The sequence below is a fragment of the Eucalyptus grandis genome, chromosome 6 (genome assembly GCF_016545825.1).
Source record: "Eucalyptus grandis isolate ANBG69807.140 chromosome 6, ASM1654582v1, whole genome shotgun sequence".
NCBI lineage: Eukaryota > Viridiplantae > Streptophyta > Magnoliopsida > Myrtales > Myrtaceae > Eucalyptus > Eucalyptus grandis.
Genome location: NC_052617.1, coordinates 16,584,194 through 16,709,326, shown reverse-complemented (window position 1 = coordinate 16,709,326; position 125,133 = coordinate 16,584,194). Strand labels below are relative to the sequence as shown.

General features: G+C 38.7%; 1 protein-coding gene and 5 pseudogenes across 1 annotated transcript; all 6 read left to right on the top strand.

The window, feature by feature from the left end:
- Window positions 1-3,517: 3,517 nt before the first annotated feature.
- Window positions 3,518-6,936, top strand: LOC120285951 (annotated as a pseudogene).
- A 14,552-nt stretch (window positions 6,937-21,488) lies between these two features.
- On the top strand, window positions 21,489-23,461 carry LOC108960586 (60S ribosomal protein L18a-like protein). The gene is made up of 3 exons (XM_039316077.1): window positions 21,489-22,058; window positions 22,377-22,491; window positions 23,168-23,461. Exons 1-3 carry the CDS (start codon window positions 21,913-21,915, stop codon window positions 23,225-23,227), a joined length of 321 nt encoding a protein of 106 aa, XP_039172011.1. The 5' UTR covers window positions 21,489-21,912; the 3' UTR covers window positions 23,228-23,461.
- A 5,774-nt stretch (window positions 23,462-29,235) lies between these two features.
- On the top strand, window positions 29,236-32,120 carry LOC120285947 (annotated as a pseudogene).
- A 26,055-nt stretch (window positions 32,121-58,175) lies between these two features.
- LOC120294347 lies at window positions 58,176-60,634 on the top strand (annotated as a pseudogene).
- Window positions 60,635-62,219: 1,585 nt separating this feature from the next.
- LOC104448626 lies at window positions 62,220-64,993 on the top strand (annotated as a pseudogene).
- A 1,055-nt stretch (window positions 64,994-66,048) lies between these two features.
- On the top strand, window positions 66,049-69,473 carry LOC120294947 (annotated as a pseudogene).
- The last annotated feature ends 55,660 nt before the right edge of the window (window positions 69,474-125,133 follow it).

Sequence of the window (125,133 nt, the reverse complement as noted above, 5' to 3'; positions counted from 1 at the left end):
TGTGGAGTGCTCCTCCATTGAACAAGGAGAATAGCCAGTCCATGGCTCCGCTTATGGTGGGCCAAGATGGCCAATCCATTCCTTGGGAAAAATAATAAGAAAATTAATTACATATAATGATTTTGAGTGTACCCTTTTATTTTTGTTGTCTCGCATTATCCATTTTAAAGACATTTTAACATGTTCCAATCCAACAAATGCAAGCACAAGAAAAGGAATCGCCATGTTCTTTCTAATTTAATTTTTCCGAGCAAATGCAGGAATTGCATTGCGTAAGTCATTTCAGTTTCTCGTTTCATTTTCTTCCATGCCTTCCTTTGTTTCATTTCCCAGTCGTTCCAAGTCATCGGTTATGGGATAGTATATGACCATAGATGTTTCTTGAGAGGAAACAAAAAAGAAGAGAAATTTGCGGTTTTAATGTTGTTGCTCCATGAAACTTAATCATGAAATTATGGACCGTGGATGCAAAATGAAAGAGCCGAATCTGTTTGGCCACCGATGAGTCAAGATCACCTTGCTTTCCAAGCAAACAGCTTTTTTTTTTTTTTGTGTTCTTTGGGTCGAAGTAGCAAATGCTAATCGAAAAGACGTTTTTCTAGAAGTCAAGACATGGTGATTATAAAGTGTCGTCCGAACTGCTTTTAACAATGGTGCCGACGCTGAACCATCTTCGGCCAAATGCCAGCGCGCGCGCGCCTCCTGCATACGTACGGGATGACGTTTACAGGGGAATAGGTCAGCGTTCCAGATTTTAACTTGATGCATCTTACTTGCCCGCCACAATACATAATTTGATGCGTCCGAGCTAAATCGCACTGCGTTTCCGATTTTATATCCATTCGGTCTGCCATCTCCAAACAGCTTTAAAACTTGAAAAACAAGAATTTTTAAAATATTCACATATTTTTTTAGGTTTTATAAACATTCAAATTAACAAAATAAAAATAATCTGGAGTGGTTTTCTTTTTCAAATCATGCCACCTTGCACCTATCCTTTTGGGCTTAAAACGAGGGGATGACGTTTTACACGGGAAATTGTTAGTGTTTGAGATTTTGACTCGATGTGTCTTTCTTATTCGTCATGAGACATGATTTAATGCGTCACAGCTAAATCGCACCATGTCTTTGGTTTTTATATCCATTCGGTGGACCATCTCCAAATAGCTTTGTCAAGACCCATGAAAAAGCTTGAAAAACAAGAATTTAAAATATTTACATAATTTCTTTTTAGGATTTATAAACATTCAAATTTAAAAAATGAAATAGAGTGATTTTTTTTTTCAAATCATGCCACCTCACACCCTATCCTTTTGATCTTTATATAATGTAGAATGCTTGAAATCTTCAAAATTGCTTTACATTGATGTGTCAAGGCACATGTAATTCTTCCACAATTATTTAAATTATATATTAGAATTTTAAATTTTAATGGAAAAGTAAGAAAGTTACTCTTAACTTGTTAGAATTCGTAATGAACAAACTCTAATATATTCATACATTCCAATGAAAATAAACAGCAATGGATCTTTTTTTCAATTCTGTACCATAACTTGATAAGTGTCCTTACTATCTATAGTGATGGTTGAATGGCATGAGTTGATGTTTGTAGAACATAAGATCGTGAGTTCAGTGATATGCTCATTAGTAATTTGTGTGTTATGCTGGAGAGTTGAGGTAAAAGGACTACCCACCTTAACTCAATATGTCACAAAGTGGTGCTGTGTGAAGATTCCTTCACAATCTTCAACCTATAATTTTTAATAGGTGCCATAATAATGTCTAGAGAAAGTATCCATAATGATTGTGCTTCTCAACTTGTTTGGGACTCAATATGAAATGGTTTGAAATATATGGAAAGTTATCTCTAATCTTATAGAACGATGCAAAACAATTTGCTTCAAGGCAATGTGTGAAATTATTGAAACTCACTTTTCAATATCTTATAATCTTGATTTTATATTGAATGATGGTTATATAGAATTATGGAGGCATTCGTATTAGGCCTCTCCTTTTATGCGAAAAGAGCGATAACTAACGTAATACATGGTCCATCCATTATTTGTAATGGTCATGATTCAACCATTTTATGTAGACATATTATGTAGCAAGTAATGCTAGAGATACCAAATTCATATGCTAATTAAATCTATGAAATTACATGGAAAATGATAAGTGATTATTTAAGTTAGTGGATTCATTTAAGCACTTTGAAATTTTATTGGAAATATGAGAATAATCTATCGATTATGATGAATGGACTTTTTCACCATTTACTAATCAATTCTTTGAAAGTCGAATATGTGGATAAATTCGAAAGACATATAGGCACTTGACAACATTGATACTCAACATATTTAACATGATCACAGTCATATTCAATAAAGTGACACATTCCTAGTTAAAGGCCATATGGGGGGGGATGCAACGTGGAAATAGGGCGGTTTGGCAACTTCAAAGAGTCTTACCTTGAAATCGACAAGGATGAGTCGGATTGAAAGAACAATGAAATTACAAGAACTTCTGGAAGGAATCTCACCTTGTCTAGTGATCTGCTCTCATGGCAATCCCTATGGACCTATACTCAAAACTTAAAAAAGAAAAAGAAAAAAAAACAACTTGTCTCCAATGGCATGGGATTTTCTTAGAATATGTGCATGAACTTATTTCCAAGAACATGGCGATATTAATTAAGGAAGTTATAGTAGAGATCATGCTAAAAACGCTTCAGGAGAAGCTCTTCTATATGCTTTTGCAAAAATGAGGTTAACCAACGTAATCGATGCACGTAGATACTGCATGAACAAGGAGCTCGCACGGGTAACAATGACTCCTTGCCTTATCTTCGCCTCTATCCCAGAGCAGGCAAAGTTGCAGCCAAAAGAGCGAACAAAAGCTAGAAAACAACCGAAACGACAACCTGTTGCTCTATTCGCAACCGTTCAAGTCGATGTTATATGTACATTAGGAGATGATAAACTGCAGATAGTCAAACTATATTGAAAAATTATTTATTAGGCATAAGTATTTCAAATTTGATACAACACTTGTCAAAGGCTTTTTACACCATCCACGATGAACAAGATGTGAATCCCAGGATTTTCCTTTCTCCAATAACATGCCTTGCCAGCAAAGGAGAGATTCCATCGCCGTTGAGAAATTAGACATTGTACTTGTCCTAAACTGAATTTTCCAGTGCAAGATCTTATGGGATCTTCATAAGACGTACTATTTTCAATAATCTGTATATGATTTAATACGTCTGCTATACTCATCCTCGCATTTTGAGCGGTGAATAGGCTTTTCTTCTCTTTATTTTGGGTTTCTTTCTTTTTCTTTCATTTGATTCCAACTCTGGTCACGGTCAAGAAGCTTCTTGGCCAACACCCCACAACTATGTATGTGCTACGGCTATATAAACACGACACCACACAATCGCCCTTGCCCAACATCAAACCATTGAAGTCTCTCTCTCACAGCATATAGACAAATAGATACAAACACGCAGAAGAAAAAGATGGAGGCATCGATCCAGTCGATTGCGCTAGCAACGGTTCTAGCCGTTCTGACCACATGGGCATGGAGGGTGGTGAACTGGGTGTGGCTGAGGCCAAAAAGGCTCGAGAGGCTCCTGAGACAGCAGGGTCCTCCGGCAAACCCTACACCTTCCTGTTCGGTGACCTCAAGGAGAACTCGCGGTTGCTCACAGAGGCCAACTCCAAGCCCCATCGCCATCTCCGACGACATCAAGCCTCGTCTCTTGCCTTTCTTGCATCAATCCTCCCAAACCTATGGTATGTACTTCTTCATAGTATCACTCTGTGTGGCACTTATATTTTCCTTTTAATCAACACTCGCTTGGTTTCGCCCTTTGGTCGATGCTGTTTCTGATGGAGTTTCAGAACATTTGAATATACTATCCTTTATCTTGGAAATTCACACTTCCCCGTTTTGCATTTTACGACCAAAGATGTTAATGCATCTCAATGCCTTTAAATAAGTGCTTATTTTGATATGCACACAATAAGGACATCTTACCATACAAAAACGCATTAAATAAAACTTGCATGTGACCATGTCATGTGACATTTAAACAGTAATTACTAATTACATTGCCACACACACGCATATACAGAAGCACACCATAGCACAGATTTCTGGAGATAATTACCAAAAAAGCAAAACGATCACAAATATATTGTATGAATGCCTTTTAGTCATAAATTTTTGAATTTTACCAAATTAATCCTAAGCTTTTTGACAATTTGTTAATATAGTCATTTCAGACAATTTTAGCAAAAATTGTAGATGTGGATGCCAGCCTTCTCATATGGCATGTCCAGCGTTAATGTGAATAGTTTTACAATTTTAAATAAATTTTCTGAAATTTATTCATTTTACCTTCTTTTTTTTTATGGCCACACTTTGGCAAAAATTGTTGATGTGGATGCCCCGCCTTCTCATATGGTATGTCCGACATTGATGTGAATAGTTTTACAATTTATAATAAATTTTTCTGAAATTTTCATTTTACCTTCTTTTTTTTTGCTATGGCCACACTTTGGCAAAAATTGTTGATGTGGATGACAGCCTTCTCATATGGTATGTCCGACATTGATGTGAATAGTTTTACAGTTTATAATAAATTTTCTGAAATTTATTCTTTTTTCCTTTTTTTTTTTAACTATGGCCACGCCCTTGCCAACTCTAGGCAAGGGTGTTTGGGCCTCACATGTGGTTAGCGATCTCTGTTGGCCACCACCAAGGCCCTAGACCGTGAAGGGAAAGAAAAGAAAAGAAAAGAAAAGAAAAGAAAAGGAAAACAAATCAGAAAAAAATTATAAATATTATTCACGTCAACGTTCACTATACCATATAAAAATGCTAAAAAGTAGTTCACGTTAGTGCCGGCTATAGTAATTATTATAACCATCTTTTCCCCTCGTCAATATGAATTAAGTCACCCATTTACATGCAATCCTAAAAAATAGCAGACCATGTATTTCATTTTGGCTTCATGGCTCTTACCAAGTCATTGCAGGCAAAGACTCGTTCATGTGGATAGGACCAACACCGAGTGCGCATAACGAACCCCGAACAACTAAAGGAGATCTTCTCCAACATAAACGACTATCAAGCCAGGCCCCAATCCCCCCGGTGAAGTTGCTCGGGGATGGACTCGTGAATCACGAGGGCGAGAAATGGACACGGTACAGAAAGATCATCAATCCAGCATTCCGCATGGAGAAGTTGAAGGTACATGAAACTATTCCTGGTCAACTGAATTGAACTACACACATTGATGCCTCAGGATTTCTCTTTTAAATCCTCCTTTGCTTTGGTCTGTTGCATTTGCAGCTTATGTTGCCCGCATTTTATTCAAGTTGCACTGAGATGGTTGGTAGATGGGAAAATTGGTATCAGTAGAGAGATCCTGTGAGATCGACGCGGGTCGACCTTCAAAATTTGACCCGTGAGGTAATCTCTCGAACAGCGTTTGGCAGTAGCTTCGAAGAAGGCAAAGGATCTTCGAACTTCAGGGGGAACAAGCCCAGCTCGCGATAATAGCCCTTCAGTCGGTCTACATCCCTGGCTGGAGGTAAAATCGTTCATCATCCATAAGCTAATTGAATCTAAATGAGCTTATGGCTTACAATCATGACATTCCAAAAAAAAATCCAACTATTTGATTCAAACTTCACAGGTTTGTGCCAACTAATATGGACAGGAGGATGAAGAACATAGATAGGGAGGTGCAGGCTCTGCTCATGGGCATCATCTGCAAGAGGGAGGGAGAACGCTATGAGGGGAGGGGAAGCGGCTAGCGATGATCTGCTGGGGCTGTTGCTGGAATCAAACATGAAAGAGAGTGTCGGGATGAGCCTTCACGATGTGATCGAGGAGTGCAAGCTTTTCTACTTCCGGACAAGAGACCACTTCGGTCTGCTGGTTTGGACCATGGTCTTGTTGGTGTGCACTCGGATTGGCAAGCACGAGCTAGGGAGGAGGTTCTCCAAATCTTCGGAAGCGGGAAACCTGACCCTGACGGCTTAAGCCACCTCAAGATTGTAAGTTCAATGCTCTTTTCCTCTTTTATGGAGAATGGGACTCAAAATAGGTCCGATCTAGAGAGTTCTTCACGAGCATCTTTTATCATGACACATGATAATCATTCTATAATTACTGGATGCGATTTTCCGATCCTTAGTAGATGAAATGTTTGTTTAAAAATAATGTTATCCTATGAAGATGAACACGACAATGAACTGACAGGACAATTTCTTTGCACACGCTTTGAATTGAACTTGGATTTCCTCTCGACACATGAACCTGATTTTTTGGACAATAGCCTCAAGCCCCCCCCTTTTTTTCTGGATAAATTACAATATATTTCCATCTCTTTGAGGATATTGATATCATTCCAGCATCGTGATCGTTCATAGAATTCTTCTAAGATTTGTCGCAATCAGGTCACAATGATCTTAAATGAGGTGTTGAGGCTATATCCACCGGTGACTGAGCTGGCGCGGAAGGTTCCTAAGGAAACAAAACTCAGGAAGCTGACCATACCGCCGGAAGTCCAGCTCTTAATGCCGACACTCCTCATCCACCATGATAAAGAACTTTGGGGCGAGGATGCCGAGGAGTTCAAGCCAGAGAGGTTTGCCGAGGGCGTGTCTAAGGCCACCAAAAACCAAGTCTCCTTCTTTCCATTCGGATGGGGCCCTCGTATATGCATCGGCCAAAACTTCGCGTTGATAGAGGCAAAGATGGCGCTTGCCATGATTCTTCAGCAGTTCACGTTTGAGCTCTCTCCATCTTATGCGCATGCTCCTTCTAATGTCCTCATCCTCCAGCCACGATATGGTGTTCAGGTCATCTTGCGCAAGGCAAACTAAAAGTTACAGATCAGGGCGACATGTAGCGTAGACAAATACGTGGATAGATATAATGTCACACTACACCATTTTCGAAGTTTGTACGTTGTTGTTTAAGAATAGAAATTTAGTGTTTGTAAACGTAATCAAATGGCCTCTTAACTAAGTGACCGGTTATTTTAGTTTGATAACAGCAAGACGCTGGATGTATCTGAATCATCCTTTCAGAAAACCCCAGTAGAAGATAAGCTATGCTTTTTCCTAGTGCTATAATAAACCCATTTATTTCTTTTCAGATACTGATCTGGCCAATGACCAGTGAAGATGGCTTTATTATCCCTATTCTTCAGATTTTAACGTGCACTAGAGGATACAAAAATTGAACCACATTTCTCCACAAAGGAGAAGAACCACACCAGCTTTATTTTGTGCTAGAGACCTTTAACTGCTTCGTCCAAAGCAAATGGAGCCATTGCCGTTAGTGAAAGTTTGATTCGGGGATCATTTTTTCGTTGATTCTGGAATTTGGTCGTGCTGCATGGGAATTTCTGTGAAATCTTGATGAAATGCTTGTAGGGAATCTTTGGATTTTAATTTAGTCTTACAAATTGCTATCTTTGCTAATTCGCTCTAGCATGGGATGATGCGTTACTGATATTTCTTAAAAAAAAAAAGAAGAAGTCATTTTCCATTTCTTTCTTTTGCCTTGTTATTTTCAAATAATTTCCTATTCAATTCTATCGAAAACCCAAAAACGGTTGACTTTTATGTTAACTTATTGGTCAATCCATTGATCAAAAGTCAATTCCAAATCAAAAGTTGGCTTTTAACATAAAAAGATTATAAATGATTCTAATTTCACTCTAGCCAGGTTAGTTTTCAAAAATTTCAAAGATTTAACCCAAAATGTTGAAATTAAAAGTCAATCATATATTTGATTTTTGGATATAGGAAAAACCAAGCTAATAAACTAAAGAAATTCAAGTTGATCATTTGAGACTAAAATTTAATTTCACGAATTAAAGTTCAATTTTACCATTAAACCTCGATTCATTTTTATAGCATAAGAGTCGTGACATCAATTCAAAGTCAATTACGATACAATAAGTTACCTAGGTATGAGCAATTAATCAAATAAGTGCCTCGTGATATTACTTGAATTCAATTTCAATTAATTTGCGATTTCGATCAAGAAATTATGTGAAATTGCCCAATTTGGCCTAAAAGTCCAATTGCATGTACCATAATGCAAGTCCATTATTTTTTTTGTTAATTAAGTAATTAGGTCAATATAAAATAACCGAATTGTATTTATATGCTTTAATTAGCTTGCTTTCTTTAGAATCGGACCATTTTCCTCTAATTGAACAAGCTTTGTTTCCAATTTGATCCTTGAGGTCTAAATTACATAAAATTTAGGACTTCGAGGCCAAGATGCTTGAGACGTCGTCGAATCAATCAACCGGCATGCATTGTTCCCGGGAGCGATCGGTTCGCGATACGACCTTGTTTCGAGGTGGAATTGTAGATCAAATTGGGGGACCAATTGCAAGATTTTGGGACCGGAAATCAAACTGACCGGTCTTGATACTAGAAGGATCGACCAACCAGTCTTGTCTGGTTTGATTTGGTCTGGTGGAATCGGTAAGTTTGCTATTTTATACCAAAAATAAATTAAACAGTGTTGCAGCTTGCTGCTTGTGGCACAGTGCATAAATACATGCGGCTTGCTGCTTGTCCCTAGGGAGTTTCCTCATCCACACAAATGCTTTTCTCTATACTCTCTGTTATTAATGAAGTGACAGTTCATCAGCAAAGGTAAATGGCCTTTCTATTCTCTCAATCCTCCATGAAAGAGTACTTCTTCAGTAGGAGAGGGATAAGGCTTTGACTTGAGATTAAGCTGACAAGTCTTGCAATGAATGTCGGGTTAGTATCTTGAAAGGCTAATTCTCCTTTTTACCGGAAGTTCTCGCATTGACGATTTCTCATTTCCTTTCTTCAAGGCTTGACTTGGGATACAACTTGTTGGGAGTAGGGTTTGGCTTGCCTCTTTTCACTTATTAGGAGGATAGGTTTCGTTGGTATTAGTTGAGCTTAAGAGGCTTCACTAATTGAATCCATCCATAAACCTAGATTCCAATGATCTTGTAACCAAAGCATCAAAACAAAGTTCTACAGTGACCCCTCTCAAGACTCAAGGCTCAACACCCAAGATTAGATTCTTTGTTCTTTAGCATCGAAAGCATGAATCACATCAATTCAACTACCATTTGCTACCAAACAAGTAGATCCAATTTGCTTCATATATTATAATTAGGGAAATTGGGAGGCATTAGGGTTTGTTTATCAAGAAATTTAAAAATATGTATTTAATATATATAATCAACCGGTCTAGTTTGATCAGTCTAATCGACTAGTTCTCACATTATAACTAGGAACCAAACCGACCCAGCCACCGGTTCCAAGAATGAGAATTAGGAACCAAACCACCCTCTTCGGGAATCGGCCAAAACCAGGGGGTTTGGTCAAGGAGGTTCTTAGTTCGGGCGATTCCCATTACACACCTCTAATTGGTCTAATCAATTTGACTAGCCACCGCGAAGAGGTTGATTCGGCCCTCCACCGGTCCGCTCTTGGTGGCCGAGAACCACTAGTGAGTTTACCGTTGTGTGTTATTTTATTCTTATGCTTTTCAACTTTCCATATTTTGCAAAAATATCCATGGATTATGTGAAATTACAAATGTACCTTTAATTAGGCCTTAATCACAAATTCTATTTAAACTTTTGATTTGGTACATCAACACCATCCGGATGATCATGTGATATATCTTGACTTAATCCATAATAAACTTAATTAGGCCATTCGATCAAGTTTCGACTATCAAATCAAACTGACGACCAAAATTTGATCTTAAAGGGGGACTAAATAAGATTTTTCCCTCCAAAACTTTGGAGGAGTATTTTTTTATTATCGGTTCTTTTAGATCTGAACAGGAATTTCTCTCTCAAAAAGTCTCTCCTCTCTCTCTTTCCCATCACTTCTCTTTCCCTTTTCTCTCTCTCTCTTGCACTCATAGATTGCTGCGTCGACCCCTTTGCTCACGTGGAACCCCAAAACAAGCTGAGTACCAAGATCCACCAGCTCCTTTCTTCTCCCATTGTTGCTGCTTGGAGCCCCAATGATTGTCGGAGCTCCTCGATTAGCCCGATCAACCGATTGGACCAATCACCAACGCGAGTGCTTGTGATCCCAGTCGTCAGTTTAGCAGCTGGTTGCAACAACCAACTGGCATCCTCGACGTTGCCCCACCTTCGATCGTCTTCTTTAACCTATCTTGAAGAACCAAGTGATTGAAAACCACTTAGCTACCACCGGAGGTCCTCCAATTGGCCAATCTCCCCGGTGGCTTGAACTGATTCAAAACAAATCGATTCTGTCCAGCCGCTGATTGGGGGCTTGATCGATGTCAATCCAGTCCATCCAACCGTCCATGGCATCCCTTCAACAATCCTTGATGTTTGTGATCCATTCCATAGTTTAGGTTGTCAATCGATCGAGCTCATTTCATTGAAATCACACAAGGGTAAACAATCAAAACTTGAATCCAATGAAACGAGATCGAGCCAATTGATTGGGGCTAGGACTCAAACCCTAGAACTATATCTCATGTTTAGATTTGTGATTTGGATGTGATGTTATGATATTTGATGATGTTGTGTTGATTGAAGCTGAGATTGAACATGATTTTACATAATCTACCTAGTTCTGCAAAAATCGCATGCTTGAAAGTGACTCTATATTAGGCAGACCGAGGTCCTAAATCTCGTTATTTGTCTCAAGCTTCAATTTTATTTATTATGGGCCTTAAATGGAGTTTGTTTGATACCTAAATTGCATCTTGGAAGTTGGATGATTTTGCTAGATTTTCATGATATTATGGTATTTTGGTTTTCAAACATTTTTTTTTCTAACTTTCTATTGATTTTTGTGTTGAGATTTTGGAGATGGTTTCTCCACGGAAATTGTACAAAATTGTGTTGGTATAACATATTTTTTTTCTAGAATTTTTGAAGCAAATCTGATTAGGCTAAATATCATAATAACATCACTATGTTGTTCTGTCCTGTTTGAGTTTGTAACACCCTGGGTTCGTCAATCTATACATATTATCCACTTTGAGCCCATTGGACCCTCATAGTTTTGTTCCTTTAGGCTTCGCCCAGAAAATGTGTATGTATAGATAGAGAACCCATAACCTTATAAGCCAATCCAAGACTCCCCCTAGGCAATCTAGGACAAGAGACGCAACCCCTCCTTGTGCATGTCCAGGACCGAGGTGCGGATGCACTACTGTCCCTCCTTCCCACGCACTACCGCTTGGGTTGTCACACTTTTCACCACCCCTTAGGAGCACACCATCCTCACCGTAGCCCCATATGTGGTGAGAGTCGGTTTTGATACTACCTGTAACAACCTAAATTCATCACTATACACATATTGTCCACTTTGAACCCCATTGGACCTTCACATTTTTGTTTTTATGGGCTTTGTCTAAAAAATGCATATATACAGATAGAGAACCTAGAATTAGTCTAGTTCAAGACTTTCCTAAGGCGACGTGGGATAAGAGACGTGTTCCCTCCTTGCAAACGTCTAGAGACCGAGGCGTGGAAGCACCACCATCCCTCCTCCTCTCGGCATCACCGTTTGGGCTTACACACTCTCCACCCTTTAGCGATGTGAAATAGGAGACATGCACTTAGCCTTATCGGTGTCTTGTCGAGACGCAACCTCCTTGCCATCCCTCTATACCGTCATGAGTATAAATTGTTACATTCTCCACCCTTTAAGGCACAACACCTCGCTATGGTCCCACACGTTGCAAGAGTTGGCTCAAATACTACATGATGTCAAACTACGAATCCTATAGAGATAGGGATGACACGACGTCTTTCCACACAAGGACACGCCTCAAATCGCCAAAATCTAAGTCCCCACAATAACACTTTCTCTCTAATGGCCTCTAAAGGACCCAAAAAGATTGAAAAAGAGAGGGGTGAGTAACCACAAGCTCAATGAATAGTATATATCTTCTAAGCATAACTAGTAGTTCATAATCCAACTCATTAATATACATATCAAATTAAGTACATTCATTTCAACAAAGTTTTGTACATGTTAGAAATACACATTTAAATCTATTGTCATGATTCAAATATCAATGATCAGGTCAATCCAATCTTTCACTTAATATCAAATTATATTATGACAGAATGCCTTGTGATAATGCGATCAAGATTACCATTTTAGCAATGTCTCTACTTGTAAAACCATTGGCTCAATCCAAAAGGATATCTTAAACTTGATATGCATACCCACAGCTCCTCCATAGGTTCACAACGATATTGAGCACCAAACTCACATCCTTCAATATCTAGAAATTCAATTTATAATCAATCTCATGATCCCCAATGTATTTTATAAACCAATCATATAAATTTTCGTAATTCAATCCATAAAATAAAATATACTTCACAAGACATTTTTCATAACATTTAAAATCCATTTCATAAACCCTCGACATTTCAAGCGCCTTTCACAAAAGGTTTTTCAAATCATTATAGACTCATTGCATAAGCTAATTCGTAACACACACACACACACACACACACACACACACACACACACACACACACACACACACACACACAAACCATTCTCGAACAATTTCAAAATTTCTTTCACAAATCATATTTACGACAAAATATCTTTCATAAAATCTTTCGCCAATATGAAAATGTAATAATTGGCTGATCTAGATTTTTATGCAATAAACATACTCCTTCGTTACTTATAATATCTCAAATCTCTACCATTTTCAAGATATAAGTTCACAAATTTGTAGAACATATAACAACATTCACCTAGATATGCCCCAAACCAAATAACAATGCTTAGTCGATCCAACGAACTCACATTCTTATAGTATAAGTGAGAAATAGTATCAAAACCAAGTAAAATGTTATCTCAACTACACTTGGCTAAACTAAACTTAAACGCCAACAAAATAACTTTTACGCGTCAACAAATTGCTCATCTGAAACAATTATTTAAATCAAAACTCAACACGGAACTTGGTCTTAGAACCCTAAAATCTCGCTTCGACAAAACCATTGCATCAAAATTACTCTTGTCAAAACCCACGGCTCTACAATGCCATAATTCATCATTTCCACGAAAACCCAAAACTTCACAACCCAAAAATCAGACTTCACGGCTCAATTTCCACATAACTTCAAAATTTTCCCCTATTTTGGAAAACTACCTTGATTGGATGAATGAGGAGTGCAAGTAGTTACTGGGCGTTGTGTTACATAGTCAAGTTGGTAAACTTACAAAGCCCTTTCTCTTCTCCCTTTACTTTCTTCTTCCTTTTCTTTTCTCGAATTGTTTCGAGCTCTGTCCCATGCTCACTTGTTTTGCTTTTGACTTTTCAACCCTCTTTCTTCTTCTTTGTTTTTTTATTTTTTTACTTTTTTTATTTTATCTCCGTTGACTTTGTTGACCAATGCTATTACAAGTCCAACTCATATTTGCTTTGAAATGAGGTGATAAACTTGTTTGATTGGATTTCCATCCTTCACATAAGTTGTAGTATATATCATAAGCTTTCTAACTAATATAATTTGCACCAAATGATTGTTGTTTATTAGGTCAATCACTTGTGTGAAGAGATGTTCGAACTCCTGCATTTTGTGACGTTGATGACATTATCTTGCTTTCTCATTTTCGTGTAGGCTTTTGTAAATCAAACTAGACTTTGGAGTCATCACAAAAAATAATCGCGACATTGCATTTTATATGTAGGAATTTTTGTAGAACTTTCACATGTCATTAGATTATTGGAAACGATTTATATTCTATATAACTCTTGCTGCATTTGACTGATCATGTATCCGTAAAAATGTTTTCGTTTGAGCTCCTTAAAAGCGAAACTAGTGTATGATGTCTTCTAGACATATTTAGAGCATAGCACAAGCTTCGTAATGATGTATGGCATGCCTCACTTGAAGACCATTTCCTATATGAAAACCATTCACCAAGTTGACATGTCACAACCGAAATTATTGTGCATTTTGTCATGAGTGTTCTTTATTGGTAAGTCGCCTGTCAATGTTAATGAACTTGTGTGACCTTTTGTACATCGATTTAGGGCTAAATGTCTTAACCAAACTTGATCATCACATTTAGCCCTACATTATGTTTGAATTTTACAATTTTCATGTATTGTTTAAGTAGCTTAACAAGCCAATTATCATGCATCATGCTCTGCCATTCTTATGACTGATTTGCACACTTTTGCAATTGTCACTGTTTGACCATGAATTCGACCCTAACTGAACTTGACGTCTCTTAGAAAGTCTTATGGAACATCCTAATCTTTCTAATGACACTAAATTTGCATCATTTGATTTGTTTTCCATTTTTGCAAAGTTTGCCTTGAAATCTGCTATGAGTAAAATTCGGAATGCTCATTCTGCCTTTGTTGAGTCAGAACTTTTTATTTTTTCAATGGATTTTTCAGTAAGCATTTTGAGATCGGGTCCTTAATGAAACTTGTTTGTCTTTCTCATGTCTATATCGTGGTGAAATTTCAGAATTTTTAGACATCATCTACCAGGACAAATTATTGTTGATTTGCCATGATGTCTAGCTACCTTGCTCCGTTTCCAATGTGATGCTACGTGTTCTTGAATTTTTATAAATTCATATGTAGCTCATCTTAAGAAACTTCCTTCACAATTTTTTTTTTTCTTATTGTGTGCTTCATGTTTTGTAAATTTCTTAGGGCCAATTACCCATGGGTCCTATTCTAATTGTTCCGATTTTGATTGTCCTATTGATTCTTGGTACGATTCTCTTTTAGAATTTTTTGGGATATCTTGAATGCTGAATTGGGATTAGTTGTCCTCATGAAATTTATTCCAAATTTCGCAATCTTTGTTGTAAAAAATCCTTAAAAATTAAAAGGCCATCTAGGACCCTTTGTCAAGTCCTTTTGGATTTATCACAAAATTTGTTTTTGCATTACAAAGTGATTTTGGTACACATGATGCCTCCAACGTTAACCATTTTAGCATCTATTACGTTTAATTTGACATTGAACTCATCGAGGTTTTGACAGTACTTGAAATGCCTGCAACATCCATTAGTAGTGCATGATGTGTGCCCCGAATTAACCATGGCAATTAAATGCGTCCCATAACCGAGATGTACCTATGTCAAAAATACCTCATCTTCTCATCAATGTCTCAAATGCATTTAAAATTTTTGAGGCATTACATGAGTCATACATGCATAACATCTCTTCATTTGTTAGAAATGCATGTGATTTTGTTTGGCACTTGATGACTGAATAAGTGATCCGGTGTTGGCTCACTAAGCCTGCTTAATCGATTAAGAACCAAGGTCCGATGGCCTACCTATATATTTACTTTCAACTATGCATGTGATTTATAGATATATGCATAGGCGTATACATGATCTCGTGAGAAGTCTTAGGTCATACTTAGAACCTGTTGAAGGACTTTTTAGCATTGGTTGCCACGTGATAACACAAATGGTGGCCAATTGTTATAACTCACTTTAAAATTAGATTGGATAGTTGTCTTAGGTGGTTGTTGCATGAATCATAAAGGCTCATTCCGAGGCCAAATTTGATCAATTATACATTTTGTCCTAGTTTCTTGATTGTTCTTGCTTGTTTTGTGATTGTGATCGTTTTTATATATTTGTAATCATGATTGTTTCTTTTACTCTGTATGTACCTAGTCTTAGTATTAGATTAGGTTTAGAATAGGTCCATGGAGGTGATGATCCCCAAGACATGAAGACGATGAGTGGTTAGTGTCCAATTCGACCCTGTTTTGTACCATTTATTTCCCGATATATGTTTCGGGTTACCTAGCGTTGTATACATATCCGAAGAGTTACGGATTTCTTTCTTTCGATTTAACTTCCGTTTATGATTGCATGCTAGATTAATTGATTTCCTTAAACTATATTTTGGGCATTTACTTACTACACCATCCTTAAATTTCAATTGTTTGTTTTCTTTCTTTTTCTCTTTTGATAGAAATAGAATAATAGAAAATTGACCATCCACATATGATCATCTAATTGGTTTTATCGGCGTGAAAAATGTAAAAAGACATGCATGGACATTTTAGGAAACACAACAAATTATTAGTACTGAATGGGTACTAATAGAAATGTTAGCATAACTTAAATCCCTAAACCTTAGAATTTTTAGTTGCGTAGATATCGAGCACCACTCCCGACTTTCGATTGAATTTCTAGCTGATCCCCAAAAACGAGGCTAGTGTTGACTCATAACTTTCATATAGATTGTTTTAAACAACTCGCAAAAAATAAATCAATCCGTCATGAGGGATATACGTCTCAACAAGACTCACCGTGGTTTAGTATACTCAACGTGAAAATTGCCATAAAGGATGAATTGATACCATCCTTTTAGATGAAAGTACTATCAAGAGGGCTAGTATGATAAGAGTACCCTTAAATTCATTATTCACACCCAATCTCCTTTATAAAGGTGTATGATATGTGAAAGCGAGTCACGATAACTTCCACCATTACACGAGATATGAGCCTGGAAGAGCTCACAACTGTGATGAAGTAACCTCACATGGTCGATCTCAAAAAATGAAGTGATAACATTTTTTGGACACATACCATGAGGGAGCTCCCATGGTATGTGTTGCAATAACGACCGAGGTTGGGTCACAACAGAATTTATGCAAGAGCGAAAGTGTCGGACTCTCAACTCAATTATGCATTTCACCAACGGAAAATGGTAATACCATTTAGTCTCGATCAAATCATCCTTGATCAAATTGTAACAACGAGACCTTATTCGATAGAAAGGAATCAATTTGAAATGGAGTCGTTACTTCAAGATGCGATTTCATTTCCTCGGTTTGTTCTTGCAAAAGATGTGGAATGCTCATTCCTCCATCAAACAGGGTGAATAGCCGGTCCTTGGCTTGACTTATGGTGTGGCCAATATGGCCAATCCATTCCTTGGCAAAATATTAAGAAATATTTATGCATACAATGATTTCGAGTGTACCTTTATTTTGATTGTCACACGTTATCCGTTTCAAAGATATTTTGACATTTTTCAATCCAAACATATGCAAGCACAATAAAAGGAATCATCATATTCTTTCCAAACTTATTTTTCCCATCAAATGCAAGAATTACAATGCGTATTTCATTCAGTTTTTCAATTCATTTTCTTCCATTCCTTCCTTTATTTCAATTCTCACTTGTTCCATGCCGTTAGTTATGGAGTAGAATGTGGACATGGATGTTTTCTTGAAAGGAAAAAAAGGGGAGAAATTTGCACTTATAGATGTTATTGCTACATGAAACTTAATCATGAAGTTATTGTCCCGTGGATGTAACATGAATGAGTCGAATCTGTTTGGCCACCAAGGAGCAATACCTTGCTTACCAAGCAATGGCATCACATGCTAATCGAAATGGCATTGTTCTGAAAGTCAAACATTATATAATGGTCGCTTTTAACAAAGCGTCATTAACCACGCCTTTGCCCAAATGTGGACGTGCGCTCCTGCATATTCCGATGTTGCACGATCTTTACTTCTTTGTGAGCTATCTTAAAACTTGGGTGATGACGTTTTGCAGGGGACATTTGTCAGTGTTCGAGATCTTGACTCGATCCACGAGACAAAATTTAATGCGTCAGAGCTCAATATCACTGCATTTCCTGTTTTACATCCGTTCGGTGGGCCATCTCCAAAAACAGCTTTCGTTAACAATCATGACAAAGCTTTAAAACAAGAATTAAAAAATATTTATATAAAGCAAAATTTAGGATTTACAAGCATTCAAATTAAATGAAGTCGAATAATCTGGAGTAGTTTGTTTTTTTTTTTATTTAAATTTTGTCAAATCATATTATGTTACTTTTGGCCTTTATAAAACGTAGAATTCTTGAAAACTTCAAAAGTCGCGTTACATTGATATGTCAATTCTTCCACAATTATTTGAAATATATATTAAAATTTTAAATTTTGATGAAAAAGTAAGAAAAAGTTATTTTTAACTTTTTTAGAAATCACAATGAACAAACTCCAATATATTAATGCATTTCAAAGAAAAATAATCGGCAATTAACCTTTTCCCAATTCTACAAAGCATATGTATCACATCTTGATAAAGTCTTCCCTATCGATGTTGGTGGCTGAATGGCATGAGTTGCTGTTTCTAAAACACAAGATCATGAGTTTAAGCATAAGCTCATTAGTAATTTGTGTGTCCCACTTTGGGAATTGTGGTAAAAGCACTAACCCATCTTAACTCAATATATCACAAGTGATGTTGACCAATGATCTCTTCACAGTCTTCAATCTAGAATTCCGTAAAGGTGCCATAATAATGTTCAAAGAATAAGTAGCCATAACAGTAGTGCTTCCCAACTTGTATGGGGGCTCTATATAAACAATATGAAAAGTTATCTCCAATCTTATGGAACGATGCACAAAATTATTGAAGTTTTCATTTTTCAATATCTTAAAATCTTAGATCTTATATCGAATGAGACTTATGTAGAATTATTGAGGCATTTGTATTAGGCCTCTTTTCATGTGAAAAAGGAGCAAACTAACATAACACTTCGTTAACCATAATTTGGAATGGTCACGATTCGACCATTTTTTGTAGCAAGTATGTTAGAGATACCAAAACTCATATAGTAAATAGATCTATGAAATTACATGGAAAATAATAAGTGATTATTTAAGCTGGTGGATCCATTTAAGCACTCTAATATTGGACATTAACAAGAAAAAAAGATGTCTAGTTTTGGTAAAAGCGAGATTGTCATTTATTATACCAATGGTAGGTGTAACCTCAAATTACAAGTTTTCAACACACAAAACTTAATTACAAGTCAAAAAATAGATAATTGCTTTAGCCAATAATCAGACGTACTCATAATTTTGGTAAGGCTGGTGACGAAATCAAATCTAAATCCCCCCAAAAAGGGAAAATATATGTGCTTGCTTTGGATAGAAAACACTACTTTGCCTGGAGACTAGGTTCTCGATTTCTTGTTTGACCTTCAATTACGTGGCATGTGATTAGCATCCGAGCCCTCGTAAAAAGGGGGAAAAAGAGAGAAGAAAAGTAATTAATAATGACCACTGGGAGTCAAGCTTCTGGTAGATTTTTTCAAATGCTTTTGGGCCAAGGATTTTACCATCAAACACGGTTGCAAAATTATTTATTAGGTATAGTTATTTCGAATTTGATACAACACTTGCCAAAGGCTTTTTACACCGTCTCGTTGGACATAATATGAATCCCAAGTTTTTCCTTCCTCCATAACAAGTCTTGCTAGCAAAGGAGAGACTCCGTCCTTTTGAGAAATTATTCATTGTACTTGTCCTAAATTGAATATTCTACTGCCACATGAGACTGTTGAGGTTGTTCTTGGTTGGTGGTTAGTTTATAAGTGTGAGGGAAAGTCTCACCTCTTGAACTAACATTTTGATTGAGAGAGGTCTAAAACTACTCAACACTAGTATCCAACAAATTTGGACCCATCAATTTTGATTGTGCCTCTGAACTAGGCTCGATATGTGAACAGAAGATTATTGAGGTGGTCCAGAAACACTCAATATAGATGCATCATTTTCAATAATCTATATTTGATTCATTATGTGTGCTATACTCATCCTAGCATTGAGCGGTGAATACTTTTTTCTTCATTTTATTTTGGTCCTTCTATTTTTCCTCTCATTTTAATTCGGGTCATGGTCAAGAAGCTTCTTGGCCAACTTGCACATGGCTATGTATGGGCCATGGCTATATAAACACGACACCACAAAATCGCCCTTGCCCGACATTATCATCACATTAAGGTCTCTCTCTCTCTCTCTCTCTCTCTCTCACGCACACACGGAGACACGCAGACCCACGTACGGACAAACAAATACGCACACAAAGAAGAAGAAAACATGGAGGTATCAATCCAGTCAGTTGCAGTAGCGACGGTTCTGGCCGTCCTGAGCACATGGGCATGGAGGGTGGTGAACTCGGTGTGGTTGAGGCCGAAGAGGCTGGAGAGGCTCTTGAGATAGCAAGGCCTTTCCGGCAGACCCTACACCTTCCTGTTCGATGACCTCAAGGAGAACTCGCGGTTGCTCAAGGAAGCCAACTCCAAGCCTATCACCATCTTCGACGACATCAAGCCCCGTCTCTTGCCCTTCTTGCATCAATCCTCCCAAACCTATGGTATGCACATCTTCATGTTATCACTCTTTGTGGCACTAATATATTCCTATTCATTAACACTCGCTTGGTTTCGTCGATTGGTCGATGCTATTTCTGATGGAGTTTCAAAACATTTGAATTTATTGTCCTTTCTATTGAAAATTAATGCTTCCCCGTTTTGAGTTTTGGCAACCAAAGATGTTAATACATCTCAAGTCCTTTAAATATGCTTATTTCGATATACAAGGGATATCTTACTCTACGAAAGCGAACATCAAATAAAACTTGCATGCGACCATGTCGTTTGACATATATTTGCACAACACAACATGAATTTCTGGGGATAATTACAAAAAAAGAAGAAGTTCTAAACGTGTTATAAATATGCCAATTTAGTTTTATATTTTTCAATTTTGTCAATATAATCTTAAATATTTTGACAATTTGCCAACACAGTCATTTTGGTCAATGTAGACATGGGTCATCCTAAATTTTTGCAGTTTTTAATAATTTTTATATTTTTTTTTTCCGTGGCAATACCCATGCCAGCCTTAGGCAGGGGTGTCTGGGCCTTACACATGAAGACCGAAACAGGGGTGTCCCGAGTGGCGACTACCGGCACCAGTACGGCACCTTCCAAGGCGTCGCCAACTACCCGCCGCCGAACCCGCCGCACTAGCAGCCGGCGATCGGCTACCCCCAGCCGGCGCCTCCGCCGGTGCCACCGATCCCTCGGCCCCCCACCACCACCACCCCCCCGATCGTGGGTATCACAGTACAAAGTCGCTTCCTTTGGAATCGCTTGCTAGCAGAGTTAACTTCAGGATGTAAAGTTTGAAACGGGCTGTCGGTGAAAGTTCGATTCAGGGATCATTTTTTTTCCGTTGATCCTGGAATTTGGTCGTGGTGCATTTGAAATTTCTGTGTGATCATGATGGAATGCTTCTAGGGAATCTTGGGATTTTGATTTTGTCTTATGAACTGCCAATATGCTCACCTCTGTCTATTCACTCTAGCATGGAATGATGTATTAATGGATATGGTTTATCCGGTGGGTTTAGTTTTTGGCGAGAGGTTCAGCATCCTCATCTTTTGAGACATTGGATGTATGGGGGCGTGGGAGAGGAGTCCATGGAAGATGTTGAAATTATGTGAAATTAATCGGACCAGCACGTTTGTCCTCGTTTTGTTGACTCCTTTGAACGTGGCCTCTTTAGCTGTCAATCATGCTCATACGGAGGAGAATCATATGTTGTGCCCGATGTGTTGTCCCAGGGTTCTCAGAGTTTAAGTCAGATAAAATGCGGAAGCCACTGGTGTCTCGAGTAAAATGCTGTCTACAGAGTATAAATATGGCTCCACCTATGTGTTCACCTTATTTTGAAGTCATAAGTGCTCAGATGCGTTTCCAGTTGTGAATTACGTCTAGATAGGAGCAGCAAGAGGAAGATGAGTAATTTTAGCCAGCAAATACTGTGACTGATGGGGTTTTCTTCACCGTAGGTGGTGAAATGATCTATTGTATCCTTTTAAACTTGATCAGATTCTGTAGGACTCAAAAATTGGAAAATGTGTCTCTGAAACCTTTTCTCCTCGGTCCTCTTTTCACCTTTCTCGAATAGATAACTTACGGGAACATTGAGAACTAAGTATGCCCATATTGATGATTTTACTGATTGCCCTGACGAAACAAAAATGATTGATGATCTTCATTCTGTATGCTTTGCAACATTTTACTGGGGGAGATTTCATTTCACAGAAATTTTTTTCAGGTTATGCTGTTGCTGAAGGAAGACCAGTAAGAGAATCACGGCTGCCTTGCTGTGGTATTGGAGTTGGATGGTTTCTGTAAGATACTTTCTTTACTCGTGGGTTGGATTTCATGTATTGGCTGGCGCATAGCCAACTGCGAAGCATGATGGAGTCAACAGTCCCTATAACTACAAGGACTGCGTGACAATTGTTGAGCCTGGATGTAGCAGATTCTTATGCTTCATGAGTTCAACATTTGTATATTTTGTGATTCTTATTGGTACCTGGCCTTCAAGTTTGAAACCAGAGAAATCCCATGTGATGGTTCTTTTACCGAAATCTGAGCCTTATATTCATCATAATTTCCATAACTTTATGATCATCAGCTAATTTAGGATGTCTGCTTTGTTGAAGGTTTATCCTTGGCTTCTTCCTTGGTGCCATCCCTTGGTACATTGGACTACTTCTTCTTGTCTGTGGAAGGATAGACTACCGGGAAAAGCCTGGATATATTGCTTATACAATTGCGGTAAGTCTCTATCTTTCTTCTTTCACAAAAATAGCTACATTCGCTTGTTTGTTACTTCCAGGTAATTTATATGTTCATGCCCCTACCCTCTGGTGCGTGCTTACGCACTCAGGTGTGCATACTGGCACCTATAGTCGTCTGCCTTTGTTGTACTCTGTAGAATTAATATCGTCATTCGTCTTACTATGTACCTCTTCCATCAGAGCAGTTCAGTAATACATCACATAAGTTATTGACTTCTCTCCCTTGTCCAAAAACGTGTCTCATGTACAGCTGTATATATGGTTCTTTCTATCCCGAATATACCACATAAGACGTTAATTGAGGAAGCCTCTACTGTCTTCTAGCTTATCATTGTCCGGCCCTCTAATGACTTATTATTCCTGGCAATGCCTATGTTAGTTTATCCTCTAAAATTTAATCCATGTTCCCTGTTGATATGGAACTTCAGGACTGCAGAGTAGATGCTTTTCTATATGATTCTCTTGAGTAGGGAAAAAGTTTGTCTGGCACATTCCTTCATATAGATCTTTTGTATGCATCTCTAAACCTCTGTATTTATGAGCCATTTTGAATCCTGGCCTTTGCTTTTCATTACATCCCTCTCTTACATGTACATGTTCGATTCATTTTGTGATGGAAAAAAACTGAAAATTCCTGCAATGTCCATACGCAGGCAATCCTGGCAACAATTGCAATTGTCCTTGGTGTCACGAGAGAAGCCGATGATTGTTAACATCATAGCAAATGGCCTTAATAGGTATCTGAAAATGGCATGGTTCATGCGATCTAGCTGGTGACTACATGAACAGATGGGGCCATCACGTTATCAACTGTAATTAATCACAAATTTTCCTTCTGTCAGGTGAGCAAGGAAAACAGCGTGATTGTGTTGGTCCGAGAAATCCATGTTTTGGAATTATTCCTAGTTTTCAAGGATCTTTTTGTGGAATTAAGAACAAGGTTCTCCTGTCTATATTTATGCAAAAACGGAAGTCTAAGACTCTCGACTCAATTGTACATTTCATCAAAAGAAAATGGCGATACCATTTTAGTTTCGGTCAAATCATCTTTCATCAAATTGGAAGAACTAGGCCTTGTTTGTTATAAAGGAATCGGTTTGGAATGTAATTGTTACTTGGAGATGCGATTGTATTTCCTTTGTTCTCGGGAAAGATGTGGAGTGCTCCTCCATTGAACAAGGAGAATAGCCAGTCCATGGCTCCGCTTATGGTGTGGCCAAGATGGCTGTTAAATAATGACTAGAGTTTAAGTGTTTGTAAAACACGATTCACTAGATTTTTAAAGATTTAAAAAGAGAAAAAATAGAGACAAATTTTCAGAAGCCGAATTATTTTCGTGGGCCCAAGTCAAGACTTTGACTTCTTGGGCACACACACATGCGTACAAAATTCCAAGGCAGCGTTATTATTTCGTTTCTTTTAGCAGATGAAGTTAAAAAGGGAAGCTTCTGCACGTAAAGCTAAAAGAGGTGGGCTCAGGTCAAAGTTTTGACCTTTTTGGGCACACATATAAAATAGATTAGTACGTCTTTATTCCTTTGGTGAGGGCTGCTGGAACCCTACGTGGACCTGCTGCCGCACAACGTCAAGTGAAGCCACCCACGCTCCCACGCCATTAAGAAAATGAGTTCTTTTTCGATGTTTTGTTTTGAGTTTGAATGCGTGGTAACTTTATGCTTTATATTTAAGTTATTTATTTATAAATATTTTGGGTTGGGGCTAAATTTAGGGTGTTGAAAACACTTGAAATGTGAACATTATAAACTCTAATTTCGATTATAGTGGATTATTTCTTTGTCTTTCTTTCCATGGACGTAAAGATCGATACTCAACCGAATCACGTAAATTTCTGGTGTCCTTATTATTTCTCATTTATTTCTCTCAGCGATTTCACGTTGACGTAAATTGTAAGATATTGTCATTTTCGTATTATATTCTAACAATGGCCAATCCATTCATTGGGGCAAAATAATAAGAAAATTAATTACATACAATGATTTTGAGTATACCCTTTATTTTTGTTGTCTCACATTATCCATTTTAAAGACATTTTAACATGTTCCAATCCAAAATATGCAAGTACAAGAAAATGAATCGCTATGTTCTTTCTAAATTAATTTTTCCGAGCAAATGCAAGAATTGCAATGCGTATGTCATTTCAGTTTCTCGTTTCGTTTTCTTCCATGCCTTCCTTTGTTTCATTTCTCAGTCATTCCAAGTCATCAGTTATGGGATAGAATGTGAGCATAGATGTTTTCTTGAGAGGAGACAAAAAAATAGGGAAATTTGCGGTTTTAGATGTTGTTGCTCCATGAAACTTAATCATGAAGTTATGGTCCGTGGATGCAAAATGAAAGAGCCTTATCTGTTTGGCCACCGAGGAGTCAAGATCACCTTGCTTTCCAAGCAAACAGCATCCTTTTTCTTTTCTTTTTTGGGTCGAAGTAGCAAATGCTAATCGAAAAGACGTTTTTCTAGAAGTCCAAGACATGGTGATTATAAATTGTCGTCGAACCGCTTTTAACAAGGCGTCGTTGACTACGTCTGCCTTTTCGGCCAAATGCCAGCACGCGCGCTCCTGCATACGTAGGGGATGACGTTTTACTGGGGAATTTGTCGGCATTCGAGATTTTAACTCCATTCGTCTTTCTTGCCGGCCAGGATACATGATTTGATGCGTCTGAGTTAAATTGCACTGCCTTTCCGGTTTTATATCCATTCCGTCGGCCATCTCCAAACAGCTTTTGTCAAAAGCCAAGAAAAAGCTTGAAAACAATAATTTTAAAAATATTTACATAATTCTTTTTAGGATTTATAAACATTCAAAATAATGAAATGAAATGACGTGGAGTGTTTTCTTTTTTCTTTTTTTCTTTTTCTTTTTCAAATCTTGCCACCTTGCACCTATCCTTTTGGCCTTAAAACGTAGGGGATGACGTTTTACACGGAAATTGTCAGTGTTTGAGATTTTGACTCGATGTGTCTTTCTTATTCGTCACGAGACATGATTTGATGCGTCACGCTAAATCGCACAATATCTCCGGTTTTATATCCATTTGGTGGACCATCTCCAAATAACTTTCGTCAAAACCCAAGAAAAAGCTTGAAAATAAGAATTTCAAAAATATTTACATAATTTTTTTAGGATTTTATAAACATTAAAATTAACGAAATGAAATGATTTGGAGTGGTTTTTTTTTTACTATTTTTTTTTCAATTCATGCCACCTCGCACCTACCATTTTACCCTTTATATAATGTAGAATGCTTGAAAACTTCAAAAATTGCTTTACACTAATGTGTCAAGGCACATGTAATTCTTCCACAATTATTTAAAATATATATTAGAATTTTAAATTTTAACGGAAAAGTAAGAAAAAGTTACTTTTAACTTGTTAGAATTCGCAATGAACAAATTCTAATATATTCATACATTTCAAGGAAAAATAAACAGCAATGGATCTTTTTTCAATTCTTGTACCATAACTTGATAAATGTCCTTACTATCTATAGTGATGGTTGAATGGCATGAGTTGATGTTTCTAGAACATAAGCTCGTGAGTTCAAGCATATGCTCATTAGTAATTTGAGTGTTATGCTGGGAGTTGAGGTAAAAGGACTCGCCCACCTTAACTTGTCACAAGTGGTGCTTAGTGAAGATTCCTTCACAATCTTCAACCTAGAATTTTTAATAGGTGCCATAATAATGTCCGGAGAAAGTATCCTAATGATTGTGCTTCTCGACTTATTTGGGACTCTATATGAAATGGTTCAAATATATGGAAAGTTATCTCTAATCTTATAGAACGATGCAAAACACTTTGCTTAGGCAATGTGAAATAATTGAAGCTCTCACTTTTCAATATCTTATAATCTTGATTTTATATCGAATGATGCTTATATAGAATGATCAAGGCATTCGTATTAGGCCTCCTTTTATGCGAAAAAAGAGCGATAACTAACGTAATACGTGGTCCATCCATAATTTGGAATGGTCATGATTCAACCATTTTATGTAGCAAGTAATGTTAGAGATACCAAAATTCGTATGCTAAATAAATCTATGAAATTACACAGAAAATGATAAGTGATTATTTAAGTTAGTGGATTCGTTTAAGCACTTTGAAATTTTATTGGACATTAACAAGGAAAACGATGGTTAGTTTTGGTAATAGGGAGTTTGTCATTTATTACACCAATGGTAGGTGTAATCTACATTTCAAGTTTTCAACACACAAAACTTAATTACAAGTCACAAAATAGATAATTGCTTCGTCCCCGTAATCAAATGTACTCATAATTTTGGTCGGGCTGGCTATGAAAATCAAGTCTAACTCCCCCAAAAAGGAAAAAGACTCCTTTGCAGTTCTCTTCGCAATATATGTGCTTGCTTTGGATAGAAACACTAGTTTGCCCGGAAAATTACAAAAACAGTCTTAAATATATTGTAATTATGCCAATTCAGTCATAAATTTATTTTTTTAACTAATTGAGTCTTAAACCTTTTACAATTATTCTCGACCAGTCCATCCAACCAAAATTGGCCGGCCGAAGCTAGCTAGCACCCACGACCTTTTTTAATAATATTTTATCTTTTGAAATATTTTATTATGTTTTTTAATCTTTCTTTCCTTTTTTTCTCCTTTTTTTTTCCCTTCTCTCTCCCTCCTTCCTCTCCTCCTCCCTCCTTCTTCATTTGGCTCCGGTGATCCACCGGAGGGGAGGGCTAGCCGATCGCTAGATTGAGGCGGCCGAGCTAGCTCGCCTCACCATCGCTAGGTGAGGGCAAGCTTGCTTAGCCACTGGTAGGGCTCGACCTCGCCAAATCTGGCAAGGGGGGTCTTGTTGTCACCGGGTTTGGCGAGGCGAGCCCCCGCCGGATTTGGTGAGGGCTCGCCTCACCCGGTCGTGAGCTCGCATCGAGCGATGGCGGAGCGAGCTCTCGTCGGGTTGGCGAGGGCTAGCCTCGTGGTCGCCGGGTAAGGTGAGCCCTTGCCAAATCCTACAAGGGGGGCTTGCTGTCGCGTCTAGCAAGGCCCTCCTCACTGAATATGGCGAGGGCTCTCCTCACTTGACGACCGCGAGGTGAGCCCTCGCCAACTCCAACGATGGCTCGCTCCACCGTTGCTCGGTGCGAGCTCATCGACCGGTGAGGTGAGCCCACCGGATCACCTCGGTCCGTGATCGGAGGAGGGAGGAAGAAGGAAAAGGGAGAAGGAAAAAATAAAAACGATAAAAAGGAAAAAAAAGATAAAAAAATTAATAAAATATTTCAAAAAAATTATTAAAAAAGGGTTGCCCGTCGGTCGACTGAATTGGTCGAAAAATAAATTTAGGACTGAATTAGTATAATTGTAATAAGTTTAGGACTTTTTTGGTAATTTTCCCTGGAGGTCAAGTTCTCCATTTTTTCTTTTACGTTCAATTACATGGCATGTGATCAACATCAAGGGGAAAAAGAGAAAGAAAAGCAATTGATAACAAACACTTATTTCTCATAGATTTTTTCCAAATGCCTCTAGGCTAAGGATATTAGCATCTATTATATTATCATGAGGTCATCGAAGGTCATGTTGAGATTGGATGGCCTTCATATGAGAATAATCTATCAATTATGATGAATGGACATTTTCACCATTTACTAATCAATTTTTTGAAAGTCGAATATGTGGATAAATTTGGAAAGACATATAGGCACTTGACAATATTGATATGCAACATATTTAACAGATCACAGTCATATTCAATAAAGTGAAGTCAAAGGCCATATGGGGGGATGCAACGTGGAAATAGGCGGTTTGGCAACTTCAAAGAGTCTTACCTTGAAATCGACAAGGATGAGTCGGATGGAAAGAACAATGAAATTACAAGAACTTCTGGAAGGAATCTAACCTTGTCTAGTGATTTGCTGTCATGGCAATCCCTATGGACCTATACTAAAAGAAAAAAAAACTTGTCTCCAATGGCATGGGATTTTCTTAGAATATGTGCAATACAGTAACTTATTTCCAAGAACATGGCGATATTAATTAAGGAAGTTATAGTAGAGATCATGCTAAAAACACTTCAGGAGAAGCTCTTCTATATGCTTTTGCAAAAATGAAGTTAACCAACGTAATCATGCACTTAGATACCGCATGAACAAGGAACTCGCACGGATAACAATGACTACTTGCCTTATCTTCGCCTCTATCCCCATAACGAGCCAAAGTTGCAGCCAGAGAGCGAACAAAAGCTAGAAAACAATCGAAACGACAACCTGTTGCTCTATTCGCAACCGTTCAAGTCGATGTTATATGTACATTATGAGATGATAAACTGCAAATAGTCAAACAATATTGCAATTTTTTTATTAGGCATAAGTATTTCAAATTTGATACAACACTTGTCAAAGTCTTTTTACACCATCATGATGAACAAGATGTGAATCCCGGGTTTTTCCTTTCTCCAATAACACGCCTTGCCAGCAAAGGAGAGATTATTTTCAATAATCTGTATATGATTTAATACGTGTGCTATACTCATCCTCGCATTTTGAGCGGTGAATAGGCTTTTCTTCTCTTTATTTTGGGTTTCTTTCTTTTTTTCTTTCATTTTTGATTCCAACTCTGGTCACGGTCAAGAAGCTTCTTGGCCAACACCCACGGCTATGTATGTGCTACGGCTATATAAACACGACACCACACAATCGCCCTTGCCCAACATCAAACCATTGAAGTCTCTCTCTCACAGCATATAGACAAATAGATACAAACACGCAGAAGAAAAGATGGAGGCATCGATCCAGTCGATTGCGCTAGCAACGGTTCTAGCCGTTCTGACCACATGGGCATGGAGGGTGGTGAACTTGGTGTGGCTGAGGCCGAAAAGGCTCGAGAGGCTCCTGAGACAGCAGGGCCTCTCCGGCAAACCCTACACCTTCCTGTTCGGTGACCTCAAGGAGAACTCGCGGTTGCTCACAGAGGCCAACTCCAAGCCCATCGCCATCTCCGACGACATCAAGCCTCGTCTCTTCCCTTTCTTGCATCAATCCTCCCAAACATATGGTATGCACTTCTTCATAGTATCACTCCGTGTGGCACTTATATTTTCCTTTTAATTAACACTCGCTTGGTTTCGTCCTTTGGTCGAAGCTGTTGCTGATGGAGTTTCAGAACATTTGAATATACTATTCTTTATCTTGGAAATTCATACTTCTCCGTTTTGCGTTTTTGCGACCAAAGATGTTAATGCATCTCAATTCCTTTAAATAATTGCTTATTTTGATATACACACAATAAGGACATCTTACCTTACAAAAGCGACATTAAATAAAACTTGCTTGTGACCGTGTCGTGTGACAGCAGACCATGTATTTCATTTGGCACTGTGGCTCTTACCAAGTGCATTGCAGGCAAAGACTCGTTCATGTGGATAGGACCAACACCGAGAGTGCGCATAACGAACCCCGAACAACTAAAGGAGATCTTCTCCAACATAAACGACTATCCCAAGCCAGCCTCCAATCCCCTGGTGAAGTTGCTCGTGGATGGACTCGCGAATCACGAGGGCGAGAAATGGGTACGGCACAGAAAGATCATCAATCCAGCATTCCACATGGAGAAGTTGAAGGTACATGAAACTATTCCCTGGTCAACTGAATTGAAGCACACACATTGATGCCTCAGGATTTCTTTTAAATCCTCCTTTGCTTTGGTCTGTTCCTTTTGCAGCTTATGTTGCCCGCATTTTATTCAAGTTGCGCTGAGATGGTCGGTAGATGGGAAAAATTGGTATCAGTAGAGAGATCCTGTGAGATCGACGCGTGGGTCGACCTTCAAAATTTGACCCGTGAGGTGCTCTCTCGAACAGCGTTTGGCAGTAGCCTCGAAGAAGGCAAAAGGATCTGCGAACTTCAGGGGAACAAGCCCAGCTCACGATAATAGCCTTTCAATCGGTCTACATCCCTGGCTGGAGGTAAAATCGTTCATCATCCATAAGTTAATTGAATCTAAATGAGCTTATGGCTTACAATCATGACATTCTAAAAAAGTCTGACTATTTGATTCAATGTTTCGCAGGTTTGTGCCAACTAAGATGAACAGGAGGATGAAGAGCATAGATAAGGAAGTGCGGGCTCTGCTCATGGACATTATCCGCAGAAGAGAGAAAGCAATAAGGGAAGGGAAGCTGCTGGCGATGATCTGCTGGGGCTGTTGCTGGAGTCAAACATGAAGGAGAATGTCGGGATGAGCCTTCACGATGTGATCGAGGAGTGCAAGCTTTTCTACTTCGCCGGACAAGAGACCACTTCGGTCTTGCTGGTTTGGACCATGGTCTTGTTGAGTGTGCACTCGGATTGGCAAGCACGAGCTAGGGAGGAGGTCCTCCGAATCTTCGGAAGCGGAAAACCTGACCCTGACGGCTTAAGCCACCTCAAGATTGTAAGTTCAAAGCTCTTTTCCTCTTTTTGTTGAGAATGGGACTCATAATAGGTCCGATCTGGAGAGTTCTTCACGAGCATCTTTTATCACATAACGCATGATAATCATTCTATAATTACTGGATGCAATTTTCTGATCCTTAGTAGATGAAATGTTTGTTTAAATATAATGTTATCCTATGAAGATGAACACGACAATGAAGTGACAGGACAATTTCTTTGCAAACTTGAATTGAACTTGGATTTCCTCTCGACACAAGAACCTGATTTTTTGGACAATAGCCTCCAGCCCCTTTTTCTGGATAAATTACAATATATTTCCATCTCTTCGAGGATATTGATATCATTCCAGCATCGTGATCGTTCATAGATGCTCCTACATGCGCATCTCTACCATATGAATTCTTCTAAGGATTTGTCGCGATCAGGTCACAATGATCTTAAATGAGGTGTTGAGGCTATATCCACCGGCGACTGATCTGGTTCGGGAGGTTCTTAAGGAAACAAAACTCGGGAAGCTGACCATACCCACGGAGTCCAGCTCTCAATGCCGACACTCCTCATCCACCATGATAAAGAACTTTGGGGCGAGGACGCCGAGGAGTTCAAGCCAGAGAGGTTTGCCGAGGGAGTGTCCAAGGCCACCAAAACCAAGTCTCCTTTTTCCGTTCGGATGGGGCCCTCGTATATGCATCGGCCAAAACTTCGCTTTGATAGAGGCAAAGATGGCGCTCGCCATGATTCTTCAGCAGTTCACGTTTGAGCTCTCTCCATCTTATGCGCATGCTCCTTCTAATGTCATCACCCTCCAGCCACGATATGGTGTTCAGGTCATCTTGCGCAAGGCAAACTAAAAGTTACAGATCAGGGTGACATGTAGTGTAGACAAATACGTGGATAGATATAATGTCGCACTACACCGTTTTCGAAGTTTGTACGTTGTTGTTTAAGAACAGACATTTAGTGGTTGTAAACGTAATCAAATGGCCTCTTAACTAAGTGACCGGTTAGTTTAGTTTAATAACAGCAAGGCGCTGGATGTATCTGAATCTTCCTCTCAGAAAAACCCCAGTAGAAGATAAGCTATACCTTTTCCTAGTGCTATAATAAACCCATTTATTTCTATTCAGATACTGATCTGGCCAATGACCAGTAAAGATGGCTTTATTGTTTCTATTCTTCAGATTTTAACGTGCACTAAAGGATACAAAAATTGAACCACATTTCTCCACAAAGGAGAAGAACCACACCAGTTTTATTTGTGCCAGAGACCTTCAACTGCTTGGTCCAAAGCAAATGGAGCCATTGCCGTTAGTGAAAGTTTGATTCGGGGATCATTTTTTCGTTGATCCTGGAATTTGGTCGTGCTGCATTGGAATTTATGTGAGATCTTGATGAAATGCTTGTAGGGAATCTTGGGATTTTAATTTTGTCTTACGAACTGCTATCTTTACTAATTCGCTCTAGCATGGGATGATGTGTTGACGGATATTTCTTTAACAAAAAGGAAATCATTTTCCATTTCTTTCTTTTGCCTTGTCATTTTCAAATAATTTCCTATTCACTTCCATCGAAAACCCAAAAGTTAAACGGTTGACTTTTATGTTAACTTTTTGGTTAATCCATTGATCAAAAGTCAATCTCGAATCAAGAGTTAGCTTTTTACATAAAAAGATTGTAAATGATTCTAATTTCACTCTAGCCAAGTTAATTTTCAGAAATTTCAAAGATTTAACCCAAAAATCAACATTTCAGAAAAAGTCACTCACATAGTTGATTTTTTGGTCAAATTTTCGACCAAAAAAATTGGAAAATTAAAAAATCCACAAAAATTTTCCATTTTAGTTTCAATTTGACTTTAGAGTCATATTCAGCTAGAAATAAAATTAGTTTTGTTCTAGTCAAAATTAGACCTAGTTCCTTTTACAACATTTGATTTAAGGATAATTACTCATTCACCCGTTCATTCAGTTTCGGGAACGGTCTTGTTAAAATGCCCTAATTAAGGAGTCCAAATCAATTTTTATGATTTGTGGATGAACATTTTCATTGTGCTCATTTTCTTGAGACAAGTCCGAATCCGGGTCCATCTTAGGAGATTCATTTGGGAACTTTTCAATTAGAGGAATTCAACCTTCTTGAATATAGGAAAACCAAGCTAATAAACTAAAGAAATTCAAGTTGATCCATTTGAGACTCAAATTTAATTTCGCGAATTAAGGTTCAATTTTACCATTAAACCTCAATTCATTTTTGGCATAAGAGTCGTGACATCAATTCAAAGTCAATTAAGATACAATAGGTTACACTAGGTATGAGCAATTAATTGAATAAGTTCCTTGCGATATTACTTGAATTCAATTTCGATTAATTTGCGATTTCTGTTAAATTAATGTCTCGAATTTGAATTTGGATAACGACTTGTTAAATTGAATTTTATTGAGGAAGATTTTTCCAAGTGGATTAGAAATCTAATGAAGAAAGAAGAAACAATTTCCTTCTTGGATTTTTTCTTTTGGACTTACAAAACAAGTCAAAAGAGGAAATAAAGATAAAATAAGAATTTTTGTCTTCTGCAAAAGCCTTGTTATGAATTGAAGAATCAGAAGTGGTGGGCCCAGGTCAAATTGTTGACCTTAGGCGCACACACATATAAAAGGGCGTTACTTTGCCCATGGAAAAAGTGACGAAAAGCCCTAAAATTGAAGGAGCAACACGTTCGTCCAGAGAGCGCCGCTGCAGTCCTACAAGTGGAAAAAAGGAGCCACACATAAGAGCACGTAGGAGCCACGCGAATCCTTAAACAAGAACGCGAAGCCATACGTACGCGGACTTGATTTTGGCATACATAAAGCGTTTTGCTTTGAGCTTGAACACATGGTAATTTTGTGTCGTGAGTTTATATCCTGAGTTGTTTATTAACACTTTGAGTTTGTGGATAAATCTAAGTGTGGGAAACACTTGAACGTGTGAGTGATTGTAAACTCGATTCTCCGATTATAATGGATTATTTGTTACTCGCTCTCCCGTGGATGTAGGTACCCATACTCGAATTGAACCGCATAAATTTATGATGTCCTTATTATTTCTCGTTTATTTCTTTACTGATTTCGCGTTGACGTAAATTGCAAAATCCTGTCGTTTTAGCATATTATATTCCAACAATCGGTACTTTGGGATCAGATTTCTTGATTGTGATTTAGAGCTTTTGCTTGTCTGATTATTATCTGGAAATTCTGTTATTTCAATTATATCTCGAGAGGAAATCTGAAATTGAGAAGTTTAATGGGAGCAACAACTTTGTGTTATAAAATATCAAGATGCAGGACATTATTGACAACCCAAGGTTTGGCCAAGGCGCTGGATATTGAAGATGAGTTGCCTATTATAATGAAAACCCTTGAGAGGGTAGAGCTAATTGAAAGACCAAAGAGTACAATCTTGTTAAATTTGTCGAATGAGGTTTAAATAAAGGTCGCTGAGGAGAAGGATACCGTAGCATTATAGGCAAAACTTCAAGTATTCTATGTGAAGAAAAGTTTGAACAATCGCTTATACATGTTAAATAAGATGTTTCAATTTAAATATACTGAAGGTGTGTTTATCACAACCCACCTAGATGAATTTAATAAACTCATGATGGATCTGAAGAATGTCGGTAAGATACTTGATGATGAAGAATATGGCATGATGTTGTTAGCCTCTTTACTAAAGTCATGGGAGCACTTTATTGATTCACTGTTGCAGAGACGTACTACAATTACCTCAAAAGAGGTAAAGTCCACATTATTCTCTAAGGAGTGGCAGAGAAAGTTGCAAGATGACGGTTTGGCACAAGGAGTAGCGCAAGCACTGACTATTCGGGGTAGAGAACAACATCGAGGGTCTAGTAGTAGCAGAGGTAAAATCATATCGAAATCATGTCATAGAAAGTCCAAGGGACACGTGAAGTGCTTTGAATGTCACGAGGAGGACACATTAGGAGAGATTGTCCAAAGCGAAGGAATAAAGTTGATAGGCATAATACCACAAGCAGTGTGGCAAACGTTGCCGATGGGAGCAATAGTGATGCATAAGCTGTTTTATATGTGATTACTACTTCGTTAGGAAACAAATGGGTGCTAGATTCAGGGTGTTCTTATCATATGACGCCTCATAAGAACTAGTTTACTACTGACCAGACTGTAGATGGCGGTAAAATTTTTTTGGGGAATAATGCAATTTGTAAGGTTATGGGGATAGGTACAATTCGGATTCAGATGCACGATGGGGTGGTGCGCACATTGACAAATGTGAGGCATGTACCAGAGCTCAAGAAGAACCTTATTTTTTTTTGGGACACTCGATGACATCGGGTGTAGGTACAGTGCTGAAGGTGGAGTACTGAAGATCTCTTTGTGAATGCTAGTATGAGCACCTAGAGAGGGTGAATAGGTGCGAAAACAAATTTTTGCGAAGAATAGTGTAAAACTTTACTTTTAATTTGAGTCTGTTTTAACGGTAGACTTTGAAATAGAAACAAGACTCTAATAATTAAATAAAGTTACGAGTAAAGTAAAGAGTTTAGGGAAGAGAATAAGAACACAAGGTTTATAGTGGTTCGGCTTAATCCAAGCATACGTCCACTCTCCCGCACTAACAGCCCACCGGTTGGATTTCACTATGAATCAAAAGAGTCGTTACAGTATCATGTCCTTGATTCCACAGTGTAGAGACTCTTTTACACTTCCTTAAGGTCTTACAAATGTATAAACTCTCTTTTGAGTACAAGTTTACGCTCAACAAATGAATTGGCCAAGAACGAGGAGCTTCAGACTTTGGAATTTTTCTATCATGTATACACTCGAATAACTGTAACATTTTCCTTATATACTCCTCCATGCCTTCATAATCATTGGCACTTTCCAAATAAGTTATTCCAATCTACCCATTGGACATAATCAATTAGGGAGATTTCGAGATATTAAAGGAACATGACGATAGCCCACCAATCATGCTCGCCCATACAATTAGGATTTAGGTTTCCATAAGTAAAACCTTCCAAATTTGCTTTGCCAATCAACGGATCTAAATTACCCAATTTAATATCAAGATGAATAATAGATTCTGAGATGCTATATCCAACCAAGAGATCTTCTTTAGTCGATAGAATAAAATCCTCAAAGAAATACTCAATCTTGGATAAGTCTTCTTCGACGGTCTAAACCGTCAATGAGGGTAAACTTTGAATCTTGAGTTTGGTAGTCCAGCGGTCTTCAAACTTTGACTAGAGAGTTTGCAAGTCTTTAGACTAGACTGATGGAAATGTTTTGTCAGCTTCAAAACATGCAAGGAGGTTTTCTCCAACAATCTCCCCTTTTTTATGGTGACAAAATTTTCCTGCAGATTTGGATATTTTTGACCCGCAAGACAATACTCAAGCACACATGGGTATCTCATAAAAGATAATTAGCTTAGTAAAGATAGTAATACATCTGCAGCCACGGAAACACAACCATCTCCCCTTTTGGCAACATTAAAAGGTAGAGATTAAAAGAAAATGAAATTAAGATTGTTTTGGAACGCGAGTAATTTGAAAATCTCCCATCGATCGGACAATTCCTTCCAGCTTTTTCAAATCCTCCTTCAATTAAGCCACTTCTTCACCCTTGGCATTTGCTTGAACTTGAAGAGCAAGGGCATGAATTTGACCATGCAAGGAAACTGAAGAGGCTTGACCTTCGCATCCCAGGGCATAAATTTGGCCTCGCATCTCCATAAGAATGTCAAGCAGTCTTCGAAAGTCTGTTGAATTATTAGTCTGAGTGCTTGCCTCTACATGATTAGTTTGAGGAGTGTTTGCAGATGATGGCAAGTCAGCATGAGCATCCAGATTTGGGAGATGAAACCTCATGACCTTCCTCAGGAAATTGAGAGGCATAGATGTCTTCTGGATCTGAAGGTGAACGACTAACATCTTCACTAAAACCAATTGAAGAGGTACCTCTTTTCTTAGCCACTCCCCATGTTTCATTGCCTTCAGGTGGTGAGAAGTACTCTTCATGCTCTGTCTCTTCTTGTTCACCTCTGCCCTCTTCTTCTTCTGCAGTCCTTTCTTCCTTTGCTTATTTTCTCAACGATTCTCTCTCTTCACTCCTTTGCTCCGACTCTTCTCTGTTTTGATCCTCTCTCTCCTCTATCTCTGGAACGGAACGATGTAAGTTTCTCAATGCAAAAGCGGAAATGGTGATATCATCCTCATCTTCTTCATCCTCCAAGATGAGTGCTCTTCTTTTCTTTGATGGAGCAATCAATTGCTCTTTCCCTTTCCATTTTGTAGCTGAAGAAACTTGGTGAGTCTTGACAGGGGTTTTCTCCTTAAATCACTCCAAAGCTTTGTTCAATTCCTTCAGATGCATTTTGGAAACCATTTTCAGTCCCACCACCATGTGATCACAAGTACGAACACAGAGAAACTTAGGAGGCTGAACATTGAAGTGTCTGAATAACTTTGTAACAAGCGCTGAGTAAGGAAGTTGGCATTTGTCTTTCACCATCGTTCTATACATATGAAACATGAATGTGTGAGGCAGAGAGAACTTTTTCCCAATGTTGATGGCATACATCAACTTTGCTTCTAAGTTGGAGACATCGGTCTTCGAAATCGATTTGGGTCTGAGGCAATTGATCACAATCTTGTGGAGCAAAATATTTAAGGCATTCATCCTCCAAAGAAGAAATTTTTCCTTCAGCCATTCCATCTCAAACAAGCTCTACCGTCGCACGATCAACATACACACTAATTGATTGGAATGCCCATCGCTCTACTCCAATCACATCTGCCAATGTGTCCATATCAACAATGTAGTCCTGGTCTCGAACACTAAAAGAAAATCTATTCGCATCCAAGAAACTTAGATTAGAATAGAAGTACGTCGTAAGTTCTGGATGAGCCACCGTTGCTTCAGAGCAAAATTGTTCAAGTTGAAAAAGAGTGAATTTATCTTGCAACTTCATATTCAAAGAATCAAGGAAATCAAAGTCCACACTTCTTGGATTGATCACTCCCCGCTGTAGCAACTTAGAGTAAAGTCGCTTGTGTTTATCTTAACGAAACAAGTTTGTCCTTTTGCTTTTTATATTTGCCGCAACACTCATTCTAGGCTTAAAATGAGTGTACATTTTCTCATCATCATTCCCATCAGGCTGACTAAAACCTTCAACACGTGGATCAATTGGAATATTCGTAAACGCTTGTTCCGACCTACTGAGGAGCAATTCCCAATAGTTCCATTGTACGTAAAAAGTGGGTTTCATTTCGATACCATTTCTCTTTCAAAAATGCATCGGTATAGTTCAAGTGAGTGCCTCCCTTCTTCAAGGCGGAGTAGAGTTTAAAGATAAAAGCAGGCTTTTGAGTTCTTACGGGTTCTACGTCTTCAGTGATTTCTTCCTCCGCTCTATGATCAATATCATGAGGTCTAGCTTGAGGAGATTGACCCGGTTGAGAATGTTGTGGTCCCCTTCGCGATCCTTGAGGACTTTCTTTGGGAAGCCATTCTCACAGTCTTTGAGAGATTCCAAACTTGATTCGTGAGAAAGATGCGAACTTTGAAGATTAAACTAGAGAGTACAAGTAAGTAAAGTTCTGTGCTTTTTAGGGTTTGTGAGGAAGACGATCATTATATAAGGCAATCGAAAAGAGGCATACGGAACATCGTAAAAGGAAAAATAGAAAATGCCTTTTAAAAAAAAAAACTGTCTTTTTGAAAAATAGATAACCGTCAAAAGATAACTTCTTTTCGAAAATGAATGATTGCAATAATCACGAAAATGGGAAGATAACATCAATCAATTACAAATTAATAGATGAACGTACCTTTTCGAGATTTTATCCGTAAGATAAATTTCTAAAATAGAAATAACTTACAATCGTGAATTTTGATCTTCTAAGTTTGAATATCTTTAGACTTTTAACCCTAAGTCTGAACTTATTCAGACTTTAAGATATTGAGTTTGGAATGAATAAGCTCAAATTGACTTTTCTCTAGTGGTTTTGTAAAAATATATGCCAACTAATTCTTTGAGTCTATAAATTGGATCAAGACTTCTCCATTTTGAACATGGTCTCTAATAAAATGATGTCGAATCTCTATATGCTTTGCTCTTGAATGAAAAATTGGATTCTTGGTGAGATTAATCACGCTGGTGTTATCACATTTGATCTCAGTGCTTGAGTCTTCAATTCCAAAGTCTCTTAGCTATTGTTTTATCCACAAAATTTGAGAACAACAACTTCCAAGAGCTACATACTCTACTTTTGCTGTTGAAAGAGCTACTGTATTTTACTTTCTTGAAAACCAAGATACTGTCCTGTTCCCAAGTAATTGACAAGTGCCCGAGGCATTCTTTCCATCAACTCTACATCCTGCTAGATCTGTGTTTGAATATCCAAGGAGTGTAAAATCTCCTTTTTTAGGATACCACAGACCCATATTAGAAGTTGATGCAACGTATTTGATGATACGTTTTGCAGCACTTAAATGAGATTCTTTGGGATCTGATTGAAATCTGGCACAAATACAAACACTAAACAAAATGTCAGGTCTAGAAGTAGTAAGATAAAGAAGTGAACCAATGATGCTCCTGTATAGCTTTTGGTCAATTTTCTGTCCTCCTTCATCTTTGTCCAGCTTCGAGGAACTTGACATTGGTATATCAGTTTTTTTGCAATTCTCCAAGTCAAACTTTTTAACGAGTTCTTTAGCATATTTTTCTTGGTGGATAAAAGTTCATTCCTTCAATTGTTTTACTTGAAGTCTGAGAAAGAAGGATAGTTCACCCATCATACTCATTTCAAACTCATCCCGCATAGTTTTAGAGAATTTCTTGCACAGATTTTCGTTAGGTGATCCAAAAATAATGTCATCAACATAGATTTGAACAATTAAAAAGTTTTTGCTTTCTCTTTTGATAAACAAGGTAGTATCTACTTTACCTTTAACAAAGCCATTTTTAATTAAAAACTTACTTAACCTGTCGTACCAAGCTCGAGGTGCTTGCTTTAAATTGTATAGCGTCTTTTTCAATCTGAATACAGAGTCTGGTCTCCTTGGGTCTTCAAAACCGGGAGGTTGTTCCACATAGACTTCCTCTTGGATAAATCAATTTAGGAAAGCGCTTTTGACGTCCATTTGGAATAACCTGAAATTCTTATAACAAGCAAAAGCAAGTAATAATCTAATTGCTTCTAACCTTGCTACTGGTGCATAAGTCTCATCATCATCTATCCCTTCTTCTTGCTTTGTTCTTTATAACTTTTTATTTCTCGTTCATTTTGTTTTTGAAAACCCATTTAGCTCTAATGATGGATTTACCTTTTGGTTTAGAGTCAATTCCCAAACATCATTGATACTGAATTGCTGAGTTCTTCTTACATAACTTCAATTTAGCTTTCATCAATTAAAGCTTCTTCTATGCTCTTGGTTGTATTTCGAAATAAGAGCCACGGCACTAGACTCTTCACGCCTTTTGGATCTTGTACGAATTCCTTCACTAATGTCACTAATAATGAGTTCTTGGGGATGACTAGACTTGTGCTTCCAGCTGCTAGTTAGTTTGTCGACTGTGATCTTTTTCTTCATTTGATTCTTCAACGATCATTCGTTCTTTGGTCTTCTAAAGTCCGAGCGCTTTTGGAGATTTAGACTTTGTAGAGTTTGGAGCAGTTCGAATTCTTCATATTGAGTCTGAATCGATTAATTTTGTATAAAGTCTTGAAATTTGACATTCATCGATTCCTCCACAAATTGAGTCTTTTTGTTGTATACTCTGTGAGCTTTGCTAGTGGTTGAATATCCAGGAAGATGCCTTCGTTTGATTTCTCTTCAAACTTACCAATTCGATCATTTGCTTTTTCAATATAAAACATTTGCATCCAAACACATGAAAATAAGAAACAATTGACTTCTTTCCCTCCTTGAACAACTCATAGGAGTTTTCTCCTGAATAGGCCTTAAGAAGACTCTATTAATAATATAACACGCTGTAAAACTGCTTCAGCCCAAAAAGAGAGAAAATGTTACTTTCAATTAAAAGTGTTCTAGTCATTTCTTGCAATGATCTATTCTTCCTTTCCACAACTCCATTTTGTTCTGGAGTGTATGGTGAGAGAACACATGTTGAAAACCAGATTCATCACAGAATTTAGTAAAGTCTTGATTTTCAAATTCACCTCCATGGTCTGTCCGTATACTTGAAATAGCATACCCTTTTTTATTTTGAACTTTCTTAGCAAATTTTATAAAATAAGAAAATGTTTCGGACTTACTTGCCAGGAAAATACCCAAATGAATCGTGAATAATCATCCACTATTACTAGGCAATATTTATTACCTCCAACTTATGGCACCATTAGTGTACTTATCCGTATATTCCCATGTCTTCGCCTCGTGAATGTCTGAGAGGAGTCTTTACTGGTTTCTGAACATGTTCCTTCTTGAAAGTTGATTTCGTAACCTGTGTCGCACAGTTGACTAATACTTAGCAAGTTATAGTTGAGTCCTTCCACTAAGGAAATGTTACTGATTGTGAGACTTCCAATTTTTACGGTTCCGTATCCCACAATCCTACCTTTGATATTTCTTCTAAAAGAAACTTTTCCACCATTAACTTGTATAATCTTTATGAAACAACTTGAGTCTCCTGTCATATGTCTTGAGCATCCACTATCCAAGTACCATTTAACATTTTTCTTGATAGTAACTTGCATTTAAAAAAAGAAACTCATGCTTTCTTTGGTACCTATACTTTTTGGGTCCAATGGAGTTAGTGCAATATACAGTCTTTATCAAAACCTTATTAACGAGTTTCCAAACCATGGACATTCTTTCTCAAAATGTTCTAAGCTGTTGCACTTAGAACATTTGAGAATACTACGGCCTACAGGTTTTACAAAGACTTTTTGGAAATGATTTTTATAATAATCTTTTGTCAGTCTTTGTTTAATTCTTTCATTTACTTTAGGAAAATCAGTTAAAGGAATGATTTCAGCGGTCATTCCTAAACCCGATTTGTTAAAGTAAGGTATTTGTCTTTGAGAGAATCTTTTCTAATTTCTCGAGATCCTATAGAATACCTTTTGAAACATTTGAAATGACATTTTTCAAAAGTGCATTTTCTTTTGAAAGAGATTTTTTTTTTTTTTTTTTAGTTCGGAAATCCTCTTGAGAGAGATTTTGAGACTAAGACAATTCATCAATAAATTTAGAGACTTTAGTAGGAATTTTTAAATTACTTACCTCAATTTCACTGTCTGAGTTCGAGTCTGTCTCAGAATCTGAATTTGATTCTGACTGTCCATTAGATAGATATTAGCATAATCATCATCACTCTCTTCACACTTGGTATCACTCCAAGTTTTTGCTTTGAGAGCTTTTATGTATTTCTCAGCTTTCCCTTTCTTTTTCTTCAGTAAGAGATAGTTGGGTCTGATGTGTCCCTTTTTCTTGCATTCAAAACAAATCACATCTTTATTGGATTCATCATCCTCAACTGATTTATTTTGAGACTTTTGAGAATTTTATTTCTTCCAATTGAATTTTCTTCCCTTTTGTTCGTTTTCCGAACCTTCTTATCATAAGAGCAAGCTCTTCATCGTTCATATCATCTTATGAATCTGTAACATCAGAATCATCATTAGATTTTAATGTAGTAGATTTTTTTACCTTTGGGATCTTTAACTTCATTGATTTGCTCCTCTTTATAAGACTGAAGAGTGCCAACCAAATCGTCAACAAATAGTGGCATGATCCTTTGTGTCTCCCTTATTGAAGTCCTTATGTGATTCCAATCTTCGAAAAGTCCACGCAGTAACTTGTTAACCTTCATGGGTTCAGAGATTGGTTGACCTTGATACTCAAGACCATTCACGATTTCTGTAAAACGACTAAACATGTCAGTGATAGATTCTCCTAGTTTCATCTTGAATGCTTCATATTGATCGAGCAGAATATTGATTCTAGTTTCTTTCACTCAATCGGTTCATTCATAGGTGATGTGCAATCTATCCAGACTTCTTTTAACTGCTTTCACAAGAAGATATTCTGTTATATTCAGTGGGAGATAATGCACAATATAAAAAATAAATTGCTTTTGCATCAAGAGCTTATCTCTTGGTTATTTCTTCTTGAGTCATCTCGCTGGACTCAACGGCTTCTTTTCCCTTTCTAAGACTGTTGTAGCTTTAGGAATAATTCATTTGTCTACCACATCCCATTCTAGAGGATCTTTTGATCTTAGGAATGCCTTCATCTTGTTTTTCCATATATTGTAATCCTTTTCATCAAAGTAAGATGATCTGGTATTGCTTTGCCCTTCAACCAAACCTAGAGCCAACATACTAGCCATGAATCGTTAACTCTGAAGTAAAAACACTTCAATTTAAATGAGTACACATGCTCTAATACCAATTGTGAATGTTAGTATGAACACCTAGAGGGGGTGAATAGGTGCGAAAATAAACTTTTGCGAAGAATAGTGTAAAACTTTACTTTTAATCTGAGTCTATTTAACGGTAGACTTTGAAATAGAAACAAGACTCTAATAATTAAATAAAGTTACGAATAAAGTAAAATAGTTTAGGGAAGATAATAAGAACACAAGGTTTATAGTGGTTCGGCTTAATCCAAGCCTACGTCCACTCTCCCGCACTGACAGCTCATTGGCTGGATTTCACTATGAATCAAAAGAGTCATTACAATATCACGTCCTTGATTCCACAGTGTAGAGACTCTGCTACACTTCCTCAAGGTCTCACAAATGTATAAACTCTCTTTTGAGTATAAGTTTACGCTCAACAAATGAATTGGCCAAGAACAAGGAGTTTCAGATTTTGAAATTTTTCTATCATGCACACACTCGAATAACTGGAACATCTTCCTTATATACTCCTCCATGCCTTCATAACTATTGGCACTTTCCAAAGGAGCTCTTCCAATCTACCCGTTGGACAGAATCAATTAGGGAGATTTCGAGTTATTAAAGCAACATGACGATAGCCCACCAATCCTGCTCGCCCATACAATTAGGATCTAGGTTTCCATAAGTAAAACCTTCCAAGTTTGCTTCGCCAATCAATGGATCTAAATTACCCGATTTAATATCAAGACGAATAATGGATTCCGAGATGTTATATCCAGCCGAGATATATTTTTTAGTCGATAGAATCAAATCCTCAAAGAAATACTCAATCTTGGATGAGTCTTCTTTGACGGTCTAGAAACTGTTAAAAATGGTAGACTTTGAATCTTGAGTCTGGTGGTCCGGCGGTCTTTAGAGTTTGACAAGAGAGTCTGCAAGTATTTAGACTAGATTGATGGAAATGTTTTGTCAGCTTCAAAACACACAAGGAGGTTTTCTCCAACACTCTTGAGGTGCCATGATAGTGATGAAGGGAAATAAAGTGAATACTCTCTATCATCTACTGAGAGAGACCGTGATTGGAACCGCTGTAGTTTCATCAGATGAGTCAGACTCTAACTTGACTCAATTATGGCATATGTGTTTGGGGCACATGAGTGAGGCAAGTATACAATCTTTGAGTGAAAGGGGTTGTTGAAAGGTCGAAGACGGGGAAGCTTGACTTATGTGAGCACTACATCTTTGGAAAGCAGCACTGAGTTAAGTTTACTATAGATGTTCGTTTGACCAAACGACCAATTGAATATATTCATTCAGACATTTGGGGCCCGTCTTCAGTTCCTTCAAAAGGAGGTGCCCGATATATGCTGACATTTATCAATGACTATTCGAGAAAGGTATTGGTATACTTTCTAAAGCACAAATATGATGTATTTGATCGGTTCAAGAAATTTAAGGCATTGATTGAGAAGTAATAAGATAAACAAATCAAGTGCTTGAAAACTGATAATGGCATGGAGTTTTATGGTAAAGATTTTACCGAGTTTTGTGAGAAATAATGTATTGTAAGACACCGCACAGTACCTAGGACACCACCGTAGAATGGCGTGGCAGAACAAAAGAACATAACTTTGCTTAAGCAAGCCCGATGCATGCTTTCGCATGCAGGACTTGGCAATGAATTTTGGGCCGAAGCAATGAACATGGCATGTTATCTAATTAATCGATCTCCATCATTTGCTATTGAGTGGAAGATTCCTGAGGAAGTATGGTTGGGGAAACCTGTTGATTACTCCGGATTACATATATTCGGATGTCTTGCGTATGCTCATGCAAGTGATGGTTAGCTTGAGCTGAGGGTGAAGAAGTGCATATTTCTGGATTATGCACATGGGGTGAAATGCTACCGACTATGGTGCACCGATCCCGAGATCACCCCATTTTTAATCAACGAGATGTGATATTTGACGAGACTACAATGCTTTAATAGAGGAGTTATGAGACATAACCAGCGAGAAGACAAATCATGGTGTTATTAGTGGGGTGGAGCTTCAGGTGGAGACTCCGGAGATCTTGAAGGTAACATAAGTTGAGACTGCAAATGAGGCCGCAATTCTTGAAATCGGTGATAATGAACAACTAGCAAAGCCGTAGCACATTATAGTAGTAGATAGACAGAGAAGGCAAATTAAATCATTGATACGTTATGGTTATAATATATTGCTTATTTATTGACTGTAGGTGATGAAGTGGAGACAGATGAGCCTTCGTCTTACTCTGAGGTGATGGCTAGTTCGGAATCGTTGCAGTGGTTAGGGGCTATGAGTGAAGAGATGTAAACACTCCATCAAAATCAAATATGGGAACTGGTCAATGTACCTAAGAGCCAAAAGATTGTCGGAAGTAAATGGGTCTTTAAACGGAAAGAAGGCATTCCTGGTGTCGAGGCAGCAAGGTATAAGGCGAGACTTGTGGCGAAAGGGGTATACACAATGTGAGGGCATTGATTGTAATGAGGTGTTCTCTTCTGTGGTAAGACATACTTTTATTTGTGTTTTACTTGCATTAGTTGCTTCGCAAGATCTCGAGTTAGAGCAACTAGATGTGAAAACTGTATTCCTTCACGGTGAGTTAGAGGAGTAGATTTACATAAGGCAACTAGGGGGATTTGCTATTCCGGGTAAGGAAGATCATGTTTGCTTGTTGAAGAAATCATTGTGCAGGCTAAAACAATATCCTAGGCAGTGGTATAAACGTTTTGATGCTTTCATGGCTAGTCAAGACTACACAAAAGTCAGATGAATAGCTGCGTTTACTTTAGGAGATTGGAGAATGGTTTTTTGATTTATCTACTTTTATATTTTGATGATATGCTGATAGCAGCTAAGAATATGTCTGATATTGATGTGCTGAAAAGGCGATTAAATGTTGAATTTGAGCTAAAAGATTTAGGTGCTGCAAAGAAAATATTAGGTATGGAGATTTTGCGTGATAGGATTGCAGGATTTTTACGTTTATCTCAGAAGAAATATATTGAGAAGATCATGACACGTTTTAATATGTAGTTGGCAAAATCTGTAAGTACACATTTAGTGAAACACTTTAAACTTTCAGATAAATTATTACTGAAAACTGAGAAGGAGGAGGAGCATATGTCCCGTGTTCCTTATTTTAGTGCCGTGGGTAGTATTATGTATGCTATGGTGAGCACTAGCTTGATATTTCATAAGTTGTTGGCATGGTTAGTCGCTATATGAAGTGTCCTAGTAAAACTCATTGGGAAGTTGTGAAGTGGATCCTCAGATATTTAAAGGGGACAATAGACATGGGTATAGTATACCGGAGGGACAGTATTGGCAATGAGACCACTGGTTTTGTGATTTGGATCACGCCGATGACTTGGATGATTGCAAATCTTTAGCATGGTACGTGTTTACTCTAACGGGTGGTGCAATTAGTTGGAAATCATCATTACAAGATAACATTACCTTGTCTTCGACTAAAGTAGAGTACATGGCACTAACCTTTGAAGTGAAGGAGACGATATGGTTACAAAGTTTGCTCTCGCACTTTGGGTTAGAACATAAAAGTGTGGATATACACCATGATAATCAAGGTGCGATATATTTTGCATATAATCCAGTTTATCATGAGCGAATGAAGCATATCAACATCAGGTATCACTTCATCTGAGATGTCTTAGTTAAGGGTATTGTTATTGTCAAAAAGATTGCTACAACAGATAACCCGGCAGACATGATGGCTAAGTCTATTCCTTTGGTAAAACTCAAACTCTGCTTGAGTTCTATTAGCATTTGTGGAGAGTGAGTGCCCGTTAGGGCGTTGGGAGAGCAGCATAGATGATGGACACTATAACTTGGCTTCAAATATCAAGCCAATGTGGAGAATTGTTAAATTAATATCTCAAGTTTGAATTCAGATAACGATTTGTTAAACTAAATTTTATTGAGGAAGATTTTCCCAAGATTAGAAATCAGATGAAGAAAGAGAAAACAATTTCCTTCTTGGATTTTTTCTTTTGGACCTGCAAAAGAAGACAAAAGAGGAAATAAAAGATAAAATAAGAATCTTCTGTCTTCTGCATAAGCCTTGTTACGAATTGAAGAATTAGAAGTGGTGGGCCTAGGTCAAATTGTTGACCTTGGGCACACACATATAAAAGAGCGTTACTTTGCCCATGGAAAAAGTGACGAAAAGCCCTAAAATTGAAGGAGCAACACGTTCATCTAGAGAGCGCCGATGTAGTCCTACAAGTGAAAAAAGGAACCGCACGTAGGAGCACGTAGAAGCCACGTGAAGCCTTAAACAAGAACGCTGAAGCCATACATACATGGACCATGTAAATTTCGGGTGTCCTTATTATTTATCTTTTATTTCTCACGATGATTTCGCGTTGACGTAAATTGCAGGATCCTATCGTTTCCGCATATTATATTCCAACAATTTTGATCAAGAAATTATGTGAAATTGCTCAATTTGGCCTAAAAAGACCAATTGCATGTACCCATGGTGCAGTCCATTATTTTTTGTGTTAATTAAGTAATTAGGTCAATATTAAATTATTGAATCGCATTTATATGGTTTAATTAGCTTGCTTTCTTTAGAATTAGACCATTGTTCCACTGATTGAACAAGTTTTCTTTCCAATTTGATCCTTGATGGTCTAAATTACATAAAATTTAGGACTTCAAGGGCCAAGATGCTCGAGCCGTCGCCGAATCAATCGAACCAAATTGCAACGTTCCCAAGACTGATTGGTTCCCGATATGATCTTGTTTTGAGGTGGAATTGTGGATCGAATTGGGAGGACCAATTGCAAGATTTTGGGACCCATAATTGAACCGACTAGTCTTGGAATTGGGAGTTGGATTGACCGACCAGTCTGGTTTGGTCTGATTCGGTTCGGTGGAATTGGTAAGTTTGTTATTTTATACCAAAAAAAAATTAAGCAATGTTACAGCTTTGCTGCTTGTGGCACGGTGCATAAATATATGCAACTTGCTGCTTGTCCCTCGAGAGTTTCCTCATCCACACAACAAGCTTTTCTCTATACTCTCGTTACTAACAAAAGAGAGTTCATCAGCAAAGGTAAATGGCCTTTCTATTTTCTCAATACTCCATGAAAGAGTGGTTCTTTAGCGGGAGAGGATAAGGCTTTGACTTGAGATTAAGGCGACAAGTCTTGCAATGAATGCTTGGTCGGTATCTTGAAAGACTAATTCTCCTTTTTACTGAAGTTCTCGCATTGACGATTTCTCATTTCCTTTCTTCTAGGGCTTGACTTGGGATACAACTTGTTGGGAGTAGGTTTTGGCTTGCCTCTTTTCACTTATTAGGAGGATAGGTTCGGTTGGTATTGGTTGAGCTTAAGGGGCTTCACGACTAAATCCATCCATAAACCTAGATTCCAATAATCTTATAACCAAAGCATCATAACAAAGTTCTATGGTGACCCCTCTCAAGACTCAAGACTCAAGGCTCAACACCAAAGATCGATTCTTTGTTCTTTAGCATCAAAAGCATGAATCACGTCAATTCAACCACCATCCGCTCGACCTTTAACCAAACAAGTAGATCCAATTTGATTCATATATTATAAATGGGGAAATTGGGAGGTGTTAGGGTTTGTTTATTAAGAAATTTAAAAATATGTATTTAATATATATAATCAATTGGTCTAGTCTAGTCAGTCCAATCAATCCAGTTCTCACATTAGAACTGAGATTTAAACCAACTGACCACCAGTTCCAAGAATGGGAATTGGGAACCGAACCACCCTCTCTAGGAATCGCCCAAAACTAAGGGGTTCGGTCAGGGAGGTTCTCAGTTTGGGTAGTTCCCATTGTACACCTCTAATTGATCTGACCAATTTGACTAGCCACCGGCAAAAGAGGCCGATTTAGCCCTCCACCGATTAGCTCTTGGTGGCTGACGACCACTAGCGAGTTTATCACTGTGTGTATTTTATTCTTATGCTTTTCAACTTTCCATATTTTGCGAAAATATCCATGGATTTTGTGAAATTATAAAATTACCTTTAATTAGGCCGTAATTGCAAATTCTATTTAAACTTTTGATTTTGGTGCATCAACACCATTCGGATGATCATGTGATATATTTTGACTTAATCCATAATAAACTTTATTAGTCCATTTGATCAAGTTTCGACTGTCAGGTCGAACCGACAGCCAATATTTTATCTTAAAGGGGGACTATATAAGATTTTTCCCTCTAAAACTTTGGGGAGTTTTGATAATATGTATTTTTAGATATGAACAGGAATTTCTCTCTCAAAACTCTCTCCTCTCTCTCTTTCCCATCACTTCTCTTTCCTTTCTCTCTCTCTCACGCTCGCAGATTGCTTTGCGTCGACCACCGCCGCATGGAGCCCCTACAAGCTGAGTACCAAGATCCATCAGCTCCTTTCTTCTCCCATTGTCGCTGCTTGGAGCCCTAATGATTGCCGGAGCTCTCGATTAGCCCGATCAATTGATCGGACCAATCACCAAAGACGAGTCTTGGTGATTCCGGTTGTCAATTCAAAGGTTGGTCGCGATGACCAACTGGCATCCTCGACGTTGCATCACCTCTAATCATCTTCTTTAAACTATCTTGAAGAACCAGGTGACCAAAAAACCACTTAGCTACCACCGGAGGTCCTCCAATTGGCCAATCTCTTGTCGGTGGCTTGAATTGATTCAAAACAAATCAGTTATGTCCAGCCGCTGATTGAGGGCTTGGTCGATGCTAATCTGGTCCACCCAACCAACCATGGCATCCCTTCAATGATCCTTGATGTTCGTGATCCATTCCATAGTTTAGGTTGTCAATCGATCGAGCTCGTTTCATTGAAATCACACAAACGTAAACAATCAAAACTTGAATTTGATGAAATGAGATTGAGCCGGTTGATTGGGCCTAGGACTCAAACCCTAGAACTATATCTCATGTTTAAATTTGTGATTTGGATGTTATGTGATGATATTTGATGATGTTGTGTTGATTGAAGCTGAGATTGAATATGATTTTTACATGATCTACCTAGTTTTGCAAAAATCGCATGCTTGAAAGTGACTCTATATTAGGGCTAACCTAAGGTCCTAAACCTCATTATTTGTCTCGAGGTGTTCTAGACATATGTTCTACATTTGATAAGCTGCAATTTGATGTATTATGGGCCTCAAATGGAGTTCGTTTGATACCTAATTGCATCTTGGAAGTTGGATGATTCTGCTGGATTTTTCATGATATTATGGTATTTTGGTTTTTGAACATATTTTTTTTCCTAATTTTCTCCATGGAAACTGCACAAAATTGTGTTGGTATAACACTTTTTTTTTCTAGAATTTTTGGAGCAAATCTGATTAGGCTAAATCTATATAAAAAAAAAAAAAATGTCACTATGTTGTTCTGTCCTGTTTGAGTCTGTAATACCCTGGGTTTGTCAATCTACACATGTTATCCACTTTGAGCCCACTGGACCCTCACAGTTTTGTTTCTTTGGGCTTCGCCCAGAAAATGTGTATGTATAGATAGAGAACCCAAAACCTTATAAACTAGTCTAAGACTCCCCTAGGCAATATAGGACAAGAGATGCACCCCCTCCCTGTGCATGTCGGAAATACACATTTAAATCTACTATCATGATTCAAATATCAATGATCAAGTCAATTGATTAATCTCTATTAAAAAAAAAAAAAACTACGTCAATGGTCCATTGATTGATTCATCTCATTTTAAAATTCATGTCGATGGTCTATCCATTGACCAATCTTTCACTTAATATCAAATTATATCATGACAGAATGCCTTGTGATAATGTGATCAAGATTACCCTTTTAGCAAGGTCTCTACTTACAAAGCCATTGGCTCGATCCAAAAGGATATCTTAAACTCGATATGCATATCTACAGCCCCTCCATAGGTTCACAACAATATTTAGCACCAAACTCACAACCTTCAATATCTAGAAATTCAATTTATAATCAATTTCATGATCCCTAATTTATTTTATAAACCAATCACATAACATTTTGTAATTCAATCCATCAAATAAAATATACTTCACAAGACATTTTTCATAACATTGCAAAATCCATTTCGTAAACTCTCAACATTTCAAAATGCCTTTTACTAAAAGGTTTTTCAAATCATTATAGACTCATTGCATAAGCTAATTCGTAACCCATTAAATAGATATTTATATTATATATATATTCGCAAAATTTTTCTTAAAACCATTTTCGAACAATTTCAAAATTTCTTTCACAAATCATATTTACGACAAAATATCTTTCTCAAATCATTCACCAACAGGAAAATGTAATAATTGGTTGATTCAGATTTTTATGCAATAAACGTACTCCTTCGTTACTTATAATATCTCAAATCTCTACCATTTTCAATATATAAGTTCACAAATTCATAGAACATATAGCACCATTTGCCTAGATATGCCTTAAACCAAATAACAATGCTCAATTGATCCAACGAACTCACATTATTATCGTATGAGTGAGAAATAGTATCAAAACCAAGTAAAATGTTATCTCAACTACACTTGGCTAAACTAAACTTAAACGCCAACATAATAACTTTTACGCGTCAACAAATTGCTCATCTGAAACAATTATTTAAACCAAAACTCAATGCGGAACTTGGTCTTAGAACCCTAAAATCTCGCTTTGGAGTCATCACGTAAAATAATCGCGACATTGTATTTTATACGTAGGAATTTTCAAAGAATTTTCACATGTCATTAGATTATTGGAAACGGTTTATATTCTATATAACCCTTGCTGCATTTGACTGATGATGTATCTTTTAAAATGATTTCGTTTGAGCTCCTTAAGAGTGAAACTAGTGTATGATGTCTCCTAGACATACTTAGAGCATACCACAAGCTTCATAATGATGTATGGCATGCCTCACTTGAAGATCATTTCCTATGTGAAAACGATGCACCAAGTTGACATGTCACAACCGAAATTATGTGCATTTTGTCATGAGTGTTCTTTAATGGTAAGTTGCTTGCCAATGTTAATGAACTTGTGTGACTTTTTGTACATCGATTTAGGGCTAAATATATTAACCAAACTTGATAATCACATTTAGCCCTACATTATGTTCGAATTTTACAATCTTCATGTATTGTTTAAGTAGCTTAACAAGCCAATTATCATGCATCGTGTTCTGCCATTCTTATGACTGATTTGCACACTTTTGCAATTGTCACTGTTTGACCATGAATTCGACCTGAATTGAACTTGACATCTCTTAGAAAGTCTTTGAAAACATCCTAATCTTTCTAATGACACTAATCTTTCATCATTTGGATTTCATTTGATTTTTTTTTTCCATTTTTGCAAAGTTTGCCATGAAATCTGCTATGAGTAAAATTCGGAATGCTCATTCTGCTTTTGTTAAGTCAGAACTTTTTCTTTTTTTTTTATGGATTTTTCAGTAAGAATTTTGAGATCGGGTCCTTAATAAAACTTGTTTTTCTTTCTCATGTCTATATCGTGGTGAAATTTCAGAATTTTTAGACGTCATCTACCAGGAAAAATTACTGTTGATTTGCCATGATGTCTAGCTGCCTTGCTCTGTTTCCGATGTGATGCTACGTGTTCTTGAATTTTTATAAATTCATATGTAGCTCATCTTAAGAAACTTCCTTCACAATTTTTTCTTATTGTGTGCTTCATGTTTTGTAACTTTCCTAGGGCCAATTACCCATGGGTCCTATTCCAATTGTTCTGATTTTGATTGTCCTGTTTGGTACTCTTTGATATGATTCTTGCTGCGATTCTCTTTTAGAATTGTTTGGGATATCTTGAATGCTGAATTGGGATTAGTTGTCTTCATGAAATTTATTCCAAATTTCGCAATCTTTGTTGTAAAAAATCCTTAAAAAATAAAAAGGCCATCTAGGACCCTTTGTCAAATCCTTTTGGTTTTATTGCAAAAATTGTTTTTGCATCACAAAGTGATTTTGGTACACATGATGCCTCCAACATTAACCATTTTAGCATCTATTAACTTTTGATTTGACATTGAACTCGTCGAGGTTTTTACTGTATTTGAAATGCTTGCAACATCCATTAGTAGTGCATGATATACGCCTCGAATTAACCATGGCAATTAAATGCGTCCCATAACCGAGATGTACGTATGTCAAAAATGCCTCATCTTCTCATCAATGTTTCAAATGCATTTAAAAATTTTGATGCATTACATGAGTCATACATGCATAACATCTCTTCATTTTTTAGAAATGCATGTGATTTTGTTTGGCACTTGATGACCGAATAAGTGATCCAGTGTTGGCTCACTAAGCTTGCTTAATCGATTAAGAACCAAGGTCCGATGGCCTGCTTGTATGTTTACTTTCAACTATGCATGTGGTTTTTAGATAAACGCGTAGGCGTAATGCATGATCTCGCGAGAAGTCTTAAGTCATACTTAGAACCTGTTTAAGGACTTTTTAGCATAGGTTGCCACGCGAGAACACAAACGGTGGCCAATTGTTATAAGTCACTTTAAAATTGGAGTGGATAGTTGTCTTAGGTGGTCGTTGCATGAATCACAAAGGCTGATTCCGAGGACAAATTTGATCAATTATACATTTTGTCCTAGTTTCTTGATTGTTCTTTCTTGTTTTGTGATTGTGATCGTTTTTATATATTTGTAATCATGATTGTTTCTTTTACTTTGTAAGTACCTAGTCTTAGTATTAGATTAGGTTTAGAATAGGTCCATGGAGGTGATGATCCCCAAGACATGAAGACGATGAGTGGTCAATGTCCAGTTCGACCCTGTTTTGTACCATTTATTTCCTGATATATGTTTTGGGTTACCTAGCGTTGTGTAGATATCCGACGAGTTACGGATTTCTTTCTTTCGATTTAACTTCCGTTTATGATTGCATGCTAGATTAATTGATTTCCTTAAACTGTTTTTGGGCATTTACTTACTACACCATCCTTAAATTTCAATTGATTGTTTTCTTTCTTTTTCTCTTTTGATAGAAATAGAATAGCATGAGATTGAAAATCCACATATGATCATCTAATTGGTTTTATTGGCATGAAAAATGTAAAAAGACAAGCATGAACATATTTAGAAACACAACAAACTATTAGTACCAAAAGGGCACTAATAGAAATGTTAGCATAACTTAAATCCCTAAACCTTAGAATTTTTAGTTGCATAGATATCGAGGACCACTCCCGACTTTCGATTGGATTTCTGGCCGATCCCCAAAAACAAGACTAGTGTTGACTCATAACTTTCATATAGATTGTTTTAAACTACTCATAAAATATAAATCAATCATTCGTGAGGGATATGAGTCTCGACAAGATTCACCGTGGTTTGGTATACTCGACGTGAAAATTGCCGTAAAGGATTAATTGATACCATCCTTTTAGATGAAAGTACTATCAACTATGTAGCACGGACACTCTCCGGAAGCCTTCGTGTCGTGTCTGATACTTCGACACATCCCGACATGCGGTCAACAAGTGTCGAAAAATCCGACACGTGGTCAACTCTCTCCGACATGCGAGTCTAGAATTCCGACACACGATTCCGACACGCACGGGGTCGGGTCACGATAAAATTTTTGCAAGAATGAAAGTGTCGGACTCTCAACTCAATTATGCATTTCACCAACAGAAAATGGTAATAACATTTAGTCTCGATCAAATCATCCTTGATCAAATTGTAACAACGAGGCCTTATTCGATAGAAAGGAATTGATTTGAAATGGAGTCGTTACTTCAAGATGCGATTTCATTTCATCTGTTTGTTCTTGCAAAAGATGGGGAATGCTCATTCCTCCATCAAATAGGGACAAGAGCCAGTCCTTGGCTCGACTTATGGTGTGGCCAATATGGCCAAGCCATTCCTTGGCAAAATATTAAGAAATATTTATGCATATAATGATTTTGAGTGTACCCTTTATTTTTATTGTCACACATTATCCGTTTCAAAGATATTTTAACATTTTTCAATCCAAAAATATGCAAGCACTATAAAAGGAATCATCATATTCTTTCCAAACTTATTTTTCCCATACACATTCAAGAATTACAATGCGTATTTCATTCAGTTTTTCATTTCATTTTCTTCCATTCCTTCCTTTATTTCATTTCTCGCTCGTTCCATGCTGTTAGTTATGGAGTAGGATGTGGACATGGATGTTTTCTTGAAAGAAAAAAAAAAGGGAGAAATTTGCACTTATGGATGTTATTGCTACATAAAACTTAATCATGAAGTCATTGTCCCGTGGATGTAACATGAATGAGCCGAATCTGTTTGGCCACCAAGGAACAATTCCTAGCTTACCAAGCAATGGCATCAAATGCTAATCGAAATGGCATTGTTCTGAAAGTCAAACATTATATAATGGTCGCTTTTAACAAAGCGTCATTAACCACACCTTTGCCCAAATGCAGACGTGCGCTCCTGCATATTCCGATGTTGCGCGATCTTTACTTCTTTGTGAGCCATCTTAAAACGCGTGTGATGACGTTTTGCAGGGGACATTTGTCAGTGTTCGAGATCTCGACTCGATCCGCGAGACAAAATTTAATAAGTCAGAGCTCAATATCACTGCATTTCCTGTTTTACATCCGTTCGGTGGGCCATCTCCAAACAGCTTTTGTTAACACTCATGAAAATGCTTTAAAACAAGAATTAAAAAAATATTTATATAAAGCAAAATTTAGGATTTACAAGCATTCAAATTAAATGAAGTCGAATAATCTGGAATGTTTTTTTTTAAAGCTTTTTTCAAATCATATTATTTAACCTTTTTGCCTTTATATAATGTAGAATTCTTGAAAACTTCAAAAGTTACGTTACATTGATATGTCAATTCTTTCACAATTATTTAAAATACATATTATAATTTTAAATTTTGATGAAAAAGTAAGAAAAAGTTAGTTTTAACTTTTTAGAATTCACAATGAACAAACTCCAATATATTCATGCATTTCAAGGAAAAATAATTGGCCATTCACCTTTGTCCAATTCTAAAAGCATATATATCACATCTTGATAAAGTCTTCCCTATCGATGTTGGTGGCTGAATGGCATGAGTTGCTGTTTCTAAAACACAAGATCATGAGTTTCAACATATGCTCATTAGTAATTTGTGTGTCCCGTTGGGGAATTGCGGTAAAAGCACTCACCCATCTTAACTCAATATATCACAAGTGGTGTTGAGCAATGAGCTCTTCACAGTCTTCAATCTAGAATTCTGTAATAGGTGCCATAATAATATCCGGAGAATAAGTAGCCATAACAGTAGTACTTCCCAACTTGTATGGGGGCTCTATATGAACAATATGAAAAGTTATCTCCAATCTTATGGAATGATGCACAAAATTATTGAAGTTTTCATTTTCAATATCTTAAAGTCTTAGATCTTATATCGAATGACGCTTATGTAGAATTATTGAGGCATTTGTATTAGGCCTCTTTTCACGTGAAAAAGGAGCAAACTAACATAACAAACCATAATTTGAAATGGTCATGATTGGACCATTTTAGGTAGCAAGTATGCTAGAGATATCAAAACTCATATAGTAAATAGATCTATGAAATTACATGGAAAATAATAAGTGATTATTTAAGCTGGTGGATCCATTTAAGCACTATAATATTGGACATTAACAAGAAAAAAAGATGGCTGGTTTTGGTAATAGCGAGATTGTCATTTATTATACCAATGGTAAGTGTAACCTCAAATTTCAAGTTTCAACACACAAAATTTAATTACAAGTCACAAAATAGATAATTGCTTCAGCCAATAACGTACTCATAATTTTGGTAAGGTTGGTGACGAAAATTAAATCTAAATCCCCCCAAAAAGGGAAAATATACGTGCTTGCTTTGGATAGAAAACACTACTTTGCTTGGAGACTAGGTTCTCGATTTCTTGTTTGACCTTCAATTATGTGGCATGTAATTAGCATCTGAGCCCTCGTCAAAAGGGGGAAAAAGAGAGAAGAAAAGTAATTAATAATGACCACTGGGAGTCAAGTTTCTTGTAGATTTTTTCAAATGCTTTTGGGCCAAGAATTTTACCATCAAACACTGTTGCAAAATTATTTATTAGGTACAGTTATTTCGAATTTGATACAACAATTGCCAAAGGCTTTTTACACCCTCTCGTTGGACATAATATGAATCCTAAGTTTTTCCTTCCTCCATAACATGTCTTGCCGGCAAAGGAGGGACTCCGTCCTTTTGAGAAATTATTCATTGTACTTGTCCTAAATTGAATATTCTACTGCTAGATCTTATGGGATCTACATGAGACTATTGAGGTTATACTTGAGTGGTGCTCGGTTTATAAGTGTGAGGGAAAGTCTTACATTTTAAGCTAACTTTCTGGTTGAGAGAGGTCTAAAATTACCCAACACTAGTATTAGAGCATAGATTGCCAATAAATTTGGACCCAACAATCATATGAGAGAGTTATGAGTTAGGCTCAATGTGTAAAGAGGAGATTATTGAGTTGGTCCAGAAACACCCAATATAGATGTATCATTTTCAATAATTTATATTCGATTCATTATGTGTGCTATACTCATCCTTGCATTGAGCGGTGAATACTATTTTCTTCATTTTATTTTGGGCTTCCTTCTTGGCCATGGCTATATAAACACGACACCACAAAATCGCCCTTGCCCAACATTATCATCACATTGAGGTCCCTCTCTCTCTCTCTCTCTCTCTCTCTCACGCACACACGGAGACACGCAGACCCACGTACAGACAAACAAATACGCACACAAAGAAGAAGAAAACATGGAGGTATCAATCCAGTCAATTGCAGTAGCAACGATTCTGGCCGTCCTAACCACATGGGCATGGAGGGTGGTGAATTCGGTGTGGTTGAGGCCGAAGAGGCTGGAGAGGCTCCTGAGACAGCAAGGCCTTTCCGGCAAACCCTACACCTTCCTCTTCGGTGACCTCAAGGAGAACTCGTGGTTGCTCAAGGAAGCCTACTCCAAGCCTATCACCATCTTCGACGACATCAAGCCCCGTCTCTTGCCCTTCTTGCATCAATCCTCCCAAACCTATGGTATGCACATCATCATGTTATCACTCTTTGTGGCACTAATATATTCCTATTCATTAACACTCGCTTGATTTCGTCCATTGATCAATGCTGTTTCTGATGGAGTTTCAGAACATTTGAATTTATTGTCCTTTCATTGAAAATTAATGCTTCCCCGTTTTGAGTTTTGGCAACCAAAGATGTTAATACATCTCAAGTCCTTTAAATATGCTTATTTCGACATACAAGGGATATCTTACTCTACGAAAGCGAACATCAAATAAAACTTGCATGCGACCATGTTATTTGATATATATTTGCACAACACAACATGAATTTCTGGGGATAATTACAAAAAAAGAAGAAGTTCTAAACATGTTATAAATATGCCAATTTTGTCAATATAATTTTAAATATTTCGATAATTTGCCAACACAGTCATTTTGGTCGATTTTAGCAAAAAATTGTTGATGTGGACATGAGTCATTCTAAATTTTTGCAGTTTTTAATAATTTTTATAATTTTCTTTTTCCGTGGCAATATCCATTACAGCCTTAAAATGAAGACCGAAACAGGGGCGTCCCGAGCGGCGACTACCAGCACCAGTACGGCACCTTCCAAGGCGTCGCCAACTACCCGCCGCCGAACCCGCCGCACTAGCAGCCGGCGCCTCCGCCGGGCGCCACCGATCCCTCGGCCCCCTCCTCCTCCACCTCCCCACTATTACCATCATGGGTATCACACCGTCCCAGGTACAAAGTCGCTTCCTTTGGAATCGCTTGCGAGCAGAGTTAACTTCAGGATGTAAAGTTTGAAAGGGGCTGTCGGTGAAAGTTCGATTCAGGGATCATTTTTTTTTCCGTTGATCCTGGAATTTGGTCGTGGTGCATTTGAAATTTCTGTGTGATCATGATGGAATGCTTCTAGGGAATCTTGGGATTTTGATTTTGTCTTATGAACTGCCAATATGCTCACCTCTGTCTATTCACTCTAGCATGGAATGATGTATTAATGGATATGGTTTATCCGGTGGGTTTAGTTTTTTGGCGAAAGGTTCAGCATCCTCATCTTTTGAGACATTGGATGTATGGGGGCGTGGGAGAGGAGTCCATGGAAGATGTTGAAATTATGTGAAATTAATCGGACCAGCACGTTTGTCCTCGTTTTGTTGACTCCTTTGAACGTGGCCGCTTTAGCTGTCAATCATGCTCATACAGAGGAGAATCATATGTTTTGCCCGATGTGTTGTTCCAGGGTTCTCAGAGTTTAAGTCGGATAAAATGCGGAAGCCACTGGTGTCTCGAGTAAAATGCTGTCTACTGAGCATAAATATGGCTCCGCCTATGTGTTCGCCTTACTTTGAAGTCATAAGTGCTCAGATGCGTTTTCAGTTGTGAATTACATCTAGATAGGAGCAGCTAGAGGAAGATGAGTAATTTTAGCCGGCAAATACTGTGACTGATGGGGTTTCCTTCACTGTAGGTGGTGAAATGATCTGTTGTATCCTTTTAAACTTGATCAGATTCTGTAGGACTCAAAAATTGGAAAATGTGTCTCTAAAACCTTTTCTCCTCGGTTCTCTTTTCACCTTTCTCGAATAGATAACTTACGGGAAAAATGAGAACTAAGTATGCCCATATTGATGATTTTACTGATTGCCCTGATGAAACAAAAATGATTGATGATCTTCATTCTGTATGCTTTGCAACATTTTACTGGGGGAGATTTCATTTCACAGAAAAATTTTTCAGGTTATGCTGTTGCTGAAGGAAGACCAGTAAGAGAATCACGGCTGCCTTGCTGTGGTATTGGAGTTGGATGGTTTCTGTAAGTTACTTTCTTTACCAGTGGGTTGGATTTCATGTATTGGCTAGAGCATAGCCAACTGTGAAGCATGATGGAGTCAACAGTCCCTATAACTACAAGGACTGCGTGACAATTCTTGAGCCTGGATGTTGCAGATTATTATGCTTCATGAGTTCAACATTTGTATATTTTGTGATTCTCATTGGTACCTGGCCTTCAAGTTTGAAACCAGAGAAATCCCATGTGATGGTTCTTTTACCGAAATCTGAGCCTTATATTCATCATAATTTCGATAACTTTATGATCATCAGCTAATTTAGGATGTCTGATTTGTTGAAGGTTTATCCTTGGCTTCTTCCTTGGTGCTATCCCTTGGTACATTGGACTACTTCAACAATAAATAAAGAAAAAAGAAAAAAGGGGTCGAAGTAGCAAAATGCTAATCGAAAAGACGTTTTTCTAGAAGTCCAAGACATGGTGATTATCAATTGTCGTCGAACCGCTATCAACAAGGCGTCATTGACTACCGTCTGCCTTTTTGGCTGTGTGGGGCCGACGCTGAACCATCTTCGGCCAAAATGCCAGCGCGCGCTCCTGCATACGCAGGGGATGACGTTTTACTGGGGAAATTGTCAGCGTTCGAGATTTTATCTCCACTCGTCTTTCTTGCCCGCCACGATACATAATTTGATGCGTCTGAGCTAAATCGCACTGCGTTTCCGGTTTTATATCCATTCTGTCGGCCATCCCCAAACAGCTTTTAAAAAGATTGAAAACAAGAATTTAAAAATATTTACATAATTCTTTTTAAGATTTATAAACATTCAAATTAACGAAATGAAGTAATCTGGAGTAATTTTTTTTTTTTTTCAAATCATGTCATCTTGCACCTACCCTTTTGGCCTTAAAATGTAGGGGATGATGTTTTACAAGGAAAATTGTCAGTATTTAGGATTTTGACTTAATGCGTCTTTCTTATCCATCAGGAGACATAAGTTGATGTGTTACAGCTAAATTGCACTGTGTCTCTAGTTTTATATCCATTCGGTGGGCCATCTCCAGATAGCTTATGTCAAAACCCATGAAAAAGCTTGAAAACAAGAATTCAAAAATATTTACATAATTTTTTTTAGGATTTATAAACATTCAAATTAACGAAATGAAATGATTTGGAGTGGTTTTCTTTTTTCTTTTTACTTTTTTTCAAATCATGCCACCTCGCACCTACCCTTTTAGCCTTTGTATAATGTAGAATGCTTGAAAACTTCAAAAATTGCTTTACATTGATGTGTCAAGGCACACGCAATTCTTCCACAATTATTTAAAATTGCTTTACATTGATGCTTTTGCAAAAACGAGGTTAACCAATGTAATCGATGCACGTAGATATCGCATGAACAAGGAACTCTCACGGATAACAATGACTCCTTGCCTTATCTTCGCCTTTATCCCCAGAACGAGCCAAAGTTGCAGCCAGAGAGCGAACAAAAGCTAGAAAACAACCGAAATGACAACCTGTTGCTCTATTCGCAACCATTCAAGTCGACGTCATATGTACATTAGGAGATGATAAACTGCAGATAGTCAAACGATATTGCAAAATTATTTATTAGGCATAAATATTTCAAATTTGATACAACACTTATCGAAGGCTTTTTACACCATCACGATGAACAAGATGTGAATCCCAGGTTTTTCCTTTTTTCAATAACATGCCTTGCCAGCAAAGGAGAGATTCCATTGCCGTTGAGAAATTAGACATTGTACTTGTCCTAAACTGATTTAATACGTGTGCTATACTCATCCTCGCATTTTGAGCGGTGAATAGGCTTTTCTTCTCTTTATTTTGGGTTTCCTTCTTTTTTTCTTTCATTTTTCTTTCATTTTTGATTCCAACTCTGGTCACGGTCAAGAAGCTTCTTGGCCAACAGACACACGGCTCTGTATGTGCTATGGCTATATAAACACCACACCACACAATCGCCCTTGCCCAACATCAAACCATTGAAGTCTCTCGCTCACAGCATACGGACAAATATATACGCACACGCAGAAGAAAAGATGGAGGCATCGATCCAGTCAATTGCACTAGCAACGGTTCTGGCCGTTCTGACCACATGGGCATGGAGGGTGGTGAACTGGGTGTGGCTGAGGCCGAAAAGGCTCGAGAGGCTCCTGAGACAGCAGGGCCTCTCCGGCAAACCCTACACCTTCCTGTTCGGTGACCTCAAGGAGAACTCGCGGTTGCTCACAGAGGCCAACTCCAAGCCCATCGCCGTCTCCGACGACATCAAGCCTCGTCTCTTGCCTTTCTTGCATCAATCCTCCCAAACCTATGGTATGCACTTCTTCATAGTATCACTCTGTGTGGAACTTTTATTTTCCTTTTAATTAACACTCGCTTGGTTTCGTCCTTTGGTCGATGCTGTTTCTGATGGAGTTTCAGAACATTTGAATATACTATCGTTTATCTTGGAAATTCTTACTTCCACGTTTTGCATTTTTGCGACCAAAGATGTTAATGCATCTCAATTCCTTTAAATAATTGCTTATTTTGATATGCACACAATAAGGACATCTTACCATACAAAAGTGACATTAAATAAAACTTGCATGTGACCGTGTCGTGTGACAGCAGACCATGTATTTCATTTGGCACGGTGGCTCTTACCAAGTGCATTGCAGGCAAAGACTCGTTCATGTGGATAGGACCAACACCGAGAGTGCGCATAACGAACCCCGAACAACTAAAGGAGATCTTCTCCAAGATAAACGACTATCCCAGGCCAGGCTCCAATCCCTGGTGAAGTTGCTCGCCGATGGACTCGCGAGTCACGAGGGCGAGAAATGGGCACGGCACAGAAAGATCATCAATCCAGCATTCCACATGGAGAAGTTGAAGGTACATGAAACTATTCCCTGGTCAACTGAATTGAACCACACACATTGACGCCTCAGGATTTCTCTTTTAAATCCTCCTTTGCTTTGGTCTGTTGCTTTTGCAGCTTATGTTGCCCGCATTTTATTCAAGTTGCACTGAGATGGTTGGTAGATGGGAAAAATTGGTATCGGTAGACAGATCCTGCGAGATCGACGCGTGGGTCGACCTTCAAAATTTGACTCGTGAGGTGATCTCTCGAACAGCGTTTGGCAGTAGCTTCGAAGAAGGCAAAAGGATCTTCGAACTTCAGGGGGAACAAGCCCAGCTCACGTTAATAGCCCTTCAGTCGGTGTACATCCCTGGCTGGAGGTAAAATCGTTCATCATCCATAAGCTAATTGAATCTAAATGAGCTTATGGCTTACAATCATGACATTCTTAAAAAAATCCAACTATTTGATTCAATGTTTCGCAGGTTTGTGCCAACTAAGATGAACAGGAGGATGAAGAGCATAGATAAGGAAGTGCGGGCTCTGCTCATGGACATCATCCGCAGAAGAGAGAAAGCAATAAGGGAAGGGGAAGCTGCTGGCGATGATCTGCTGGGGCTGTTGCTGGAGTCAAACATGAAGGAGAATGTCGGGATGAGCCTTCACGATGTGATCGAGGAGTGCAAGCTTTTCTACTTCGCTGGACAAGAGACCACTTCGGTCTTGCTGGTTTGGACCATGGTCTTGTTGAGTGTGCACTCGAATTGGCAAGCACGAGCTAGGGAGGAGGTCCTCCAAATCTTCGGAAGCGGAAACCTGACCCTGACGGCTTAAGCCACCTCAAGATTGTAAGTTCAATGCTCTTTTCCTCTTTTGTTGAGAATGGGACTCATAATAGGTCCGATCTAGAGAGTTCTTCACGAGCATCTTTTATCACATGACACATGATAATCATTCTATAATTACTGGATGCGATTTTCCGATCCTTAGTAGATGAAATGTTTGTTTAAATATAATGTTATCCTATGAAGATGAACACGACAATGAAGTGACAGGACAATTTCTTTGCACACTTGAATTGAACTTGGATTTCCTCTCGACACAAGAACCTGACTTTTTGGACAATAGCCTCCAGCCCCTTTTTCTGGATAAATTACAATATATTTCCATCTCTTCGAGGATATTGATATCATTCCAGCATCGTGATCGTTCATAGATGCTCCTACATGCGCATCTCTACCATATGAATTCTTCTAAGAATTTGTCGTAATCAGGTCACAATGATCTTAAATGAGGTGTTGAGGCTGTATCCACCGGTGACTGAGCTGGGGCGGAAGGTTCCTACTGAAACAAAACTCGGGAAGCTGACCATACCCCGGGAGTCCAGCTCTCAATGCCGACACTCCTCATCCACCATGATCAAGAACTTTGGGGCGAGGATGCCGAGGAGTTCAAGCCAGAGAGGTTTGCCGAGGAGTGTCCAAGGCCACCAAAACCAAGTCTCCTTTTTTCCGTTCGGATGGGGCCCTCGTATATGCATCGGCCAAAACTTCGCGTTGATAGAGGCAAAGATGGCGCTCGCCATGATTCTTCAGCAGTTCACCTTCGAGCTCTCTCCATCTTATGCGCATGCTCCTTCTAATGTCATCACCCTCCAGCCACGATATGGTGTTCAGGTCATCTTGCGCAAGGCAAACTAAAAGTTAGAGATCAGGGTGACATGTAGTGTAGACAAATACGTGGATAGATATAATGTCGCACTACACCATTTTCGAAGTTTGTACGTTGTTGTTTAAGAATAGAAGTTTAGTGGTTGTAAACGTAATCAAATGGCCTCTTAACTAAGTGACCGGTTATTTTAGTTTAATAACAGCAAGACGCTGGATGTATCTGAATCTTCCTTTCAGGAAAACCCCAGTAGAAGATAAGCTATGCTTTTTCCTAGTGCTATAATAAACCCATTTATTTCTTTTCAGATGCTGATCTGGATGACTTTTATATTAATTTTTTTTTTGTCAATCCCGAATCAAAAGTTAGCTTTTAACATATAGAGATTATAAATGAGTCTAATTTCACTCAAGCCATGTTAATTTTAAAAATTTCAAAGATTTAATCCAAAAATCAACCTTTTAGAAAAAGTCAATCAAATAGTTGATTTTAGAGTTTGTTAATTTCTATCTATATTTTTTTTGACAAAATTTTCCATATTCTGGCCTCTGGAAATGTTGTAAGCTCGCCAGCCAGTGAACATTTTGGTTGATCAGTAGGTTCAGGTCCTTATTTGAAACTTGTTAGCCATTTCGGGTTTTTATTTGAAATAATAATCACTTCGAATCTTTATTTGAGAAAGTAGACTCACTTTGAATCTTTATTTGAAACTTTTGCTATAAATAAACAGCTCATTTAAACATAAAACCACGGCATAAAATTAACTCACGATTCAAGTTCGAAACAGAAAAAACGCGCACGGCTCTCTGCAACTTGATGTGTGCGGCTTCTTTTCTTTCGTACGATTTTTAAGCTGCTTCACGTACGCTAAAGGGGACATTCGTGTGCCCAAAGGTCAAATATTTGACCTGGGCTCACCAGCTCTTTTCCGGCTCCACGTGCGGAGAGATTTTTCCTTTCTTCTACGTGCACAGGGCTTCGGCAACTCTTGTGAGGCTGCAGCAGCTTCACGCCAAACTGAGAATTCCTATTTTATTATCATAGGTGTGCCAGAGTCAACAACTTTGACTCAGGGCCCCACGGCTTCATTTCCTTTTTCAAGGGGCAGGGATTCTTTTCTTTTTCTTATTCTTTTGTCTTGCTTTGCACGTCCCATAGAAAAAGTCCAAGAAACAAAATTGTTACTTCTTTCTTTATCTGATTTCCAATCCTTGGAAGGTGCTACGGCTATATAAACACGACACCACACAATCGCATAAACACGACACCACACAATCGCCTTTGCCCAACATCAAACGATTGGAGTCTCTCTCTCACAGCATACAGACAAATAGATACGAACACGCAGAAGAAAAGATGGAGGCATCGATCCAGTCAATTGCTTTAGCAACGGTTCTGGCCGTTCTGACCACATGGGCATGGAGGGTGGTGAACTGGGTGTGGCTGAGGCCGAAAAGGCTCGAGAGGCTCCTGAGACAGCAGGGCCTCTCTGGCAAACCCTACACCTTCCTGTTTGGTGACCTCAAGGAGAACTCGCGGTTGCTCACAGAGGCCAACTCCAAGCCCATCGCCGTCTCCGACGACATCAAGCCTCGTCTCTTGCCTTTCTTGCATCAATCCTCCCAAACCTATGGTATGCACTTCTTCATAGTATCACTCTGTGTGGCACTTATACTTTCTTATAAATTAACACTTGCTTGGTTTGGTCCTTTGGTCGACACTGTTTCTGATGGAGTTTCAGAACATTTGAATAATACTATTCTTTATCTCGGAAATTCACTTCCCCGTTTTGTGTTTTTGCGACCAAAGATGTTAATGCATCTCAATTCCTTTAAACAATTTCTTATTTTGATATGCACACAATAAGGACATCTTACCATACGAAAGCGACATTAAATAAAACTTACATGTGACCATGTCGTGTGACATTTAGACAGTAATTACTAATTACATTGCCACACACACGTATATATAGAAGCACAACACAGCATAGATTTCTGGGGATAATTACCGAAAAGCAAAACGATCACAAATATATTATAAGAATGCCTTTTAGTCATAAATTTTTCAATTTTGCCAAATTAATCCTATGCCTTTTGAAAATTTGCTAATATAATCATTTCAAACAATTTTGACAAAAATTGTAGATGTGGATGCCAACCTTCTCATATGGCATGTCTGACATTGATCCGAATAATTTTACAATTTATAATAAATTTTCTGAAATTTATTCTTTTTTTTCCTTTTTTTATTTTTTTTAACTATTGCCATGCCCTCGCCAACTCTAGGCAACGGTGTTTGGCCCTCACATGTGGTTAGCGATCTCTGCCAGCCGCCACCAAGGCCCTAGACCAGTGAAGGGAAATAAGTGAAAAACATAACAAAGAAAAAGGAAAGAAAAAAAAAGGAAAAATAATGAAAATTGCAAATATTATTCACTTCAACGTTGACTATACCATATAAAAAGGCTAAAAGGTAGTTCACGTTAGTGCCGGCCATGATAATTATTATAACCATCTTTTCCCCTCGTCAATATGAATTAAGTCACCCATTTACAAGCAATCCTAAAAAACAGCAGATCGTGTATTTCATTTGGCTTCGTGGCTCTTACCAAGTGCATTGCAGGCAAAGACTCGTTCATGTGGATAGGACCAACACCGAGAGTGCGCATAACGAACCCCGAACAACTAAAGGAGATCTTCTCCAAGATAAACGACTATCCCAGGCCAGGCTCCAATCCCCTAGTGAAGTTGCTCACGAATGGACTCTTTGATCACGAGGGCGAGAAATGGGCACGGCACAGAAAGATCATCAATCCAGCATTCCACATGGAGAAGTTGAAGGTACATGAAACTATTCCCTGGTCAACATTGATGCCTCAGGATTTCTCTTTTAATTCCTCCTTTGCATTGGTCTGTTGCTTTTGCAGCTTATGTTGCCCGCATTTTATTCAAGTTGCACTGAGATGGTTGGTAGATGGGAAAAATTGGTATCGGTAGAGAGATCCTGTGAGATCGACGCGTGGGTCGACCTTCAAAATTTGACCCGTGAGGTAATCTCTCGAACAGCGTTTGGCAGTAGCTTCGAAGAAGGCAAAAGGATCTCCGAACTTCAGGGGAACAAGCCCAGCTCACGATAATAGCCCTTCAATCGGTCTACATCCCTGGCTGGAGGTAAAATCGTTCATCATCCATAAGCTAATTGAATCTAAATGAGCTTATGGCTTACAATCATGACATTCTTAAAAAAATCCAACTATTTGATTCAATGTTTCGCAGGTTTGTGCCAACTAAGATGAACAGGAGGATGCAGAGCATAGATAAGGAAGTGCGGGCTCTGCTCATGGACATCATCCGCAGAAGAGAGAAAGCAATAAGGGAAGGGGAAGCTGCTGGCGATGATCTGCTGGGGCTGTTGCTGGAGTCAAACATGAAGGAGAATGTCGGGATGAGCCTTCACGATGTGATGGAGGAGTGCAGGCTTTTCTACTTCGCTGGACAAGAGACCACTTCGGTCTTGCTGGTTTGGACCATGGTCTTGTTGAGTGTGCACTCGGATTGGCAAGCACGAGCTAGGGAGGAGGTTCTCCAAATCTTCGGAAGCGGAAACCTGACCCTGACGGCTTAAGCCACCTCAAGATTGTAAGTTCAATGCTCTTTTCCTCTTTTGTTGAGAATGGGACTCATAATAGGTCCGATCTAGAGAGTTCTTCACGATTTTATCACATGACACATGATGATCATTCTATAATTACTGGATGCGATTTTCCGATCCTTAGTAGATGAAATGTTTGTTTAAATATAATGTTATCCTATGAAGATGAACACGACAATGAAGTGACAGGACAATTTCTTTGCATACTTGAATTGAACTAGGATTTCCTCTCGACACAAGAACCTGATTTTTTGGACAATAGCTTCAAGCCCCTTTTTCTGGATAAATTACAATATATTTCCATCTCTTTGAGGATATTGATATCATTCCAGCATCGTGATCGTTCATAGATGCTCCTACATGTGCATCTCTATCATATGAATTCTTCTGAGGATTTGTCGCAATCAGGTCACAATGATCTTAAATGAGGTGTTGAGGCTATATCCACCGGTGACTGAGATGACGCGGAAGGTTCCTAAGGAAACAAAACTAGGGAAGCTGACCATCCCCCCGGAAGTCCAGCTCTTAATGCCGACACTCCTCATCCACCATGATAAAGAACTTTGGGGCGAGGATGCCGAGGAGTTCAAGCCAGAGAGGTTTGCCGAGGAGTGTCCAAGGCCACCAAAACCAAGTCTCCTTTTTTCCATTCGGATGGGGCCCTCGTATATGCATCGGCCAAAACTTCGCGTTGATAGAGGCAAAGATGGCGCTCGCCATGATTCTTCAGCAGTTCACCTTCGAGCTCTCTCCATCTTATGCGCATGCTCCTTCTAATGTCATCACCCTCCAGCCACGATATGGTGTTCAGGTCATCTTGCGCAAGGCAAACTAAAAGTTAGAGATCAGGGTGACGTGTAGTGTAGACAAATACGTGGATAGATGTCATAATACATCATTTTCGAAGTTTGTACGTTGTTGTTTAAGAATAGAAATTTAGTGTTTGTAAACGTAATCAAATGGCCTCTTAACTAAGTGACCGGTTATTTTAGTTTAATAACAGCAAGACGCTGGATGTATCTGAATCTTCCTTTCAAAAAAACCCCAGTAGAAGATAAGCTATGCCTTTTCCTAGTGCTATAATAAACCCATTTATTTCTGTTCAGATACTGATCTGGCCAATGACCAGTAAAGATGGCTTTATTATCCCTATTCTCCAGATTTTAACGTGCACTAGAGGATACAAAAATTGAACCACATTTCTCCAAAAAGGAGAAGAACCACACCAGCTTTATTTGTGCCAGAGACCTTCAACTGCTTGGTCCAAAGCAAATGGAGCCATTGCCGTTAGTGAAACTGTGATTTGGGGATCATTTTTTCGTTGATCCTGTAATTTGGTCGTGCTGCATGGGAATTTCTGTGAGATCTTGATGAAATGCTTGTAGGGAATCTTCAGATTTTAATTTTGTCTTATGAACTGCTATCTTTGCTAATTCACTCTAGCATGGGATGATGTGTTAACGGATATTTCTTAAAAAACAAAAAAAGTCATTTTTCATTTCTTTCTTTTGCTTTGTCATTTTCAAATAATTTCCTATTCATTTCTATCAATCCATTGATCAAAAGTCAATTCCGAATCAAAAGTTGGCTTTTTACTTGAAAATATTATAAATGATTCTAATTTCACTCTAGCCAAGTTAACTTTCAAAAATTTCAAAGATTTAACCCAAAAATCAACCTTTAGAAAAAGTCAATCAAATATTTGATTTTTGGTCAAATTTGTGACCAAAAAGTTTGGAAAATTAAAATATCCACAAAAATTTCCATTTTATTTTCAATTTGACTTTAGCGTCAAATTCAACTAAAAATAAAATTACTTTTGTTCTAGTCATAATTAGACCTAGTTCCTTTTACAAAATTTGATTTATGGATCATTATCCATTCGCTCGTTCATTTAGTTTCGAGAATGGTCATGTTAAAATGCCCTAATTAAGGAGTCCAAATCAATAATTATGTTTTGCAAATGGACACTTTCATTGTACTCATTTTCTTGAGATCAGTCCAAATCTGGGATTCCATTTTAGGAGATTCATTTGGGAACTTTTCAATTAGAGGAATTCAACCTTCTTGAATATAGGAAAACCAAGCTAATAAACTAAAGAAATTCAAGTTGATCCATTTGAGACTAAAATTTAATTTCGCGAATTAAGTTTCAATTTTACCATTAAACCTTGATTCATTTATATCATAAGAGTTGTGACATCGATTCAAAGTCAATTCAGATACAATAGGCTACCCTAGGTATGAGCAATTAATCGAATAAGTGCCTTGCGATATTACTTGAATTCAATTTCGAGTAATTTGTGATTTCGATCAAGAAATTATGTGAAATTGCCCAATTTGGCCTAAAAAGTCCAATTGCTTGTACCCATAATGCAAGTCCATTATTTTTCTTGTTAATTAAGTAATTAAGTCAATATAAAATAACTGAATCGCATTTATATGGTTTTAATTAGTTTGCTTTCTTTATAATCGGACCATTGTTCCTCAAATTGAACAATTTTTCTTTCCAATTTGATCCTTGAGGGTCTAAATTACATAAAATTTAGGACTTCAGAGGCCAAGACATCGGAGCCATCGCCGAATCAATTGAATCGGCATGCATCATTCCCCAGGACCGCTCGTTCCTGATACAATCTTGTTTCGAGGTGGAATTTTGGATCAAAATGAGGGGGGACCAATTGCAAGATTTTGGGATTGAAAATCGAACCGACCGGTCATGAAACTGGGAACCGAATTGACTAACCAGTTTAGTCTAGTCGATTAGGTCTGATGGAATTGGTAAGTTTGCTATTTTATACCAAAAATAAAATTAAATAATGTTGCAGTTTGCTGCTTGTGGCATGGTGCATAAATACATGCAGCTTGCTACTTGTCCCTTGGGAGTTTCCTCATCCACACAACAAGCTTTTCTCTATACTCTTTGTTACTAACAAAAGATAGTTCATCAACAAAGGTAAAGGGCCTTTCTATTATCTCAATACTCCATGAAAGAGTAGTTCTTTAGCAAGAGAGGGATAAGACTTTGACTTGAGATTAAGCTGACAAGTCTTGTAATGAATGCTGGGTTAGTATCTTGAAAGGCTAATTCTCCTTTTTACCTGAAGTTCTCGCATTGACGATTTCTCATTTTTTTTCTTCCGGGGCTTGACCTGGGATACAACTTGTTGGGAGTAGGTTTTGGCTTGCCTCTTTTCACTTATTAGGAGGATAGGTTCTGTTGGTATTAGTTGAGCTTAAGGGGCCTCACTGACTAAATCCATCCATAAACCTAAATTCCAATGATCTTGTAACCAAAGCATCAGAACAAAGTTCTACGATGACCCTTCTCAAGACTCGAGGCTCCACAGCCAAGATCAGATTCTTTGTTCTTTAGCATCGAAAGCATGAATCGCGTCATCGACCACCATCTGCTACCAAACAAGTAGATCCAATTTGCTTCATATATTATAATTGGAGGAAATTGGGAGGCGTTAGGGTTTGTTTATTGAGAGATTTAAAAATATGTATTTAATATATATGATCAACCGATCTAGTCTGGTCAATCCGATCAGTCCAATTCTCACATTAGATCTAGGAACCAAACCGACCGGCCACCGATTCCAAGAATGGGAATTAGGAACCAGACCACCTTCTCTGGGAATCGCCCAAAACCGGGGGGTTCGGTCAGGGAGGTTCTTAGTTCGGGCGGTTCCCATTGTACACCTCTAATTGATCTGATCAATTTGACTATAGCCACTGGCGGAAGAGGCTGATTACGCCCTCCACTGGTTAGCTCTTGGTGGCTGACAACCACTATTGAGTTTATTATTGTGTGTATTTTATTCTTATGCTTTTCAGCTTTCCATATTTTGCAAAAATATCCATAGATTCTGTGAAATCACAAATTTACCTTTGATTAGGCCTTAATCGCAAATTCTATTTAAACTTTTGATTTTGGTACATCGACACCATTAAGATGATCATGTGCTATATTTTGACTTAATCCATAATAAACTTAATTAGGCCATTCGATCAAGTTTCGACCGTCAGATCGAATCGACGACCAATATTTGATCTTAAAGGGGGACTATACAAGATTTTTCCCTCCAAAACTTTGGGGAGTTTTGATAATCTGTATTTTTAGATCTGAACAGGAATTTCTCTCTCAAAAACTCTCTCCTCTCTCTTTCCCATCACTTCTCTTTCCCTTTCTCTCTCTCTCGCTCACGCGATTGCGCGTCGACCACCGCCGCGTGGAGACCCGCAAGCCGAGTACCAAGATCCACCAGCTCCACCAGCTCCACCAGCTCGTTTCTTCTCCCATTGTCACTACTTGGAGCTCCAATGATTGTCGGAGCTCCTTGATCAGCCCGGTCAACCGATCGAACCAATCACTAGCACGACTTCTAGTGATTCCAGTTGTCAGTTCAGCGGTTGGTCGCAATGACCAACTGGCATCTCTCGACGTTGCACCACCTCCAATCATCTTCTTTAACCTATCTTGAAGAACTAGGTGATTGAAAAACCACTTAGCTACCTGTGGCATTCTGATTTTCGAGTCTGATTTCGATGAGACGAGTTGGGCTTTCCATTGATGTCCCTATAACATTTTTCTCTAAATTGGCCACTCACGAGTTAACTAGCCTATCATGTGAAGCCGTTAAGGAATCTAAACGCAATAGACTTGAGAATTTGACTAGGAATCAACTACTCGACCGTGTTAATCTGCAAGGGTCATTACGGCACCGACAAAATTGATCAGAGACCGGAGATAGGTCGATTTGATAGAGGTATGCGATTAGTGCGTGGCTGATTCCACCTAATTGCAAAATTTCTGTCGAACGACACTAGACCGATTTTTCTATTATTTTCATATCCCGTGTCCGTATTTGAAACAATGAGATTTTCATGACAACCGAGAGTTGCCAATGTGTCGAAGATGTACTTTGTGGCTCGAAAATAATTGATCATGGGTCAATTGCATTAAAAACCTAAAAGCTACCCTCAGATTAGGACGTGCTAAAATCACGTTATATTGAAATTAACCACGAAATTGAACTCGATTTCAAAAATTGAAAGTTATGTCATGTCACGATTCATTTTAGGAACATCGACTCATCTTCCGAAAATTTTTCGGAGATTCCGAGATTTTTACAAAAAATCAATTCGGACGATTCGGAAAACAAACGTAAATTCAAATAGTCTAGATTGAAGGGAACTTTGACTCCTGCAGACCGAGCTATTTGGTGGCAGGAAAGTGTGGAAATTATACGGGCTTTTTCTTCATCAAAATTGGACTTCGAATTGGAGAAATTGAAGATGAAATTGAAGTCAAAATGAGGAAATTCGAAGCTAAGGAGGAGGGCTGGAATTTTGGCATCAATATAAGCAAACATGGATATTCCAAGCAAGAAAGAATTAGGGGACATTGTGATAAGTTTGAAGATCAAAGGGGGACCAAGCTTTAATTAATCAATATATTTTTCTTAACTTTTGCTTCTCTCTTTCCACCCATCTTCTTGAACGTCCAAGCTGGCTTCCATCTTCTCGTGCGGATGACCCCTACATCGATGTCTACAGCTTCAATCTTCTTTGTCTTTGCCGCTTCATCCCTTCATCTCTCTCTCTCTCTCTCTGTGCCGCCGCAGTCCACTAAACCTTGTTGCTCCATCGTCGCAACCGCCTCATCCACCATCACCCTCCACCGAAACCCTTCCTCCACTCACATATGCCACTTCCACCCACTATTTCTCCTCTGCACCACACGTCCGAAGCCACCTCAACTTCGGTCAACCAAAGGAGTTTCTCCCCCACCAGAGTTGACCGTCTTCTTCACGTGCCAACTCGCCCGTCTCCACGAAGCCGAGCTTCGTTGCCGCATCCACCGCAAGTTCAACCGAAGAAAGTCCAGCTCCTTCGGTCTTGAACCGTAGGCTTTGTTGGCCGATTCTAGCTGGTTTGAGCTTCCCTCGGCCTCGCCGTGAGTTCAAGTCTTGGCCATTGTTGCGCCGCCGTTGCCATGAGCCAATTTTCGTGCTAACCGGTGAGTTTGTGTTCTAATCCATATTTAGTAGGCTAATGACATTTAGAGGTGGATTAGTTAGCTAATTAGTGGGTTAGTTAGTCTAATTAAGTTTAGGATGGTTTAGTTAAATTAAGTATATAGTTAGTTATTTAGTTAGTTTTAATTAGTATATAGGTGGATATAGTTAGGAATTAGTTAGTTTATTTAATTAGCGTAATTAAATAGAATTAGGTAGAATGGTTAGATTTAATTGTTAGTAGATTATTTAGCCTAGTTAGTTTAGGTTAATTTAAGTAAATGCTTTAAATTTATTTATTTTGTAATTTATTTAATTTCTAGTAATTTATTTAATTATTAAATATTTTCTGAAAATTAGGTTAGGATAGTCAGTGACCGGAATTTCGTACCGATTGCAATGGTGTGTTCAGATTTCGCAATTGGATGTTAGTGCAAATTGAGTGTTGATTGGATTTTTGGTAATTTATTCCATAAATTGTGAATTTCAATATTTATTCAGAAATTCCCGAGTGTCGGGTTTTAACATCGAAAATATTTGTATATACTATATAAAACAATGAGATTTTAAATTGGAGGATATCAATTTTTCGGATTCGATCTGATCGTGTACACACACATGACTATTTTCACCGGGTGTTTTTTGTCACGCCCCAATCCTCAGGCACGCGCACATCCCTTACTTTTGGTCGATTTTAAAATGCGATATCCCAAGACTGTATATCGCCGACCCTTTCGTTTATATATATGCACATGCGGAAGTAGTTATAAATCCCCAAACAATAAAACAATGTGACAGAAAAGCAAGCCATATTTTTCATACTGAAAATTCTCAACTACTCTTTTATACACGCATCTCATAGTATTCTACAATACTATATATACGTAAGTCTGATCTAACATCTATTCACATGCAGACAAGGTCTGACAAGATAGGACGGGATCTCAGTCCTCATCCTGGTCGTACTTGGGGTCCTTCTCCATGTACTCCTCTTCGAGTTCCTCATCAGGGATCTCCTCGTCAGATTCCCCCTCCTTAGGCTCCTCATCCGGGTCCTGAAATGGTTATTCAATAACCATTAAAACAACGTCTCAGCAAGTTCTACCCCCTAAGACCCGATTAGTAAACTAATACACTTTAGGGCCGCCTATGCATAACATGAGTCAGATGACTTACCTTGGCCTCAAATTCCACCTACATATTAGCACTGATCAAATAGGCATCCAAGCAATCACATCACTGATCGAAGCATCGATCAAGTCGACCTAGTTGATTACATGCCAACAAGACCACTCACGGTCATTTCCATTATTCCAACCCATTTACAACATCAATTCAAGGCAATGATCAATCGACCTAGTCGATTATGTCTCAATCAACCATTCACCAATCATTCCATTCAATCAATCAATTCACAACATCAGATTAAAGCAATGTATCACATCAAATCACACTCAGATCGAATCATCGATCAATCAACTTAGTCGATTACACATTAAACGAATCATTTCTAGGTCATTCATTCCCTCCTATATAACCTTAAATGGTATACTTAATCACAGAGCTCCATCAATGCTCTCGGGCATCGACTTTGCCAAGGTGACGTATACACTAGACAATTGCGTGCGTTCTTTATGGCGTCGTTTTCGCCAGTGATATCCCAAATCACCGAACCACACATGCCTATAACAATGTATTCAATAGACAATTGTGTGCGTTCTTTAAGGCGCCGTTTTCGCCAGTGATGTCCTTAATCACCGAACCACACATGCCTATGACAATGTGTTTAATAGACAATTGCATGCGTTCATTAAGGCGTCATCTTCACCAATGATGTCCTTAATCATTGAACCACACATGCCTATAACAATATATTCAATAGACAATTGCATGCGTTCTTTAAGGTGCCATTTTCGCCAGTGATGTCCTTAATCACTGAACCACACATGCCTATAACAATATGAGTGCTCAAACCGATACGTGCGTTCTTTAAGGCGCCGTTTTTGCCAGTGATATCCCGAATCACCGAACCACGTAGGTCTATAATGATGTATGTACTAGACCGATACGTGCATTCTTTAAGGCGCCGTTTTCGCTAGTAACATCCTTAGTCACTGAACCACGTAGGCCCATCACACCGTACCTGATCGGTTATAACCTAGAGTATTTCTAATTCACTCTCATGATTCCATCCACTTTACAACTTAATAAAGAATTATAAATGCTAAATAAATATACTCAGCCATCTACTAATCAATCATTCAATTTCATTCAATTCCAAACAATTAAGGAACAATTCCTCAAATTGCACAATCAATTCAATTCAGCACAACTTAGAGCTCAAATAAATAAACGAGTTGTGACATCCCGATTTTCCAATTCTATTTTCAATAAATTGAGACGGGCATTTCGTTGGCACGCATATAGTTCCTTTCCTTGAGTCGGCCACTCATGTGAAAACTAGTCTATCGAGTGAAGCTGTTAAGAGTTTCTAATGCATTAGACTCGAGAATTTGGCCAGGAAGCGACCTTTCGACCGAGCTAATCTGCAAGGGTCATTACGGCACAAATAAAAGTCGATTAGAGACCGGAGATAGGTTGACTCGATAGAGGCATGTGATTGAATGTGGGTGATTCCACCGGATCGCATAATCCTTGTCGATCGACACTGGACCGACTTCTCTGTCGATTGGGTACCTTGTGTTCGTATTTGAAATCTTGAGATTACCCCGACAACCGAAAGTCGCCAATGTTTCAAAGATGTACATTGTGGCTTGAGATGATCAACCACAGGTCAAATGCGTGAAAATTTCTAAAAGCTACCCGGTAGGTTGGGCCGCGCTAGTATCGTGCCAAAGTGAAATTAACCGTGGAATTGAGATCGAATTCGAAATTGGAAGTCCCAAAGTGTCACAAATCATTTCGGGATCATTGAATCATCTTTGGAAGATTTTTCATGCAATCCGAGTTTTTCAAAGAATTAAACCAGAGAATAGCTAATTCGGCTCTAGAAATTAGTAGGCCCGCTTTTGGTCGTACTTTTGGGAATTAAGTTGGTTCTACGGATTAGTGAAGATGTTAATTGAAGTGTGGTGACATTGGATTAATTTTATGACTTCATTTGATTCATTGGAAGAGAATCAAGTGGAAGTGAAGAATTTGTTGTACAAAGTTTTATGCTTGCGGAAAAGTAAAATGAACCCATTGGAGAAAGGTTGTGGGAGATAGTGGAAGATGACGCCGTGTGAGGTCATGGTGGTGAAATGTGTGAGGGATTAAAGAAAAGGAAAAAGAAAAGAAAAGAGCCCCCACTCCTTCTCTCTCCTCCCTCTCTTCTTCCTCTCTCCCGTTGGCTTCTCCTCCATCTTCATTGTGCGAAGACCAGAAAATTTCAGAGAAGAAGGAGCTGCAGCCATGGTCGTCCACTCCCGCTCGCACGCCGCCGTCGCCGCCGTCGCCGTGTGTCCGCCTCGCGCCGCCCGTGTGCTGCTCGCCGGTCCGCTCGCGCCCGCGCTCGCCCGCGCTTGGCCGGCATCCCGAGCTGCTGTTCAGCTCGTGCAAGAGCTACCGGAGCTCGTCCCCGCCACCGTCGACCTCCGCCCTAGCCCGCCGGAGCTTCGCCTTGCCTCCGCCGCCCTTGGCCGCCCGAACCGGCGCCGGATCCGCCCCATCTCGGCCCCGATCAGCAACCCAGAAAATGGGTATGGCAGCCCTTCGTGGCCCGTTTTGGCCGCCTTCCCGAGCTCGGATGCTCGGCCCGCTTTGAGAAAGTCGATCCTCGCGTCGTCCCTCGTTTTGGTTCGCTCGGCTCCTAATCCGGTGAGTTTAGCTCACTAAACCTGATTAGACGGTTAATGATGCTTTATGGGTACTTAGTTTATGTTAAGTGTTATTAGGTGGTTAGTTTAATTTATTTAAGTGTAGATTATATTAAGGTGTTTGATTAACTTAAATTATGTTTAATTTAAAGTTAAGTGAGTGTTTATATTAGTATAAATCTTGATGTGACATAAAGGAATTTACTTTTGATTTATTTAAATATCTCGAAATTATTGAATAATTAAATAATATTTATTAAAATATTATTATTTAATTATTTTCGGAATAAATTAAATTATTTATTAAATTCGAAAATTTTGGCGAGACCTTAAATTCTCAGAATTTCGTGCCGGTCATTCTTTGTGTAGTCGGATTTTGAAATTGATGATTGGATGTTATAAATTGAGCGTGGATCGTGAAATATATGGATATTATTATTATATTAATTTTCGGAATAAATTTAATTATTTAATAAATTCTGAAAATTATTTGGGAACCTTATTCTCTCAGAATTTCGTGCTGATCGCTGCTGTGCAAGTAGAATTTGAAATTGATGATTGGTTGTGGCGAATTGAGTGTGATTGCGATTTATGAGGATTCTTTAGAAAACCCTAAGTGTGGGAATTGATGGGAGATTGGCCGTGATTAACCACCTATTAGAGGTCGTGCCTAGTGAGGCCGTGATTAACCACCGATTGGAGGTTGTGCCTAGTGAGGCCGTGATGAACCACCTATGAGAGGTCGTGCCTAATAGGGCCGCGATGAACCACCTAAGAGAGGTCGTGCCTAATGGGGCCGTGATTGACCACCTATTAGAGGTCGTGCCTAGTGGGGCCGTGATTGACCACCTATTAGAGGTCGTGCCTAGTGAGGCCGTGATGGACCACCTATGAGAGGTCGTGCCCAGTGAGGCCGGGATGGACCACCTATGAGAGGTCGTGCCCAGTGAGGCCGTGACGGACCACCTGATTACAGGTCGTGCCGAGTGGGGCCGTGATGCCACTGATTTATCTTCGCCGAGTAGGGCCGTAGTTGAGAGCAATGATTGATTTGCTAGAATGACATGTAATCGGCCGAGTCGATGGATCGCTGAGACGATCCAAGTGGTTGAATTGTTTGATAATGTGATTGTGCCATGGTTGTTTGGTTATCATAATTGTACGTGGTTGAATTATATAAATTGTGCTAACCTGCAGATGAAGGCTGAGGCGAGGTAAGTCTTCTGTGTGATGTGGCTAGGCCACCCTGGCGTATTTTCTTTCTAATAGGGGTTTAGGGGTTGAACTTGCCGAGACGTTGTCTCAGTGGTTATTGAATAACCATTTCAGGTTCCTAGTGGATGGAGCGGCCAGATAGCTTTGGTTGGCCTTGAAGAGTTGGAGAAGTGAAGGCATAAGGATTTGAGATCGTGTCCGACTTGTAGGTCGTAGGACAATTCCTTTTTAAGAGCCGGTCTTGTGTAGACTGTTGTCCATAGACTTCTGTTTGTAATTCTGTTGAATTATGAAAGTGTTTTGTTGTGGTTTTGTTTCCTGCTTTTCTATCCCGTATGTTATTGTCAGGGGTTTTATAATACGTTCCGCTTGCGCATTAATAAATTTAATGGGGTCGGCGACACTACCTGGGAATGTCGCATTTGATCGACCGAAGTGGGATGTGCGCGCGCTCGGGGTTCGGGGCGTGACAGGCTGCACCACGACAATCAGCACGAAATTCCGATCACTGGCCATCCTAGTTGAATTTCCGGAAAAATAAATAATTAAATAATAAATTTTGAAAATTAAATAAATAAATACAATAAATTCAATTTAGCACAATATAAAACTCAATTAAATAAATGGACTGCACCACGGTCATCGGCATAAAATCCCGGTCATTGGTCATCACAATTGAATTTCCAGAAAATAAATAAATAATTAATTAATTTCGAAAATTAATATTTAATTCCTAAAAATTCCATTTAGGCCCGAATTGCCTAATTAACACCCGATAAAGGGTCGGGAAAAATCCCAAGAAGCATCCAATACATACTATAGGCCATTCTCTACTTAAGTACAATAACCAAACAACTAATATGCAATACAATTAACTAATAATCGCTAATCAATTCTAATCTAACCACCTGATTACGCTTAACTAACACTAATCAACATTTAAGTATAATTAACAAACTAAGAAGGCATTAGTGAGTAAAACTCACTCAAAACGACGGGATCAACGCGAGGATCGACTTTCCTCAAGGCGGGCTAAGCATTCGGGCTCGGGAAGATAGCCAAAACGGGCCACAAAGCTGCTACCATACCCATTTCTACACTCTCTGTGTGCTGCTAGTTGAGGCGGTTCCGGCGTTGGTTAAGACGACCAAGGGCGACGGAGGGCAAGGCGGAGCTTTGGCAAGGTTGAACAGTGGCCGGATGGAGCTGGGTGGTGGTTCGACGGCTTCCTCAGCCGCTCACAAGGTTGGACAGAGGCCGAACAGGGCTAGGGTCGCATGGCTGAATGGCAAGAGCATGAAGGGTGGGCGGTGGATGCGCGAACGGCGGAACGGCGGCATGCGGTCGAGCAAGTGGCGGACGACATGGCCGCGGCCCTTCAGCGACACCGGTTGCTTTGCCTCGCTTCGTCGATCTTCACACGTACGTAGAAGGAGAAAGAAGCGTCGATGGCGGCTGAAGGGGATGAGGGAGAGGCGAGGGCGCAGGCGGGCGCGGCGGGGGATGCAGCAGCCCGGCGGCTCCGGTGTGACAAAGAACCCCTTCAACCGATGTTGGTTGCCGCTTCGTTTCGCTTCGCTGCCTTCGAATGACCAAGCGGGAGGAGGAAGAGAGAGTGTCGAGAGAGATAAGGATAAGAGAGAGAGTAGATAAGTTTGAAAAGTCAAAAAAGCAAAAGGGGAAAAGGAGAAGTAAAGTTGGAACCGGCGGAGGAGTCGGCGGGGGTTTCGCACGAGGGAAAATAGAGAGAGAGAGAGAGAGAGAGAGAGAGAGAGAGAGAGAGAAAGAAAGAAAGGAGAGAGAAACTTGGGGGCAAGGGAAAAAAGGGTGTTTGGCCAAAATAGAAAAATGAATGGGAATAAAATCAAAAGAAAAGAATTTCCTCAAATAGAAAATTCTTATTTCATTTTCTTTTGAATAAGCTCATATATTCCCAAAAGAATTTCAGATTAGAGTACTCGGTTCCCACTTGTGTTTATGCATCCAATTTCCCTCTTGAATTTCTCTCAAATGACCCTCATAAAATCAATTGATGTCTCACTTATCAAATTGATTATTTTCCTCATCCAAGAATCCCTCTTCCTTCTCAATTTCACAACTAGAATTAATCCTTGGCTTCAACTAAACAAAAAATGGCCAATTTAACTAATCGAAATTAGAACTCGAAAATCTGGATGTCACATTTTTAATATGAAGAAAATAGGCCATAATCACTATTTTAATAGAGACGTTTGAGTGAAATGTGTGGTGTCATGGGTCAAGATTGTTTAATTGTGTGTTGGTTAATGAGAACCAGTCTTGAGCTTTTATGCTGAACATTGCCCTATATGGGATATCCATTATTTGTCTATTAAGATATGGACGTTACCGTGCTCAATGATGGTGAGACGACGCTCAACTATGCCAAAAGGACACCGAACTTATGAGTAGGTGACTTGAGTTTCAGTAGATTCTAGAACTATGCCCTTTCGGGGAAACCGTCGATTAAGATATAGACGTGGTCGTGCTCAATGGCAGTGAGGCGATACCTAGCTGTGCCAGTAGACACTGAACCTATGAGTAGGTGGTACCCTTAAGGGGAAAATATTAACAGTTGGAACGCATGAATGCTTGATTGAGCTGATGAGACGTTTCAATTGTTGTGTGCATCAATAATATGCATTTGAGATATGAACTGTGTTAACATGCAAGAAGGAACTGAGGTGAGGTAAGTCCTCTGTGCTAATTATGTGGTTGTGTGGTTAGGATGTTTCTAGGCATATTACCCTCCTAATCAAGGCTTAGAGCGTGAACTCGTTGAGATTTATATCTCACCCCGTCATGGGCTTAAATTTTCAGGACCGTAGAAGGAGGACCTGGAGCCGAGCTGAAGAGACTTGAAGTGTAGGTCGGATAGGAGAGATTCTTTTTAAGAGTCAGTCTTTTGAAATCTTTTGAGTATAAGCTTTTGTACATGACTCAATATGTTTATAAAAGAATGTTTGTTATAAATGTGTTGCCCTACTTTTCTATCCCGAGATAGTTACTATCAGGGGGATTTGTTATTCACTTCCGCATATGCAATAAAATGAAAGGGTCGGCAACTCGTCTTGGGAAGTTGCAAAAGTTAATCGATCACAGAGGGATGGGCACGTACTCGAGGATTGAGGCGTGACACTACCACCGAAGGTCCTCCAAGTGGCCAATCTCTTGTTGGTGGCTTGAACTGATTCAAAACAAATTGGTTCTGTCCAACTGCTAATTGAGGGCTTAATCAATGCCAATCCGGTCCATCCAACCATCCATGGCATCCCTTCAATGATCCTGGATGTTCGTGGTCCATTCCATAATATAGGTTGTCAACCGATCGAGCTTGTTTCATTGAAATCGCACAAAGGTAAACAATCAAAACTTGAATCCAATGAAACAACATCGAGCCAGTTGATTGGGGCTAGGACTCGAACCCTAGAACTATATCTCGTGTTTAAATTTGTGATTTGGATGTTATGTGATGATATTTGATGATGTTGTGTTAATTGAAGCTAAGATCGAAAATGATTTTACATGATCTACCTTGTTTTGCAAAAATCGCATGCTTGAAAGTGACTCTATATTAGGGTTGACCTAAGGTCCTAAACCTCGTTATTTGTCTCGAGGTGTTCTAGACATATGATCTACATCCAATAAGCTTCAATTTGATATATTATGGGCCTCAAATGGAGTTCGTTTGATACCTAAATTGCATCTTGGAAGTTGGATGATTCGGCTGGATTTTCATGATATTATGGTATTTTTTTTTTCTAATTTTCTACTGATTTTTGTGTTGAGATTTTGAAAATGGTTTCTCCATGGAAATTGTACAAAATTGTGTTGGTATAACATATTTTTTTTTTCTAGAATTTTTGGAGCAAATTTGATTAGATCTAAAAAAAAAAAAACGTCACTGTGCTATTCTGTCTTGTTTGAGTCTCTAACATGCTAGGTTTGTCAATCCACACATATTATCCACTTTGAGCCTACTAGACCCTCATAGTTTTGTTCCTTTGGGCTTCACCCAGAAAATGTGTATGTATAGATAGAGAACCCAAAATCTTATAAGCCAGTCCAGGAATCCCCATAGGCAGTGCAGGACAAGAGATGCACCCCTTCCCTATGAATTTCCAAGACCAAGGCGCGGATGCATAGCCATCCCTCATTCCCATGCATTGCCACCTAAGCTGTCACACCTTTCACTCCTTGGGAGCACACCATCCTCAATGTGGCCCCATATGTGGTAGAGAGTCGGTTTTGATACTACCTGTAACATCCGAAATTCATCACTGTACACATATTGTCAGCTTTGAACCCCATTGGACCTTCACATTTTTGTTTCTCTGGGTTTCGTCTAAAAAATGCATATATACAGATAAAGAACCTAGAATTAATCTAATTCATGACTTTCCTAAGGTGATGTGGGATAAGAGACACGCCCCCTCCTTACACACGTCTAGGGACCGAGGCGTGGATGCACCACCATCCCTCCTCCTCACGCACCGCCGCTTGGGCCAACACACTCTCCACCCCTTAGCGATGTGGGATATGAGACATGCGCTTAGCCTTGCCAGTGTATTGTCGAGACGTGGCCTCCTTGCCATCCATCCGTACTATTATGAGTATGAGTTGTCACATTCTCCACCCTGCTATAGTCCCACACGTTGCAAGAGTTGACTCAAATAGTACATGATGTCGCACTATGAATCCTAGAGATAGGGATGACACGACCGTTTTTCCACTTGAAGGACACAATCTCAAATTGCCAAAATCCAAGCCCCCCACAATAACACTTTCTCTCTAATGGCCTCTAACTAAAGGACCTAAAAAGATTGAAAAAGAGAGGGGTGAGTAACCACAAGCTTAGTGAATAGTACATATCTTCTAAGCATATCAAGTAGCTACTATGCATATATATAAGTATAGAGCATAACCAATAGTTCATAATCAAACTCATTAATATACTTATCAAATTAAGTACATTCGTTTTAACAAAGTTTGTACATGTCGGAAATACACATTTAAATCTACTATCATGATTCAAATATCAATGATCGGTCAATTGATTAATCTCTATAAAAATTACATCAATGGTCCATCTATGAATTCATCTCATATTAAAATTCACGTCAATGGTCTATCCATTGACCAATCTTTCACTTAATATCAAATTATATCATGACAGAATGCCTTGTGATAATGCGATCAAGATTACCCTTTTAGCAAGGTCTCTACTTATAATGCCATTGGCTCGATCCAAAAGGATATCTTAAACCTGATATGCATACCCACAGCCCTTCCATAGGTTCACAACGATATTGAACACTAAACTCACATCCTTCAATATCTAGAAATTCAATTTATAATCAATCTCATGATCCCCAATATATTTTATAAACTAATAATATAACTTTTCGTTATTCAATCCATCAAATAAAATATACTACAAAAGAGATTTTTCATAACATTTTGAAATCCATTTTATAAACCCTCGACATTTCAAAACGCCTTTTACAGAAGGTTTTTCAAATCATTATAGACTCATTGCATAAGCTAATTCGTAACCCATTACATATATATTTTTATATATTTTCACAACATTTTTCTTAAAATCATTCTCGAACAATTTCAAAATTTCTTTCACAAATCATATTTACGACAAAATATCTTTCTTAAAATCTTTCTCAAATCATTCACCAATACGAAAATGTAATAATTGGCTGATCTGGATTTTTATGCAATAAACATACTCCTTTGTTACTTATAATATCTCAAATCTCTACCATTTTCAAGATATAAGTTCACAAATTCTTAGAACATATAGCACCATTCACCTAGATATGCCCCAAACCAAATAACAATGCTAAGTCGATCCAACGAACTCACATTTTTATCATATAAGTGAGAAATAGTATCAAAACCAAGTAAAATGTTATCTCAACTGTACTCGGCTAAACTAAACTTAAACACCAATAAAATAACTTTTACGCATCAACAAATTGCTTATCTAAAACAATTATTTAAACCGAAACTCGATGTGGAACTTGGTCTTAGAACCCTAAAATCTCATTTCAACTAAACCATTGCATCAAAATGACTCTTGTCAAAACCCACAGCTCTACAATGCCATAATTCACCATTTCCATGAAAACCCAAAACTTCACGACCCAAAAATCGGACTTCATGGCTCAATTTCCACATAACTTCAAATTTTGCCTCTATTTTTTAAAACTACCTTGATTAGATGAACGAGAAGCACAAGTAGTTACTAGGCATTGTGTTACATAGTCAAGTTGGTGAACTTACGAAGCCCTTTCACTTCTCCCCTTTACTTTCTTCCTTTTCTTTCCACTTTCCTTTTCTTTTCTCGAGTTGTTTCAAGCTCTTAAAAGAATGAGTGTCCCATGCTCACTTATTTTGCTTTTGACTTTTCAATTCTCTTTCTTCTTCCTTTTTTTTTTTTAATCTCCTTTGACTTTGTTGACCAATGCTATTACAGAGTCCAACTCATATTTGCTTTGAAATGAGGTGGTAAACTTGTTCAATTGGATTTTCATCCCTCACAAAAGTTGTAGTATATATCGTAAGCTTTCTAACTAAGTACAAGTTGCGCCAAATGATTGTTGTTTATTATGTCAATCACTTGTGTGAAGAGATCTTTGAACTGCACAAGATGTGGAATGCTCATTCCTCCATCAAACAGGGAGAATAGACAGTCCTTGGCTCGACTTATGGTGTGGCCAATATGGCCAATCCATTCCTTGGCAAAATATTAAGAAATATTTATGGATATAATGATTTTGAGTGTAACCTTTATTTTTATTGTCACACATTATCCATTTCAAAGATATTTTAGCATCTTTCAATCCAAAAATATGCAAACACAATAAAAGGAATCATCATATTCTTTCCAAATTTATTTTTCCCGACAAAAGTACGGCCCAAGTGTCAAAACTTGGCATGGAGGGACATTTAAGTGCCGAAAGTTTCGAAAGGGACACTTAAGTGTCAAAATCGGAGCAAAATGGATCACTTAATTGCCAATCTAGCAAAAATCCGGCCAAATTACTGATGTGGCTAAACAATTCAAAAACAACGTCGTTTTGTCTCTACTCGATAAATTATTAATATAAAAATTAATTAAATTAAATTTAAAACTAAATTTAAAGGATATGTGTCCGAGCACTCAGGCTTTGAAAGATGAGATGGCAGTAGTTCTATATGTATCAGCAGTGGGGAGTTTGATGTATGCCATGGTGAGCATGAGACCAGACATTGCACAAGCAGTGGGAGTTGTGAGTTGATATATGCGGAACCCAGGTAGAGAGCATTGGAATGTAGTAAAATGGATATTGAGATATCTAGCAGGTACTTCCAATTACTCACTTTGTTATGGTGGTACATCTCTAGAGTTGCAGGGTTATGTAGATGCAAATCATCCAGGTAATCGAGATAGTGGTAAGAGTACCACTTTGGATATGCCTTTACATTTGCGACAACAACGTGAGTTGGATATCTCAACTACAAAAAGTAGTGGCTTTATCAACGACAGATGCAGAATACGTGGTGATCACAAAAACCTCCAAGGATATCATATGGTTACAAGATTATATAGAGGAGCTACATCGAAAACAGCCAGTCAGTACACTATGGAGTGATAGTCAAAGTGTAGTGCACTTAGGAAAGAATGCAGCTTATCACTCAAGGACTAGACATATCAAGAAGTGTTATCACTTTATCAGATTAGCATTGAAAGATAATGAGTTAAAACTACAGAAGATTGATGGCTCGAAGAATCCAGCTGACATGTTGACCAAGGTAGTAGACAGAGAGAAGCACATTTTATGTGCTATTACCATTGGTATTACTCCATGTTGATTTATGAGGAGTATCGCAGAGGTACAAGTTTTTCAACTACTATTTTTTGAAGAAGATGGATGTAAAGTTGTTTGGTGCTTGGGTATATTTGTCTTCAAGTGGGAGATTGTAATAGATAAAGCCAAATATTTTTTAAGGGCTTTTTTGTTTTTTCTATCAAATTTGCTTTTAGGTTAAAAGTGATACCTTTATATCAACGATGACAAGATGCTAGTCGTCAAGACGCTAAAAAAAAAAAGAAATAGAGAGGCAAGAAAAAGAGAGAAGAAAAAAAGTGAGTTTTTTTCTTGATAGGGGTTCTCAATCTCTTTGTGCCTTGATCTTGAGAGAAGATCATCTTTGTATTCCAACTTTTTTCGAAGTCTAGTGGATTCGCAGAGTGCCTTTGCAAGGAGACGTAACCTAGGTTTGGATGAACTTCGATAACAAATTTTCTAGCGTGTTCTTTTGATTATGTTCTTTTATTATTATATTATGCCTGGTGAATTGTTTGCGAGAGTTATTTTTCTAGAATCGACGTACGATTTCCTAACAAAGGCCATATGGGTAGATGCTCCATGGAAAAAGGCAATTTGGCAACTTCAAGGAGATTACCTTGAAATTGATGAGGATGAGGGTGAGCCACCTGGAAAGAACCATGAAACCACATGAACTTCTAGAAGAAATCTCACCTTGTCTAGAGATTTGCTCCTTTGCGCCAATAGTAAAAAAAAAAAATCGTCTCCAATGGTATGAGGATTTTTTATAATGTGTAATACAGTAACTTATTGCCAAAAATATGATAATATTAATTAAGGAAGTTCCGTAAATATCATGCTGAAAAAGCTCTTGTATAAGCTATTGCAACACCAAGTTAAATGCATGTACATAACATATCAGCAAGAAACTTGCACGTACAACAAAGCCTCCATGCCTTGTCTTCGCCTCCATCCCTAAAACGCCAAAGTTGCAGCCAAAGAGCAAACAATAGCTAGAAAACAGTTGAAACAAAAACCTCTTGTTTTATTCAAAACTGTTCAAGCCGATGTTATATGTATATTAGGAGATGGTAAACTGTTGATAATCAAATGCTATTGCAAAATTATTTATTAGCTACAAGTATCTCGAATTTGATACAATACTTGTTGAAGGCAATTTACACCATCATAATCGACAAAATGTGAATCCCAATTTTTTGCTTTCTTCATTATGTCTTGCAAGCAAAAGAGAGATTCCATCACTATTGATAATGTTAAAATATGTCTCGAGTTTGAGCCCAATGCAAAAATCTGAATATTTCAAATTGGATATTTTGCGGATATCCGAAATCGAACAAAGTTAATTTCTTTTGGTGAATTAGAGTTGGTGATGGGAGAAAATGTAACAGGAAATTATAGATAATGATTTCCTAATTATTATCGCTAAGAAGGATTCAAAAGGAGATTTGGAATTTGGATTCTCTTCTATCAATTGCAACCGGTGAAGACATAGTTGTTATATGTTGACTTTGTTGACCAAATTTATCTCGGATAGCATGGGATTCTTTTCCACGTTGGAATCAATCAACGAGCGTGCCTTTTGTTGAGAATGAGATACAAGCACACATTTATATGGGTTGTTCGTATATCATAGGAGAGCTCACCATTGTCAAAGATTGTCAAAGTGCCGTTATTCTAGCGAGTGCTTGGCTGTTTTTTCGTTCGTGCAATTACATCCAAGAAAGATTAGTGTTTGTAGCTGATCAAATCTTGTGGTAAGATTACGTGTAATTCCTTCGTGTGATTGAGAAATTATTTCTTGAGAAATTTCAGGGCTAAACAATGTGTGCATTATTGGGTGTAATTGGGGCTTGCGAAACACCGAGAGAGTAACTGAGTGACTCGAGTGTGTAATCTCCTTGTATTGTTTGATCTATAATGAAATTCATCATTGCTCTCCCAGTGGACATAGGTCTATGACTGAACCACGTAAATCCGGTGTCCGATTTATTTTCTTCTTCTATCTATATTATTGTTCAATTGCTCATCTTTCTGCAACAATTGGTATCAAAGCCAAACTTAGCTAAGTTGAAGCGAATCGATGGTGACAGAAGAAGTAAAAGTGAGAATCAACGGATTTGATGAGAATGATTTTAGTTTTTGGAAGATGCAGATTGAATATTATCTTTACCAGATGAAACTACACTTGCCCTTATTTGGGGAGAAACCAGAGTCGATGAAGCAAGCTGATTGGGATTTACTAGATAGACAAGCTATGGGTGTTATTCAACTGACGTGGCTCATAACGTCGCATTTAACATCTTGAAAGGAGAAGATCATTGCTGATTTGATGCAAGCCCTGTTGGATATGTATGAGAAGCCCTTTACGATTAACAAGGTTTATTTGATGTGACATCTGTTTAATTTGAAGATGACCGAAGGTGTGTTAGTTGCAAATCATATTAATGAATTTAATGTGATTGTTAGTCAATTGAGTTTAGTTGAGATTGACTTTGAAGATGAGGTACGTGCTTTGATTCTGTTATCCTCATTGCCTGATAATTGGAATATTACTATTACTGCTATTAGTAATTCCTCTGAGTCAACAAGTTTGACGTTTGATGGGCTTTGAGATTTGATTATGAGCAAGGACATCCATAAGAGAGAATCTGACGAACATGTATCTACTGCTTTAGTAGGTGAAGATAGAGAAAGATCTAGAACATGTGTGGGTAAGAGTAGTACTAATATGAACAGGTGTACTTAGTCTAAGACTGGTGATATTGTCTATTGGAACTGTGGCAAGAGGGGGCATCTTAGAAGGAACTGCCTTAAGCTGAAGAATGAGAAGGAAAATAGAATTATAGTTGATTCTGCAGATAATGGTGTAGCTATAACAGATAATATTGATTATCAATGCACGATGGTAGTAAAGTACAATTGAGGAACAACACTAAATGCGATGTCGTCAGTGTTGGTAATGTTAAAATCAGAATGCATTATGTTATCGTGAGGACATTGACTGGAGTAAGGCATGTTCCAAAGTTGAAAAAGAACTTAATTTTCTTGAGTGACCTGGATTCAATTAGGTATTGATATATTTCAGAATGTGGTATTATGAAAATTATTCGACGTGCTTCGATAATAATGAAAGGAATCAAGCACAAGGGCCTATGTGAGCTTCGGGGTGAGACAATGAAAAATTTCACTGTGGAGATGTCGGATTCATGTGTTCGAGAGTTTGAATTATGGCATATGCATTTGGGGCACATTGACAAGAGAAAACTGAAGGTTTTAAGTGAAAGAAATCTGCTATGTGGTTATGTTTCTAACGAATTGAATGTATGCAAGTGATGTGATTTAGGTTAAGGGTAGAAAGTGCAGTTTAGTATGACTGTCAAAGAAACCATGGAAATTGTAGAGTTAATTAACTTGAATGTTTGCAAGTTATCACTGTTTCCTTTAAGGAAGAGTGCTAGATATATGCTAACAATTGTTGATGACTACTCAATGAAGATGTGGGTATTTGTGCTTAGGCACTATTTTGATGCTATTGTCAGGATCAAGCAGTTGATAGCTTTGGTCAAAAATGAGACTGATAAGATGATCAAGCATGTGCAAATTGATAGTAGCATAGAGTTTCGCTTAAAGTTGTTAAAAGAATTTTGCATGAAAGAATGTGTGACATCCTGAAATTCAGGCCCTCTGAGGGATGAATGAATGTGAATTTCGTCAATGCATTGTTGGTTAATCTTACTCGAAATTGATCACTCCTAGGATACTGACCTTGAGGGGAAATGCTAATGAAGACAGAATTCGTGCGACTAAAGAACTCGAACAACTTGATCGTGAGATTTGCGTAAGGACGATCCTGTAGATAGGTAGGCCGATTTCAAGAACGACTAGAAGTCGATCCACGGACAAAACGTAATGGAACGATGAGTAATTCCATTTACTGTTATCGAGCCCGTGAATGACCCTAAGTCGATCCTCAGTAATTGTGTACTTTGAAATAAGAATTTATCATTTGCAATTTCATGTAGTTAAGGATGTCCATGTGTCGAGATGTCTTGAATGTGGTTTGGCGCGAGTCAGTTACGCGTGAATCCTCAAAACCGCTTGTTAGTCTGAGTTGTACTCAAAATGGTATTAAGGCGAAAATTGACATGGCATGAGAACCCAAGATTGGACTTCAAATTATTGGAAATGTCCAGGATGGACTTTGGATGTTGCTACTTTGACAATCGACAGCGCCAGTTAAGCTGAGTACTTGGAAAAAGGACTTACGGATTGAGGAATCAAGCATGTGAGGACGTAGGCCGAGCAAAGCTAGTATGGGCCTCAGGCCCAAGGTGGGACAGCCACCATGGAAGGCTCGAGCAAGCAAGTGAGCCCGTTAGGCCCAACCAACCTTTTCTTCTTCCAAGCCCATTAGCTAACATTAAGCCCTTTGAGCCCAATCAATTCCCAAACCCATTCATATTCATTTCCTAGCCCATTTCTTAGGCCCACCCATCATTTTCAGCCCAATGGCAGATTGGGAATTTGTGTAAAGTGAAAATGACCATTTTGCCCCTAAAAGCATGTGGATAAGGGCAAATGAAGAGAGAGAAAGATGGCGTCATGTGCATGGGGAGTTGGAGCGTGCATTGAAGAGCCTTGATGAGGAAGACATCCAGCTCTTTCTTCTCTCTCTCTCCTCTCTTCAGTTGAAGAATTCGTAGCCCCCTTCTCTCCGCAGTTTTCCTTCCTTCCTCTTTTTGCTCCAACTGACATTTCTCCAAAAACCTTAGTTAATAGTTGCCTTCCTATGTGAATCAGCTCTTGTGCCACCCACCACCATACTCAGTGATCGAGATTGTACGTCGGGACCCAGTCGTTCACCGATGGGAGCTGCCGGCTGACCCGCCGGCCAGCTAAAATCCGTCGCTCACCGGATTGCCTAATAGCTCACCCGAGTGCATTGTTTCGCGATTCTTGCGTGTTTTCTCCCATTTCAACCCTTCCTCCACCCAGCCTAGCCACCAACCACTCCCCCTCGACCCCCTGGTGCTGCTAGTCGCCGACTAACCTCTCACCAGAGCTCCAGTCAAGCCGCTCAGCTCGTTTTCTCCTCATGTAGTTCAGTTCTTCAAGGTTGCAGTGGGAGGCAGTATTTTTTGTTGCTATTCCAGCCCCAGGACCACCTTGGATCATCGCGGTAGAGGTTCCCAAGCGAAGCCTCTGTCGTCGCCGTCGCATTCGTGTCTCCGGCTCGCTTAACGGGTGAGTTTAGCTCCTAACCATTCGATTAGTGCCTAAACTTGCTTAGGGTTGGTTTAATTAGTGTTAATTCTAGTTTAGGAGATTTAATTAAGTTATATTAGTCCTGAGATAGGTGGTTAAATGAATGGCTACGATTAGTTTAGCTTAATCTTGCTTTATTGGCTTAATGATACTTATGTGCTTAATTAAGCTTGTTTATCTTTAATTGATTAATTACTTACTTTAATTAGCATTTTTAATGACTTTTGGATTTAATTTAGTAGTTATCTAATTCTGGAAATTCAATGTTCACATGAACACTGTTCATGTGCATTGTTCACCCAAAAATGAAAAGTTATCTAAATTCACGTGTTTTAATTCTATGAAGTGAATGGACGTGTAAATGTATGGGCATTCGCATGAATCAAGTAATTTTCATAAAAAGAGGAAAAATAGTTTGTCCAAGGGACACTGAAATGGATCACATTTAAGGGAAAATGATTTGAAATTATATATGCAAGTGTGTGTGCATTGGCTAAATGCTCACAGATAAAAAAAAGAGTCTTAGTGGAGTGTTTACGTGATCAAGTAGTGGAATCCGTCACCCAACAAGAGTTTGGGGGTGATGCGTAGTAAGTTGTGGTGGTATGTTTGTGTGATCAAATGTTGGACCGTCACCTAACGACAATACCCAACGAGAGTAGGAAGTCGCTCGCAGTAGATTTTGGACCGATATCCCTTTTTGGGATACCGTTTGAATGGAAGTTCTAGACATAGCGGTGCTCGACGGGGTAAGATGAAGCCTGATTTTTATCGGTAGCTCGGCGGGAGTCGGATGATCGCTGACTAGAAAGTGAGCTATGGCCAGGAGGTCATTAATAATGGGTATGGGACGTGTCATAACGATTTTACCTTATCATTAGGACCCGTGTGATTAATTGATGCATGATAAGTGACGCACTAAAGTGCAAGAGCGTATAAGAATCATGGCATCATTGGGCTTAACTGTGCATGAGTTGAGCACATTGTTTATGGCACGCATGCATAAATTGATAATGTGCAGGGTGTGGCAATGGCCAGGTGAGATCGCTTGTGATGCGACTCATATGTGATTGATAATTTGTATCATCTAAAAGCCATGTGCATTGCGTGTATTGTGATGAGATTCAATGTGCAAGGTATGGCATACCAAGTAAGGTCGCATGCGAACTGGCTATGTGGTTAGTAATTGACCCTGGCTGTTGTGATTTGTTGATTGTTGGTTGTGGGTCATTGGTTTGTTGTAGGGTGGTTTTGGAGAGATACCCTAAGTTGAGTTAGTATTCTAATTGAGGGCTTAGGAGAGGACTCGCTAAGATTTTATCTTACTGGTTATTGTATAACCAATTTCAAGTCCTTTGAATGGTGCTTCTGCCAATGAGGTTTGGTATCCCTAAGGACTGGGATACTGTCATGACACACCACGAGGTTTTGATGGGCCGCCCAGTAGGGGCCTCGAGGACGCTGACTAGGATCCTATGGAGCTGGACCCTCCTGACGGTGCAATAGAGAATCTTGGCCCTGCTTCACCAGTGATTGACTCGTACGGCTCCCAACTCTGAATCGACGGAGTCTAAGTCCGCTGGATCCGAGTAACTATAGTGCCGAGCCTGAGAGTTCTTTTTATGCATAATGGATTAGCCTAGCCTAGTTTCTTTTTGGTCTGGTTTAGAAGATGGATCGATCGCTTTATTGGTCTTGTAAATAGGAAGCAATCCTCCGTAGGTTAATCAAATGTAAAAATGTGTATATATATGAATAGATGTTGTGTTTCTGCTGTTCATCTCGCTATCCCTATTTGATTGCTTGATTGTCTGTTGATGGGGAGATGGTTCGTTTTCTGCTTGCGCATAATGAAAGATTAAGGCGTGACAGAAGGCATAATGAAACGCTGCACTAATGATGATGAATCATAGTATGTTGCAGAATTGATGAGCAAAATGTTGCTAAAGATGACCCATAATATGTTCTCTAATGCTGGTATGCCTAGGAGATTCCTGGCGGAAGCACTTAGTGTGGCGAGCTACCTGATGAATAAATCCCTATCGACTGCGATTGGATATTGGACTCCCGAAGAAGTGTGGTCAGGTAACGTTGTTGATTATTATGTTCTCAAAATATTTGGTTGCCCATATTATATTTGAGCGAGTGATGGTAAGCTCGATGGAAGGGTAAGAAAGTGCATATTCCTAGGCTATGCATGAGGTGAGAGGGGTTATTGATTGTGGTGCCCGTAGTTAAATTCACATATTATCTGCAAAGAAGTTACGTTTGACGAGTCTCCAGTACTTCTGGCTAGATGTGATTATAGTAGTATTCAAACGGATTTGAATGATGTTCAGCTTGAGGTGGAGTTGCAACCAGAAACTCCTGAGGTAGCGAGTACAAGTACTAGCAAAGTAATCGACACAGATGGTGCTTGTAGGGAGGTGAAGCCTATAAAACCAATGGTTGTCATAACTGCTGAAATTAACAAGGTACATATTTGATCTCTTAACAGATATAGATGCAACAATGGTTTTGTTTTATCTGCGGTTAAGGAGGTTGTGTCGGAAAATCCTTGTGGAGCAGTTAAAGGTGCATGTGAAGTTGGTATTCTGATGAGAACCACAATTATGGAAAAGTTTAAGTGATGCTTGGAGTTGGATAAAATCTGTGGCAGTTGAGCCCATAAGGGGCAATGGGAGAATAAAGGCAGAGTTTGACTTTTTTGCAAAGTGATTGCGACTTGGCTCAAACATCAAGCTAAGGTGGAGATTGTTAAAATATGTCTCGAGTTTGAACCCAATGCGAAAGTCTAAATATTTCAAATCAGATATTTTGCGGACGTCCGAAATCAAACAAAGTTAACTTCTTTTGGCAAATTAGAGTTGGTGATGGAAGAAAATGTAAAAGGAAATTATAGATAATGATTTCCTTACTATTATTGCCAAGAAGGATTCAAAAGAAAATTTGGACATTGGATTTTCTTTTATCAATTGCAATCAATGAAGAGATAGTTGTTATCTATTAACTTTGTTGACCAAATTTATCTCAGATTGCATGAGACTCTTTTCCACATTGGAATTAGTCAACGAGCGTGCCTTTTGTTGAGAATGAGATACACACATATATTTATATGGGCTGTTCGTCTGTCGCAGGAGAGCTCACCGTTGTCAAAGATTGTTGAAGCGCCATTATTCTAGCAAGTGCTTGGCGGGATTTTTGTTTGTGCAATTACATCCAAGAAAGATTAGTGTTTGTAGCCGATCAGACCTTGTGGTAAGATTGCGTGTAATTCCTGAAAGTGCTAGTACAAACACGTAGATGGGGTGAATGGGTGTTTAAAAATAAACCTTGGCAAATAAAGTCTGAATAAGGATTTGAGTTTGAGCAACTAGACTTCTGGTAGATGTTCAAAATCTATTATGTGATGGAATAAACTTCTAAAATAAGCTGTAAGTATGCAACAGACTTAAATATGAAGAGTTAAGGAAAGAGAATGTTGCACATGAAATTTATAATGGTTCAGCTTAGATCAAGCCTACGTCCACCCTGCCACGCTAACAGCCTTCTGGCTGGATTCCACTATGCAATCAACAAGAGATTACAACTTTGAGTGCAAACACTTAGAGGTATATCACAATATCTTACTAAGTCACTCTTTTGGTATTTCTCTCATGATCACAGATGTTTAAGCTCACCAAAGACAAGTGTATAATCGAAGTTCACTTAGACTTTGAAATTATAAATTTCACGCTCCGTCTCTTACTTGATCATCAGTCTTTAATCTCCTTAAATACTCATCCACTTCTAAATTAGCCGTTGGATAGTATCTTAGAGGATTGTCTTCCAATCTACCCATTAGACAGATCTATATCTAGAAGATTTAGTAAATGTTAAGTGATAAAAGTAGAATCTTAAATTGATTCCGATCGCCCATACAAATAGAATTTTAGTTTCCATAAGTAGAGCTTCTTCATTTAGAAAGTTATTGTCTTTAATATCCAATTGTCAATCAATTATATTGAGTCAATCAAATCTATATTGATGTAGAATTCAAATCAGATCACTAGCTGTTATATATTTGGACTTGTGTTACATTCTATCAAGTTTTCTCATTCTAAACATGCTTCGTTATGAATCTTCTACATTCTGAACTTGTGTCTCTTTTTGGACCTTATCACGTTCTATATGTAAAGTTTGAAAGTATTTTGTCGAAAGTCAAGTTTGAGTGTCTTTAGTCTAAAGTAGAGTCTGAGTGTCTTCAGTTTGAAGTAGAGTCTGAGTGCAATAGACTTTACAATTTGGACGTAAGTCTGAACATATTCTGCTTTTGAATAGATTTAGCTTTAAGGTCTGGACACATGCTGAATAAGTTTAGCTTTAGTATAGAGTTTGTCTTATGGTTCTTCTAAGTATAGATTTCGATAATAACATTTACATACTCTATCATCTGCATACTCTGTGACTCAACAATTAAACACGTTAGTAGCCTTTGATTTATTTTGTCATCTTCAAAACTTCATAAGGGATTTCCCTAACAATTCCTTCATGAGATTGAGAGATTATTTCTTAAGGAATTTCGGGGCTAAACATTGTGAGCATTATTGGGTGTAATTGGGGCTTGGGAAACACCGAGAGAGTATTTGAGTAACTTGAGTGTGTAATCTTTTTGTATCGCTTGATCTATAGTGAAATTCATCACTGCTCTCCTGTGGACATAAGTCTTTACAACCGAATCATGTAAATTCGGTGTTCGATTTATTTTCTTTTTCTGTCTATATTATTATTTGATTGCTCGTCTTTCCGCAATAAATAAATTATTCACTGTACATGTTCTAAACTGAATATTCTACTATAAGATCTTATGGTATCTACATACTTCGCACCTTTTCAATAATTTGTATTTGATTCAATATGTATGCTATACTCATCCTTGCATTTTGAGGTGTGAATAGTTTTTTTTTTCTCTTCATTTTGGGTATCATTCTCTTTTTATTTCTTTTTTTTTTTTTAATTTAGAGCAAGGTCAAGAAGCTTCTGGCCAACACGCACATGGCTTTGCATGGGCTGTGGCTCTATAAAACGGACTCCTCCCTTGCCCGTCATCACATTGAACTCTCTCTCTCTCTCTCTCTCTCTCTCTCTCTCTCTCATACATGCACACACGAACACGAGATCCCCATACCTACAAATTTGGGGAGGGTTACGGCCCTCGCCCCCGGATTCAGCGAGGTCGGCGGCCCTCACCCGGCCGGGCCAAAGGCCATCGCCCTCTTGGGCGACCCCGGTGGCGGTGGCCCTTGGCCCGGCCGGGCGAGGGCCGTCGACCCTCGCCGGATCTGGGCAAGGGCTGCGACCCTCTCCCCAGATCGGGACAAGGGCTTGAGAGCCCTCGTCGCCGGTCAACTGAGGTCGTCGACCCCTGGCTAAGGCTCGGTGACGTCGGCCGACCCTCCCCCCGCCGTCGCCGGCCCTTCCCGGCGGCGGTGAGGCAGCGGCGGTGACGGGCGAGGCTGAACGGCGTTTTGGCATTATTTGACCATGTCGGCATGCAAAACGGCGTCGTTTTGGGCTTGCTTTGTCGGAAAAATGCCATGTCGGCGTTTTGGCCGGACTTTGGCCGGAGTGGCACTTAAGTGGTCCGTTTTTCTTTGAATGTGGCACTTAAGTGTACCTTCGTAAGTTATGGCACTTAAGTGTCCCTTTGAGCAAAGTTATGGTAGTTGAAGCATTCTTTTGCCAAAGATGGAGGTATCAGTCCAGTCAATTGTGCTAGCGACGGTTCTGACCGTCCTAACCACATGGGCATGGAGCATGGTGAACTGGGTGTGGCTGAGGCTGAAGAGGCTCGAGAGGCTCCTAAGACAGCAAGGCCTCTCCGGAAAACCCTACACCTTCCTGTTCGGCAACCTCAAGGAGAGCTCACGGTTGCTTGCGGAAGCCAAGTCCAAGCCCATCGCCACCCCCGATGACATCAAGCCTCGCCTCTTGCCTTTCGTGCATCGATCCTTCCAAACCTTTGGTATCCATATCTTCATACTATCATTGTGCGTGGCACTTATATTTCCTTATTCATTAACACTCGCTTGCTTTCGCCCTTTGGTCGATGGTGCTTTGATGGAGTTTTAGAACATTTGAATTTACTGTCCTTTCTATTGGAAATTCATGCTTCCCCATTTTAAATTTTGGTGACCAAAGATGTTAATACATCTCAAGTCTTTTAAAATGTGCTTATTTTGATATGCACACGACAAGGACATCTTACCATACAAAAATGAACATTAAATAAAACTCGTATGTGACCATGTCGTTTAACTTTTAAATTTTTACTCAGCCATTAAAAAAGGTTTATCAATGTAGAGATCGATGAATGAGTTTCTAATGTCCCCCCATTCATGGCTTGTGCTTTGTGTCTCAAAGTCTTTGGTCTTTGTCCCTTTGCACCTCCTCGCAATTCAATGACATGGGCATGAATCCATCAATCACTAAAACACGTACCACATCACTGGAATGATAATGGTCACTGCCCATAAAAAAGGAACAAGTATCATTGAAGTTGTGTTTGTGTAAGAAGGTATGAGCCGATGGGGCCTCGCTTTGGAGTAGGAAAAAACCATCAAACTTTCGGTATATAAACATTCGGGACCTTCACAAAACATGTGAAAAATCAATATTTTATTTTTTCAAATGCTCCTGCCAATTAAGTAAATTTTATCTGTGAAATCATAACAAAAACAGACCTAATGTCTGAAGTCTAGACTACTCACAAGTGTAGAATCCTCTATCTTGACAAATGAGGCCATTTGTGAATGAGATAAATAAAATATTGTTGACATTCATCGACTATCATCATAAAAAGATTTTTGTTATAGAAAAGACTTGTGGATAATAATTACAACCATCTTTTTCCTTCGTGATATGACTTAAATCGCAAAATTGCATGCATTCCTAAGAAACAGCTGAGAACGTAATTCATTTGGCAATGTGGCTCTCATTTTTCTGGGTGCATTACAGGCAAAGACTCTTTCTTGTGGATAGGCCCAATGAAAATGCTAGTATGAACACCTAGAGGGGGGTATATGGAAACAGTAGATTGTAGATATAAAAGACTGTAAAGTGATATATAAGACTGTGAATTAAGTAAAGAGATTAGGTAAAGAAAATTGAAACACAAGGTTTATAGTGGTTCGGCTTAGACTAAGCCTACGTCCACTCTCCCACACTGACAGCCCACTGGCTGAATTCCACTAAGAATCAAAAGAGATTTTGCATTATCACGTCATTGATTCCATAGTGAAGAGACTCTACTACACTTCCTCAAGGTCTCACAAGAATTTGATCTCTCTTTTGAGTATAGTTTAAGCTCGACAAATTGTAATAGCAAAGAACTAAGAGTTTCAGATTTTGGAATTTTTTTTTCACGCACACACTCGAATAACTTGAGCGTCCTCCTTATATACTCATTCATGCCATCATAACCGTTGGAACCTTCCAAAGGAGTTCTTCCAATCTACCCGTTGGACAGAATTAATTCGAAAGATCTCGAGTTATTTAAGGAATGTCATGATAGCCCACCAATCCTACTTGCCCATACAATTAGGATTTAGGTTTCTATAAGTAGAACATTCCAGGTATACTTCGCCAATCAACAGATCTAAATATTCAAATTGATTACAATAAGAATAATTGATCACGAGATGATATCTCCAGCCGTGAGATATTCTTCAACTGTACGAACAAAATCCTTAAAGATATACTTGTATCTGGATAAGTCTTCCTCACGGATAAATATTTTCTTCGTCGATCTAAAACTATTAGTAAGGGTAGACTTTGAATCTTGAGTCTAGAGGTCTTTAGACTTTGACGATAGAGTCTGCAAGTCTTCAAACTAGACTGATTGAAACGTTTTGTCAACTTCAAAATAGATAAGGAAGTTTTCTCCAACAATCTCCCCATTTTTTATGGTGACAAAACTTTCCTATAGATTTGGACACTTTGACCTGTAGAACAACACTTAAGTAAACCAAGATTCTTTATAAAAGATAATTAGAGATTAGGACAAGGACAATAGCAATTTTGCAACCATAGAAAATGTGTTAGTCCTGCAAAAGCAATTATCTTTATCATAATCAATAATATAGCTTAAGTTACTTTCAAGCATCATCAGTCCAAAGTAGTCCAAATCATAACCACACCAAGCAAAAGATAAGTCCACAGTCAAAAAGTTACTTGCAAGCATCATCGGTCTAAAGCAATCCAAATCATAACCACACCAAACAAAAGATAAGTCCACAAAAAAAACAAAAAGATAAGTTATCAAATCTGCATAAAACCTCTCCCCCTTTTTGTCAACAGCAAAAAGTGGAGAAGAAATGAAAAAGAGTTGGTTGAAAATATAGTCAAAATCATGGCTGTTTTGGAAGGCGAACAAGCTCGAATTCTGATGTGGACATCAAGCCATATCGAGGAGGAGGTGTTAAGGATCCATTATCTATTCCCTCTTTTGGTTCGATCACTCGAGCACGGGCCAAGTAATTTAGGCAAGTTGTTGGTGTCATGCTTCGTGATCTTTGGTGTGGAGATGACCTTGGATCAGATCTTGAAGAATCTTGGAAATTTTGGCGCAATTTGATTATCTGGTCACAAAATATTTGACCAAGTCAAATAGGAATATTCTAGAATATGATGCATTAGAATTTTAGGGTTTGTGTGGCGACTAGAAAGCCTATATAAAAGATTTGTCAAATTTCTTTGGGGAGATATATTTTATTTTTAAGGACAAGAATTAAGAGATTTTCTTCTCTTTGCTCTTTTGAGGACTTGACCTTATCTAGATTCTCTTTGGCAGTCGATTTGACTTATCGAGCGAGATAGCGAATTCTTTCGCTCGTGGTGTCTATAACATTGGTTGGTTGACATGCGTTCGTCAACAGGTCACGTTCATACCGAGGTTGCCAATCACAGGTTTGATTGGAGGTCGAGGTTTGCAATTCGCACCATATGGGCCTTCGTAGAACGGTCCTTCCGTAACGATTCACATCAATTGGTATCAAAGCTTGGTTCTACAAGGTCTATTTATCTTTAATTTTCTATTGATATTCAACAATTTGAGATTTATTGAGCTAGGGTTTCGGTTCTAACTGATTTAGGGATCTGATTGCTTTTGTGCTTCCATACGTAGTTGTTTGATGTTAGTTTTAAATTTTCTTTTCTAGCATCTTAAATTGTATATGAGTTCGTCAAAAAAAAAAGAAAAAAAAAAGAGAAAAAAAGAAGATAAAGGAAACGCACGCAAAAAAAAAGTGCGCAAGAGAAAAATAAAACAGATTCGGCAAAAAAAAAAATTAGCTGAACAAAAAAAAAAATAAAGAAGGCGACTCGTTTGTTAGTAGACCGAATTGAAACAAAATCAGTAGTGATTTGCATTTCAATTGGAATTTCGAAAGTTGTAATTGTTGGTTTGAAATTGTTACTTGCTGAAACAAAATCAATAGTGATCTAATCTTATTTGATTAGTTTGATTGATTGTCATGAGGGGATTGAGAGATAGGTTTTGAGTCTAATAAAGAGTTTGTGAAAAGAGAATACGAGAGGAAAAAGGCAAGAGTGTGTAAGCTTAATTGAGAGTGGAAAAAGTCTAGATTTGAGTTAACACAAGGGGGGTGACAAACACCTTGAGAGAAACACGTAAGGGAGCGATTGGTGAGGATTTTCGTGACTAACGTTTACTTGTAGGTCTAAAATATGTCGCACGAAGAAAGTGTGAATCAAAAGGAGGTTGACTCCATATGAAGGGATGAAGCGCTCGTGGAAAGCATCCAACAATTGAGGGCCGTAGTGGAGGAGCTTAGTGGCCGAATGATGGGGAATTGTGGCATCCCAAAATTCTTAACGACCTCTAGCTATATTAAATTCTATGAACAGGTGATGGAAGTACCATCAAGTTATGGCCATTTAATCCATAATTTGTAATAAGATTTATGGCCAAGCTTTTAATGGATAATTATTTGATAGGAAAGAAAATCCTATCATTGGCCATGTGTTTTATAAATTGGGATTTATGGATTTGTGACTATAAGTTTAATGGCCTTATTATTTATGCAATTAGGTATTTATTTAAATGATGATTAAGATATATTATAAAAATAAAATAAAATAAACTTGGGCTATTTAATTTTGGGCCTAAAGTGGGCCATAAGCCCGGCCCATTGTCGCATGGAGGGGTAGCCGCATGGCTTCCAAGTGTCTTCAACCAAGGAGACACTTGTCTCCTTCTTAGGGACAAGTGTCCCCCATGCAAAGAGGGGGTACATGCAATATATAAGCCATCCAAAAAGAGAGAGAGAAAGGGGGAGAGAGAGAGTGGCATTCGGCCAAGCCAAGTGAGAGAGAGTTAGTTGCGAGAGAGAAGAGGGAGGCCGAGGAGGAGGAGCTCGACCGTCGCCGCCCGCATGCGGTCCGTCCGTCGCCGGTGTGCCGTTCATGTGTCAATGTCCGCTTGGTTCTAGAGGCAAGTGGGAGTCCTCTAGCTTCTCTTGCATGCTTGTATGTCGTTTGCATGTTGAGTTTTTTGGGTGTTAGATGAGAAATACCAAAGCATGGATGAGTTGTGTGTGAATGGTGTGACTGTTCTTGTTCGGATCGTATGAGTCAGTAACTTGTTTGAGCTTGCATATGTGTTTAGAGTCCGAATTGGGCTTCGATTTCTTCATGAAAGTTGTAGCTAACATCTTGTACTACAACATACTAAAATTTCGTTGAAAATTATGGAGATTGGAGGGGTCAAACTCTCATCTTACGGAGATGTCAGATCTGGCATGTTTTCGCATGAATCCGCTCGAGTCAGAATGTTGTGAGAGCTTGCATACATGTTTAGAATTCGATTTTGGCTTTTTTTTCTTCATGCAAGTTGTAGCTAACATCTTAAAATATAACATACTAAACTTTGGTGGAAAATTACGGAGATTCAAGGGGTTAAAGTCTCATCCTACGGAGACCCCAGATCTGGAAAGATTTTACTGACCTTTGGTTGGATTTGTGGTTGCATGTTGGTTTCTGTTGAGAATCTCACTTCAATTGCTTCATGAAAGTTGTAGGGGACATCGTAAAATACAACATACTCAAATTTTAAGTGAAATGAACAAGAATTGTCTAGTAAATCAAGTAGATCTTGAAGATGGTGATTCTGGTGATGTATTCCGAGACATCCGAAACTTCATGGACATAGATGATGACTATAATCTGGTTATTTGACTTATATATCTTCATGAAACTTGTAGAGAACATCTTTATGTATAACATATCCAAATTTCAGAGGAAACGAAAGAGAATAGGTAGGTTAAAACTCAATATTCCGGAGAAGCTTGCACTGGACGATGCGGTAACGGATCCAAAAGCTTCGTGAGACTGTATAAAATAATCTAAAAATAATCTGGCTTGGAAGTCTTCATGAAAGTTGTACGAAAATGTCTTGGCTATCACTCGGTAAAATTTGCGTAATTTTTGGAGGTTGTATGGATATTTTAATCGAATTTCTTCGGAAACTGTGCATTCAGGTTTCATCCGAAAATTTCATGCTGTTTTGTGTAAATTATGGATTTGTGTGGATTTCTCATTGGCCGTGTATTTTGCATGAAATCATTATCCTATTGCCTTATTTATTACTTGTCTTAATTTTATGATTTTTGAGATTATATAAATAATTAAATTTAATATTTTTGAAAATGGCACAAACTGGAATTTAAATAAAAATAAAAAGGGGCATGATAAATGGATTATTTTAATTGGCATAAATTCCATGAATTTTATTGCACCGTGTAGTATGTGTGATGAGGTCTGGATGTATGCATTAAGATGCATGTGTGAATTCAAATGTTGAACATGATTGTTGATTTGCCAATGCATCATATGCCATGCTAAATTAAGACCGAAATTGGTGAACATGAATAATGTTAAATGAGGAGATTGTTGTGGTGGATGATGATGCTTGGTGGCCTAGTGGCGTAATTCCGGAGATTCCCCGGGAGTATCGGGATGCCCGGTGGTATACGGTACGTAATTCCAGGGGAGGCCTGGTGGTATGTTGGTACATAATTCCGGAAGCCTTGTCGGAGGTCTTTGCCCGAAAGGAATGCCTCGCAATGCCAGGATTGGGGTGCGGGATGCCCGGCCAAGGAGTGTAAATGCCGGAAGCCCTGTCGGAGGTTTCTTCCCGAAGGGAATGCCTCGTGATGCTAGTTGAGATGCGAGATGCCTGGAATGTGGGGGGCCGGATGCCCGGTGGCCTGGGAGGCTGAATGTCGGACGCCTCGGAGGTCTTTGCCCGAGGGGATGATGAAATTGATGATTTGAGGAATGGGTGATGTGGTGATCAAATTGAAAGCTAAAAGTGGAAAATTAAACTATGATATGATATGCATGATGATGATGATGATGATGATGATGATGATATGTGATGTGAAATAATGATGATCACCCATGATATGGGATGCATGATGATATGCATGATGATGATGATGATGATGATGATGATGATGATATGTGATGTGAAATAATGATGATCACCCATGATATGATATGCATGATGATATGTGGTATGAAATAATGATGATCACCCATGGCATGATATGCATGATGATATGCATGATCATGAAGATGATGATGATGATGATGATATATGATATGGCATAATGATATGCATGATGATATGCATGACGATGATGATGATGATGATGATGATATATGATATGGCATGATGACATGTGTAATGTGATGATGCCATGATGATGATGACATGTGTGATGTAATGATGTCATGATGATAATGACATGTATATGATTATGAGATTGATGCATGATAGTATGCGCATGGCTTCAAGGTAAGTAATGCCCGCAATGCATGTATGACTTGTATGATGCATTGAGTGGTTATTGGATTCCTTTACCTGCTGAGTGGTTGTACTCACCCCTTTTGGGGACCAACATTTCAGATTAGTAGATGGTTTGAGCGGTTGGATATGACCACAAGGAAAAGGATAGCAAAGGAGGGAACCTTTGGACGCCGACACTGGTTGATGGACCTTAAGCATACGATTGTGGGAGGAGATGTCGGTCATCTTTTGAAGTATAGTCGAGTATAGAAACATTGGCATTTCGATGTACTGACTAAAGATGTCCATATGCTTTATGTAAATAAACGTGTTCGGCTTTAACTTATATAAGATGTTTAGTAGGTGTGCATCGTTTTCTAAATATAGGGAAGGGAGCTTGTTGGATGTGCTTCCGTATATGAATTGCGCAAGGGACCTATAAAAAAAGGTGTAAACCCCCTATGTTGTATGGACCCGCTGCAATTGAAATGGTATCAGAGTGATATGTTAATAAGGAAAATGAAAGGAAAGCGAACTGTGGCAACCCGAACGGATCGGGGGCCGTCGAGGGGTGCCACAGGAATGACATGAGGGTTGATGGTGACCGAGAGCTACCCCGGGGAAGGCCGCAACATTAGTGAGACACACAGTAGAACACGACATAGAAGGCAGCGGCATTATGATGATGATGATGAGGCTGACATGGAGGATGATCGAGATGCTTGATTTGGAAGGTGGAATGGAGCCCGAGGATTTAGACATCGAGAAGATAATGAACTTGGCAATATCAAGATGAAGATTCCTTATTTCCAAGGGAAGAATGATCCTGATGCCTATCTAGAATGGGAGAAACGCATGGAGATGGTATTTGATTGCCAACGTTACTCCGAGCTCAAAAAGGTAAAAATTGCAGCTGTTGAATTTACCGATTATGCTATAATTTGGTGGGATCAACTTGTGACTAGTAGGAGATGCAATGGTGAAAGACCGATAGAGACGTGGGATGAGATGAAAGCGGTGATGAGGAGGCATTTTGTATCAAGTCATTACCATCGAGATTTGTTTCAAAAGTTACAAAATCTCACACAAGACAATAAGAGCGTGGAAGAGTATCATAAGGAGATGGAGATTGCCATGATCCGTGCTAATGTGATGAAGGATCGTGAGGCCAAAATGTCAAGATTTTTGAGCGGTTTGAGCCGAGACATAGCAAGGGTGGTGGAGCTGCAACACTATGTTGAATTGGAGGAATTGGTGGACAAAGCCATCAAAGTTGAGCAGCAATTGAAGTTGGACCGAAATCACAAGAGTGGAGGAGGTTCAAATCAAAATTGGAGATCCAATTGGAAAAGAGATGAGAAGCCAAATTGTAGAGGAAACAACACCAAAACCGAAACCTCAAAGGAGAAGGAGAGGGACGGTAAAGTTGGAACGAATCCGGCTTCAAGTAAAACTGAAAACCCTAACACTAGAACTCATGAGATTAAATGTTTTAAGTGTTTGGGCACTGGTCATATGGCGAATTAATGCCCTAATAGGAGAGTGATGATAATGAGTGGACATGGTGTTATTGAGTTCGAAAGTGAAAGGGAAGAAGATGATGATGAGATGCCACCATTGGAGGATTGTAGTGGAGAAGTGGCTATAAAAGGAGACTTATTGGTGGTTAGGCATTCTCTGGGTATGCAATAAAGGAGGAGAAGCATCACCAACAAAGAGATAACTTGTTTCATACAAGATGCGTGGTGAATGGTAAGATATGTAGTATGATAATTGATGGAGTTAGTTGTGCAAATGTGGCAAGTTGTATTATGGTGGATAAGTTGGGTTTGAAGACGACAAAGCACCCTAGGCCTTATAGACTTCAATGGTTGAATGATAGTGGAGAGGTGAAAGTGTCGAAGCAAGTCCGAATCCCATTTGAGATAGGGAGATATAAGGACGAGGTAGAGTGTGATGTTGTACCTATGCAAGCGGGTCATATCTTGCTTGGAAGACCATGGCAATATGATCGAAAGGTACATCATGATGGATATACTAATCGTTATTCATTGGTGATGAATCAAAAGACTTATACCTTGGTACCAATGACAACTAGTGAGGTGTATCAAGATCAGTTAAAGTTACAACGAGAAGCCGAGAGAGAGAGAAAATGTGATAAATCCGAGGGCTTGCGTGGTGTGTCTGAGACGCAAGGAAAAGGAGAGGCCAGGAGAAGAATTATGGTAAAAACCGAGGGAAAAGAAGAGAGGAAAGAAAAGAGGCAAAATAATTTTTATGCAAAATCAAGTGAAGTGAGGAGAGCTTTAGTTCTAGATCGACCAATGCTTGTACTTGTGTACAATGAGGTTTTGTTTTCTACTAACGATCTTGACCCAAGTTTGCATAGTCCTATTGTGTCTTTATTGCAGGAATTTGAAGATGTCTTTCCTGATGAATTTCCTGGAGGGACCACCGATTCGAGGCATAAAACATCAAATTGACTTGATTCCTAGTGCGCCATTACCTAACTGACCCGCATATCAAAGCAATCCCGAGGAGACAAAAGAACTTCAGCGGCAAATTAGCGAACTATTGGAGCGAGGGTATGTGAGAGAGAGTCTTAGCCCGTGTGCTGTCCCTGTTTTGTTGGTGCCAAAGAAGGATAGAACTTGGCAAATGTGTGTTGATTGCCGAGTAATCAATAATATTACTGTAAAGTATCGACATCCTATTCCTATGTTAGATGACATGTTGGATGAGTTGCATGATTCTTGCATTTTCACTAAGATCGATTTGAAAAATGGCTATCATAAAATTAGGATGAAAGAAGGTGATGAATGGAAAACTGCATTTAAGACCAAGTATGGATTATATGAGTGGTTAGTCATTCATTTGGATTAACTAATGCACCGAGCACGTTTATGCGACTTATGAATCATGTTTTGCGTGCTTTTATTGGTCGATTTGTGGTTGTCTATTTCGATGACATATTGATTTATAGCCAAAGTCCTGATGACCATATTGAGCATGTGCGAGCTGTCTTGCAGGTTTTAAGGGCCAAGCAATTATATGATAATCTAAAGAAGTGCTCTTTTGTTACTAACAAATTAGTATTTCTAGGATTTGTTGTTAGTGCTGATGGTATACAGGTTGATGAGATAAAGGTTAAAGCAATTCATGAATGGCCAACGCCTAAGACCGTAGGAGAGGTGCGTAGCTTTCATGGATTGGCGAGTTTTTATCAGCGATTTGTGAGAAATTTCAGTACCATTGCCGCACCTTTAACTGAGGTTATCAAGAAGCACGTGGGTTTCACATGGGGAGAAGAGCAAGAGAAAGCATTTAATCTTTTAAAAGATAAGTTGACTAATGATCCTTTGTTATCTTTACCAAATTTCGGTGCTACTTTTGAGATAGAGTGCGATACTTCTGGTACATGATTGGAGCTGTGTTGATGCAAGGAGGGCATCCCATAGCTTATTTCAGTGAGAAATTGAGTGGAGCAGTATTGAATTATCCTACCTACGATAAGGAGATGTATGCTTTAGTGCGAGCTTTGGAAACTTGGCAACATTATCTATGGCTGAAGGAATTTGTGATCCACACCGATCATGAGACCTTGAAGTACTTGAAAGGGCAGCAAAAGTTGAATAAAAGACATGCCAAATGGATGGAGTTCATCGAGACTTTTCCATATGTGATCAAGTACAAGAAAGGTAAGGATAATGTGGTAGACGATGCACTTTCTCGAAGGTATGCGATTCTAACTATTTTAGAAGCAAAGTGTCTAGGTTTTGAGAATATCAAGGGCTTATATACTGATGATGATGACTTTTGGAGAGTGTATGAAGCATGTGAACACGCTGCATTTGATAAATTCTATAGGCATGAAGGTTATCTTTTCCGCGAAAACAAACTATGTTTGCCTAAGTATTCTTTGCGTGAATTGTTGGTGCGAGAAGCGCATAGCGGTGGTTTAATGGTACATTTTGGCATTAGTAAGACTTATGAAGTGCTACATTAAATTTTTATTGGCCACATATGAAGAGAGATGTCACACATGTCTGTGAGAGATGCATTACTTGTAAGCAATCTAAGTCTACAACTAAACCGCATGGCTTGTATACACCATTACCTATTCCAATGCATCCTTGGACTGATATTTCTATGGATTTTGTGTTAGGATTTCCTAGGTCTAAGTATGGTAGAGATTCTATTTATTGTTGGGGTTTCAAGAATCATGTATAAGAAAAGTTAACGAAATGAACACAGCGGAAACAAAGATATCTTTTACACATGATTCTCCTAAGGCGTTGTTCGTGCGTTTTAATCAAAAAATCTAAACATAAAAGGGAGTTAAATGAAATACCTCTCAAAGCGCGCTTTGAAACAAGTCGGTTCGGATGTTCCACAGTTCGAGTCCCACAAGTGTCGGACCTCTAGTTCAGACACACCAACAACGAACGTCGAACAGAAGAGAGAACTTTCGGATGTTCACCACTTCGATCGTGCTAGCAATCACGTGAAAACAATCCGTCGTATTCTTGATGTATAGTAGTCACGGCCCGAATGAGATAACGCTCTTCTTTCTTGCGCCTCAAAGACACAAGAACACACACACACTTTGCTCTATTTTTCAGCAAAGCATCTTCTCTCTTAAAAACTAGCGCACGCCCACCTTTCTCTGTATTTCAACCCCTCTCTAAAAGTCACTCAAAAAACCAACTCTTTTAAATATATATAAACAGATCAGCAACAGGTGCTGATTGATGGACGATCAGCAACCGTTGCTGATCGTCCCCCTCATGCACGAACGATCGTGCATGATGGTCGCAACTTCGACCGTTCATGCACGATTTCGTGGATGATGGTCAGCGGTTGCTGACCATCAAAGGTTCATGCATGTGCTTTGTGCACATGCATGAAGCTTTATATATATTATTTTATTATTAGTTATTAAAAGGTATTGATTAATTAATTAATCTCAATCCCTTTTAAAAATAAAAAGAACGCAGCTTTAGGGCATACATCTAACAATCTCCCACTTGCACTAAAGCCAATTTGTTTGGTATATTAACATATATCCACTTTGGGCATGCGTGTGCATCATATGCAAGTAGGCTCGTGACTATAATACAAATTAAATTAAATCTCATTTAATTTAATTTCAAATCGACTCAATTCGATTGCAGTAATTGCAAACACATTTGCAATAATATTTCTCTCTTGTTCCACATCATCCTAATTGTTTATGGTGTGTGACATCCCTAGGTTCATCACTAAGCTGGTAGTAAGACTTGTACTAACACATTAGTACTTCCAAAAGAATTAATTGTCGATTAATCTTTTAGGTCCTACAAGCCACAATTGACATCTAGCAATATGTCATGGCTACCCAGATAGTGTTAATACTTTAAGAACATAATGAACTTGTCAGCTTTGGCTACAGTGTAATTCAATCCCTCTGTCTTACTATGTCCCGATCAAACAAAGACCATGGAATATTTGTCAAGTCATTAATTCGATCATATGCACAAATCTAATTGACATGCATTTTATTCGAGACATAAACAATTTATTCTCGATTACAACCCCGGCCGAGGATTTCAATGCAGTCTCACAATTAGATCGCATAGGACATCATTATCATACCTTGCATATAACAAGGAGACAGATTCCATATTGCGCACACGTGTAACTTCATATATGAACAAACTATGACCATCGGGTATAAAGACGGATCAACGACCCGGCATTATGTGCACCCGTGAACCATAGTTGTTCGATACACAAGCTAACAATGTGCCTCAGGTCTAAGGATTATTTACACAAGACCAAAGCATGAACAATTAGACATTGACCACGCTGAAAGCTTCCATGTCGCTAATCGTTCCGTATGCGTCACGTTCAGTGAATTTGTCTAATACAAACACCTATGTTCTAACTCAGGCATCATAATACCTAATGACATGTGACTCATCATTCCCTTAAGTATCCAATACTTAATGGCGAAGTTAAGAACACACTGGTCTCAACAGGATTATTAATATCCACTCAATAATCCATCGACCGGGAACGATTTAAAGATTCAGTCTAACTATGAACCCGTCACATATATTCTTGACGTCTCAAGAATAAGTATAGTTGCAACTGATCTTATGGAATCATTCATCAATATAAAATAATTGGACAAATGAATAAATACGTCCTTGCCATTAATTAAATAATAATAATGAAAGTACAACTGAAATCCCTAATATGTAACCATTACATAGTAGCTTTAGGGCATACATCCAACAATTTCCCAGTTGCACTAAAACCAACTTGTCTGGTACCTCAAACCCATTTTGTCAATATGTCTTTCAAAAGAAGACTGAGGTAAGGCCTTAGTGAAGGGATCTGTCACGTTTTTTGCTGAGGCAATTTTCTGCAAGGCGATATCACCTCTCCCAACAATTTCTCTGATGAGATGGAAGCGTCTCTCGATGTGCTTGGACTTTTGGTGAGACCTTGGTTCCTTATCTTGAGCTATAGCCCCATTGTTGTCACAAAACAATGTAATCGGTTGCTCAATTGAAGGAAGGACTCCAAGTTCATAAATAAACTTCTTCATCCAAGCGGCTTCCTTTGCTGCTTCAGAAGTAGCTACATACTGCCGCCTCGGTGGTGGAATCGCGGTTATACTCTGTTTGGAACTTTTCCAACTAACGCACCACCATTGAATGTAAAGACAAACCCAGACGTAGACTTATAATCATTAGGATCCGATTGAAAATCGGAATCAGTATAAGCTACAACTTTAAATTCTCCTTCTCCATATATCAAGAATAAATCTTTAGTCCTTCGCAAGTACTTAAGAATATTCTTGATTGCTATCCAGTGCTCTTCTCCTGGATTAGACTGATATCTGCTAGTAATACTTACAGCATGCGCAATATCAGGTCTAATACATAGCATAGCATACATTATGCTTCTAATAACGGATGCATATGGTATCTTTGCCATCCGCTCTCTTTCTTTAGGAGTGTTGGGACACATTTCCTTAGAAAGACAGACCCCTTGCCTAAAAGGCAATAATCCTCTATTGGAACATTGCATGTTAAATCGTGTTAACATTTTGTCTATGTACGTAGATTGTGAGAGGCCAATCAATCGCCTTGATCTATCTCTATAGATCTTGATACCTAAAATGTAGGTTGCCTCTCCTAAGTCTTTCATGGAGAATTTCTGTGACAATAATAGTTTTATCGATGATATCATTGGTACATCATTTCCAATCAAAAGTATATCATCGACATACAAAACCAAACATGCAATTGCACTCCCACTGATCTTCTTATATACACAAGGTTCATCCGGATTTTTTATGAAGCCAAACGATTTGACTACCTCATCAAAACGGATGTTCTAACTTCTGGAGGCTTGTTTGAGTCCATAAATGGATATCTTAAGCTTACACACCTTCTGTTTTTCACTATTGGATTCAAAACCCTGTGGCTGTTCCATATAGATGTCATCTTCGAGAAAACCATTTAGAAAAGCCATTTTGACATCCATTTGAAATATCTCATAATCAAGGTGTGCAGCTATAGCCAACATAATCCGAATGGATTTTAGCATGGCCACGGTGAGAAAGTTTCGTCATAATCAATTCCTTCTTTTGACGATATCCTTTTGCCACCAGCCGTGCTTTGTAAATTCCAATTTGACCTTCAACGTTCATCTTCCTCTTGAAGATCCATTTACAGCCAATTGGTACAATACCATCAAGCAGGTCAATCAAGGTCCAAACCTCATTGGAATACATTGAATCCATTTCGGATTTCATGGCTTCTAGCCATTTTCCAGAATCGATGTCCAACATCGCCTCCTCATAGGTTTTAGGATCACTAGGTTGATCACTATCATTCACAATGAATAATGGTTCAATATGATCAGGCGAGTGTCTATAACGAGCGAGTGGGCGAGACGTTCTCGCACTTCTCCTAAGAGGTTGTGTATCGAAGCTCCCACTGAATTAGAGATTGGTATATGAACTCAGTTGTTTGATACTTCATTATTTTCTTCTTGTAAGACTATTTTCCGCCCAGCACCACTTTCTTGGACGAACTGATTCTCCAAAAAAGAAGCGTGCTTCCATACCAAAATTCTTTGGTTTGTATGAAAATAGAAATAATATCCAAGAGTTTCCTTTGGATATCCAATGAAGCGACATTGTTCAGATCTTGCCTCCAATTTTTCCATTTTCAGCTTTTTCACGAAAATTTGGACAACCCCAAATCTTAATATGATTAAGACGGGTTTCCTACTATGCCATATCTCATAGGGCGTAGTTGGAACAGATTTGGACGGCACTCTAGTCAGTATATATACAGCAGTCTCAAGGGCATATCCCCAAAGGGATATTGGCAAATCAGTGTAACTCAACATAGATCGTACCATATCTAATAAAGTACGATTTCTTCGTTCGATACACCATTATGTTACGGAGTTCCGGGAGGTGTCCATTGTGATAAAATGTCATTCTCTTTAAGATAGTTTAGGAATTTAGTACTAAGGTATTCACCTCCTCGATCTGATCGAAGAGCCTTAATACATTTTCCCATTTGTTTCTCAACTTTAGCCTTGAATTCCTTGAACTTTTCAAAGGATTCAGATTTATACTTCATGAGGTATAAATAACCATACCATGACTGATCATCGGTGAAGGTAATGAAGTAATTATAACCACCTCTAGTAGTTTCATTAATTGGTCCACATACATCTGTATGTATTAATTCTAATATGTCGGCTCTCGCGCACTTTGTCCCACAAAAGGCGCTTTGGTCATTTTCCTAGAAGACATGCCTCACAAGTCGAGTATGACTCAAAATTTGAAGGATCAATGTATCCATCATTACTCAACTTATTAATTCAGTCTTCTCCAATATGACCTAATCGGAGATGCAAAACATAATTTTTATTTGGACCGTCTCTAGGGCGTTTATTAGTTATGGCATTTATATCAATTCTATTTTGCTTATTGACATTGGTAATCGCATTACCGGACATTGTAATGGTATAAAGATTGTTGGTTAATAAGCTAGAACCAACACATATTCTATTATGATAAATAGAACATACATCATCAGCAAAATAAAATTCATAATTCTCTTTACCCAAACGAGGTATAGAGATGATTTTCCTAACAGCATTCTTATAATGCAAACAGTTCTTTAAAAACATTACATGTCCAGAAGGCAAACATAAATGAAAAGTCCCTATAGCTAATGCAGCAACTCTTGCTCCATTGGCAAACGTCAGGACAATCTCATTTCGCCTTAGCATCCTGCTTATTTCCAGATTCTGCAAAGACATACAAATATGTGAAGTTGCAGCAGAATCTAGAACTCATGAGCCGGATTCAGCACTAACCATAAGATTAGTTTCAATAAGCATAGACACCATACCTTCATAAGGTCGATTCTTGGGCTTGACCTTCAAGCTCGTGAGGTACCTCTTGCAGTTCCTCCTCCAGTGCCCTTTGACACCACAGTAATGACATTTCCCTTTATCAATCATGGGTTTTGGTTGCACAACAGGTTTGGTAGGCCTCTTCCATTTATTCTTCTTTAAAACAATCTTACCCTTTGAAGAAGAAACCTTAGCCATAGCCACTACATTTGGCCTCGTGTTATGCATTTCCTTCTCATAAACTACTAGCATGCTATGTAACTCAGCAAGAGTTTTCTCCATCTTGTGCATGTGGAAGTTTTGGACAAAACCAAAGAAGGAATCGGGTAAAGATTGGAGGATCAAATCCACAGCTAACTCATTGTCCATAACGAGATTCAGCCTAGCCAATTCTTCAATGTGCCATATCATTTTCAAAGCATGATCATTAACAAATGATCCTTCAGCCATCCTCATACGGTACAATGCCTTAGATATCTCATATCTAGAGGTTTGATTATTCTCATCAAAGTATTCCTTTAAGTGCAAAATGATCGACCCAGCATCTTCCATAGATTCATAATTTTTCTGTAATTCATTGTTCATTGAAGCAATCATATATGACCTAACTTTTAAGTCATCATCACGCCACTTATCATAAGTGACACGCTCCTCTTGGGTCCCACCCTCGGGAAAGGAGGTTGGCATCTTTTCATCAAGCACATACCCAATTTTTTTCTGAATTGAGAACAATTCTCAAATTCCTCACCCGATCGGTGAAATTGGGTCCGATCAAACAATTCTTGTCAAGTATAAAAGCGAGTGGGTTTGTGGTCACCATTTTTCAGAGTAATAATATATATCTATTGCATAAAATAAATTGTTAGCCGTTGTACTTTTCATAATAACTATTTCATTTTGGTCTTTAAATGAAATAGATCATCCCACTAAATTTATCTTTGAATCCCATACTCCTTAAGATGGGAAGCGGTAATCTTTGTTGGGTAAAGATTACTAGTGGGGATTGGAGTCCCACTAGCCCAAAGTCCACCTCACCTAACAGTTATTGGTGTCCTATGAACTTAGTGAGTGAACCAGCTTGTTCAACGCATCATATGCGAGTCCCAATCATAACTTCGGCCTCTAGACCATAAAAGCCTCACCTAACAGTTATTGGCATCACGATCATAGTTAAGTCTAGCCCATCGTCTCATGCAAGTATTGAAAACACAAATGATTCCCTCACCTAACAGTTATTAGAAATCATTTGGCTCCAACCCCACAGCATCATATGCATAATGGAGTGATCTAATATTATAAATGGTAATTAACCCCTATGTATCCATAACCGGTTAGTTAACCACTATAATATTGGATCAAACCACGATGATGGAAGGCCACGAGTCCGAAACCCGTTTCGACTTAATATTCTTTGTAACGAGATTTGGGTCGTTATTAATGGTCTCACTTTGCACATTAACCGGTTTAACATGCACGATACCATAAACATAATAAATAAATAGATATCACATAAACATCTATCCTATGTGGTGATCATGGAATTATGGTTCAATGGGTCTCGAGCCAAAGAGACCCATTTAGCTATTTTAATGTTTTAATAATATGGACCTGCTCTTCACTTTTTCTTCAATCTTTGAACTCTTCAAAGACCGGGCCCAAAGAGCTCACCGGTTTAATGGCTCCTCAAATGGCTCCTCCTCTCTTGTAGTATTTACATCAACAATTGAAATACTAAACTATACTAAAATTACATATCAAGAAAAATTAAAGTAAAATAAAAGGAAGGACGCAGCCTCCATTTAATAATTACATCCCCAAAAAGAATACCTGTAATCATCATACATCCATCCATACAACAATCACAACATTTAGGGATTTTTCCATGATCACCACCCTTCCTTACGAGCCACAAATTCAAAATTTAAAGCTCTGGAAGGCATACATAAAATCTTGCATATCATTTGTAGAATATAAACACAAAGTATAACAAGTTATGGATTTTTGATTCAAAATTGATTTAGTTCTAATTTTTGCTAAGTTGATTAAATTTATCACATAAATTAATCAACTTCTATAAACCACATAAAAGGTAAGAGAACCAATTCTCTTAACAAAAATAAATTGGCCATTAGAATGCAAAAAATATATTTGAACTAAAAATCAATTAAACGCACGAAAACGCCTAAGGTTGGCTCTAATACCACTGTTGGGGTTTCAAGAATCATGTATAAGAAAAGTTAACGAAATGAACGCAGCGGAAACAAAGATATCTTTTACACATGATTCTCCTAAGGCGTTGTTCGTGTGTTTTAATCAAAAATATAAGCATAAAAGGGAGTTAAACGAAATACCTCTCGAAGCGCGCTTTGAAACAAGTCGGTTCGGATGTTCCACAGTTCGAGTCCCACAAGTGTCGGACCTCTAGTTCAGACACACCAACAACGAATGTCGAACAGAAGAGAGAACTTTCGGATGTTCACCACTTCGATTGTGCTAGCAATCACGTGGAAACAATCCGTCGTATTCTTGATGTATAGTAGTCACGGCCCGAATGAGATAACGCTCTTCTTTCTTGCGCCTCAAAGACACAAGAACACGCACACACTTTGCTCTATTTTTCAGCAAAGCATCTTCTCTCTTAAAAACTAGCGCACGCCCACCTTTCTCTGTATTTCAACCCCTCTCTAAAAGTCACTCAAAAACCAACTCTTATATATATATATATATATAAACAGATCAGCAACAGTTGCTGATCGATGGACGATCAGCAATCTGTTGCTGATCGTCCCCCTCATGCACGAACGATCGTGCATGAGCGGTTGCTCATACACGAGTTCGTGTATGAGCGGTTGCTCATGCACGACTTCGTGCATGATGGTCAGCAACTACTGACCATTCATGCACGATTTCGTGGATGATGGTCAGCGATTCTTGACCATCCAAGGTTCATGCATGTGATTTGTGCACATGCATGAAGCTATATATATTATTTTATTATTAGTCATTAAAAGGTATTGATTAATTAATTAATCTCAATCCCTTTTAAAAATAAAAAAGAACGCAGCTTTAGGGCATACATCTAACATTTATGTGGTTGTTGATCAGTTTTCAAAGATGGCTCATTTTATACCTTGTTATAAAACTAATAATGCATCTCATGTTGCTGATTTGTTCTTTAGGGAAGTTGTACGTTTGCATGGCATGCCTAGATCGATTGTTTCAGATCGAGATTCTAAATTTCTTAGCTACTTTTGGAAAACATTGTGGAAAAATTAGGAACACGATTGTTATTTTCTACTACTTGTCATCCACAGACCGATGGTCAAACCGAGGTAGTTAATAGAACTTTAGGGGTATTGTTGCGTGCTATTATTAAAAAGAACATAAAATCTTGGGAAGATTGCCTGCCACATGTTGAGTTTGCATATAATAGGAGCATGCATTCTGCTACTAAATTTACACCATTTGAGGTTCTCTATGATTTTAATCCGTTAACTCCGTTAGATTTAACCCATTTACCCGTTGATGAGCGTGTTGATTTAGATGGAGCAAAGAAAGCTGAAATTTTCAAGGCATTGCATGAGAAGACGCGCACAAATATTGAGCGCAAGATTGAGCAATATGCAAGGCAAGCCAACAAAGGGCGCAAGGAAGTGGTGTTTGAACCCAGCGATTGGGTGGGTTCATATATGCAAAGAGAGATTTCCTGAGCAGTGACATTTTAAGTTATTACCATGAGGGGATGGACCATTCATGGTTTTGGAAAGAGTTAACAATAATGCCTACAAGCTTGATCTTCTAGGTAAGTATGACATTAGTGCCACATTTAATGTTTCTGACTTGACTCTTTTTTATGCCAGTGATGATTTTAGGGCAAATCCTTTGCATAGGGGAGGGAATGATGTGGACATCGAGCCATATCGAGGAGGAGGTGCTAAGGATCCATTATCTATTCCTACTGGTTCGATCACTCGAGCGCGGGCCAAGCAATTTAGGCAAGCTGTTGGTGTCATGGTTCGTGATCTTTGGCGTGGAGATGACCTTAGATCAGATCTTGAAGAATCTTGGAAATTTTGGCATAATTTGATTATCTGGTCACCAAATATTTGACCAAGTCAAATATGAATATTCTTCTTGTTTAGGAATATTCTAGAATATGACGCATTAGATTTTTACGGTTTGTGTGGTGGCTAGAAAGCTTATTTAAAGGATTTGTCAAATTTCTTTGAGGAGATTTTATTTTTAAGGAAAAGAATTGAGAGATTTTATGCTACTGCTCTTTTGAGAACTTGACCTTATCAAGATTATCTTTGGCGGTGGATTTAACTTATCGAGCGAGATAGCGAATTTTTTCGCTCATGGCGTCTATAACATTGGTTGGTTGACACACGTTCGTCAACAGGTCACATTCATACCGAGGTTGCCAATCACAGGTTTGATTCGAGGTCGAGGTTTGCAATTCACACCATCTGGGCCTTCGTATAACGATTCTTCCGCAACGATTCACATCAAATTCTCCCATAGAATGCACTATCTTCTCAAGCCTTTCAAAACTTTGCTTCAGTAACTAAAAATCTTCACCATGCACAGTAGACTATACTTGAATCTTTAGGGCGTTCAACTGGTCATGCAAAGACACTGAAGTGGCCTTAAAAGCATTCTTGAGATCCTGCATCTCATAGCCCATAGCATATTGCTATTTCCTGATGTCCAATAGAATCTCCAGTAGTCTTGAAAAGTCTGTTGTTTGAGCTATTGCATCACTAGGATCAGCCTGAGTTGATTCTAGGGATTTTGAGAATGGATGGAGCTTCAGCAAATTGTCCACCATGACTGTCTTTTAGGTAATGCGAGGCATACACATCCTCTGGGTCTATTGCAGAACGACTCACATCACTAGCAAATATAGGTGAATAAATACTTTTTGGTCCAATAGCTCCCCCTATTTTGTTGCCTTCAGGTGGAGTAGGTAAGGTTTCTTCTTGTTCAACTTCAACTTCAGAGTGATGAGCATTAGCAATTCCAGTTCCTGCCATCTCATAATCACTAGATAGGGAGACAGCTAAAGTTGGCTCGAAAGAGTCTTCTTGAACCTAATCTTGTTCTTCTCTCTCTTCTTCTTCCTCTTCTTCTTCCTCTTCTCTTCTTTCTTCCTCTGTTCTTCATCTTCCTTCTCTGTCTCTTCTCTCTCTTTCCTCCTTCTAGCTCTTCTCTTGTCTCATGAAAGCTGACAAAACTCTTTAAGTTTGTTAAGGTTAAAAGAGTCAGTTCATCCTCATCTTCTTCATCTTGCGAGATGAGAGTTCTTTACTTTTTCGCTGGAGCAACCATGGGCTCCTTGCCTTTCCTCTTCATTGCAGCAGAGTCTTATTTTGCTTTGAGGGGAGACTTCTCCTTCATACGCTCCAACACCTTGTTCAACTCTTTCAAACGCATCTTTGTGACCATTTTGAAACCAATCACCATTGAAGAGATGGTTGTCAAGCATAATGGTGCAGAAATGTGAATTTTAAAGTGTCTAAAGAGACGTGTGATAAGAGCAAAATAAGGGAGTTGTCCATTATCTTTCACTACAGTTTGATACATATGAAACAAGATAGTGTGAGGCAAAGAGAATTTAAATCCAATATTGATGGCGCACATCAATTTCACTTCAGATTGAGAGACATCAGTCTTGGATGTCAATTTGGAACGAATGCAGTTGATCACAATCTTGTGCAGCAAGATATTAGAGGCACTCATCCTAGTGTAGGAAATCTTGCCTTCAACATCCCTATCTTTCACCAACAACAGAATAGCATGAACAATAGACACGCTAATTGGTTGGAAACTCATTCTTTCCACCCCAATTATGTCATCCAATGTATTTGTATCCACCAAAAATACCTTGTCCTTCACTGTGAAAGTAAAACTGTTTGCATCTAAGAAAGATAAGTTCGAGTTAAAGTATGTAGTAAGCTCTGGATAAGCGGTAGTGGATTCGAACGAAGTGTTCCAATTGTAGTAAAGCAAACTTCTCTCGCAGATTGACTTTTAGCGAATCAAGGAAATCAAAGTCAATAGTCCTAGGGTTCATAACCCCTCTCTTCATAAGGTTCGAATAAACCTTCTGGTGATTCTTCGATCTGAAAAGCCTTGAACCATCATTAACAACATTTGCAGCAACATCTATTCTAGGCTGAAAATGAGTAAACATTTGTTCATCGTCGTCCAGAACTTGTGGTTGATTTGCAATGCCATAGAATGGATCACTTGGGAAATTTGCAAAAGTTCTTTCAATCGTTCATTTCTCTACAACTCATAACATTTCCAACTCCCGCAAGAACAAGGTTTCATTCTTGTACCCTCTATCTCTTAAAAATTCATCGATTAAAGACATCGGCGTTCCTCCTTTCTTCAAATTAGAGTAAAGTTTGAAAGCAACCTTGGGAGTTAGCGTTCTTACAGGTTCAACCTTCTGATATTGCTAGTATGAGTACCTAGAGGAGGGTGAATAGGTATATAAAAGATTTTTCTTCAACAATTGTACAATACTAGACAGTTGAAGGAAACGATAATCAAAGTAAGACTGAGAGAAGAAAAATTTGAACACGCGGTTTATAGTGGTTCGGCTTATATCAAGCCTACGTCCACTCTTCTTCACGACAACCTATTGGCTGGATTCCACTATGAACAAAAGAGAATTCTGGACTTTGCCTTGATTCCACGGTGTAGATGTTCTACCACACCTCCTCAAGATTTCTCACAAATATAGACTCTCTTTTGTATACAAGTATTCGCTCAAAGGAATTGTCTAAACAAAAGGAGCTTTAGACTTTGGAATTCTTCTATCGCGCACACCTTGAACAACTAAGACTGTCTTCCTTATATACTCCTTTATGCCATCATACCCGTTGGCACTTACCAAAGGAATTCCTCCAATCTACCCGTTGGATGGAATCAATTAGAAAGATTGTTCAAGCTATTAAAGGAACGTGTTGATAGCTCATCAATCATGTTCGCCCATACAATCGGGATCTCGGTTTCCATAAGCGAAACCTTCCAATAATATTTAGGCAATCACCGGATCTTCAATTATCGAGTCAATCTTCGATCAATCAAAGGACTCCGTTATGTCTTCTCCACCACGAGATCTTCTCCAGTTGATAAGGTTAAATCCTTAACGAAACATCCGGTTCTGGATAACCTTTCTTCAACGGATTAGAGGCTGTCAATGAGGATAGACTTTGAGTCTTGAGTCGGCTGTCCAGGAGATCTTCGGACTTTAAATAGCGAGTCTGCAAGCCTTTAGACTAGGCGATAGAAACGTTTTGTCAACTTCAAAACACTTCAAGAAGATTTCTCCAACAATCTCCCCCTTTTTTATGGTGACAAAACTTTCCTGCTGATTTAGATATATTTGACACCGCAAAACATTTCTCAAACACATATGCATATCTTATAGAGATAAATGGCTAACGAGAATAACACTAGAATCTACAACCACGAAAAATAGGTTAGTCTAGTATATGATGAAGCCATCCATAAGATATCAATATTAGTTAATAGAAGCAGTCAAGTCCAAGTCTAGTTCAGTTCTCATCCAGACACAAAACAAAGTCAAACAGAGTTCAAACTACAAATCAATCCAACAAACAATTACAAGTTTAATGAATGAAAGGTTTTTGTTCAAATCTTGCATCTTTCCCCCCTTTTTGTCATCATTAAAAAGGATAAGATGAAGTCAAGATTGCTTGGGAGCGCGGACAAGCTGGAAATCTTCCATAGGCGAACGATGCCTTCCAGGCCTTTTAAAGTCTTCCTTTAGTTGTGCAATCTCCTCACTCTTGGCATTGGCCTGATTCTTAACAGAGATGGCTTGCATTTTATCATTCAATGAACGGGAAGAAGCTTGACCTTCATTCTTCAAGCTTTGAACTTCGCATCCCAAGGCATAAATTTGACCTCACATCTCAAGAGAATATCCATGATTCTGCGAAAATCTGCTCCATTATCGATCAGTACTTGCTTCGGCTCGATCGATGGAGTAAATGCGACGATGGTAGATCAACATAATCTCGCAGGTTTGGTGATGAAACTTTATGACCTTCCTCTGGAAACTGAGATGCATAAACATCCTCTGGGTCTGCTGGTGAGCGGCCCGACTCCTTCACTTGCATCGGGATATGAAGACTTCACTCCTTTCTCTGATCTCCCCTGTTTCTATGCCTACGGTGGAGAAGAGTGTTCCTCGGTTCTCCTTCTTCTCTTCTTTCTTCTTCGAGTCTTTCCTCCTCTGTTTCTTTTTCAGCTTCTATTTCTTCTTCTTCCTTCTCCTCTGCTTCTTTCGTCATTTGTTCCGATTCTTTCTGTGGAACAAGACAACTTAAATTCTTCAAAGCCAATGCAGAGATGGTGATGTCTTCCTCATCATCTTCATCCTCAATGAGGAGAGCTCTTCTTCTCTTGGATGGAGCAACCATGGGCTCCTTCCCTTTTCTTTTAGCTGCGAAGAGATTTGATGAGATTTTGCGGAGTCTTCTCCTTGAATTTCTTCAACTCCTTGCTCGGTTCCTTCGGACGCATTTTGGTCACCATTTTCAGTCCTACCACCATATGATCGCATGGTCGAACACAAAATATTTGTGGAGGCTGAATATTCGAGATGTCCGAATAACTTCGTAACAAGGCTTGGGTAAGGAGTTGACCTCTGTCCTTCATCATTGCTCTATACATGTGAAACATCACGGTGTGAGGAGAGAAAACCTTTTCTAAAGAGAATGGCATACATCGGCTTGGCCTCCGAACTTGAAACATCGGTCTTGGAAGTTGATTTCGGTCGGAGGCAATTAATCACAATCTTGTGAAGCAAGATGTTGAATGCACCCAGCCTTAAGTAGGTGATCTTTTCATATGTTCTCCTGTCCTTCACCAATTCAAGTGTGGCCCGAGCAATGGAAACTTTGATTGGTTGATATCTTCCTCTTTCGACTTCTAACACATCCCCGGCATATTCATATCCACAACATAGTCTTGGTCTTTAACGCTGAAAGAGAATCTATTCGCATCCAAAAGCTTAGATTTGAATATAAATATGCAAGTTAATTCAGCATAGGCCTGCGTAGAGTCGAGCGGAATTTTTCAAGTTGAAGATAATCTGAACTTTTCCCTCAAGTTCACATTCACGGCATCCCAGAAAATCAAAATCCACACTCCTAGGGTTTATTACCCCACGCTTCAGCAATTTTGAGTACGAGATCCTTTTGCTCCTTCAATCTGAACAAATCTCCCATTTTTCCTTGATTTTCAACCTCAACACCCATTTTGGTTGAAATTGACTGTACAATTTGTCATCATCATTCCCATCTGAGGATTATTTGATCACAAGGATCACTTGGGATATTTGCAAGGGTTTCCTCAGCCACCCCTTTTCGAGCAATTCCCAAACTTTCCATTTTTCGCAGAAAGATATATCCGTTCCCATGTCCTTTGTCTTTAAGAAAATCATCAATGTAGTTCAAAGGAGTACGAATTCCTTTTAAGGCACGATATAACTAGTAAATATAAGCGGGCTTTTGAACTCTTACGAGTGCATCCTCGATGATTTCTTCCTGTTGATTTATCAACGCCTTGAGGACTAGATGGAGGAGAATGACGCTGTTGAGAATGTTGTGGGCTCGCTTCTGTTGCAGTCACTTCTTCTTGGTAAGATCGAGTGCGTAGGCCCCTCACTCATTCGCCATGGTCCCACCTTGCGATTCTCGAAGACTTTCTTGAAGATGACATCTTTCTCAGTTTTGGAAGATTCCTTGCTTGACTTTCCCGGAAAGATGACAACTTTTGAGGATTAAACGAAGAAGACAAACGGGAATGAAAGATCGATGCTTTCTAGGGTTTTGAGAGAAAAATGAAGAGGAATCGACGGTGCACGATCGGTTAAAAAGAGGGATAAACGAACCGTCACAAAGGAAATAAAAAAAAAATGCCTTTTCAAAATAACTGTCTTTTTCAAAAATAGCCATTTCAAAAATAACTTCCTTTTGAAAATGAAACGATGCAATATTTACGTCAATTAAATATAGCAACAATTTAAACACGATCGACGATCGTACCTTTTCAAGATGAGATTCAAGAGAAAAGACTTACGGTCGACGGATGTACCAAGACTATCTTTCGGATAAAGTCTTGTAAGTGCGAGTCGAAAGTCTTTAGACTTTGATATCCTCATACCTCAGAATGTTGAGTCACGGAACGTAT

What these genes read in the sequence shown, in the direction of transcription:
- LOC108960586 (XM_039316077.1), top strand. Translation starts at nt 21,913, where the DNA reads ATGATCTTCATTCTGTATGCTTTGCAACATTTTACTGGGGGAGATTTC. An exon ending in ATTGGAGTTGGATGGTTTCT is followed by an intron (nt 22,059 to 22,376) that starts GTAAGATACTTT and finishes GCTTTGTTGAAG; the next exon opens with GTTTATCCTTGGCTTCTTCC. An exon ending in ATATTGCTTATACAATTGCG is followed by an intron (nt 22,492 to 23,167) that starts GTAAGTCTCTAT and finishes GTCCATACGCAG; the next exon opens with GCAATCCTGGCAACAATTGC.